The 133,616-nt window shown below is 41.5% G+C and overlaps 1 protein-coding gene across 1 annotated transcript; it reads right to left on the minus strand.

The window, feature by feature from the left end:
* Nucleotides 1–15,262: 15,262 nt before the first annotated feature.
* Nucleotides 15,263–112,335, minus strand: LOC132775789 (sodium- and chloride-dependent betaine transporter-like). The gene is made up of 15 exons (XM_060776748.2): nt 112,231–112,335; nt 93,699–93,931; nt 85,113–85,247; nt 77,976–78,116; nt 71,392–71,479; nt 69,514–69,646; nt 67,848–67,982; nt 57,705–57,808; nt 52,063–52,187; nt 50,450–50,562; nt 49,393–49,530; nt 48,713–48,815; nt 36,213–36,313; nt 32,792–32,962; nt 15,263–20,485 (listed from the first exon to the last, which is right to left on the minus strand). Exons 2-15 carry the CDS (start codon nt 93,925–93,927, stop codon nt 20,354–20,356), a joined length of 1,848 nt encoding a protein of 615 aa, XP_060632731.2. The 5' UTR covers nt 93,928–93,931; nt 112,231–112,335; the 3' UTR covers nt 15,263–20,353.
* Nucleotides 112,336–133,616: the final 21,281 nt, after the last annotated feature.

The following is a 133,616-nucleotide window of genomic DNA, read 5'->3' on the forward strand; positions in this document are numbered from 1 at the left end:
ATTATCTCCAGATACTGTGTCTATTGGCCACTCCGTGATAACGTACAAGCACCACATTGCTATAGTTTAAGAATAATAACACTGCTCAAGATATTGTATAGGCACCACAGCAAAGTGATATGTGTTCTCATAGTTACAATTCTAAGAGCCAAGTTTTTATATAAAGATACTGATTTGTGAGAAGAAAGAGAATAATGAACACACCGAGGAACATTTGAGGCACTAGTTTGAAGACCATCAACTTGTAAAGGTAAAGGCTTGACATTTCTGACAATATTGAGTGACAGAACTTAGTAAACTTAAACCAATTTGAATGGAACGGAGCAACATGTCCAATAATTCTTAGGGATGGTTGAACTGCCTTCAGTTCAGTTTGGAATCAGCTTGGTATTTACAGGATTTCACTTGAAACCCAGTAATGGCACATAATCTTTTTTTCAACAGCAGTCTCTCATTTCATAACATTGGTACATGCAAGCATGGACATCACAAGTGGGAATCATACAGCCCTCTGGACAACTTGTCCCAGCAGCCCATTGCCAGCATAGACAATGATAAGGAATGCTGGGAGTTGTAGTTCAAAAGCAATTGATGGGTGCTTGATTACCAAACTGATGCACATTATTATGGTTAAAATCACATTTCTAGTTCAAATTAAAATACACTCACTGAACGCATGTTGATGAAACATTCATTGATTGCTCTGAAACAACAAATGAATGACAAAGGCAAACACTTTGAAGCCAACACACAGAGAAGCCCTTTCACTTACTCCCAATAAAGCTCACATTGATTGTTCTCTGAATCATGAGTGGAGCACATGGCAAAGCAGCATTTGCTTTGGTCTCTGCTCTATTTGGGCCAATCAATTCTCTTTTTGATCTCTTCATGCAAAGGATTTATGATATAATTGATATACTTGTTGATCTCCGTCCAGGTCTAGATATGGGACTTGGTGGAGGGCAAGGTTTAAAAAATACCAAGGAGTAATACTGAAATCGCAAGAAGAAATGAAACTATTAGACCCGACAATCACTTGATTCCAATATTGGCAAATCAAAGAATGCTTCCAGGAAGATAAAAGGAAAGGCTTTGAATTAGAAGAGTCATTCTGGGATAAAATACTAAAGAATGACACAAAGTTAATAAAAAGGATATACCAACAGTTACTACTATGGGCAACAGAAGAGGAACAGGTAAAGGAGATGATGATACGAGGGTTGAATGAATAGTAATGCCTCCACCTTCATTACTTGGGTTTGGATGGGAATATTTTAATAAATCAAATGCAGAAATAATCCTTAGAATGTCCTCTTTAACTACCACTATTCACTTTTATACATAATCACCAGACAATAGGATACATTTCTGCCAACAATGAACAAGTTATTGTCGAAGGCTTTCATGGCCGGAATCACTGGGTTGTTGTAGGTTTTTGGGGGCTATATGGCCATGGTCTAGGGGCATTCTCTCCTGACGTTTTGCCTGCATCTATGGCAAGCATCCTCAGAGGTAGTGAGGAGAGAATGCCCTAGACCATGGCCATATAGCCTGAAAAAACCTACAACAACCCAATGAACAAGTTTTCTGAAGCCATCACGGAAGAAGTCGACATTCTGTTTCCGCAACCAGCATCTCACAGTTCTCTCAATGTCTTAATCAGTAGCATAATTATGTCCCTGCAGATCTTCTTTCATTATTGGGAACAGATGGAATTCAGATGGTGCTAAATCTGGACTGTATGGAGGATGTCGTACAGTGGTGAGATCCAGTCTCTGAAGTTTCAAGTCTGTGCGCTTTCATTTCAGGCATCAGCATCCTGGGTACCCACTGTGCACAGATCTTTCAATAGCCAAGCAAAGTAATAATGTGACCTACACGTTCTTGTGAAATGCCGACTATGCTTGAAATTTCAAGCATAGTCAATACAACAATCGTCTTGAATCAATATGTCAACCTTTTGCTTGTGAAACTTGGTGGTTACTGTCACAGGACGTCCAACTCTTTGTTTGTCACGCAAGTCAGATGTTCCCACCTCAACATCTTTAAACTTATTTGCCCAATGATGCACAGTACTCACATCAACACAATCACCATAAACAGCTTGTATTCTCTGATTAATCTCCTTTGGGGTGACACCTTCTGCTGTCAAGAATTCAATGACTGCATGTTGCTTAAGATGCATTGACCGACCATTTGTGCAGAGTTCCATTCTTCACATTTTAACAGCACAACCATTCAATGCTAAGGCTTCCTGCCAAAATGGAACTGTAGAGGAGAGTCTACTGAACAAGCTAGTACCTGCTGCATACCAGTACTGCCATGTTTTGAGGAGTTACGAAGGTGGAGACATTACTTTTCATTCAACCCTCATAAAATGGGTGAGAGAGAAAGGATACAAGACAAACATGACAAAATGGGAGGAAGTTTGGACAAAGAAATTAAAATATACATACTCGACAGAAATAAAAGAGAATTGGTATAAGATATTCTACATGTGGTACCTCACACCAGAGAAATTGGCGAACTATAACAAACGAGGAAATTCTGAGAAATGTTGGAAATGTGGAAACCCTAATGGTGATTTCATGCACATGTGGTGGAAATGTAAAAAAAATATTGGCACCACGTCTACAAAAAGATGGAAATAGTCTTTCAGTTGAAGTCTGAGTTTAAACCCCAATATTTCCTATTAGGAATTACTGACTTTGAAATGGACAAAAATACAAATAAGTTCTTTTTTTAAAATTTAATAACAGCAGCAAGGATAAGCTTGGCCCAACTATGGAAGTCACAAGAAATATCCACTCCTGAAAATGGATTTTAAAAATAATGATATTATGAACATGGATATATTAACACAAAAGCTAGCTCAGAATAATTTACAAATACAAAGAACAGACTGGGGTGAATTTAGGGATTTTTCTTAAAAAGTATATAGAAATTGGTGTAAAAATGACTCAAAAGAAACTCAAAAGACTAGAGTAATAAGAAACCAATGCTACAAGGACAAAACAGATCCAAATAAAAGAAGGATTCACAGCCCGGAGGGTCCTGGAAACCTTTTTTCCTTTTTCTTCTTTTTCCCCACTTCCCCTGAATTATATTGTTCTCTCACTTTTTATGTAAAGGAAAAACTATCCCTTTTTATTCTCAATACAAATTAAATTACAAAAAAAAAATACATGGGAAAGGAAATACAATCTTGAGTGAGCCTGTGGGACAGAATTAATAGGCATAAGCAGTTCCTTAAGGGATGTGAAAAACTTAAAATGTGGAACTTCTGTGGCTAAGGTATAGTGAGAAAAATGATGCACTCAATTCTTATTTCAGGCGGGATCAGAAATTTGAAGGACTTTTACAAAGGGGAAAATGGAAAACTTCATGCAGTAACATCTCTTTCTTAAATTAGATGGCATGGGGTGGACTGAACTGCCCTTGTGGCCTCTTCCAGCTCTATGATTCTGCAGATTTCCTTGGTTCTGGTCATGTTGGTCATTGGTACTACTGACTGCAGGACTCTGGGGATAGTCGTCCAAAAAAGTATCTGTCCAAAACTTTAAGATCCATATTTGGAAAGCGAGTTATTAATTAGTATAATAACCGCACGTCTATGAGGTCCTAAGGATTCTTAACCAGAGATTTTAGCTAGTGGGATGGTGGCTCCCTCTCCAAAATGTGGGATGGTGGTTTCCACTCAAGAATGTGGGATTGGTAAGTGTCACAACCTACTTGGCCTCCATTGAGGAGGAGAGAGCAGATGACATGGGAGTCTCTGGCCTGAACCACTGAGCCACATTGAATGTGATGGTTCTTCTGTAACATCATGGGTTTGGGTGCAGTAAGGGTTGAGCAGAGTAACCTGAGTGGCAGTATGGCCACTGCTCCTACAACACTTTTGAGTTGAGGCCTTGGTGCAGCCTAGTTGGTCTAATGTGAGAGATTTAATCCTGACAGCAGGATGGTATGTGGAAATATTAGGCTTTCTCCAGCCACACTTGCAAGTGAGGGTATCCCTTCAGGCACCACTACAGGACCACAGTCCTTTTAATTGACATGAACTTTAGGTGAAAGACCTGGGGAGGCCTTACCAACCCCCTGGAATTAGCTCTGGCACTTGCTGTGATGGCATTTGCAGCCTTTGTCTTGAGACATCTGTCATGGAGATGCCATGCATACCCGTCAACTGACCTGATTTTGCACAGGAAGCCCTAATTAATCTTCTGTTCTCCTGCTTTTTCAGAGGCTTTTATGTTTTGGTTTCTCTCTCTCTCTCATTCATTTTCTCCTTTTCTCCTACATTTACTCCAGAGTTTCTTAAATAGATAAAAAAGTGGTGCGTGTTTACTCAGCTATCTGTCTCTTATCCTTTTATTTCTGAATTATGAGGGAAACGGACTGAGGAATCTCAGTTCCCTCCCGTGTAATGGTAACATGTCACAAAATGTCCTGCTAGCCTTAGCTTCGCTGGAGGACAGGGACATCACTGCACCTAGATTTAATGAGATACAATCAGCTCTCTACATTTGCAGGTTAAAGTTTTGCAGATTTGATTAATTTGTTCTTTCTGGGAGGACATAGAGCAGGTATGTCCAAAAGTCCAGCCAGGGGGCCAATTACAGACCTTGTGCAAATTTCTACTGGCCCTCTCTCTCCAGGCCTCCTTCCTTCCCTCCATTTCTTGACTTCCTCCCTCCCTCTCTCCCTTCTTTCTTTCCTCCTTTCTTGGGATCAGGGTCCAGGAAAAGGCAGACTCCTTGGGAAGAGAGCTGGTGGCCTCTTGGGTCCCTTCACCCCAATTAAGCGTCACCTTCTCCTCTGGTGGCTCCAGCCTCTGGCATCCCATCCCAGTGGCCCCTTATCTCCCTTTCTCTTCTCCCACCACTTTTTATTTCTTTGCAAAATACCTCTCCCCAGTTGCTGCTGCATGGTCAGGAAGGGCAAGCCATGGAGGCCGAGTGCCTGGCTGACTTTCCTTGCTTCCTTCTCCACCTTACCTTCATCCTCCATCACCTCCCTGTGCTTTACAAAAAGGCTGCCCTTTGCTGCACACCTCACTTGGAAAGAAAAAGAGAGAGCCAGATGGCAACTATAACCCCCTCCACCCCCCACAATCAAAGCCCTCCCAATAGATGGCAATTCAGCCTCTGCTGAAAAACCACCAGAGAAGGAGACTTCACCAGACTCTAAGGCAGCATATGTAACTGTCTGAAGCAACTTGAAGGCACACAACAACAATAACAACAACAACAACAACAACAACAACAACCCTAATTAATTTGATTCTCTCATCAGCCAAAAGCAGGCCCACACTTCCCATTGAAAGGCTGATACATTTACATTGGTTATAATTGATCTTTGTTTTATATATTGTATGGTTATTTCATGGGGTTTTTTTGCACTACAAATAAGACATATCCAGTGTGCAAAGGAATGCAATTATTTTCCCCCAAACTGTAGCCTGGCCCACAACAGGTTTAAGGACTGTGAACTAGCCCTTGACTTAAAAAGTTTGGACGCTCCTGACCTAGAGCTTTCTAGGTCAGGAGGACTTAGAAATTCCTAGAGAGGTGTTCTTTGAAGTAATTTTTCATGTTTTCCACTTTGACACCTAACTATGCAAAAGTATCAGATGGGGCCTCTTTGGCTGTTCACCTATTGTATTTCAGTGAATGTGTCAGGTGGCTTCAACAGCCAAAGAGGCCCCATCTGATACTCTAAAGCTGCTGATTCCTGCTTGGCTCCTAAGTTTTACATACTTTTGAGATATCCCACTTTTCCTTGCCTCCAGATTCTCCCCCGACCTTCATTTCTGGACCTATGAGCATGCCATAGGAGTGAACATCCCACTGTGGTCCTTTGTGCCACAGCTGTCCTCTTTAGCCCAACCTCGTGTAGGTCACTCTCTTCCCTTGTCTCAGGACCAAAATGCAGAGTTAGCTTGACACATGGCAGGCTTGCAGCCCGGATGAAAAGGCTGGGCATCCCATATAGGCCAAGTTGCCGAGAAACATTGCCTGGCTTTCTCTCTGGGAATTCCTTTCCTTTCTACATGACTTTCCACACCAAAGCTTGACGAACTGGAAAAGACAGACAGCTCTAAAAATAAACTCCCTCCTGGGGTGGGAAAGGGTCACAAAAAGGGGAGGCAGAAAGCACAAACACCCCCTTCCATAAGCAAACAACAGAGTATACGGTGTGTGGAAGGAGGGATGTTGAGGTGCATTTTCTTGTTTCTTCTTAAAATATTTTTTAAAAGATTCAGTCGTGCTGCCCTCAGTTCCCAAGGGCAGGCTCCTGCTTCCTTGACAACTGCTGAAGTGGGTAATGAAGCATGAAACCTCAGCAGCATTCACTGCAGTAGGAAAAAAAGAGAAAAGGAAGAAGAAGGAGGCAGAGAGAAAGAGGAAAGACCTTTTCTGGTGCCCATAATGATACTGAGCAGGTTCTGCTGTGACAAGAGAAGAGCTCTCTACGGCTCTACCCGACCCACGCTACCAAGGCCACCTTAAGGTTCTTGAGGCCCTGCAGGAACATATTCTCCAACTGTCAAAATTTGGCAGTGACAGTCCTGATTAATCCTTTGACATCCCCCTTTCTGCTGCTTCTCCAGTGTCCCCCTCCCCCCATTTTCTTTCAATACTTCTGTTGGTGCAAACTGAGCTCCAAATGCAAAAATAGTTTGGAGACACTGCAGCAAGAGGCAGAGAGGGAAAAGGCAGAATCCTACCCTTCCCAGTAGACTTCAGCTAAAGCAAACTGCTGCAGCTTCTCTTAACTTATGTGCTCTTCTTCATTGATAACATCATCCAGTTTGACCACTCTGATATTACTTGGCCATACATGCAGGGGCGGTTCAACCCATTATGCAAAGTAAGCATTTGCAGTATATTTGATTTTGCCCAGGGGCGCTCTTGAGGCGCTCTTGGGGGAAAATAGACCTTGACTTATGCGAGTTGTATTTACTGGGATGTATAGTTCACCTACAATCAAAGAGCATTCTGAACTCCACCAATGATGGAATTGAACCAAATAAGGTACACAGAACTCCGACGACTAACAGAAAATATATATCAGTGATTGGTTGGGGGGGGGGGGGGGCACCAAAATACTGTTTGCTTACCGTTGAAAATTACCTAGGGCCGCCTCTGCATACATGCACTTGTAATACATTGGAGGATATGCAGTAGCTCCAAAAACAGGGTCTCCCATATGTACATGGCAGCTTTTGCCACATGACATTTGACAGCCTCTTAATGCTCATTCCCATCTAAATCTCCATCTACACTGCCATGTAATGTAGTTTAATGATCATATAATGACATATAATGATCAGTGTAGACTCATATAATGCAGTTTGAACTGTTATCTAAGTCTATACTGACTACATAATGCAGTTTAAATTGCATTATATGGCAGTGTAGATGGGGCCTCAAGAGATCATATGGCCTTCTAGATGTCATTGGATTGCAACTAACATGTTGAATCATGTTGGAGAGGCCCTTCTCTCAGTCCCACCTCCATTTCAAGCTTGATTAGTGTGAACAACAAAGTGGGCCTTTTTGGTGGCTGGTCCTTGACTCTGGAGCTCCCTGTCCAAGGAAGCCAGAATGGCCTCCTGCCTGTTGTCCTTCTGGTGATAGGCTAAAACCTTTTTCAGGAAAGGTTTTTAATGATGAAGGTGTTTGAGAACATCAAGGGCTGCTGTGCTTTTGTGATGTGATGTTATATGCTTTTATGGTTTTAACATGGATTGTTTTAATATTAATGTTGTTTGATACTGTTTTAATATTTGTATATTTTATGTTGTACTAAAATATTTTTAGTTGTGACTTGCTTTGAGTCTCCGTATGGAGAGAAAAAGTGGGATATAAATAATATAATCATCATCAGTGTTCATACTGGCTAATACTGATGGGAGTTGTCATTCAATTATGTGTGGAAGATCACAAATTCCCCACTCTGGGTCTATTGGCATTACAGTCATACCACCAAACTCCCATGAAATTAAATAATAATAATAATAATAAAGAAATTGTTATTGTTTTTTTCTGACAGAATGCTTTTCTAGAAATTTTGTGGTCTTCCAGCATGATTCTACGGTCAATTCTACTGGAAGCTGTCCATTTGATTGCACCGGAAGAGCTAGAAATTACTGAGAGATGTTCTCCCTAGAAATCTCTAGGCTCTCTAGCATGACCTGAGAAAGTTGACCACAGAGTAACACTGAAGGACCTAGGACTTCATTAGATGCATTTCTACACATTTTAAAGGTGGAGTCTCATGTAGCCCATTGTTTGATGGAAAACTACTTGTGCCATGTGTAGAAACTGAGGGTTTTGGAGGTGGGGAGCAATTGTCTTCAGAGCTCCTGATTTGTGCAGAAACAGAGAAAGGTACTTGTTTTAACATGGAATGGGAATTGTCAGATTCCCTCTTTTTAGATATTGTAGTATTCTTAAAGTAGGGGTTCTTGTGGGCGTTCTTGAAATGTGCCCCAATGCTCCTTTTCTCACCATTAACCCTCTTGCATGAAAGCTTTATGGTAATTTTTTTAAAAATATTTCTTTTTCAGGAATTGCACAATTACTAGTTTGTTGTAGCTAGTAGGTTTGGTTGATCCAAACAAAATCGTTCAAAACTCATTTTGAATGTAAGGGGCATTGGTGGTTCAATTCAGAATTGATTCCAATTTTTTTTAAAAAAAGGAATATGCGCAGAGAATACACTTGCCCATGTGGTAGCTCCAAAAGCAGAGGATTTATGTAGAAATGTGTGATGGCAGGAAATGAATTATCAATTTTTCTAAAAGGCACGGAACACTATGGTAAGAAGACGATCCCCCTGCTTTATTCTCCTAATGGTATGAGGCCCCTGGAGATTCTTAGAGAGAACATTTTTAATCAATTCAATGAACACTCAAATCTGCAAAAGTCAAAACAGCATATGTGGAGGGACGACTATATCACATACTTCCCCGTTGGCTGCTATTTGTTTCCCCTTCTATTTACACTCCCCCTCCGTACCTGCAGTCTGTTTTAAATGATAGGGTGCTTGAAATCAAGGACTTTTCTCTTTCCTTTCTCAACATACCAATGTCAACATAATATAAAGTGGTGGAGAAGAAGAGATACTTATCTAAATACATACTGAATAGTCTCTTTCACACAGTTGTAAACCATGCAACTGGAATGGGTAGACGATAAGTGGAAACATATTTGGCATGACCACTTAAGTATTGTCAAAGAGGACAATTTGCCTCACAGATTTGCATAAAATGTGAAAATGCTAACTCTGAGAGAGAGGGAGAGGATACTTTAGAAATAATTACCATAATTTAGATAACAGTACAATATATTTCAACATATTGATGACAGCTATTTTCAGGTGACTTGTGTGAGGATTTGAACATGGCCTCCATAATAATTACTGTCTCAGATTCCACACATTTCTGTACTTAGTACACACTGAGCATGTATATTTTCAAGCATTCGTTTATTGGTGACCCTTGCGAAAGCTGTATGTGTACATATGTAGGCTCTGTAAACTGGAGATTTTGCATATCTCATTTTTCAAAAAATACATTTTAATTAATTTTGGTGGGGATAAAGTTGAGTTTTCCCTAAACCATTGGAGAGTATAAGTACTGCTTCTCTCTTGGATATATCCAACAACCACCACTATGATTGAAAGCAACTATTGTCCCTATTCTAATTGTTTAATGTGATTTGAACATTAGTGGAGGAAAAACTATATTCTCAGTTAATACTATCAGATAGTGATTACCTTTTTTTAGTCTACCCACTTTAAATAATAATATAATCATATTTCTAATTTAGTCAACACTCTGCTAATTAATGAACCCCACAGTTGATAAATGCATCCATCGATGTTGTGAAAAGGTAATGAAAAAGGCCGAAACATTCTTAAAGTCAGTACCATCGTCAATTTCTTCATCTCAGCTAATTCACAGATCTTCATCAGCCATTTTTCTTGTGTGGAGATAACTGGTTCTTTCCATCTCTGAATATATAACATTCTTGTTACTGTTGTCATATATTTAAGCATTCTCCCAAATTTTCTTTCTAAATAGTCATCCAGTATTCCCAGCAAATAAAATTCTACTCTCATCTTAAGTTTAACCTTAACAATATAGTTTGATGTCAAAAGTACATGAGCCAAATATTACTGGGGCTTTCCATAAGACCACTATACATAACAAGCTTATTCCACTTTAATTTCCATGGCAACATCCCATGGTGTAGAACCTGTGGAATCTTGGAGTCTGTAGTTTAGGGAGTTACCTGACATATTCACAGCCAACACTAACCCACGATAGTGCAGCAGGTTAAACCGCTAGCTGCAGAAAATATGCTGACTGGAGGGTTAGCAGTTCAAAGCCGTGAGTCAGGGTGAGCTCCAGCTGTCAGCCCTAGCTTTTGCCTACCTAGCAGTTCAGAAGCATGTAATGTGAATAAGTCAACCAGTACCACCTCAGCGGGAAGGTAACAGGGCACCTCATGCAGACATGCAGATGTGCTGGCAATGATCAGAGAAGTCTATGGACAACAGGTTCCTTGGCATGGATAAATGGAACAAGAGCACCTTCCCATGGCTGGAGTTGAGCATTGCCTCCTGACACCAGAGATGGAAAGGGGAAAGCCTTTACCTCTGTCTGTGTATTGTATGTCATTTCATTGTGTTAAAAGGCATTAAATGTTTGCCTTATATAATAATAATTATAATTATTATAATAACTTTATTTTATACCCTATATCCATCTCCCCAAATGTAAAATTGTAATCCACTCTGAGTCCTTCCAGGATTTAAAGTTGAATAGAAATAAAGTGTATTATTATTATTATTATTATTATTATTATTATTATTATAGATTCCAGGATTCAATTGGATGTCACTAAGTTAACGGAAATCATTTTTTCATTGTTTCCAACATATAAAAGAGCAAAAAAGAGAAAAATCCACTAGTAAATAAATGTCACTGATCCCACTTGGAAACTGTTCTTCCCCCTTTGAAATGGTAGTGCAGATGAAGGATTACGCAAGAGGCTTACCACCAAAACAGACACTATCTTCTCAAACATTGTCTTATTCCCCAAAGTGCAATGTAATGCAAATGTTGAGTTGAGTTAGCAACACAATGCTATAATAGCTTTATTTTATGCATTGCATTATGTCTTCTTTCCATTTCTAATTGGGGAAAGGCAGGGTATCAAATGAATAAATGAAAGCTTGAACATTATGTGGCTATTGGAAGTCAGTATAAATAGCTTGCCAGGAAAAACAGGGCCCGGTTATCACACTGGTTTATGATAGCACTGAATACTCTGAGATGCTACTTCTGAATACTGACTTCTCTGTTGTACCTTGCATGATAGCTTGATGCATGCTGCCAGAAAAAAAATTAAGACATTGCCAGAAATTAGGCCAGTGAAAATTCCCTGGGTATGGAGATGAGCAACAGCAATGTTCATTGTGTCAACATTTCTGCATGTCGAGTTGTAGCTAAAATTACAGGAGCATACAAACATTGGGATAACAATGGGCCTCCAAAAACCAAAAAGAGTTCTTAATAATTCAGTAAGTGTGCTTTCAGTTATTTAACACTACGAGGGCATTTATACTGTAGAATTAATGCAGTTTGACCCTATTTTAACTGCTATGGCTCAGTGCACTCTGGCAGAGAAAGCTAAAGGCCTTTCAAAACTATAATTCCCAGGATTCTACAGCATTGAGCCATGTTAGGTTAAGGGGTGTCAAATTGCATTGATTCTACAGTGTAGATGCACCATGAGTCTAATAATAGACCTTTTAATTTTTTATTTTTTATTTGTTTGAATATTTATTTATTTATAATTCAAACTTATATGCCACCACTCCCCTGGGGAGTAACGGCATATTGTAAATAATATGTTTCTATTTTAATGCTGAATTTTTCTGTTTTTACTATATCATTATCATTTTAATTTGTAAGCAACTTTGAATCTCAATATTGGAGAAAGGTGAAGCATAAATAAAGATAGTAATACCAATGGTAGATAGGGAGTAATTACTCTTGTTTTTCTAAAATAAAATACTTAATGATAGAAATAGAACTAAAGAAAAAATAGGTTTTGCCCAAATTAGACATTTAGATGCTACATTGGGTCCTATCTTGAGAAGGAGGAAGGAGGTATATAAACCAACCAACCCATTATATACACAGTTACACACACACACACACACACACACACAGAAAGTCAATGGTGTCAATAAACTCAATCTGTTCATCAACGAATTTGCTTCTTTATCCATTCCTCACTATTGATTGTGGAATTTCAACCCATCTACTGTTTTGTGAGTATGGCTCTTGAAGGGTCCTACAAATCTCTTGGGAAGACAGGTGGAAAATGTCAGCATGCTGGAAGAAGGAAAGACCACTCACACTGAAGTGATGCTCTTACAACATCAACTCCGCTGGATTGGCCACATTGTCCAAATAGCTGATCACCGTCTCTCAAAACAGTTACTATACACCCACCTCAAGAATGGAAAATGTAATGTTGGTGGACACAAAAAGAGATTAAAACATGGGCTTAAAGCCAGCCTTAAAAACCGTGGCATAGACACCAAGAACTGGGAAGCCCTGGCCCTTGGAGGTAAGCTGTGACCAGCAGTGCTGCAGAATTTGACGAGGCATGGTTGGAGGGTGAAAGGGAGAAACATGCCAAGAGGAAGGCAAGTCAAGCCAACCTTGACCAGGACCATCTTCCACCTGGAAACCGATGTCCTCACTGTGGAAGAACATGCAGATCAAGAATAGGACTCTACTGCCACCTACGTATGCACCACCAAGACACCACACTTGGAAGGCCATCATACATGGACAACGAGGGATTGCCTTAGTAAGTAATGTCTTGAAGGGTGTGGACTTTTGGGTTTTCAAATAATAAAAGTGTCTTTACATGCTTGTCTTAAAATATTGTTAGCTCTTCAAAAACTCTGAACATTCCTAGTCTGTTGCCTCCTGGTGATGACTCCGGTCTCTCAAAGTCTCTGCCAACCAAGCTGCAAAGGTCTCCAGTATCATCTTGAAGGGAAACTGTATGTAGGCATTCCAAGAACAGTCTAAGTATTTAGAGGCTTGCCAGCACTGGATTGCCCTCTGGTTGACATATATGCCACAGCTGATATAAACACAGGGATGGGGTGAAATAACGACACCTTGCATTGGTGGAAGGCGTACTCACATCCACAAAATCAAAATTATCCAAAATTTTCACATCTATCCTGAGAAACTGTGTAATTAATGCATAACATATGAGTATCCAGTAACAGTTTTCCCCAATCTACAGTGAATCGATTCCAAGATCCAGTGTAGAGTTAAAGGAACTCTCCGAGGTGCTGGATTCTATCCAGAAACAGATTCAACACCTTGAATAGCTTCTATAGTTTAAACTAACTTTCATTAAGTTCCATCAGTGATTAACTGAGAGGATTCAACATTGTGTTAAGATGGAGGCCACCTGCCGCCAACTCAAGAACACCAAGGAACACCAAAGAATACTGCTTAGCCTTACTCTTGCATGAGACTTCTTGCTGATCTTCTGTTGGGAGTGAGCTTCCCTATGTGGTCAGTGGTTCCCTTGATGTATGGTAAGCATACTTTTCCTCTGGATGGATCTTTGTCTCTCATGGCTTATTCTTGTACTTGCAGCTCTTCTGATGTCTGTGGTGGAGTCTCCATTGGCCTGTAGAGCCCAGTTTAAGTGGTTCAGTCCCTAACATTATATCATTGCTTTATTTTAATATCCAAATGATCACTGTCAATATGGCTCAGTGGAATAAGTTTATCCACCTAGATTTTGTTCACAAAGCTTCTGTAAAAGGCATAAAAGGAAGTCCCAGATTATATTTTAAAGTGGTAATTGCTACTCATGCATCTTAGCTTCTTTCTCATCTGAGCCAGAGCTTGTTCTCTTCACAATATAGTACTGCATGAATGGGTAACCTAGCAGCTATGCTAAGGTTGAGAAGGAAATTATAGGTCTCCTCCAGCAATCATTTTAGCTGCTCTCAACAAACCAAGGCAAAGTGACTGATTCCAGTGAGGCAACAAATCAACTGTAGATTCCGCCTGCCATTCTGTAATGTTTTAGTCAAAGGTTTTCTCTAGCTATTAAGATGAAGTATAGACTGTGTCCAAGATCATGGCTCATTCCATTAAGTTCACTCAACTATTAATTGATCATGATGCTTAGGTGCTTTTTAAAACTTAGTCCAAGGTCACATGCTTATAATCCCCCCTTGTCCCTAAAGGCAGCTGCCTCCTTCTGCCCCCATAAATATACTTACTTAGGCAATCCTTCGTTGTCCAAGAATGATGGCCTTCCAAGTGTATCTTGGAAGATGCCTGTATGTGAGTTTTTTTAATGTGTGGAGGTCGGTGCACAGCCAATCAACACACCATCTTCACAGAGTGAGGGTCCCGACCAATGGCATGGTTTGTTACAGTAAGTCATAGCAAGATCAAGTGTGTGTTAAAGAAAAACCTTATGATGTTAATTATTATGTACAGCTGGTAATGTAGGTCAGCCAACATGTTTGGGCCACACCTGGTGGGGTATAACTGTATGGATTTTAGAATACAGTTTGGAGAAGCAATACGCTACCCTGAGGAAGAGAAGCAATATGCTGTAATGCTGCTATGCTCTAACAGCGATGCTCTTTGCTATGGTGGAATAGCTATTACTCAAGGTTTATGTTTTGCTCTCTCATTTGAATGAAGATTAAGATTTGTTACTTAGAAGGACTATGTAATTTTATTGCACTGTTTGATTTTGTATGCAACACTGCAAGTTTATGCCTCTGCTGACAAGAGTAAAGTTTTTTCTGTTCCTTTTTCCTCTTGTTTGTGTGTCTTTTACATGGGCTTTGGCTAAAACATGCTTTGTGCATCATGGTTAACACAAAAACAGTGGCTTCTGAATCTGTTGCAGCCTTCTTCTGCCTTCACAGTCATTGTAACATGTACCATGTTATTTTCTGCCTGATCCATCATTGAGGACTTCAGGTCTTCAGATTGTACTTGGTCTGGAACCTCCCCTGTGACTCTTCCTGGGAGTGCCTGACTCTGGTGGTTATGCCTGTAGGTTCACTGGAACATGCAAGCCCCCTCACCACAACAAGGTGACAACCCAACAATATCCCACCTCACAAAAAAACCTCAGCCTTTTCCTATTATTAAAGAAATGCATTTATTGAATCTTCTTTTAAGTACAAATTCTTAGAAACAGATAATCTATAACATATATGCTCATATATAGAGATATACACACTCTTTTATGAAAATAAAGTCAATATATTTTAGAGGCAGATGATAAAGACAATATATTTTAGAGGAGTAGTTTTAAAAACTACTCCTGTGCTACCCGGCATAGAGAAATTTAGCAAAATAAGCACATGAGTGGCTCTAGATCAGGCATGGGCAAACTTTGGCCCTCCAGGTGGTTTGGACTTCAATTTCCACCATTCCTAACAGCCTCAGGCCCCTTCCTTTTCCCCCTCAGCCGCTTAAGTTTGCCCATGTCTAATCTAGAGGCACTATTAAATGCTAAGAGGTATTTCTGTTGAAAGAGTCTGTATACAAACCACACAGCGGCTGTGAACATTGCTGCAGTAATCTTCCCAACTGTGGAGGATCAGAAAAGATTTCTTGTGAAAGGCACTCTGATCTAACTGTCTCCTTGGTTGCTTAGGTGCTTCTGCAGCATATTCCTCGGGGAGGCATTAACTTGCATGAATTTACCCAAATGGATGAGGAGAAAGTTTGCATGCATAATTTCTGCATGTTAGACTGTTGTGGGACAAAGCTAGGACAAAACTTGGAAGCTCTAGATCAGTAGTTCTCAACCTGGGGTCCCCAGATGTTTTTGGCCTACAACTCCCAGAAATCCCAGTCAATTTACCAGCTGTTAGGATTTCTGGGAGTTGAAGGCCAAAAATATCTGGGGACCCCAGGTTGAGAACCACTGCTCTAGATAGAACTTTGGTACCCAGAGTTAACCATTCCCTGGATAGGTGCTGTGGTTTCCTTGATATAGTAACTTTTCCCTTATTCTGTAAGCTGGACAGTTTGGGACACAGCAATGGACTGCAATTCCCAATACCTTTCAATGTCTGGTTGTACTAGCCTAGACTGGTGGGAATGTCAGTCTAAGAACATCCCAAAGGTCAGAAGTTGTCCAATCTTGTAATAAAATAACCTGGCAGCACAAGATTATGACAAATGTATTACCAAAGTTTTTGTCAGGTCAAAATGTGCAAGAGTTTTGCTATCCTTCCATGTCAAAGCAAAGATTATGCAGTGGAAAATTCTCATTTCCATATTGATACTTTTCTCATCCACGTATTTACTATGTGAAAGCTCTGACCCACCATTTTATAGTGCTCACAATGTCCCCATAACCAAAGAGTTATTCTGGGGCATTGTGGAAAATTTCAATGTATGCTAAGTTGGAACATCATGGAAAACGTAGACTAGAATAGATTGTAATACATAGGGAGGTTCCAAGTGTGTCTAATTGCCACTGTCCATGCTTCCTGACAGATTCTTGAATGTTTGATCCAAAAATCTAATTTTCCAAGCTAAGACTGAATGCTACTGTTAAGTGTGGTCTACATTTAACTTTTCTTGTAATTGCTGGTACAAGGTTGACTATTTCAGGCCTGGACCTTCAATCATCAGGAGAGAACATTTGGCCCAATACTTGCACATTAACATGTATGATTTTAAATGAATGTTTTAATAATTTAATGTTTTAATTACTGTTTTAATTGCAATTGTTATTTATGAATCTGTTTGATGACATCAAATGGTTGGCTGTTGTAAGCCGCCTTGAGTCTTCTCGGGGGTGAGAAGGACGGGATACAAATATGCATAATAATAATAATAATAATAATAATAATAATAATAATAATAATTTCAACATAGCAATGCAAGAATGATGACTATAAACCACCCAGATAAACCTGGCTACTTGCTCTTGCCTAAGAACAAGAAACCCTATTAAATTCATTAGATGGACATATGTCAACTGGCCACTTGAAGATGCATATACACACAGGGACACAGATCCCTGAAGCCTATACACATTGGGATCTATTTCAGATTTAGAACTGTTACATTTGAGAGTGGCTGCTCCTTTTCATTTTGCTTTATGCCACTGTATTGAGCTGTGCATTGGGGATTTTGGTATAACTGTATACTATATGCTCTTTGGATATTATACCTTCTTCTTACATGGATTGTTTTGTATGTGTTCAGATACCCAACAAGTATTCTGGGATACTGTATAGTTATACAAGGTCACCCAATGGATCAAACTCTGACCTCCAGAGTCATGGTTCCATACTCAAACAACTACACCACATTGGCTATTTTTACAGCTACCATGCTAGCTAGAAATGTTTCCAAACTCTGAAACTAATCTTAAGTAAGGAGCAGTTGTGAAAGAATGCAACAAAGAAAGGAAAAATTGTGCCCATTCGAACAGTATTCATTATTCCCACCCAGACATGTATTTTGTTTCCATTTCTTACTTTGGTGTCACACACCATATCCCATGTTTTTTTTTATATTGCAAATGCTAAGTTAGCATCTGGTGAGACTTTAGCTATGCCCTTTCCTTCATGGTCCTGACATACCCTAATGAAGTCTTGGCATTTCATTTTACGGCGGTCCTGTTCACTTCGCATTTCTTTAGTTTCCCAACAATTCAAGGATGTCACAAGGAACGGTATCAAATGAGGTATATTCAAGCTGAAACACTGTCAGCCTTTCTAGACGAGTCTCGTTTCAAAGGAAAAAAGATTTTAAGTGGTTTTGACATGTTCTTTTTCTGACAAACTCATCTTGCTTCCAATTTATCACCTCCTCCTCCTCCAGGCCATTGTGTAATGGGAGAGGCTGAGTGATCAGCACTGATTTTGAAGTCCAAACAGGAAAACTTAAAACTTTAAAAACAAAACAAAAGCCTTCATCTGTATCAGATCTATGCAAACTTTCTGCAAGTTTTAAAAAAAGTATCCCAATTGCCAAGGGAGTATGCATCCTTTGGTTAGATTATGCAAGTTTGACCGAGTTGGCTAATTCAGCACCATTTGTTCATCTAAAACCTATAAACCGAGATATTCAGGCTTTCAAAGAATTTATAATGTGTTGCCAAAAGCAGGAGGGGTAAATGGATGAAGATTTTAGGATGTAAAAGAGGTCCTGGGATGGCCACCTTTAACACAGCCTTTTACTAGCAAATTATACTATCAAAATGGCTCTAATATAGGAGAGTAAGTATATAGCTCAGACACAGAGCACTTGTATAACATGCAAAAGGTCACAGGTTTGATTCCTGGAAGCCTCTGAGCTGTGACTTTCACTGTACATTATTACAATCCCATAATGGCTGTTCTACTGCTGCCAAAACAATTAAAGCCAAGTAAAAAAATCCTCTTAAAGTGTTTCACCTTTCTTGTTGTCAGAGAAATTATTTTTGGGAGATGGAGGCAGGTACACTGATTTACCTGCTCACCTATACAATTTCTAGTAATTGACATCTCACCTGATCTTTTAGAAAGAAACCTCACCAGATGATCCTTACAAAGCTGGGGGACACAGGGGAAATCATGGGACAGCATCACACTCTGTTACGTAAATCATCAGGGGTCGTTGTATCTTCTCCCACGTTTCTCCACTGTTCCCCGCTTCCTCTTCACCTCTTCCAACTTTCTTATATGAGGAGTTGGGTATACACGACTCCTCTGGACTCCATTTCTCTGCGCTGCTGGCATGGAGCCCCACCAGAAGTAGACCTGCGTCATATGATGGGCTCTGGGGAACAGTGTGCCAGCAGCACAGAGAAGTGGGAAGAAAACACTTCTCTGGCTCAATGTGATAAGGTCCCAAGCTAATAAGTCATGCTGACTCAACATTAAAAAGAGAGTCTCGCTTATCCAACATAAAGAGGCCGGCAGAAGGTCGTATAAAGGAAAATGTTGGATAATATGGAGTCTCCTATAGCCCCCATCCCTCCCAGTTCCCTTGTCTTTGGTGCTACCTTTCAACTGTGTGGTGCTAGACACCAAGAGGCAGCTGGCCCTGGAAGAGGAGGACAGCAAGGCCTGGGTGTTATGTGAGGCCTCCAGAAAGGAGTCGGCCAGGTCCAGGTGCTTTGTGAGGCCTCTGTGAAGGGGTCAGCCAGCTTGAGTGCTTTGCGAGGCGTCTGGAAAGGGGGCAGCCAGCCTGGGTGCTTTGCGAAGCCTTTGGAAAGGAGGGAGCCAGGCCTCATGGAGCAACAGGCCCCGATGCTCAGGAAAAAGCCCCAGAGAGGAAAAAGGAAGAAACAGGCCCAGAAATGGGCCACAAGACCTGAGAAAAATGTAAGGCCCCGGAAAAGAGGTGCTGCAAGGCCCAGGCAAGGGGGAAGGTAGCAGCCCCAGCCAATACCGCCTGCTTTTCTCACCACCTGCTCTCCTCCTCGCTGCTCCTTGCTCACACCAGAAGGTATGCTCAGCGTGAAAATCACAGAGGGGAGGATGCTTCCGGTCTTGCATCTTCCCTCCTTTGGATAAGAGTGTTGGACGTCAAATAAGCTAAGGTCGGATAAGTGAGACTCTACTGTGCTTTGGATGGAAATAGCTCATAACAATACACTGTTGCTGGCGAAACCCATTTTCCCTCTTGATATTGTGAGGATTGCAACTAAACTTTGAAGGAACAGGACTGTCCAAGGAGGTTAGCACATGATACCAGAGTCACTTTTAAACAAAAAGTCCCATGGCTTTGTACTGTGAGCTCTGGATCCAATAGATTGATGGCAGTAAGAAGCACAGCTTACTTTTTTCATAGCTGCATTTCATTTGCTGCTACAAATGATAACAACAGCAGGAACTGTGTTGTCAGCCCAACTTTCATTTTGTATCCTCCATAATTTGGGATAAATTATGTGGAGGAGGGGGCTGAAAATGAATGGCAGCCCACAATAAACAGTAGTAAAATGGTGAAGACTATGTGAATAAAATTCTAAAAAGTGACTTTTTTTTTCCTGGGACTGAGAAAGGAAGTTTTCAGAAAAACTGGGAAAATCTCTCCAGAAACTGTCAACTGGCAACTTTCAGCTCTGAAAACCAAGTGCAGAACTTGTTCCAGCTGATCCAATCAGGTACTATGTTGAGTATGAAGAGAAGTGATCCAGCTTCAGGTAGGCAGAGAAGAGCTGAGGAAATCTGATCGTAGATGTAAACAGAAGCTGCTAGAAAAGAAGCACCTTTCTGGACACAAAACTGTAGTTCTCATTGATTTCTAGAAGTTGGTTTCTTTTTCTGTTGTGACCAGCACTTCCCTGGCTGAATGCGGGTGCGATGAAGAGAAGGCAATCTGGTGCTTCTTTGGTCGGGGCAAGTCTTCTGCTGGGGTCGTGAGTTGACGCAAACGCTGTGGAAAGACAGGCAGGAAAGCAGACATTGTCTTTGTTAATTAAACTGTTAGACAAAGCGGCACCCAATAGCAATCTGCATCCATTGCTGTGGGCAAAGGCATTCCAAGAGCTAATCCATGCCGTTCCTAATGAATGTTTATTGCAATGCCCGCCTAAAAGAGCAAAGGGGAAACAGCTTAACATTCTGATCTGTTTTGCCTTTAGGCTCTGTTTTTGTTGACATATTGTAATAAACACACAATAAATAGCCAGATATACTTACAGATGCACTAATAGAAGCTTTGATTGTTGAAATATAGGATTAGGAAGAACAAGAACAATCCTGTTGCATCTTTAAGACTCAACACATTTATTGAAAACAGCTGTCTCTCTTCATAAGAGTTTAATAAATTGCTCAGTGGAAGTTATTACATGGATTAAAAAGCCTGAGGTATCAGGATATCTACTCCCTGAGAATCCAAACTCCCATTTTGGTTGCTTGATAAAGGTTTCTAGGCCTCAAGTGTACAGAGAATATTTTTCTAAAATGATCTAGATCTCCAGTCATATGCAAACATACTTTCATGCAGCAGAAAGTAACCTGAACGCTAAAATTAAGCCTGCTGAGACACAGGGACTATGGGTGGTGGGTTACATGCCAATGGGAATGGTGAATCTACGCTATTAATTTGGTATGCTCCCAAGCTGCTGAACCAATTTTGTGGCCATTGTTGAGCATCTTGAACAGCGATTTTAGATCAGATGAAAATCTGGAGCAGATTGATTGTTTCATTGACATGGGCACCAACAGCATGACTGTGCCCCCTTCTTTCCAAAGCTCAGAAGGTCTCAAACTAGTCCACTTCTCTCTCCGCCACCATCCAACTCACTACACTGTAAGATCCACTCTATTACTGAATTAATGTTGTAGGTGACTTAGAGATGTTGAAGATGTATGCCTAAAGAGTAGATAGTTAGGACTCCTCAGGTTTCCAAACAGTTCTTTGTTTGTTCACACATTTTTGTGTCCTACTCTTAGAGTTGGCCATGTTCTTTCCTGTTTCTTCTCAGGTTTTACTTAGTTGTTCATTCGTTCAATCGCTTCCAACTCATTGTGACCTCATGGACCAGCCCACGCCAGAGCTCCCTATTAGGCATCACCACCCCCAGCTCCTTCAAGGTCAAACCAGTCACTTCAAGGGATCCCATCCATCCATCTTGCCCTTGGTCGGCCCCTCTTCCTTTTTCCTTTTTCCTTCCATTTTCCCCAGCATAATTGTCTCTTCTAAGCTTTCTCCAAGGTTTTACTAGATCCTCCAAAAAGAAAGGTTTCTTCCAAGCAGCCAAGGATATGCGTGAATCAATTTGATTAGTTAGTTCAGTGGTTCCCGATCTTTTTTTGACCAGGGACAACTTTGACCAGGAACCACTTGAACAGGGACTACTTTGACTAGGGACCATTTTCCAACATTAATACCAAAAGGGTTACAAATCAGTTTTTGGTCAACTTTAGATTCAGTTTGGTTATTTGGGGTGCTGATTCAGAAAATTGCATTGGATAGACCACATCAGCTCTAGTTTCTGCTACAGAACATATGCTATCCAGCAGTTATCATTTGCTTGCCCACAGAAAACCATATTTAATAATCTAGAGCTGATATGGCAGTAGTAATCTTTTGTGGGTAGTCAGCCTCTCCTCTCCTGACATCCCTGTTGCCTTGATACTATAAAAGGGTTTTGTGAGATGAGCTGCGGACTATATTTTTGTTTTTGTGGGCCACTGTTGGTCCATGGACTATAGGTTGGGAACTACTGAATTGGTTAGAATTGGATCTATGTTAACTTTCTATCTCAAAAGTATTTCTCTTTAATAAAGATTACTTCTTTACTTAGGAAAGCAGACTGAGGTCTTCCATCAGGTTTATACAGTATAAACCTACACTCATGTTTTCGTATACTGCTTGTCCTGTGTAACCCTTCTACTGAACACTGACATTGTGTAGCTAGTTCCATATCTGCTATAACTTATTGTGCAATGGGAAATGCAGTATCTCTTTCGGTAATTCCAGGAAATACATTGGTACATTGACAGCACTGACAAACAGATGCACACTGCATGTGAAATAATTATAGTTGTGGAATTATGTTTATACAATCATAAAATGAGCACTTCTGTTGACAAGAGGGAATAAAGCGCAACCACATGTGCAAAGACATTTGTACATATGTACGACTCCAAGAGGATTTCAATCATAGCTTGATTGCTTTCCAAGGAAAACACATAAGGCCTTGGGTTCCTGAAATTGTTACACTCTTCAACCACTCTGATATATAAAAGGGTTCAATCCCCACATACACAGACTGCGAATCAACATGCTGCTACCATGGAAGGCTCTGCCATAGCGTCGTCACTCAAAGAGAGTCATGCAACCTATTCATTTTTCTTGAGAAAGATGTGGTTATGAGCAGGATAATTAAATGATAGGAATGGGATTTTGGACTGGTAACTGCACCTGAACATTTCTTCTGTGAATAAAATGTATTTATTTATTTACAGTATTTGTATACCGCTTTTGTCACCTCGAAGGGGACTCAAATGAAGCAAGAGAGCCAGCATGGTGTGGTGCTTTGAGTGTTCGATTACAACTCTGAAAACCAGGGCTCCAGTTCCTGTTCAGTCATGGAAACCCATCGAGTGACCTTGAGCAGTTCACTCTCTCTCACCCCAGAGGAAGGAAAAGACAACCCTGCTATGAAGAAATCTTACCAAAACAATCCCGGTGATAGGATCACCGTAAGTTGGAAATGACTTGGAAGTACACAACAACAACCAAAAAAATGAAGCAAATAATTAATTTGGTTGGTGTGCAAAAACTAGATGAAGAATTTTGAGGTGATTTGATGTTTTGTGGTTGGTTTGTGGAATTTGTTTGCTGCACCTGTGTGCAGAATAAGAATGAGCAATGTTGGGCAATTCTTGAGAATCAGCTCCCACTTTTTGGTTTGCTTAACAAAGTCGGCAGCTTTTCTATCTCTCAAGATTGCAGCTAAGATAGCAAAAAAAATAATTAAAAAAATCCTCCCCTCCCCGTTTCTCATTATCAATGTTCCAGAGGCAAGTAAAAAAGATTTTTTATTTTACAGATTGTTTAATTAGTTACTGTGATATATATTTCTAAAAGTACCCTCTAAACCTAATAAATATAGAATTCTGAATTTAAGCAGACAGTCTCGAATTGGAATGAAACCCCCACAAGGAAGGAATTTTATAATTGCACTATTCTCAACTTCTCCAAAATGAGAAAAAAATTCATAGAAATTGTTATTTGCTGTAAGGTATACATTTTTTTAAGTAGTCTTCATTATCTTCTGTTATGATAGCTTCCTCCATATCCCTGCTTGAATATTAGTGTGAAAGTGACATTCAGAAATTCCAGTGTGGCATTTATTTTGTGAGGTACACACTGCAGTGTGGATTGTTTGTCACTGGCAAGGTCTGTTTTTTGATGGAGAATCTATTAGTTGGCTTTTTTCAGTGTTTCTCAAATTTTATGCCTTCTGATCACAGCTCCTCCTCCTCTATTCAGGATCACACAGAGGCCTGCTCACATGAGGTTTCCCTGTGAGCCCTGCCGTTGGGCCAACTGGAATAGAAGAATGCTGTGACATGTCTTACACAAGTTCTGTCTGCTTCTATACTCCTGTTGCTGTCTGCACACCCTCATCTTTCTCTGAAAACCCTATTTTAATTTGCCTTACCTTACTCACTTTTTGATTTTAAATGTGAATTATTACATTTGGCCCGGCCATAGGTTTTTAAATGCTGTATGCTGTGATATGTTATTGTTATTGGGTTGCTGTAGGTTTTTCCAGGCTATATGGCCATGTTCTGGAGGCAATTTTTCTCCTGACGTTTCACCTGCATCTATGGCAAGCATCCTCAGAGGTAGTGAGGTCTGTTGGAAGTAGGAAAAATGGGTTTATATATCTGTGGAATGACCAGGGTGAGACAAAGGACTTTTGTCTGCTGGGGCTAGGTGTGAATGTTTCCACTGACCACCTTGATTAGCATACAATGGCTTGGAAGTGCCGGGGGGAATCCCTTGTTGAGAGTGATTTTATGTGCCTGTTTGTTTCCCCTATGTTGTTTTGCTGTTGTTATTGTTATTGCTTATTGTGTATTTTCTGTTTTGAGTTTATTTTAACTGTTTTGTATTTATTATTGTTATTGCTTTTGTTTAATGTATGTGCTGTGGGCTTGGCCTCATGTAAGCCGCACCAAGTCCCTTGTGGAGATGGTAGTGGGGTACAAATAAAGTTATTATTATTATTATTATTATTATTATTATTATTACCCAGGCTTCCTCAAAGGGAAAAAGGAAAGGATCCCAGGAACGGAAAGGGGAGCCTCGTAAGTTCCCCATTGCCACCAATAGGCCAGATCTAGCTGCATTTTTCGGCTGCGGACCAAAAATGGCTATCCCGCTACCAGTACATTTTTGGGATGCACACGGAAACAGATGTGAGGGTCTACTGAAATCCGGCCAGCAGAAACAGATCTAGGTTCAGAAGAAATGCACGATCCTACTGGACACAGTAATGAGACCCTTAGATAATTGCTACCAGGGACAGGAGTAATTTCTCTTGAGGATATGGCTATTCTCCAAAAATCTGTTCTCTGGGAATATTTTGTTTAAAAAATGTTCTTGTGACAACTGGATTCCCCATTTGTTTGTGGGAACAATACGTTTTTAAAAATGAACAAAGAGTGGAATATAATATTAGCTTGGGGGATGTAAACAGCATCAATAGTGAAGTTTAGGTTGAAGATTACACATACACATTAAAGTTGTTGCTGACCTTACTTTCTTGGCCTCAACTAATTTAAAGGCTAGATTTTATGTTTGATAGAATTGAGAACTTATTCATAAACCAGGTCTTCTCGCCAAGCTGTTTTGCATCCACTTGTATCAATATTTGTCTTTTTCTAATTAAATAATGTTCAAGATTTGCTCGGGGCTGAATGGATTTTTAAAGTTTTAATTATTACTTTTATTTTTGTATATTTTAGTTTGGTGGTTGGGACATTGTGCTATTTGAATGTGTAATTGCTTTATTTTGGAATGTTTGTCTCATCTGTATTTGTTAACAATGTTCCATGTTGTTTGTTATGGCCTTTGGCTAAGACAAGATACTGAACTGAACAAGCTAAGCCAGTGTGTGAATGTTTTTATGTCTTCTCCTTATTAGCTCATTGTTGCTATCATTTATTTTTATGGTCTGAAGATGATTCCACACCGGGGTGCTTCCAGATGGACCACTCCTGGCACTACTAATCAAAAGATATTACAAAAATACTCCCCCTTTTCCCCCTTCCTGGGATGCAGCTTCACTGTAGAATTAATGCAACTTGACACAACTTTAACTCCCATGGCTCAGTGCTGTGGAATAGTGGGAACTGTAATTTTATAAAGTTTTTATTCTTCTCTTCCAAAGATTGTTGAGGCCTCAACAAACGACAGATTCCATGATACTGGAGAACTGGTTGAAATATACTAAAGGGAAGGCAATTTCCCTTTAGTGAAAGGGAGGTATAGAGTAGGGGGAAGGAATAAGGTAAAGGTAAAGCGAAGGAAGATAGATGCTTTTGAACTGTGGTGCTGGAGGAAAGTTCTGAGAATGCCTTGGACTGCGAGAAGATCTAACCAATCCATACTTCAGAAAATAAAGCCTGACTGCTCATTGGAGGGAAGGATAGTAGAGGCAAAAATGAAGTACTTTGGCCACATCACGAGAAGAAAGGAAAGCTTAGAGAAGACAATGATGCTGCGGAAAATGGAAGGAAAAGGGAAGAGGGGCCAGCCAAGGGCAAGATGGATGGATGGTATCCTTGAAGTGACTGGATTGACCTTGAAAGAGCTGGCATTGTCTGTAGACACCTCTCCAAGGTCATGTGGCCTGCAAGACTGCATGAAGTACCATTTCCTTCCTGCTGAAGCAGTACCTAATCTACTCACATTTGAATGTTTTCGAACTGCTAGGTTGGCAGAAGCACGGCCTAACAGCAGGAGCTTACTCAGCTCCTCTGATTCAAACCACCAACCTTTCGGTCAGCAAGTTCAGTAGCTCCGAGGTTTAACCCACTGTGCCACCAAAGGGGAAGTAGTATAACATAATATTAAAACTGATTTTTATTTTAGCATGAACATTCATGGATATGAGTCCACAAATTTATATGATGCAGGTTCGCAGCTTGGGTGTGATCCTGGACTCATCGCTGAGCCTGGAACCTCAGGTCTCGGTGGTGACCAGGGGAGCATTTGCACAGTTAAAACTTGTGCGGCAGCTGCGCCCATACCTTGGGAAGTCTGACTTGGCCACGGTAGTCCACGCTCTAGTTACATCCCATATAGACTACTGCAATGCTCTCTACATGGGGTTGCCTTTGAAGATGGCAACCCCATTGTTAACAGGAGCAGCGCTCAGGGAGCATACAACCCCCTTGTTGCACCAGCTCCACTGGCTGCCAGTTTGCTACCAGGCCCAATTCAAAGTACTGGCTTTGGCCTATAAAGCCCTAAACAGTTCTGGCCCAACGTACTTGTCCAAACGTATCTCTCCTTACGAACCACTGAGGACTTTAAGATCATCTGGGGAGGCCCTGCTCTTGGTCCCGCCTTCGTCACAAGCACATTTGGTGGGGACGAGAGACAGGGCCTTCTCAGTGGTGGCCCCTCGGCTATGGAATGCCCTCCCTAGGGAAATCAGATCTACTCCCTCCCTCTTGATGTTTTGAAGGCAAGTTAAAATGTGGCTATTCGAACAAGTGTTTACAAATACAGAGTAGCTAATATAGGAAATCGAATGACCTGACAATGTAATTGGACAATGCTTGAGAATAATGAGACGCTGATGCTGTTGCTTTTATCGTTTTTATGATGTTCTTATACTGTTTAATGTTTTTTATCTATTATGTTTTATGTATACTGATTTGTTGGAAACCGCTTTGAGTTGCCAATTGGCTGAGAAAGGCGGCATACAAATACAGTAAATAAATAATAATACAGTAAATAAATATGACAGGAGAAGGAGGAAACTTCAACTTCCCAACTAGTTCTTTGTAAACTTTGGAACCATTCTATCATCAACCCAATTCCATGAAGGAGACAATAAAAGTCTTCTTTGAATCTCCACTATGACTCTTTCCTGCCGCAGAAATATGGCAGTTTCACAAGCAACTGGCACTGGAATTAGAACGGTTGATCCACGTGTCCGTGGTAGACTCAATTTAGTGTTCTTTTCCCCATTAAAATCAGAAGTGCACATCTGTCCTGCAAAAATACACGTGAGATGGCTCTTGCAGAAAAGAAATGGGGCGTTAGCCTGCCAAGACTAATGTTATTTTTTAAATTAACTTGGAGAATAAATGTTTAATTCCACTTAAGAACACTAAAGTATATATTTAAAGTGTTCATACCTAAGATTGCTCAAACTAGTCTTACATATATTAGCATGCCCACTTAGAATAACATCAGAATGCAAAAACCAAAAACCAGGAGCAAATTTGTCTGAATTCACTGAAATGGGAAAGTGAATAAAGGTCAGCAGTTTCACTCTTAATTGTTTAATGCAGATTATTTTAAAATTTCCTTTCACTCTTGGGCTGCAAACAAAAGTGTGCCTCAGTAGTAGTAGTAGTAGTAGTGGTGGTAATCTATACCACACTTTGCTTACTGTTGTAATTATTTCCTTTTTGGTGTGGTTCTTAGTATCCTAGATGCCAAAACATCTCTAGTTATTCAACAGATAATGACTTTTTGATCCCCAAAAGGATGTATATGTTGTAATAATATTTATTTATTTGATATGAATTATTTTTAGGGCATAATCCACGGGGTCATGATAGCTCAGCGGGTTAAACCGCAAGCTGCAGAAAAACTTACTGACTGGAAGTTTGGCAGTTCAAAGCCACAGGTCGAGGTGAGCTCTTGCTATCAGCCTTAGCTTCTGCCCACCTGGCAGTTTGAAAACATGTAATGGGAGTAGATCAATAGGTACCACCTCAGCGGGAAGATAAAAAGTGTCCTGCAGCCATGCCGGCAAAACACAACCAGGAGAGTTTACGGACAAGAGACTCCTGAGCAGGGAAAATGGAACAAGAGCACCTCCCCATGGCCAGAGCTGAGAATCACTTCCAGAGGTGGAAAATGAAACCTTTGCCTTGCTTGTATATTGTATCTCATTGTTTACTGTATAAAAGGCATTGAATGTTTGCCTATATAGGTCTATACTGTAATCCGCTCTGAGTCCCCTCAGAGAGATAAAGAGTGGAATATAAATAAAGTGCCTTTATTTATATATCACCCTTGTGGCTTCCAGATATTGCGGCCTATAATACCCATCACACTTCATCAGCTATCTGGGTGGGATTGATGGGACCATATCTAACAACCTCTAGAGAGGGTTCCAGATTGAGGAAAGATGCTACACAGTTCCATTTAACTCATTTAGGTAGACATATATAGGATTTCATTACTGATTTACAAATAAATAATGATTTCCACTGATGAACGGAAATGAGATAATTGAGATATTTTAAGAATATTGACATTTCATTTTCATCTAAATCAAGGGTCCTCAAACTAAGGCCTGGGGGCTGGATATGGCCCTCCAAGGTCATTTACCCGGCTCTCACTCAAGGTCAATCAATGTCTGAAACGACTTGAAAACACAACAACAACAACAACCTTATCTCATCAGCCAAACGCAGGCCTACACTTCCCACTGAAATACTAATAAGTTTATATTTGTTAAAATTGTTCTTCATTTTAATTATTGTATTGTTTTTAAGTGTTTTTTGCACTACAAATAAGATATGTGCAGTGTGCATAGGAATTCATTCATTTTTTCCCCAAATATAATCCGGCCCTCCAACAGTTTGAGCGACTGTGACCTGGCCCTCTGTTTAAAAAGTCTGAGGACCCCTGATCTAAATACTCATAGTATGAAGTATTCTGTGTCACCACAATGGCTTATTTAGCTCAGTCAGCTGGAAACAGTTGAACAGTAGCTGAGAAAAGTGTTCAAGGCGTTCCCAAGGTAGAGCCCAATTGCCCCCCCCCCCCAAAACACCTTTTCCCTCCGCTCCACAGAAGCTGACTCCCTGTCACAAATTGCAAAAACAATTCACTCCCTGTCAAGTGAACCACATTCCCTCAGCCTCACACTCCGCTCACAGCTTTCCCTCAGGTAGGTGCCCTTCTCGTCACACAACAAGACAATGTGTCATTGCATGCTATGTAGCTGTGGATATACATTATACACCCAAGTGAAAACTGCCGACAACTATTATATAATGCGGCATTTTTCTTTCCCCTTCTCCGTTGTGCTTTTGTTTGTTTGTGCCCTTCACCTACCCTATGAGTTTTTAGTCTTTCTTCCTTTTTTCTTCACTTCTCTGGGGCTTTGCCTCACAACTTGTCCACCTGAGGTGGACATTTAAGTCAGTGCCAACATAAATCCTGTCATTTCTCATTATGTTACAATCCCTAGTCAGTAAACAGGGCCCTGCAGGCACAACATCACCTTCCCAGAGGATGGTGCGTTGGGAGGACACCCTCTGGAAAGTTCATTCCCTTCAGCATTTGTGTGAGACTCCTCAGCCTTTTATCACTGCAAATGGAAGGACTTTCATAAAATCCATGTTTATAACACTGTTCTAGTCAACTGAAAATATCTGTTATATTGTAAATTGTAGAGATCGCTCAACAACTATGATCACCTCAACAACTATAGTCAATTGTGCCTTGAGAGAGAATTCAGACAGTGCACAAAACAATGTCTCATATAAGTCATAGTTTCAAAACTGAAAGCAAGGGTCCAAATATAAAGACAAATCATGGTTAAAGTTGCTTGGTTGCATTCATCTAATTAGTACTTCGCCCTTTAGAAGTAAACCAACAGGTTCATAGATTTGGACACCACACCAAACCTCAGTTAACATTAAGTACAGTTTCCCAATCAACTTCAAACTATGGCTTCCTGTTCTAATTTGCCAACCAACTGGAAATCATGGTCTGTCAATTCAAAGATAAACTAAATCAGCGTTTCCCTGGGGAGGGGGGTCATGAGGGAGTTGTCAGAGGGGTCGCCAAAGATCATGAGAAAATACAGTATTTTGTGTTGGTCATAGGTGTTCTGTGTGGGAAGTTTGGCCCAATTCTATAATAGGTGGGGTTCAGAATGCTCTTTGATTGTAGGTGAACTATAAATCCCAGCAACTACAACTCCCAAATGTCAAGGTCTATTTTTCCCAAACTCCTCCAGTGTTCACATTTGGGCATATGGAGTATTCATATCAAGTTTGGTCCAGATCTATCACTGCTCCCTGGATGTAGATGAACTACAATTTCCAAACTCAAGATCAATACCCACCAAGCCCTTCCAGTATTTTTTGTTGGTCATGGGAGTTCTGTGTGCGAAGTTTGGTTCAATTCCATCATTGGTGGAGTTTAGAATGATTGTAGGTTAACTATAACTCCAAAATATCCAGGCCAATTCCCATCAAAGCCCACCAATATTCAAATTTGAGCATATCAAGTATGCATGCCAAGTTTGGTCAAGAACCATCATTGTTTGCGTTCACAGTGCATAACTACAACTCTCAAATGACAAAGTCCACTGAATGAAAATACATTCTGCATATCAGATATTTACATTATGAATCATAACAGTATCAAAACTACAGTTGTGAAGTAGTGACAAAAATAATTTTATGGTTGATGGTCACCACAGCATGACGAACTGTATTAAGGGGTCATAGCATTCGGAAGGTTGAGAAACACTGAACTAAATCATAGTTGAACTTTCACAATTTGATGTGATGACAGAACTGAATCAGTGTAGTTTAGTAATTATTTTCCTTTCTAAACATACTAATGCTCTCCACCTCTCTTTTTGAAATGCTATGCCAAACAAAATCCAAGGTGACTAAAATAGTTACAAATTTGTGGTGGATCGGAAACAGGTTGCATTCCAAAACAAGAATGCTTTTCAGTATTGGTAATAAAATGGCTAAAGAAGAAAGTCTGGAGCTTCTGCAATTAGACAGAAATCAAGAGAGCTTCTAGTGTTTGTTGAGAGCTTCTAGTGCAGCATTTCTCAACCTGGGGGTCGGGACCCCTGAGAGGGTCGTGAGGGGGTGTCAGAGGGGTTGCCAAAGACCATCAGGAAACACATTATTTTCTGTTGGTCATGGGGATTCTGTGTGGGAAGTTTGGCCCAATTCTGTTGTTGGTGGAGTTGAGATTGCTCTGTGATTGTAGGTGAATTATAAATCTCAGCAACTACAAATCCCAAATGTGAAGCTCTATTTCCCCCAAACTCCACCAGTGTTCACATTTCGGCATATTGAGTATTTGTGCCAAGTTTGGTCCAGATCCATCATTGTTTGAGTCCACAGTGCTCTCTGGATGTAGGTGAACTACAACTCCCAAACTCAAGGTCAATGCCCACCAAACCCGCCCAGTATTTTCTATCGGTCATGGGAGTTCTCTGTGCTGAGTTTGGTTAAATTCCATTGCTGGTGGAGTTCATAATGATCTTTGATTATAGGTGAACTATAAATCCCAGCAACTACAACTCCCAAATGACAAAATCAATCCCCCCAACCTCACCAGTATTCACAATTGGGCGTGTTGGGTATTTGTGCCAAATTTGGTCCGGTGAATGGAAATACATCCTGCATATTGGATATTTACATTACGATTTATCACAGTAGTAAAATGATAGTTATGAAGTAGCAACAAAAATAATGTTATGGTTCTGGGGTCACCACAACATGAGGGACCGTATTAAGGGGTCGTGGCATTAGGAAGGTTGAGAACCACTGTTCTAGTGTTTAATTTTGCATTCATCCCATGAGTGATCGACATATCAAAGAATGTGAGGGAGATTTATGTGTCTTTCTCCCATGGGGAAAATGGGAGAAACCGATATCATGGATGTGACATCATAAATTGTACATGCGGATACTTAGATGTTGTGCATGTGTGCCTTCAGATCACCAATCAGCTTATGAATTTCATGAGGCAAGGAATATTTAGGTGGTTTTGCAAGTTCTTTTCCCCAAACCAGGTCTTTGTTGGTGGTCACCCATCTGTCACAAAAATGAAATGACCTCAAGATACAGAAAACAAAAGCCTTCCTAAGTTTCTATATTATAAATCTGACTGAAACCACAAACATCAAAATTATCTCCTGGCAACTAGTGGACAAGCCTATTTTTAAAGCCATGGATTGTTCTCTTTCAGGCTTCCTTTTACCTGTTTGAATGTGCCTTTTGTTTTCAGGAGGATGAAGATGACGTAGGATGGGATGCAGATCATCGAGGAGAGTGCCATCAACCAGCCCACAGCGATTCCCCATGGTGGATATTCATATGCATTGTTATATTTGAGTGGTGTGTATCTAATGAGCGAAAACAGGAACGTTGCCTAAAGAAGACAAAAGCAAACAGAATGACAGCTGTGATAAGTGGTAAATTAGAAACATGTATATGGAGATAATTCATGAGAAGATCAGAGAGCTCTGTATTTAACTCAGCGCACAACAGTTTCACCTATGAGGAAAAGATAACCCCTGTTGCACTTCTGTCATGTCAGACCACAGTGAGATGCCTGTAAGGATCCACGAATGAACACAGCATTTAGCCTGGATATAACCTTGGGGTTTCTATTTTAAAGAATACTTTTTGAGTGTGTGAAATAGGAATGAGCAATTACAGCTCTTTTGACCAGGTCAAGAGGGAAAGCCAAGTTCTTTGCATGACACAGAATGCTCTGGTGCTGGTTCTTAAGGGTCTTGTCTTGCCCTATTTTGAAATATATGTGTCTACACAGAGAGAGAGAGACACACACACAAATACATATACCAGTATGTCTTCATTCAAAAATGAATGCATGTGATTTGGAACTTGGATATTTAGAAGACTACCTCCTCTAACAGCAGTCTACCCTGATTGCATCCCATCACCAACAACAGGGCAGCCAGCAACAACGTAAGAGAAGACCTTCTCTGCTGCTATGTCCAGATGATGGTTCCCATTCCCATCTACTTGCATCCTATAACAGAATTGTTTCAATTCCACTTCATCCCCTTTAATTGTATCCTTGAGCAGATTGCTGGGCCTTGTCCATCACCTAGGTGTGGTTTAGAGTCCTTGATAGCTTCTTGGCCAAAAGTGATGTGAAAGATTTAACACGTATTTGTAGCCTTGTTTGATGCTTGTTGCATTGGCCACGAATTTTGACCTTGAACAAAGATATGAAAGGGTGAGAATCAACTGAGAGAGTGAAATTTTCTCTCGTCAACCTGTTTGCACAATTCTCATAGCTATTGGAGGGAATGGGCCATACTTAATTGCTTTGATTTTTATTTGTTTGCTTCTGCACTGGCTTCACTTTGTGGAGTTCCATCCCAATCCAAGGATCTTCATTTATCCAGCAATGGGAAATCTGATTGTCAACCAAGGGATAGACTGGGTTGATTTTGTTTGTGGGTCCTTGGTTGTGAGTAAGCTGTGTGCCTGCAATGCTTCTCCGCTCCATTATTTCCCACCAACAAAGTTGATACTATTTCACTGGAATGACCCTTGGAGATTGACACCCAATTCTGGAACAAGATGGCTTGATTGATATTTTATCTTTCTTGTGGCTTTCTATACCCCTCCTTCTTTGTTTATTTCTTTCTTTTTTGTTTCATCTGCTATGCCATATGCTATTGTTACTTCCTCTTTCAAGTATTTTGCTGTAAGTCAGTCTGAACTGCTCGCATGTTGGAAAAGCGGGATAGAAATACAACAATTATATAATGCAGATGATGAAAAAGAGCAGATTAACTAACCACCTCATCACATTGAGAGGGGGAGAGCATGGGTGACTGTCCCATTGGAGAGAGAATTGCCCCTTTAAGGGAGAGCATCGGCTGTTTGGAGTTCTGCCTCCCCAACAGACTCACACATGGACACTAAAGAGCTGGCAATACATTGATCTTACATCCATCACAAGGTCAGTATTACTTTTTTTTAATCAGGAGAAACAACAGTATCCGACAACCAAGAGATCCCTTGCCCTGCCCAAAGCTCCTTACATTACAGGAGACTAACACCAGTTTAAAACCAGTTCTTTCCATGGGATCCTATGGTTCTGCATCAAATCTCATAGGATACAACAGACTGCAGACAACTGGAAAATGAAACAGGATGGGAAACTTTTGATGGTTCCCATCCCACCTGTTTTTCAGCTGATGTTGTAGTTATTTTTCATGTCAGGAATGACTTGAGAAATTTCAAATCACTTCTGGAGTGATTTGATGGGAGAATAGACCGTCAGCAAGGGCATTGTCACATGCAACTCCTGGAACGATTCCATCAGTGCTGCCTCCGGAAAATCCTGCAAATCACTTAGGAAGACAAGCAGACAGACGTCAGCGTGCTGGAAGAAGCAAAGACCACCAGCATTGAAGCAATGGCCCTCTACTACCAACTCCGCTGGACCGGCCACATTATCCGGATGCCCGACCACCGTCTCCCAAAGCAGTTGCTCTACTCTGAACTCAAGAATGGAAAACGGAATGTTGGTGGGCAGGAAAAGAGATTTAAAGATGGGCTCAAAGCCAACCTTAAAAACTCTGGTATAGACACTGAGAACTGGGAAGCCCTGGCCCTTGACCGCTCCAGCTGGAGGTCAGCTGTGACCAGCAGTGCTGCAGAATTTGAGGAGACACGAATGGAGGGCAAAAGAGAGAAACGTGCCAAGAGGAAGGCGCGTCAAGCCAACCCCGACCGAGACCGCCTTCCACCTGGAAACCAATGCCCTCACTGCGGAAGAAGATGCAGAGCAAGAATAGGGCTCCACAGCCACACACGGACCCACAAGAATATTGGAAGACAATCATCCTTGGAAAACGAGGGATCACCTAAGTAAGTAAATGTCCAAGGGATGTCCAAATGTTTTACCATCCTATGGGAGGCTTCTCTCATATTCCCGCATGAGAAGCTAAAGCTGACAGACAAGAGCTCATCCCTCTCCCTGGCACAGGAGTTGAACCCATTGTGCCACTAGGGGCTTCGTTTTCAGTTGTAAAGATGGGAGTAATGTGCAATAAGAGGTAGAAGCTCTGAATATGATTGCTGACCCGTGTTCAGACTTCCCTCCTTTCAGGACATTTCTGCCTCCTTTCAACTCTGGAACATGTAATGAGCTCAGTGCCTCTCCATGCCTGAAAAGAGGCTGAAGTGTTGTATGAGGGGGAAATTTCTCAATGTGATGAGCTCAGATTGCTGGAGTTCCCTCCTTTCAGGACACTTCTGCCTCTTTTCAACTAAGGAGGGCTATGCATGACAGCCAGAAGTATGTGATGAACTCAGTTCCTTTCCATGCTTGAAAAGAGGCTGAAGTGTCATACAACTGGGAAATGCCTCAACGTGATAAGGTGGTTGGTCTCAAATTAAAAAATAATAATTCAAAAGTGATTTAGTTTTTATATACAGTGGATTATGAGAGCAGTAGTTCAACAACATTTGCAAGATGCCAGCTATCCAATATTATCCATCCACTTCACTACATTAATTGTGATGGCACATGATGAAAGTTCTTCATGGGAATTATAACTGTAGATTGAATTTTTCATTGTGTGATGTCTCGATGAGTGAAGTCATTATATAGTATATATAATTGTACCTACCAGACAAACTGCAGGTGTCAAGAAAAGCCAGCAGAACTTAACCAGAGGCCATGGCCGATAGCCAATCATATCCTCAATGTTGTCATAAAAACGATCTGCTCCTTAACAACCACAAAGAAAAAGAAGAAATGAGAACAATCATGTGGGAATACAAATCCAAAATCTTTTGGTCCCCTGGAGCGGAAGCCACACACCTGAAAGAATATTTCAAAATAATATAGCCATAGTCTTGTAATGCCATCTTCTTACCTTCAGGAAGGGTCACCTAATAACCACCATGCAATTTCCATCATATACAACTGAATGGTTTTTGACATGCAGGAGATGATGGGAACTGCAGTACAACAACATTTGAAAGGTGCAAGCTTCCCTATGCTGGATCCAATATTATCCACCCATTTCACTACAGTAACTGTGATGATATATGATGAAAGTTTCTAACTGAGATTATATCATATATCCATTGAGAGGTTAAAAGGGAAAATAAAACTTCTTAGTGTTTATTTCAACACTTTCCAGACTTCATAGTTTGTGTGAATTTTGTTGTAACATTGCATGCGTGTTTGTATATAAACAAACATGAATATATATACCCATATTAAAATGTTAGGACAATTAGCACCACAATTCTAGGTATGGGTTGCTGTGAGTTTTCCGGCCTTTGTGGCCATGTTCCAGAAGCATTCTGTCCTGATGTTTCACCCATATCTAAGGTAGGCATCTTCAGTGGTTGTGAGTCTGCTAAAAACTAGACAAGTGGGGTTTATATATCTGTGGAATGTCCAGAGTGGGAGAAAGAGGCAAGTGTAAATGTTGCAACTGGCCAGCTTGATTAGTATTGAATAGCCTTGTAGTTTCAAAGACTGGCTGTTTCCTGCCTGGGGGAATTCTTTGTTGGGATGTGTAAACTAGCCCTGACTGTTTCTTGTCTGGAATCCCCCTGTCTTCTGAGTGTTGTTCTTTATTTACTGTCCTGATTTTAGAGTTTTTTAAAACTATCTACAAGCCCACTGAGAAAATCCAACAAATACTATGTCCAGCAAAGGACAAGAGGGATTTTCTCACCTCTGCAGGACTCTACCATATACCATGCAGCTGTGGACAAGTCTATATAGCGACCACCAAACACAGCATTGCCCAGACACGAATCAAGGAACAAGAAAGGCACTGCAGACTACTTCAACCAGAGAAGTCAGCCACAGCAGAGCACCTGATGAACCAACCTGGGCACAGCATATTATTTGCGAACACAGAAATGCTGGACCACTCTAACAACCACCATGTCAGACTACACAGAGAAGCCATTGAAATTGACAAGCATGTGGACAATTTCAACAGAAAGGAGGAAACCATGAAAATAAACAAAATCTGGCTAACGGTATTTTAAAAAATCTAAAATCAGGACAGTAAATAAAGAACTACACTCAGAAGACTGGGGAATTCCAGACAAGAAACAATCAGGGCCAGTTAACACCTCCCAACAAAGGATCCCCCCAGGCAGGAAAAGCCAGGCTTTTGGGACCTCAATGCTAATCAAGCTGGCCAGTTGCAACATTTACACTTGCCTCAAACAGACAAGAGTTCTTTCTCCCACCCTGGACATTATTTCACAGATATATAAAACGCACTTGCCTAGTTTCCAACACAATCTACAACCTCTGAGAATGCCTGCCATAAATGTGGGTGAACCGTCAGGAGAGAATGCTTCTGAAACTTGACCATACAGCCCAGAAAACTCACAGCAACTCAGTGATTCCGACCATGAAAGCCTTTGACAACACAATTCTAGGTATTCTTACTAAAAATATGTCTACGAGATTGAATGAAAATTTCTCCAAAAGAAAAGGGTATAACTCATATTCCAAACCATAATTGCCATCATTCTTCTCCATGGGCTACATTTGTGGAATTATGGGCTCCCCAGATGAAGAGAGCAGGACTGCAGTTTAAAACATATCAAACCAGCTCCAATTAAAAACAATGGAGGATTTCATTTTAAGAAAAAGCAGAACGTCACAAAAGGCAGTAACCCGTTTCTCTTATTGTAAAGGTGTTTTATAAGATTTTATATGGGCTGCTCTCATTTTCACTTCACACTTTCAGGCTGAAAATCCTTTATCATTCCTTTATTTCTGTACCAAGTTCTTTCATGCGCCGTTATGATCACTGTTGTTGTTCTCTTAGGAGTGGTTGGTCTATTTTTGTGGTATCTCATTAGTTTAGTTACAAAATTTATTTCAGATGTTTTCTTCCAGCTGTAGATCTTTATAGAATTGTATCATAGTGTGTTGTATTATATTTTTCAGCTAATTAGAGGTTCTAAGAGGCCATTGAATGCCTGCACCCATGCCTCCTGGGAAGAACATCACAACGAAAGCCATCCTGACCCAATTCACCAACAATAATAGAAGAAGTAGCAAGAAGGTGTTTTCTTCCCTCCTCTGCTCTTGCCTGAAAACACATTTGGAGTCCAATTGCTGGCCATCCTGGTATTGTGGGACTGAAAGGAAACAAAGTTTGCTGACTTATGCAATGACCAGAGGATCGAAGAACTTGGAAACACGTCTTCTTTGGACTACACCTCCTTGAATTTTTCAGCCAACATAGGCCCCATCTAAAGTAAAAATCAAGGTTTACCCTTGACATTAAGTCTAGCCGTATCCGACTCTGGGTGGTGCTGCTCATCTCCATTTCTCAGCCGAAGAGCCAGCATTGTCCATTGATATCTCCAAGGTCATGTGGCTGACATGACTGCATGGGCTGCCATTACTTTTCCGCTGGAGTGGTACCTATTGATCTACTCACATTTTAATGTTTTTGAACCGTTAGGTTGGCAGAAGCTGGGGCTAACAGCAGAAGCTCACTCTGCTTCCCAGATTCAAACTGCTAACCTTTTGGTCAGCAAGTTCAGCAACTCAGCGGTTTAATATGCTGTGCCACCAGACGTTCAGGTCCCCACCTGTCATACAATGCAGTTTCACAATGCAGTTTAACTGTACTGAACTGCATTATATGGCAGCGTAGATTCATGTAGGGCAGTTAAATGCAGTTAAACTACATTATGAAACTGCATTATATGGCAGGGTAGTCAGGGCCATAATTAGCAAACATGTTGGCTGGGGGAATTCTGGGAGTTGTGCTATAAAAAAATCCAAACGTTTCTATACTTTGATGAACTGCATGTCACTTGTATATGCATGTCTGTCTTGTTACACACAACCTGCTTCTTCTGAGTAATCAGACATTCTGGGGAGGTGCACTACTCATCCATAGCACTGATTTGGAGTACTAAATGGAAAGAATATTCCCTATTATTTGTTTCTAGGTCAAAAATGAGATTCCTGACAATTGAGAACCCCATCAGAAAGAATCATAAACTAGCTCTTAGAATCATAGAATCATAGTTGGAAGAGCCCTCAGGGGCCATCCAGTCCAACTCCTGCCAAGAAGCAGGAAAATTGCATTCAAAGCACCCTCAACAGATGGTCAACCAACCTCTGTTTAAAGAAGGAGCCTCCACCACACTCTGGACAGAGAGTTCCACTGCTGAACAGCTCTCACAGTTAGGAAATTCTTCCTCATGTTCAGGTGGAATCTCCTTTCCTGTAGTTTGAAGCCATTGCTCTGAGTCCTAGTCTCCAGGGAAGCAGAAAACAAGCTTGCTCCCTCCTCCCTATGACTTCCCCTCACATCTTGATTCATGGCCCTCATCATGTCTCTTCTCAACCTTCTCGTCTTCAGGCTAAACATAGCCAGCTCATTAAGCTGCTCCTCATAGGGCTTGTTCTCCAGACCCTTGATTATTTTGATCGCCCTCCTCTGAACACATTCCAGCTTGTCAACATCTCCCTTCAATTGTGGTGTCCAGAATTGGACACAGTATTCCAGGTGTGGTCTGACCAAGGCAGAACAGAGGGGTAGCATGAGTTCAGAACCCCATCAGGAAGAATCACAGGCCAGCAAGAATAACGCAAATACAGAAAACATGAATATTCATGTCCTTCAGGAGTGGAGAAAAAACGATCACAATTATCCCCCCCCCCCCCCACCCACCGCTACCATTTACACCATTAGCACTATGCACCTGAGTAGTGGATAGGCGATGCTATGTGTTATTCTGCCTCACGCAGGAATATATCTTAGTTCACCCCTGGAAGGATACCAGCAGCAGCATGTGGCATTTTGTAACCGTGTTTGTTTAGCATGTGCAGCTTGAGCACAGGCAAGTTTCAACAACCCAGAAGAAAATCCAACACCCATTGTTCCCCCATCAGTGCTTTAGGGAAATATATCCTGCCAATTCTGTCATTTTGCAGTGTTCAGATATCAGGTCTCTGGTTTAAAATTGCTGCCTATTCTTCTTTTCACATTCAAACTCCTTCAGCTAAAAACAGGATTAGGTCTGCCTTCTTCTCTGACAGCTGCATATCAAGAAGTAGTCAAGTAGCAATTTGATTCCATGGCAAGCACTTTGTCTCTATTTGCAAAGCAACCGTGCCTGCCCAGATATGTCCAATCCCACAAACTTGAAGACACATAACCGTGTTAGTCTGGAATATCAATATCTTATAGCTCCTTTGAGACCGAGGAGAATAAGTGATAAGCTTTTGCAGACTTAGCCCACTTCTTCAGATGCATGCAAGATCCCTTGGAACACTGTCTTTGTAATTGGCTGCAAGAGTTTTAACTGCGAACAAAACATTATAAGCCTGCAGTGAACTTTTGGGAAAATGAGGATTTTGATTAACTTGAAATAGATGGAGTCCCCAGTGGCACAGCTGCTGAAATTGCTGATTGAAATGTCAGTGGTTCAAATCCAGGGAGCGGGGTGAGCTCCCGCTGTTAGCCCCAACTTCTGCAAACCTAACAGTTTGAAAACATGCCAATGTGAGTAGGTCAGCGGGAAGGTAATGGTGCTCCATGCAGCCATGCTGGCCACATGACCTTGGAGGTGTCTATGGACAACACCGGCTCTTTGTCTTAGAAATGGAGATGAGCACCACCCCCCAAAGTCAGACATGACTAGACTTAATGTCAAGGGCAAATTTTTACCTTTAGCTTGGAATAGCTCTGAAACAGTTTTAATCACAGGGAAGAGTAAAAATAAAATAAAACAAGGAAAAAAGATGCATGCTATAATGCTACAAAACACACTCTCCTGCCATCTGCTTCATTGGTGCCTGTAGGCTCACAACAGAGCATGAGACACAGCATGAGTTGGAAATGCAACCATGTCATGCAATCCTCTTCCAACATTTACTGAGGATACACATCCCCAGTGTTCAAAAGGGGGTGTAACCTCAGTAAATGTTGGAAGAGGATTGCATGACATGATTGCATTTCCAACTCATGTTGTGTCTCATGAACTATTAGGGGTTCTCCTAGGAGAGTTACAATTAGTTATACCTTTGTTAGTTGGAAAAGGAAATTGCAAGTGGCCCATTATTTTAGCTTTTCTCAACCTGAGGTCAGGACCCTTGGGGGGGTCATGAGGGGGTGTCAGAGGGGTCACCAAATACCATCAGGAAACACAGTATTTTCTGTTGGTCATGGGGGTTCTGTGTGGGAAGTTTGACCCCATTCTATCGTTGGTGAAGTTCAGAATGCGCTTTGACTGTAGGTGAACTATAAATCCCAGCAACTACAACTCCCAAATGTCAATTTTCCCCAAACTCCCCCAGTGTTCATATTTGGGCATATTGAGTATTTGTGCCAAGTTTGGTCCAGATCGATCATTGTTTGAATCCACAGTGCTCTCTGGATGTAGGTAAACTACAACTCCAGAAACTCAAGGTCAATGCCCACCAAATCCTTCCAGAATTTTCTGTTGATTATGGAGTTCTGTATGCCAAGTTTGGTTCAATCTCATTGTTGGTGGAGTTCAGAATGCTCTTTGATGGTAGGTGAACTATAAATCCCAGCAACTACAACTCCCAAAAGACAAAATCAATCCCAGCCCAACCCTATCAATATTCAAATTAGGGCATATCGGGTATTTGTGCCAAATGAATGAAAATATATCCTGCATATCAGATATTTATATTACAATTGATAATAGTAGCAAAATGACAGTTATGAAGTAGCAATGAAAATAATTTTATGGTTGAGGGTCACCACAACATGAGGAACTGTATTAAGGGGTCACGGCAATAGGAAGGTTGTGAAACACTGAATTAGGGATTAGGAGAGTTACAATTAGTTATACCTTTATTAGCTGGAAAAGGAAACTGCAAGAGGCCCATTATTTTAGACCTTTATTTGTAGGCAGGTAATTCCTTCTCTGGCTACAGCCTGGCAGTACATTGGAGGAAGACAGAATCCACATGTTGCCTAGGAAATGACTAAGAAAAGAGTGGTCCTTGCTCAGTTGCTGAGGCAACACTGGATGCCTTCTCTTGTTTCCTGCACAATGCTACCAGTGGGAGTGAACATAGCCTGGTCACCCGATAATGAAGGGATTGCCTTCAAGTAATTTCCAACATACTGCAACCATGAAGCAAGATTTTCTTTTTTTCTTTGCAAGATTTGTTCTGAGAGGGTTTTCTGTTGAAGCTAGAAGGTTGTGACTTGGCTAAGGTCACCCAGTGGGTGTCATCACCAAGCCAGGATTCAAAGGTAGGTCTGTTGGGGTTTTAGTCACAATTCAAACCACTACTCCAACTGGCTCTTTAAAAAATCAACATAGCATCCTTGTTCTAAATGCTTTTCTGCAGTGTTGTTGCACTATGTTATATGTCAGTCAAATGTCATCCCACTTAAGGCAAAACAAATCATCATAATTAGGAGGCAGTCACATAAGAAACATTAAAAATAAATATATAGTACAAACCACATATATCCATGATTTCATTTATCCAAGTGCAACAGAATATGACCTCTCTAAGCATTGTCTAGGTCCTCCAGCATAACTCTGTAATATTCTTGGACCAGAGGTCCTTCATTTCAAGAGGGTTTGCTAGAACCTATATGGCTATTATTTAATTTTATTACAGAACCATAAATGAAGCACCAAGTTGCTGTGAGTTTTCCGGGCTGTAGGGCCATGTTCCAGAAACATTCTCTCCTAATGTTTCACCCACATCTATGGCAGGCATCATCGGAGGTTTGAAGTCTGTTGGAAACTAGGCAAGTGATATTTATACTATATCTGTGGAATGTCCAGGGTGGGAGAAAGAACTCTTGTCTGTTGGAGGCAAGTGTAGATGTTGCAATTGGCCACCTTATTTAGCATTGAATGGCCTTGCAGCTTCAAAGCCTGGCTGCTTCCTACTTGGGGAAATACTTTGTTGGGAGGAGCCTAGTAGGCATGGGCAATCCATGGTTCTAAATGGTTCTAAAGTACTTACAAAACTAGGGGGTGCTGGTCCTTTGCTTCTACAGTGTTGCTAAAGTTCTGGTGGTGAAAATTTCAGAACTCTAACAAAACTTTCAACATTTCATTATTATATCAGTATTGGCAAATTTTATGACATAACCAATTAGGAACTGCCATTTATAATGAAATTTTGAAATTTTTGTTAGAGTTCTGAAATTTTCACCACCAGAACTTTAGCAACACTAAAGAAGCAAAGCACCAGCGCTCCATAGTTCTGTAAGTACTTTAGAACCATTTCAAACCATGGATTACCCATGCCTAGTGCCAAGTTTCCAACTGACCTCACAACCTCTGAGGCTGCCTGTCATAGATATGGGTGAAACATTAGGAGATAACACTTCTGGAACATGGCCACACAGCATGGAAAACTCACAGCAACCCAGTGATTCCTGCGTGAGAGCCTTCAACAACACATCAAGCACCAAGTGTTAGCAATGTTTTCCTATCCAGGCTCTAAAACCACTCAACATATCTAAACCAATCACTCAAATGCCTACATTATTTGGAGAAAAAAATGAAATAGTTAAATGCATGACCTACAAAGCCAATCTGTTATGGACTACAAGCTCAATCATGGACAGCCAGGGATTGCTATCCATGCATCCGCACCTAATGTACTATCAGAAGTTAGCTGATGGATGCATGTAGTTCAAATAATCAAGGAAGAAAATGTATGCAAGAACAACAATACAACTATTTGAATAGCAGGTCCTTAGCTAATCAAATGCTCGGGAGACAATAGAAGGAGAAAGTAAGTGAAAGAAAATGACAAATCTAAGTAAGCTGGGTCATGTCTGTTCCCAATTAGCAGCGCTTTTAGTGCATCCTTTCTTTTCTAACCCATCTCCTGCAGAGATGTTACATTTCTAGGTTTCTGTTAAGCCCATCAAAGGCAAGGAGTGATGTAGCTGAAAATGATGGAACCTGACATGAATGGGTTTACTGAGTCCTTGAATGGGAGGTTGCCATGCTCCATATTTCCAAAGATGATGAAAAAATTAATCAGGCTTAAGGAGTCATCAGTTCAGTCAGTTAACATTGCTCTGCAGTGAAAGGGAGGCTCAAGGAAGGGTGTGCCAGCCTTCCAACCCTGTCATCTATTGGAAAAGATTATGTACATTGCTGAAAAGGTGTGTGTGTGTGTGGGGGGGGGGGGGGTTGAATAACCCCTCAGGGAAAAATTGTTTCAACACACTGAGGAGTTTGCTGATGTCTTGGCACACTAGACAAAACCAGGCACAATGATGCAGAACACCTGGGCTTGACAGTACATGAGTCGTACTGTTTTACACAAAGACAAATGCATTGTTCTTTGGTAGTCCTGTGGTTACAAAAATCATCATCAATTTGCCTTACAAACTGTACTCCATCTGTATACACACATGCCATCTCCCCATTTACCCATAATGATATAGTTGGACTTTTATCAAAGTGAACATGTGCACCGCTCCATAAAACCTCAGAATTGTTATGAATACTAGGGCTCTAAGATTGGATTGGGCAATTTTCCACTGGATAGGTGAAGAAGCTATCTGGAACCATCTCTACATACAACCAACTAGTGTGTGTTTGTTGTGGGTATGTGTAGTATCATCACTGGAGTTCAGTGGCCACCACAATCGGGGCATGGTAGCTCCCTGCTCCTGATGCTTCTGAACAAATTCAACAACTGGGTTGCTGTGAGTATTTCAGGCTGTATGGTCATGTTCAAGAAGCATTCTCTCCTGACATTTCCCCCACATCTATGGCAGGCATCCTCAGAGGTTATGGAGTCTATTGGAAAATAAGCAAGTGGGGTTTATATATCTGTGGAATGTCCAGGGTGAGAGAAAGAAATCTTGTCTGTTGGAGGCAAGTGTGAATGCTGCAGTTAATCATCTTGATTAATATTGAAAAGCTTTGCAGCTTTAAGGCCTGGCTTATTCCTGCCTGGGGGAATTGTTTGTTGGGAGGTGTTAGCTGGCCCTGATTGTTTCATGTCTGGAATTCCCCTATTTTCAAAGTGTTGTTCTTTATTTACTGACCTGATTTTAGAGTTTTTAAATACAGGTGGCCAGACTTTGTTCATTTTCATGGTTTCCTCCTTTCTGTTGTCCAGATGCTTGTGGATTTCAATGTCTTCTCTGTGTAGTCTGACATAGTGGTTGTTAGAGTGGTCCAACATTTTTGCGTTCTCACTCTAGCATCCACTAAGACAGACAAAACAGAGAAGCCATTGAAATCCATAAGCATGTGGACAATTTCTAAAGAAAGGAGGAAACCATGAAAATGAACAAAATCTGGCTACCAGTATTTAAAAAACTCTAAAATCAGGACAGTACATACAGAGGAACACTAAAAAAAAAAAACCCAGGGGAATTCCTGATATGAAACAATCAGGGTCAGCTAACACCTCCCAACAAAGGATTCCCCCAGACAGGAATCAGCCAGGCCATAAAGCTGCAAGGTGATTAATTGCAGCATTCACAGTTTGCCTCCAACAGACAATAGTTCTTTCTCCCACCCTGGACCTTCCACAGATATATAAACAAACATCCCTTGCTTAGTTTCCGATATATCTCATAACCTCTGAGGATGCCTGCCATAGATATGGGTGAAACATCAGGTGAGAATGCGTCTGGAACACAGCCATACAGTGATTCTGGCCATGAAAGCCTTCGACAACAAATTCAACAACAACTGTTATTTCTCTTTACCATACAAACAGCAAACTGGCAGGATGGAGTATTTCCTTCCCTTCAAAAACAGGATTCAACACAGAAACTGTTTGTGTATAGCCAAAGTTTCTAGACTGCTCACTTCTGTTTCAAGGCAAGTGAGAATTTCCCAGAACAACAGTTTCTCCCTTTTGGATAGAAGGGCCAAATATTCTTTCACCACTTCTAAGGTCTGCAGTCAATCTGAGTTATATTTCGCATAGCACAGAATTCTATTTTTTCCTGCAGGAGTAAGACATATGATGTTCCTTTTTCCTGACTAGAACTTTCTGGATGAGTTTTAAATTTACAAGGCCTACTTGGGATCTCTGGGTATATGGCAGGAAAGTGTTTATGGCTAGGAAATAATGTTACTGGAAACAGCCAAATTCATATTTCTCCACTATATATGACACTATATATCTCCTCATTTGTCTGCACAAGTGTGTTTGTGCAATAAAGATGCATTCATTTAAGCCTACAATAGACAGGTCATGGATTCCCTCCAAGGCCACCCACCACATTGCCTTGAGCACTCTTTCACCTGCTGCTAACCCCAGTTATCTAAGATTGTAATAGCTTTAACCCAATTTCTTTTCCAGCAGGCTGAGTATGCAAAGAGATTTCTTTTGGAACAACTAATCTTAGGGCTTAAAGGCAATGGTACGGGGTTATGCTATTGCAGCCTCTAGCTTCCAATCTGAAAACACACATATTTCTCACTTCCAGTCTGAAAGCAGGCACCCCCATATGCCAGATCTTCCCTTTCCTCTTTAGAGAGCTGGACTCCACCCCCATCCTCCCACTCCCATCCTCCCAGGCTCTTCCCTTTGGCAAACTGCTAGAGCAACAGCCGTGAGTCGCTTGGCAGCGACAAGATCCTTCCACAGAAATAAAGTCATTTGCAGGAAATCCTCAAATCTTTGTAGCAATGTCAGCTTGACATGCGAGGGGAAAGCTGCCAAGCTGTGGGTGGCATCATCATGCCTGGCAAAAGGCAAGCCTGGAACATGTGTTTTTATTCATGACATTTGTTACAATATCTTGCAGTAAAAGCAAAGAGGATCTGAGCTGCCAAACCACCATTCCCTGGCATGAATTGTCCATTTACTAAGTTAATACAGTTGGCCCTTCTTATCCACAGATTCTTCATCCAAAGATTCAACTATCTACAGCTTGGAAATGTTTTTTTTAAAGCAAACCTTGATTTTGCGTTGTTGTAGGTTTTTTCGGGCTATATGGCCATGTTCTAGAGGCATTCTCTCCTGACGTTTCGCCTGCATCTATGGCACACATCCTCAGATGTTGTGAGACCCAAGTTTGTCCATGCCTGAGTTAACCCATTCTGAAAATTTTCTTTGCTAACAAGAGTTCAGCACCACAATGGACCCTTTCTACCATTAAAAGTAACTGTCATTATCACAGACAGCCTTGGAAGATAACTCCTAGGTCATGAAATGAAACCACCATGTGTTTAGATGTACGTGTATGTTACAAGAACATCAATTTAGATAAACAAGAGGGCTGTGAGTCTCCACAAAGTGTTGTGCTGATTAATTTGTTGTTTCTAAAGGAGGATTTCACAGAGAAGCAGTCCACCTATGACTACTGACCAAGGCAATTCCATTATTGCTCTGAATTTGTTAATGTTGTGAGCCACTTTGGGTATCAATTGAGTTAAAATCAGGATATCATCATTATCATCATCATTTAATTGACAAGGCATTGACATCTCCGGCCCATCCTCTGTTCGGATATCAGCCAGCAAGCCAATGCCTTAAATCAAGAAATAGCTTCCTACAATCTAAAGAGACAATTGCAGGAACACCTCAGCAAACAAGAGTCTAAAAGTGGCAGGCTAAAACCCAGAACCTCAATCAGTGGCTGATACCAGATAAGAAACTCCCTCCTGGGCACACAGAAAATTGGGCAACCTGGGAGGCACTGAACAGACTGCACTCTGGCAACTGAGGATGCAGAGCCAACCTTAAGAAATGGGGCCACAACGTGGAGTCCACGACATGCGAGTGTGGAAAAGAGCAGACCACATACTACAATGCAACCTGAACGTTGCCACATGCACAATGGAGGACTTTCTCACAGTGACACCAATGGTACTCCAAGTGGCCAGCTTCTGGTCAAAGGACATTTAGAATAATGCCATATTTTTAACTTTCTCAATTGGCACGATACATCATCATCATCATCATCATTATTATTATTAAATTGTTTGGGATAACAGTGGGGCGGGGGGAGAGACCTATTATCTTTGTACTCCCAGTAGGTATATGATTGGCCACTGCAGGACAGGTCACACTGTGCCAGATGAACCTTTGGCATAATCTAATAAGGCTTCTCTCACATTCTAATGAACAGGTCATGAATCTTAAAATGAAATGTTTACATCAAGGGAATTTTGCATCACTTACCATAAACCCATCCAACACAGATTACTTCAAAGACAGCAAGAAAGAGTAGGCATGTTCCACTGGCTGCATAATAATCAAACAGCTGAAAGATATACATCCCACCCTGCAAAAAAGAACAATCAGGAACCATCAGACTGTGTGCAAAGATTCTTTTTTTAAAAAAATAATCTTTACTGAGTATTTATAAAGAGAGAGAAAAACAAAACAATATATATATATTAAAACCAAGAGAGAGGGGGGGAAAAGATAGAAAGGAAAGAAAAAAAGTGTAGTAAAAAGTGAAATATATGATTTTGAACACCGTGTGCAAAAGAAAGAAAGAAAGAAAGAAAGAAAAGAGAGAGAAAAGGGAGAGAGAAAGAAAAAATGTAAGAAAAAGAAGCGATATATAATAGACATACCCATCAATTGGAAACAACTTAAAGGCACACAACAATAATACATAATATATAGTTTTTACAGACTCAAAAGAAGGTATGTGTTGTTTGGTTTCCATAATTTTCACCATATTTACTACCCTCCTTGGAACACATTTCAATTTGTGATTATTTCTGAAATACAGCCAAATGAGCCAAAGCACCAGAAAACCATTCATAATAGCAGTATGTGAGAATGTGGTTGACAGAAATCCCAAATTATAAATTCCTCTTTTCTGCCTTCCACTGACCTCCACTTCTCACCTCAGTGACCAGAAACAAGCCAAGTAGGTAGCAGATCACTGCAATGGCCAGGATGAGCAGCTCCCGGCGCCCTTTCTTACGGAAGACTTCTGGGAACATATCCACGATGGCTGTGACCAAGCTCTCAACACAGACAAACTAGGGAAAGAAAGCATATCAAGAAACCCAGGTTTCAAGTTATAAGCCCTTTCTTACAAACTATGGTTGTTCAAACATCTATAGTCATGTCCCAAAGACTCTGGTTTGGACCTTTTCTGCAATGATGGAAATACTTTGACACTGGCACATGCTGAAATCATCATCATCATCACCACCACCATCATCAACAGCCACAAGAAAAGCCAATGGTGGCTTCCATATAAATGGATGATGAATCTGCTCCAGTGTATTGTCAAAGGCTTTCATGGCTGGAATCACTGGGTTATTGTAGGTTTTTCGGGCTACATGGCCATGTTCTAGAAGCATTCTCTCCTGATGTTTTGCCTGCACCTATGGCAAGCATCCTCAGAGGTTGTGTGGTCTGAGGATCTCACAACCTCTGAGGATGCTTGCCACAGATGCAGGTGAAACATCAGGAGAGAATGCTTCTAGAACATGGCCATGTAATCCGAAAAACCTACAACAACCCAATCTGCTCCAGGTTTTCTCCCAGACTTTTAAAGGAACTACTCATATTGGTGAACTTTATCTTCCAAACAGGTTCACCACCTTTGAGAGCTTAAAGAGAGCTCTATTAAAATTTAAACCATGAGTAGATTTACTGACAGGAGAGCCACCAGCTGACAGTGAGAAGAGTCTGTAACTCTAATGGTAAGCGAGCATATGTTTGTGCACTTCAAGATCTGTAAATAACGCTCTCTCAGAAACTCTGGAGAACACCTGTCAGCACTTTGTCCTATAGTCAATATGCAGTCTAATGGACATTGCAAATGCTCTCCCTCCTTCCTTTCCTCTTCTAGTTTATACATTCATTCATTCACTCATTCCAAGCTGGCAAACATGACTGTCCTTTTCTCCCTAGTTCAGGACCAAGTTACAGCTTTCTGCATTGACATACTTGACTGTCCAGCCCCAAGAAGATCAGCATAATGAAGAATAAGCAGGACCACAGCTGAGACACAGGCATCATGGTTACAGCTTTCGGGTAGGCGATGAATGCTAGGCCAGGACCTATCAATCAAACAAAAGTCAATAAACAGCTGTTTTACTGATCTAAGGATGGGGAACCTTCAGATGTGGTTGGACACAAATGGCCATCATGACCATTGTCCAGGCTGGATGAGCCTGATGGGATCTGGTGACCAATAGTATCTGGAGGACCACTCATTTCCACAGTCTGGTTTAATCCAACATGCCTTATATGCACTGGCAACAGGAGTACACCCATTCAATCAAGAATAATTTGGTAACTTCATTGGGTCAAAGGGCCTACTAGGATTCAGACCAATGTGGTTTGTCTTACATACAGTGTATATAAAAAGCACGATAGAAAGTATGTTTTATCCATATACTCATGTCTCCTCCTGCCCCCCCCCCCCTTTAAAGATTTTTCTAAACAATCCTTTTAGTGCTACCTCTATTTTCTATCCTGTCTCTAATGCAGGGATTACCAAACTGTAGTCTACATGCTCCTCTGGGTTTGTAGAACTGAGAATTTCTGAACTTAGCCTTGCACTTGATTTATTTAGATTCCCTGGTGATGGAGATTGAGGTCATTTTAATCAGAACTAGAATATCAAATAGCCTAACAAAGCTAAGGACTAGTGTTTGAAAAATGTGCAATACAATACATACACATTGAAAAATGTGTAATACAATTGATTACAAAAATGTGTAATCAATTAGTTTTCAATAAATAATGCAAGCAGGATTTGACACCTTTTTTTTAGATGTACTAATACATTTGTGTGTATGTGCATTCACGTTGTCTGTGGAGAGAAGGTAGCCTCGTGAATTTCATAGGTGGTGCAATAGGTTAAATCCTTGTGTTGCTGAACTGCTGACCTGAAGATTGGCAGTTCAGATTTGCAGGATGGGGTGAGCTCCCGCTGTTAGCCCTAGCTCCTGCCAACCTAGCAGTTCGAAAACATGTAAATGTGAGTAGATCAATGGGTACCACCTTAGCGGGAAAGGCAAAAAATGCTCCAAGGAGTCATGCCAGCCACACAATCAGGAAGTGTCTATGGACAATGCAGGCTCCTCAGCTTAGAAATGGAGATGACCACCTCCCCCAGAGATGGAGTTTAACACCACCTCCAGAAGCTGGAGATGAAAGGGGAAGCCTTTGCCTTTGTCTGTGTATTTGTGTTCATTGTATTTCACTGTAACGAGGCACTGAATGTTTGCCTGTGTTTGTTTATATGCTGTAATCCACTCTGAGTCCCCTTGAGGAGAAGGACAGAATATAAATAAAGTGTTATTATTATTGTTGTTGTTGTTGTTAGGCAAGGAATTATAGCTACTAATTCACAAATAAATAGTTAGTTCACCTCCCACAAATAACTAATAATGTCAGAAATGGTGGGTAATTTTTCTATGTATACTACTGACAACATTTACAGGGCTTCTTCAAAATACTGGGAAGAAAGGAGATGCCTACTCCTAAGATATCAATCTATGGCTTATATTTTCCCATTTTTCTTGCTTCTGTCACCAGAACCGACTGCTTACCTGATTCTGCAACGTCAGAGATGGGGACACCCTGTTCTTTTGCCATGAAGCCCAGTACAGAGAAAATAGCAAAGCCAGCCACAAAGCTGGTGGCACTATTCAAGAAGCACAGCATAAAGCAATCCCTGTTGGACAATTCCAGAAAAATCAAGTGAGATATAGAGAGCATTATTAGGCTAAAATATAACCATGTTGGGAATAGAGTATGTGGATTTATGTAATTGGATCCCTGTATTTTATCTCATCATTCAAGAAATGGGTTTATACACTCCAAAGGTTGGCATTACCCAATGGTACAGCAAACACTTTGCGTATGGAAGGTTTCAGGTTTAACCTTTGTATCTCCAAAAGGTTCTGGGAAAGTGCCTAACTGCTTCAAGGATATGATAACACTGCCCAATAACAACAACAACAATTATTATTGGTGTTTTAAGCCTCTTCCATGAGGTTATTTCATAGAATCATAGAATAGAATCATAGAATCAAAGAGTTGGAAGAGACCTCATGGGCCATCCAGTCCAACCCCCTGCCAAGAAGCAGGAATATTGCATTCAAATCACCCCTGACAGATGGCCATCCAGCCTCTGTTTAAAAGCTTCCAAAGAAGGAGCCTCCACCACACTCCGGGGCAGAGAGTTCCACTGCTGAACGGCTCTCACAGTCAGGAAGTTCTTCCTCATGTTCAGATGGAATCTCCTCTCTTGTAGTTTGAAGCCATTGTTCCGCGTCCTAGTCTCCAAGGAAGCAGAAAACAAGCTTGCTCCCTCCTCCCTGTGGCTTCCTCTCACATATTTATACATGGCTATCATATCTCCTCTCAGCCTTCTCTTCTTCAGGCTAAACATGCCCAGTTCCCTAAGCCGCTCCTCATAGGGCTTGTTCTCCAGACCCTTGATCATTTTAGTCGCCCTCCTCTGGACACATTCCAGCTTGTCAATATCTCTCTTGAATTGTGGCGCCCAGAATTGGACACAATATTCCAGGTGTGGTCTAACCAAAGCAGAATAGAGGGGTAGCATTACTTCCTTAGATCTAGACACTATGCTCCTCTTGATGCAGGCCAAAATCCCATTGGCTTTTTTTGCCGCCACGTCACATTGTTGGCTCATGTTTAACTTGTTGTCCACGAGGACTCCAAGATCTTTTTCACACGTACTGCTCTCGAGCCAGGCGTCCCCCATTCTGTATCTTTGCATTTCGTTTTTTCTGCCAAAGTGGAGTATCTTGCATTTGTCACTGTTGAACTTCATTTTGTTAGTTTTGGCCCATCTCTCTAATCTGTCAAGATCGTTTTGAATTCTGCTCCTGTCCTCTGGACTATTGGCTATCCCTCCCAATTTGGTGTCGTCTGCAAACTTGATGATCATGCCTTCTAGCCCTTCATCTAAGTCATTAATAAAGATGTTGAACAGGACCGGGCCCAGGACGGAGCCCTGCGGCACTCCGCTCGTCACTTCTTTCCAAGATGAAGAGGAAGCATTAGTGAGCACTCTCTGTGTTCGTCCACTTAACCAATTCCAGATCCACCTCACCGTAGTTTTGCCTAGCCCACATTGGACTAGTTTCCTTGCCAGAAGGTCATGGGGGACCTTGTCGAAGGCCTTACTGAAATCCAGGTACGCTACATCCACGGCATTCCCTGCATCTACCCAGCTTGTAGCTCTATCGAAGAAAGAGATCAGATTAGTCTGACATGACTTGTTTTTGATAAATCCATGTTGACTATTAGCGATGACTGCATTTGTTTCTAAGTGTTTGCAGACCACTTCCTTAACAATCTTTTCCAGAATCTTGCCCGGTATCGACGTGAGGCTGACCGGACGGTAGTTGTTTGGGTCATCCTTTTTTCCCTTCTTGAAGATTGGGACCACATTGGCCCTCCTCCAATCTGCTGGAACTTCTCCCGTTCTCCAAGAACTCTCAAAGATGGTTGCCAATGGTTCCGAAATGACTTCCGCTAGTTCCTTCAATACTCTGGGGTGTAGTTGATCTGGCCCTGGGGACTTGAACTCATTAAGAGCGGCCAGGTATTCCTGAACGACTTCTTTCCCAATTTGGGGTTGGATGTCCTCCAAACCCTCATCCACTCCATCTTGCTGAGGTTGAAGACTCTCTTTTTGTGAGAAGACCGAGGCAAAGAAGGCATTAAGTAGTTCTGCCTTTTCCCTATCCCCTGTCAGCATTGCCCCATCTTCTCCTCGAAGAGGTCCTATCGCCTCCTTGTTTTTCCTTTTTCTACTGACATAAGAATAGAAGCCCTTTTTATTGTTTTTAATGTCCCTGGCAAGTCTGAGCTCGTTTTTTGCTTTAGCCTTGCGGACCTTTTCCCTACAGGTGTTGGCTATTTGTTTGAATTCTTCTTTGGTGATTTCTCCCTTTTTCCACTTCTTGTGCATGTCTCTTTTGTGTCTTAGCACAGTTAGAAGTTCTTTGGACATCCATTCTGGCTTCTTTGCACTTGTCCTATTTTTTCTCTTTGTTGGCACAGTTTGCAATTGCGCCTTGAGTATTTCACTCTTGAGAAATTCCCATCCATCCGTAACTCCCTTGTCTTTTAGTATCTGTGTCCACGGAATGCTGCTCAGCGTTTCCTTCATTTTTTGGAAATCAGCTCTCCTAAAGTCCAAAATGCGGGTTTGACTTGTCTTAGTTTCGGCCTTCCTTTGTACCTCAAATTGCAGGAGCACATGGTCACTTGCCCCTAAGGATCCTACCACTTCGACCGCATCGATCAGGTCCTCCGCATTTGTTAAGATGAGATCAAGAGTAGTCAATCCCCTTGTTGCTTCTTCTACCTTCTGGACCATGAAATTGTCTGCAAGGCAAGCGAGGAATTTGTTGGACCTTGTACTCTTGGCCGAGTTTGTTTTCCAGCAAATATCGGGATAGTTGAAATCGCCCATGACTACTACATCTCTTCTCTGTGCCTGTTTGGTCAACTGTTGGCAGAAGACTTCATCAAGTTCTTCCTCCTGGCTTGGGGGTCTGTAGTAGACGCCTACAACGACATCTTTTTGAGTCCCAGTTCCCTTGATTCTTATCCAGATGATTTCAAGCTGGTTTCCCAGATTGCTGTCTTGAATCTCTTCTGTAGCATAAGAGTTTTTGACATATAAGGCTACTCCGCCTCCTCTCCCCTTTGTTCGGTTTCTGTGAAAGAGGTTATACCCCTCGATATCTACATTCCAGCGATAGGAGTCATCCCACCAGGTTTCAGTGATCCCTATGATATCATATTTGTGGTGTTGTGCTAAAAGTTGGAGTTCGTCTTGTTTATTTCCCATGCTCTGTGCATTAGTGTAAAGACATGTGAGCCCCTGAGATCTTCCCCTGAGCTGTTTAATTGGGATTATTGTGCTTTGGGTACTTGGTCCTTGTTGTGTTTGTGCAGCCCTCCGTTTAGCCTTCTGGCGATTCCCAGATATTGTGGGTAAAGTAGTGTTCGCAAGGCTGTTGTCCCCCTCCCCCGGTGGACCTAGTTTAAAGTGCGTCTAATGAGGTTTGCGAGTCTGTGAGCAAAAAGGTGTTTTCCTACTTGTGTGAGATGCACCCCATCCCTTGCCAGTAGGCCATCCTCCTGGAAAAGCAGGCCATGGTCGAGGAAGCCAAAGCGTTCCTCCTGACACCATTTTCTAAGCCAGTCATTGACTTGTACTATTTTTCTGGCTCTTGTGGGTCCGTGTCTTACAACAGGGAGGAGGGATGAAAAGACCACCTGTACATTACATTCTTTTAGCTTTGCTCCTAGAGCTCGAAAATCATTTGTGATCTTTTGAAACGTATGCCTTGCAGTATCATTGGTTCCTACATGAATCAACATGAGGGGAGGACGGTGATAGGGCTTGAGGAGCCTGGTGAGCCTCTGAGTGATATGGTGTATTTTTGCCCCCGGTAGGCAGCATATTTCTCGAGCCATCCCATCTGGTCTGGAAATGACAGCTTCCGTTCCTCTAAGGAGGGAGTCGCCTACTACCAAGACCTGTTTACTTTTGGGAATGACAGGGCCCCTTTTGTGCATTGTAGTGTGTAGGTCTCCAGAAAAGTGATCCTGTTGGTGTGAATTGTGTAGGTGAAAAGTGTTGTCCTCCTCCTCGACATCCCCGGTGCATTCGTCAAGGACAATCCATTGAGATTCGTCCAAGAGCCTATGGTTCTCCTGTATGTGTTCCTGTTGCACCTGGTCTACGGTTGGGGATGGTACACCTGCACGATTGCTCAAGTGTGAATGTTGTGAAGTGTTGGGGGCTGATTTGGGGGCTGATTCAGAAAATTGCATTGTTTAGATTGCATCAGCTGGAGTGTCTTAGCTATGGTTATCATAATTTTCTATGGATGAGCAGATGATGATTGGTAGATGCCATACAATCTGTATCTTAAAAACCAATAAAGAAAAAACAGTGCCATTTTTGGAATCAGCAGGTCAAATATACCCAGAAACAGGTCTAACATTCGAGGCACCAAAATGTGTGTTTGTCATGGATGAGCAGATGATGACTGGTAGATGCCATACAATCTGCACCTTAAAAACCAATAAAGAAAAAATAGTGCCATTTTTGGAATCAGCAGGTCAAATATACCCAGAAACAGGTCTAACATTCGAGGCACCAAAATGTGTGTTCGTCAGTGGAATTGTACAAGGATGAGCTAGAGTCAAAGATCCAACTCAGTACTGGAAGTATCCCTCAACATACTCGCATACAAAAAAAGAGAAAGAGATAGTGCAATTATACATACACATATTGATATAGTGGCCATCAGACCAGAACAAAGCCATGTGCAGCAAGCAAGCATCAAATCATATCTAGTTAGTAAATGGCTTTTCACAATTAATGAAGGTCATTGCTATATGACTCACAAGTCTCAGTGAACAATAAGCAAGTCCTTGGTTTTAACATGATGTCGATAAGGGACGAATGATCTCGAACAATTTGAAAAGAATAATAATGATAATGGGAAAACTAAGGCTCAAACCCTTGGTGGAACAGTCATGGACACAAATATTTATGAAGTTGTTGCGGAATGTAATTTTCTGCCATTTGAGCTTTGGAACTCATTGCCACAGAATGCCCATGCTATGTATTTGTTCTTTTACCAGTGATGAGAATGAACTCATCACTAAGTGGTTGGTGGTGTTGCTCATACCCATAAGAAGGGAATCAAAATAAGGAACCTTAAAGTTAGGCCCCAGGTGGCACAGCAGGTTAAACTGCTGAGCTGCTGAACTTGCTGATCAAAAGGTTGGTGGTTCAAATCCAGGGAGCGGGGTGAGTTCCCACTGTTAGACCGAGCTTCTGCCACCCTAGCAGTTTGAAAACATGCAAGTGTGAGTAGATCAATAAGTACTGCTTCTGCAGTAAGGTAAGGGCAGTCATGCTAGCCACATGACCTTAGAGCTGTCTATGGACAACAGCAGCTCTTTGGCTTAGAAATGGAGATGAGCACCACCCCCCAGAGTTGGACACAAGTAGACTTATCATCAAGGGAAACCTTTACCTTTACCTTCTAAAGTCCGGACTAAAACCCAGTTCTGATTCACCACCTCAGCAATGGCAGCCAGAAGACACTGCTAGATACACCAAAGCAATGAGTTTTAAAGGTTTCTTTTCCAAGTTTTGAGGGAGAAGCCATGCAGTGATCCTTACCGATAGCAATTGTTGTTGTACTTGTTGTAGCTGCCCAAGGCTGTCAGGCATCCTTGGCAAATGGCATAAGAAAAGAAAATCTGAGTTCCTGCATCCATCCATACCTGGAACAAGAAATGGAGTAATAATTTCCAGATTCAGGAAGCAAAACAGGTCTGGCCTGGTCTGAAAGTACATCATTTTGAGTTTTTAGTAACAAATCCTGCTTCCATGTAAGTTCCAAAAATAATGGCATTTTTACACCCATCCAGACATATTTACTTCAGCAAGAATTTTGAGGTAATGTAGCATCATAGCACAAGGTGGCCATGTGCTTTACTTTAAAGAAGGCAGTACTCTTCTCGAGGAATGATCCAGATCAAGTCCATTTTGGAGACCAAAAACCATAAGAAATAAAAACAAGGCATGGACAGCAGAAAAAGAAGGATGCCGTGTCCCTTATATAACACACAATTAAAGTGCTATGGTCACGGCAACATGCTACACAATACTGGGATCTTTAGTTCAGAAAGAGGTACTGAGAATTCTCAGCCAGAAAGCTCTAGTGCTTCACCAAACTGCAAATCCCAGAATTCATTACGATGTAGCCATGGCAACTGAATCGCCATCATGACTATATAATGTGAAAGGTCCTGCAATATTTAGATATATTCTATAAAATAAACTTAAATCTATGTTTTCTTCCCAGATAGTGTATTAATACAAGTGAAAATTTACTAGCATTCAGATGATCCAAAGGGTTGGTTAAATTGGGACTAACATTTTAAATTTGAATCTATATGTATAAATTGGCAAACATGATTTTAATGCCGGTTTTGCCCTCTTTCCCTTGTGTTTTAGTTGTACATTTATTCTTCAGAGAAGATGTGAAGACATTAATGTAGCAATGCAGAGAGTGGCAAGAAAAGAAAACATGTCTGTTTATGTAAACAGGTTTATTACAATAATATAGGTAAAGATGGGCCAAAAGTCGAAATGGTGATTCAATATTTAATAACTAACTCCTTTTTGTTCTTAATTTACAATACTGTAGCATCATATACAGTTTGCAAATCAAGTAAACTTGGGAAGGTGGAAAACAATCATAGCATCTCCCCTTCTGTTAATTTAGCTGTTTAACTTCTTAATCTTCCTAGCAAATGCAGGAGGAGATGTATAAGGAGAGCTACCCTGCCTGTTTAATTTGTAGATGTCAACTGGTTGCCTTGAAGCCAAGAAATCCATCATCCAAATGACATAAGAAAGTAGGAAATCCATCATCTAAAGCAGGTATGGGAAAAACCAGGCCTGGGGCCAGATGCAGTCCCTTGAGCTCTTTTTCAGCCCCCTCCCCCCACCATCCTTCCTTCCTTCTCTTCCCTTCCTCCTTCCCTTCCTTTCTTGCTGCCCTCTTTCTCCCTCCCTCCTTCCTTCCTTCCCTTCCACCCTTCCACCCTTCCTTCCTTCCATCCATCCATCCATCCATCTTTCCTCCCTCCTTCCCTCCTTCTCCTTCCTTCCATCTTTCTTTCCTTCCCTTTTGTCTTTTCTTCCTTCTCCCTTCCCTCCCCCCTCCCTCCATTCCCTTACACTATTCCTTCCTTCCTTCTCTTTTTCCTTCCTCCTTGGGGATGTTTAGCTGGGAGAAGAGAAGGTAGAGAGGGAATATGAGAACCATGTTTCAAGATTTAAAAGGGTGTCCCATTGAGGAGGATGAGGGGGGAAACTGATTTTCTGCTGCTGTAGAGACCAGGACGCAAGGGAGCAATGGTTCCAAATGGCAGGGAAAGAGATTTGACTGAAAAGATTAGGAAGAATTTCATGAGAGTAAGAGCTGTTGGAGAGTGGCATAGGCTGCCTCAGAGTGTGGTGGAGTCTCCTTCTCTGGAGGCTTTTCCACAGAGGCTGCCAATTGGGAGTGCTTTGATTGTGCCTTCTTGCATGGCAGGGGGTTGGACTGGATGCCCTTGGGGGTCTCTTCCAGCTCTAGGATTCTAGATCAGGAGTAGGCAATACGGTGTCTAATGGATACACCTTTTGTCTCCCATCCACCGTCTCATCCTGACCAAGGCCAATCCCTTTGGGATCCAAATGTTTCCTATCTTTCCTTCACTTTCTGCCTCCAAAAGAGAAGAGGGAGGGGAGGAAAGGGCAGGGAGGGGAATTGCAGAGAACCCCCTTCTTCCCAAAACACCCACTCTGCTCTGGCCCACCATGCAGCCCCCAAGTTTAAAAGTTTGCCTGATCTAAAGCATGCAAGAAAGTCAAATGATGCCCCCAGATGGCTTGAAACTTAAATATCTTCATGAGCAACACTTCAAGTAAGAATCTCCTTCTGCATTCATGCAATCATGTCCTGCTTTTCATAATCCTCTCCTCTGTCAGACGCAAACAAAGTGTGACCATGAAACTTAAATGTTTTGATCACTGTGTCTGAAAAGCCTATCCTTTGCTCCCCATCAGCGCCTTTTAAAAATCCAGGAGCAAAAAATTTGGATCCTTCAACAAGTTCCTATTCAAACTTAAAGCTGAATTTATTAAAAACATTTTTTGCTTGAATTGTTACATTTTGGCTCTTCTGTAATTAATGGTTTTAGCGGGTTTTTAAACTTACAGTTTGCATTGTTGCTGCATTGATACCTTGGGAATCTACGTGACCAGAAAACAGGGCAGACACATCCTCAAAAGTAGGGGATAGAAACATATTAATTTTCTCCCTGACCCCAACATCTTCCTTTCAAAATATTGCAAGGTGCACACATTTACAGCCAGGTGGGTATTTATCACTGCTAGCTTCATTGTTGTGGGACTACAAAAGATACACACACACACACTTCTGATATTTCAGATATTTCCCAACAATGCAATTTTTCATAGTGTTTCTTGTGCTGGAGCCTCTCCTCTCTTGGGAGAAAGACTGATGTTATCCATGAGAAACTCAAGCCGATCCCACTAAATTAAAAGAGACATTATCTTTCTCTTTCTTAATCATTTTCACTTAGGGCTTGGTGAAACCATCTGTCAGGTGCTGAATATTTCATAGAAGAGGCTGCATGTCCATATTTTTAAATGTTCTGCCAAAAGCAGTGCTCACGCTACCGTGAGATGCCTGCTGCCCTTTAAAAGGGGCGACTGGCTCCAAGGCAGAATGCAAGGGACCGCTTAACAAGAAACAGGCTTGCCCTCAGTGACCTGATTAGCCTTGTCCAGCATTCAAAAGCCTTTATCTGTCAGATGAATAATGGGAAGCATACAGTCAGCCCTCTGTATCCAGGGATTCTGCAGCCACAGATTCAACCAACCATGGCCTGATATATGAAATGAAATCCTTGGTTTTACAATCTATATAAATAAAAATGTAAATCTCCGTTCGTGAATGACCTCAAACCTCCCAAAATACTTCACCGATTGCTTCAGGATTTGGACACAACATAGCATTCAAACAGGTGAATGTTTTTATATATTCCCATACCTACTATTATATAGATGTCACACCTATGACAGGTAAAAACATGCATGGCATCAAAACAGCGCCATCTGCTGGATGCCCAAGCAACACATTGTGAAACAACCCCATCAGGGCCAGAGCCACCATTAGGGATCCACTGCCTGGGCACCCCCCACCAAACATGCCTGTCTACCTCCCTCCGGAGCAGAACCAGGAAGAAAAAGGGTGGCGGGCCAGGTAGGAAAATCCAGGCTGGGGAGACAGGTGGCGCACAGGCCGAAGGTGGGAGAGAAGCAGGTAGGCAAGGAGGTAGGCCCAGCTTCCATAGTCTCGCACTCTGCTCAGCCTTGCCCGGCACCACCTCATGCTCACGCCTCCAGGAAGACTGGAGGCTTAGAAGGAAGGAAGGATTGAATGGTAGGCTTGGCTTTACTTTAGGCCAACCATACTCAGTGCTTGGCACTCCTCCTCATGGCCTCCATCCCCGGTTCACTCTGCCCTGTCCCTGCCCCCAGGTCCAGCCAGAGCTGAAGGATTGAATGGTAGGAAGGGAGAGACAGATAGGAGGGAAGAAAAGGGTTTCTCCAAAACACACTGATCATTATTATATAGACCAGTATCATTGTTATTAGTATCATTATTATATACACCAGTATCATTATTATATAGATCAGGGGTACTCAAACGAAGGTCCAAGGGCTGCATACGGCCCTCCAAGGTCATTTACCTGGCCCTCGCTCAAGGTCAACCTAAGTCTGAAAGGACTTGAAAGCACACAACAACAACAAACAACAACAACAACAACAAGCCTACACTTCCCATTTAAATACTAATAAGCTTATATTTGTTAAAATTGTTCTTCATTTTAATTATTGGATTGTTTTTAAGTGTTTCTTGCACTACAAATAAAATATGTGCAGTGTGCATAGGAATTCATTCATGGTTTGTTTGTTTTTTTCAAATTATAATCCGGCCCTCCAGCAGTTTGAGGGACTGTGACTTGGCCCTCCATTTTAAAAGTTTGATGACCCCGATGTAGATTATATAGGCCAATATTGTTTTCGGGGATTCTGGATGCTGAAGTCCAAAAATGTAATATTTCCAGGTTTTGCATAAAATATCAGGAAATACCAGGTCAGAACTTCCCAGTCCTGTCCATCAGTTCTTTACTGCTCTCAGGTGGAAGTGTCCAAATGCCTTAGGGTGCTTCTGCACTGTATAATGCAGTTGGACAGCATCTTAACCAGCATGGCTTAACGCTATGGAATTGCAGTTCAGAGAGGCACCAGTGCTTTTGGTAGAGACACATGGCAGCAAAAGTGACATCAAACCGCATTAATTCTATAATATAGATCAGGCATGGGCAAACTTGGGCCCTCCGGGTGTTTTGACTTCAATTCCCACCATTCCTAACACTCTCAGGCCCCTTCCTTTTCCCCCTCAGCCACTTAAGTGGCTGAGGGGGAAAAGGAAGGGGCCTGAGAGTGTTAGGAATGGTGGGAGTTGAAGTCAAAACACCCGGAGGGCCCAAGTTTGCTCATGTCTGGTGTAGATGTACCCTGACTCTTTGTGACTTTATTTTGGATCATTAATCAAATGAGCCCAAAAGACAGAGTCATCTTAACAGCAGTGTTATGGCTTGAGAAGCACAGTGGGGAACTATAGCTCCCCAGATATTTTTGCTTTGGAATTCCCATCATCCCTTACACTTCACTCGAGATGATGGGAAATGCCAGTTTCCCAGTCCCAATCTAAAAAACCCCACCAGTGGAGATGTATCCAACTCCCTATTTACTACCTTTTAGACAAAAACAGAATATGCTTTTTTATTTTAGGTGAGATTTAATGTGTTGTTTTGCTGCCGTTTTAAACCAATATTTAGAATGACAGCTACTTCTATAAAGCCCAACTCACTGTGTGTCTGCCTGCCATTGTAATTTTCTTTAACTGTATTTGATTGTATTTCACTGGGATTTTTAAAAAACATAAACCACTCTGAGTGCTCTGAAAGCAGAAAATAGGTATCAAATAGCGACGACAACAACAATCACAAGAGCACTATTTTGAGTCTTATGCCTCACTTCCCTAGTTCCTCATTTACAGGTTTTCATTCCTATCCTAAAATTGTTTTTGAGATTGGGTACATAAAGGGCCATTCGTTATTGATATTGCATGTAATGAGATGACGTAGAATTCTTAAAGAATCCTCCATCGGTATGTTGGATTCATGTGTGGACCACGTCTTGCCACATCTTGCCACAGTAAATGCTGCATTTACTGATAATCTTGACTTCAGGCACTCCCATTACTAAAAAGGAGGTAGAAAGACAAATCAGCTAGATTCCTCCCTTTCCCAAGAAATGTGCTAGCTGAATCTGTAACGACTGAACAAAACGGAATTCAAGAGAAAAACACCTCAACATTTTTCATCTGTCTGCATTCATTGGTAAATTTTCTGGTGGTGCAGTGGGTTAAACTGCTGAGCTGCTGAACTTGCTGACCAAAAAGTTGATGGTTCAAATCCGGGGAGCGAGGTGAGCTCCTACTGTTAGCCCTGGCTTTTGCCAACCTAGCAGTTTAAAAACATGCAAATGTCAGTAGATTAGCAGGTACAGCTTTGGCAGGAAGGTAATGGCACTCCATGCAGTCATGCTGTCCACATGACCTTGGAGGTATCTACAGACAACACTGGCTCTTTGGCTTAGAAATGGAGATGAGCACCACCGTCCAGTCAGACACAACTAGACTTAATGTCAGGGGAAACCTTACCTTTATATTTACCTTACTATGGTTTTATTCCCCAGTGTTCTATGAATATATTATTTCTCTGGGCATGAAATACACATTAAGAATGTTGGGATGTTTCCCTTGGAAATTCAAGCAAAAGGAGTTCTACCAATGTTTTCAGTAAGGTCTGTTACTGAGGAACATCTTTGGCTTCTGGGGGCATGACTGGTCTTTTTTGACCAAAATAAAGGACTTCCAAGGTCTGGGGGGAGGTTTCATGTGCTACCTCCCTCCAAAATCTAGAATTCACCCACTCCTCTTTTAGAGGGAGTTAATGATGGAGTTTCTTAAAAGCAAAATACTTGAGTCCCCTTGGGCAGATAGGTGCAGAATATAAAGTTGTTATCTGAACACAACAAGATTAGTACACAGCAAACAAGATCACTATGCTGGTTGTTGTATTGGAGCCTTATTATTATTATTATTATTATTATTATTATTATTATTTACACAACAAGATTAGTACACAGCAAACAAGATCACTATGCTGGTTGTTGTATTGGAGCCTTATTATTATTATTATTATTATTATTATTTACACAACAAGATTAGTACACATCACACAAGATCACTATGCTGTCTTTTTTTATTGAATCACATGTCACTTACCAAGTGCCTAGGACTGTGTGATATATCAGTGAATAATGCATGCAGATCCGAGATTTTTTTAAGAGTGGGCCAAGGTCTTTAGGCACTGCACCCAGTGTGCTGATCACCACTGGGATCACCTTTACTGGCAGTTTGATCTTTAAATCCTTGTACCATGTCAGCTTTTCCAGTTGCTTCTCGTCAATTCTGCTGTCATCTGGGATTGCAACATTGACAAGCCATACTTTATTTTTCTCCACGATAGTGAAGTCAGGAGTATTGTGCTACAAAACACTTGTCAGTCTGAATTCAGAAGTCCCAGACTAGTTTGATGTGTTCATTTTCTGTAACTTTTTCAGGCTTGTGATCCCACCAGTTCTTTGTCGCAGAAGAATGGTATTTGTGCCACAAGTTCCAATGAATCATCTGAGCAATGGTGTTGTGCCTCTGCTTGTAGTTTGTCTGATTACACTGTTCTACAAATTTTCAGTTTTTCTCAGTTACGGAAACGAAATGTGCTGTTTCTTAATAAATTTAACATGCTGAATTCAAATATAATAATTAAGTGTGTTAATTGGCTCTGGTTTTTATGCAACAACTATTTCAAATTTCTCCACAATAGGTAATTCGTTAATATTATGATAATGCACTTAACCTTACTGCATGTATATAAACCGTGAATATTTACTAAATTTTAGTCAAATTATATTGCCAATAGTTTATACATGAGAATTTTTTTAATGAGTCTATTGTTTATGTTTGTGCAGCAAGAAACTATATTAGTAGGCCTAATGCAGTTGAAAAGTCTGAAAGTTTAAATGTCGCTTTAATCGTGACTTTAGTTTATATCCTGTTTGCTTCTCTTGACTTTTCTTTTGTATTCAAGGAAAGGATTGTCTCTTACAATGCTCCAGCAGTAGTCTGACAGCATTGACGGAGTCCATTTACCTTGATATCTTTTTTCCATAGTGCTTTATTTACACACGTGCGAGGCATAACTACAGTAAAAAGAACAATGTAAAACGATGTTTAACGATACTGTCTCAGTCTTCAACTGACTGACCCTCACCGTTTAAAAGTCTGGCCTTATATAGGGCTTTCTGGCTTTTGCACACGGCACTAATACTGCGTCATCAAACTTTCTAGAGTATTCTAGAATCTTCCATAGTGTAAGTCGCAACATGCATTTTTTCAACCATACGTGATCACGTGATTGCTTATATCATAAAAACTAGAGCCAATATACATTTTTAAATGTCATTTTCGTTTTCAGCACCCCAAAATCATAAAAGAACAGCTATTTTCAGGCCCGAAACTTTTTCTCCGTTGAACAGTGTTATTATTATACTAAAATTATTATTCTACATCATCATCATTATTATCATCATCATTATTCTAAAGGCACAAATTCAAACAGTGCCAGCAAAAAGAAAAAAAATAAGAGAAGTGTAAAGAAACCAGAATGAATGTCCAAAGAATTTTCAGCTGAGCTAAGATTTAAAAGGGATATGTACAGGAATTAGAAAGGGAAGGATAACCAAAGAGAAAATCAAACAAATAACCAACATTTGTAGGGAAAAGATTCAGAAAGCTAACATGGAAAATGAGCTCAGGTTTACCACAGAGATTAAAACAATAATGGTTATGTCAGTAGAAAAAGGAAGAAAAAGGAAACGGTAGGGCCTCTGCAAGGAAAAGGTGGTGAAATGCTAGCAGAGGATAGGGAAAAGGCAGAGCTGTTCAACATCTTCTTTGCCTCAATCTTCTCCCAAAAGGAGATCAGTGTTCAACCTGAGCAATATGACGTAGATGAGGTAATAGGAGAAATGCAACCCAAAATAGGTAAAGAAGTAGTCCAGGGATACCTGGCTACTCTAAACGATTTCATGTCTCCAGGGCCAGATGAACTACAACCAAGAGTATTGAAGGAACTAGCAAAAGTCATTTCAGAACCACTGGCAATTCTTTTTGTGAGTTCTTGAAGAACAGGAGCAGTCCCAAAAGACTGGAGGAGGGCAAACGTAGTCCCTATCTTCAAGAAGGGAAAAAAGAGGACCCACACCGTTACCATCCAATCAGCCTGACAGCAATAACAGGAAATATTCTGTTGCAGATCATTAAGGAAGCAGTCTGCAATCACTAGAAAAAATGCTGTTATCACTAAAAGCCAATATGGATTTCTCAATAACAAGTCAAGTCAGACTAATGTTATCTCTTTTTTCGACAGGGTTACAAGCTTGGTAGACGTTTCACTAGTCTTTTAAAAATCGGAATGTTGCAAGCCATTGGTCTGTGATACAAATCATATCCTCCACCTATCTACTCTGTTATTTCCTTAACACTTAGAAAAGAAATCAAGATAACAGCAAAAAGCTCAAGTGTGAGTCAGAACTTGAACCCTGTAACACTTCTTTTGGGTCATTTAGTAAGGCTGCACCTCTTTAAGTACAACATCACTTTTATTAATCTTGTGTCAAAAGCATTGCATACAGAAGTATAAAACTGATAAAAAATAGGAGCACAAAAAAATAATTTTTGACCAAAAATGGGCAACAGCGACCTCATTGTCTGTATCTTTAATCAATTCTTCCTCTGTGCATGAGGCAGGGCATTATGGACAAGCACTCAGATGCTGAGTTGTTTGTTCTACTCTACAGTCGCACAAGGTAGAGGATTCTTCTAGGGTTATTTTTCCATGTCAGGAGCAACTTGAGAAACTGCAAGTCGCTTCTGCTGTGAGAGAATTGGCCGTCTGCAAGGACGTTGCCCAGGGAATGCCAGGATGTTTTGGTGTTTTATCATCCTTGTGGGAGGCTTCTCTCATGTCCCTGAATGGGGAGCTGGAGCTGACAGAGGGAGCCCATCCATGCTCTCCCCAAATTCAAACCTCCGACCTGTCGGTCTTTAGAACTGCCGGCACAAGGGTTTAACCCAATGCACCACCAAGAGCTCATTTTCTTCTAGGTAGAATTACATTAGGAAAGGTGTGATGTTATCTCACTTGGGATACATTTACACTGCCAAATGAATGCGGTTTGACACCACTTTAAGTGCTATGACTCAATGTTATGGAATCATGGGTGTTATAATTTCACAAGAGCTTTAGCTTTCCCTGCCAAAGAATGATGGGGCCTCAACACGATTCTATAGCATTATGCCATGAAAGTTAATGTAGTGTCAAACTGCCTTCATTTGACAGTGTAGATGCACTTTAAGTTACAATAATGCAATAACTCAATTATGCCTTAGTTGTTGCAAAAAGCAATTAATCACATATAACCAGTTGTTGTGACTACTTAATTCCAAAACTCTGAGCAGGTCAAAGGGAATCATAAATTCACCTGGGGGTCTTTCAATCTAGAGAAGTCTGGATTCAAGTAGAAAATGATCCCTTCCTTGGCACCATCTAGAGTGACACCTCGAATCAACAGGACAAATAGCATCACATAGGGGAAGGTGGCAGTGAAGTAGACTACCTGCAAAAAAAAATGAGCAACATGAAAAAAAAAGTATGAGGGAAGGGGACCAGTAATCAGACCAAGCGAATGATAATGATATGTATTGCACTTGTCTTTCCTAACTTGGTAATCTCCAGTTGTGTTAGATTACAACTCTCAGCACTAGACTGTAACTCCCAGAAATTTGGAAATTATAGTCCAATGTCTTTGGAAGGAACCAACTTTAGACCTTTAGACAAAATACCTTTAAAGTCTAACTTGCTCAAACTAAAATTGTATTGAGTGGGGGGGCAGAAAAAAATCATAGTATGTTTTTCTCCTTGTGAAGATAGGACAAAATATAAATAAAGTTTTATTATTATTATTATTATTATTTTATTATTCACATTCTTCATATCTCCACTACTCATTGATTTTGCTTTATTGATATCCCATCTTTCCCTCACATTGGATCCCGAAGTGGTTTATGGTATAAGTTAAAACAAAATAGTTAAAGTGATCTGTGATACAAATATTTAAAATGCATTAAACAACCAATCCAATTAAAACATGAATTAAAAACCATTAAAAAGACATTAAATACAAATAAACATCATCTGCCCTATACAGCCTTCCACCTAGCCAGTTAAAAGCTAGAGACTTGTTTGAACAAGAAGTTCTTTGTCTGCTGGTGAAAAGAAAACAGAAAAAAGGCCATCTGAGCGTGCCTTAGAAGGGTGTTCAGTAGTTTGGAGCAGTCCCACAGAAGGCTCTTCAAATATGAGAGCAAGACCCTTTCTTGAACATCAGACTTGAATAGGTGAATATGAGTTTTCAAGTAACCTATACTTGCTAGAAATACAACTAGAGAGACCACCAGAGCAATCTAGGCTTGCCATGCAGAAAAAGCACAATCAAAGCACCCCTGACAGATGGCCATCCAAGCTTTCAAAAAAGGAGCCTTGAACACGATCCAAGGCAGTGAGTTCTATTGTTAACCAGCTCTTACAATCATGAAGTTCTTCCTAACGTCCAAATCTCCTTTCCTGTAAAGGTGGCCTCAGGTTCCTACCTAACTTCTTTCAATCACAAAGTTGTGAAAACCTCTTCTTCTGGACTACAGATTGCAGAATTGTTCAGAATTGCCCATGGTGGCTGGCTGAGGGATTCTGAGAACAGTTTTTCAAAAGAAGTAACTTTCTGAAGTCCTGCTTTCTCCCCTTCCCACTGCTCCCCATTTTCCTGTTTGTCCAAGTCAGGCTTCCTTGTCAGTGGAGCACAGAATCTGCTGGGGAATTTAATATAGATTTCAAAGGAGTTCTCCAAGGTGCTGAATACTATCTCCAAAACATCAATTACCTTGGACAGCTTTTAAACTTCAAAGCAGAAGTCACTGGTGAACTGGCATGGAAACCAGCAGCTCTTCATTATTTCCAAGGAGTACCTACTTATTCCAGTTGGACCCAGCACTTCCCCACCCTACTTCCGTCCTGCTCATTCTTGGATACAGAGAGGCTGACAGGATAGATCAATACATCTGAAGAATTAACAGGCACAAGATTGCTCTTACTTTGCCAGTGGACTTGACTCCTTTCCAGATGCAGAAGTAACAGATGATCCAGGCAAGTAAGAGGCAGAGTGCCAACTCCCACCGCACGGTGCCCAGATTATGTATGCCGTCCGTTATTTTCAAGGCTCGATTCCTGCCAGTGCAGATGGAAAACGGGAAGGTTGATGTCCCAGCATAGCTTTTCCCTGCCAGCCTACATCAGCCCTTGCCTAATTAATTTTCACCTACTCCCTATGGCATATTTGACTTAGATGCCATCATTTCTAACACACTGAGGGATCTGAGCAAGTTGACTGAGTCTAAAAAGCTTATGATACCAATTTCGTTCTCTCTGTTTTGTCTCTAAGGTGCCATCAGATCCCTTTGCATACTGATTTTCCAGACTAACATAGCTATGTCTTTGGATTCTACACAAGTACGCAGTTACTTCTATTCCATTTCTACTTTTATTCTCTATGCCTAGTTTTAATTTCTGATTATTCTGGGCAATCAATATTTCCATCTTAATCTGTAGAAAATAGCGACCTTCTCAAACCTCTACTAGTTGTTTTTTATGTATATAACTCAGATTTCTTACTGTATTGTATATGTATTGGTATGCAATTTTACTTTAACTCTCTGTTGTGGGAGGGGCTGCAGACTATATGATCAGAACTGGGCTTGTTCAGGACTCAGACTCCATTTTAGAACAGCAAAGTTTCAGACTTCAATGTAGGAACTGTATGCTTTTAAGAAGACAGTAGGAACTGTTTGTTTTGGACTTCAGTAGGAACAGTATGCTTAGAGTCTTCATTGGACTTTCAGACTATTCAGAGACTCTATTAGACTCTCAGAACAGAGAGATGCTTTGGACTACCGACTATTGATTCTAAGAATGATGTTCTGTGTTATCTACACAGAGAAACTACTTCAAATCTACTTGTAACTGGATTGATAAGCAAAGTACCTGTATACTGAATACACAAAGTTTGTGAGTATACCAACTATGTAACTTTTAAAGAAATATACTTATTTTTGTCCCTTGAGAGCATTATTTAAAGATAAAGATATTTTAAGTGAGAGTAGATGTTTCTGGGCAACTAAAAGGAACACTTCTGAAGCTCTGCTGAATATGTGTGTGTGTGTGTGTGTGTGTGTTTGTGCATTGGCATATTTTGTCCCTAACAGTTCAAAGACATGCTTAGGTACATCAGTTTAACAGCTGAGAAACCTAGATGCTTTGCATGAATGCTGGTGAATGCCATTTTCCCAAAAGTTTATGATTCTAACAAGTCATACTTTTTACCAAGAGGTTTTAGCATGATTTTTCAAAAGGTTGTGACTTTTAACAAAGTCATGCCTTTCCAAAGATCATAAAATTTCCAAAAAGTTCTGGAGATTTCCATTTTCCAAAATAATCTCCAAATCAGCCCTCTCCATCATATTGCATCCTTTGCTCTCTTTTGGAAAAGACCTCGTTCCTTTCATTTTGGGAAGGGGGGAACCCATTTATACCCTTTGAATGAGAAGAAACAGCAAACTGATTCCATATTTAGACTATAGATTTTCTTTTCTTTTAATGCAATATCAGTAAAGCTATTTCTAGCTGAGCTGTCTCAATAGTGACATGGTTTGTATTGAGAAATGACTTCCATGCGAGCAGGATGGTCCAGCACGCTGCTCCAATATCAGAGCACTGAATGGGTTACTAAATTCACACTGCTGCCCTTCTGTTTTTCCAGTGCATTTTCTTACTCTGAGACAACCTAGTGGAAAAGGTCATGTGGGCAGTCCTTTGAACACTCTTTTGTTTGAGCTATACAGAAGGCAGATTCAAAAGTTTCCTCCCTGCAAATTCTTTTGAAAGAAAAGAATCTGAACTATCAAAATGCAACATACTCCCAGAACTCGATGACTGGGGAGGTGGAGCCAGATGTCGCAGTCACATTTGGCAAATTGGAGCTGTTCGGCGAGGCCACACAGCGCTCTGCAAAAAGAAGAATCATACTGTTGGAAAGGAATTCTGGAATGATCTGGTCTAGCCCTCAGTACGGCTGAGGTCCTGCAATGCAATATAGCTGTGCTTTTCAGGCAATGTGATTTGGGGAAGGGCAGCAATTATGTTTTCCCCAATGGCCAGGGAATGGCAGTACATTCTGTACTTCTTGCATTCCCCTTTCTTTTCTGGAAACTTGTCAGGGTTCAGCAGCTACTGGTTCAGAGGCTGACACTATCCAGGGACCACTACTAGCACTGAACTACAGAACTCCAATATTCCAGAGACTGTGGGCTGTCCAACTTTGATTTCAGCACCTCCAGCATAGGAAAGTCCAGCACTTCTCAAGGCAGTTTTCCCCCCATTCCAAGAAAGCAAGCCTGTCCAAGCATGATCAAAAATTGGAAAAGTGTGAAATGGGGGTGGGGTGTGAATTGAACCTCAACTCTTGATTCCCCCATTCAAGAGCTTCAGTCCAAAAAAGCACTTTTTCCAAGTTCTGGTCTGACTGAGAGTACAAGTATACCGCCATAGTTCAAGGCTATGGAATCCTGGGAGTTGTAGTTCTACTAGAATCATAGAGTTGGAAGAGACCTCGTTGGCCATTCAGTCCAACTCCCTGCCAAGTAGCAGGAAAATCGCATTCAATGCACCCAGACAGATGACCATCCAGCCTCTGTTTAAAAGCCTCCAAAGAGGGAGCCTCCACCACCTTCCAGGGCAGAGAGTTCCATTGCTGAACAGTTCTCACAGTCAGGAAGTTCTTCCTAATTTTTTGGTGGAATGCCCTTTCCTGTAGTTTGAAGCCATTGTTCCACATCCTAGTCTCTAGGGCAGCAGAAAACAAGTCTGCTCCCTCCTCCCTATGACTCCCCCTCACACATACTAGGTCTTTAGCCTTTTCTGCCAAAGTGTGATGCTGCCTCACCAAGCTACAACTTCCAGGATTCCATAGCCTTGAGCCATAGCATTTAAAGTGGCAGCAAATTGCATTAATTCCACAATGTAGGTGTACCATGAGCTTCTTTTAAAACATTTCCCTCCTTTCACTGGATTCCTCCTGTCCAGAATTCCAGAAGGACAAAGCAACTTCTTCAACATGATGACAACAAGATGTTTGTGGCATGCAAATTAATGTTAAGTGAGGCAAATGCATTTAAAATGGTGATTCCCAAATTCTAGTCCTCCAAGGGTTTTGAATTTCACCTCCCGGAAACCTCAGCTGCCTTGGACATTGGTCAAAGATTCTGGGAGCTGAAGTCCAAAACACCTGAAGGATCAAGGTTTTGGAAACACCGATTTGAAAGAACAATCCCAGATTCACCTCCTTCTCCCTCTCCACATTCACCTTCTGGCATTGCTTTGCAGAGACCCAAACTCATTCTTATGTAAATATACTCCTGTAAGAGCATTTATCTTTACAGTCCCCAAAGATGGGATTATACTATAAAAGAATCAAGGACTTATGGTTGTTCTAGATGCTAATGAAGGGAACTTAGAGGCCAAATGATAAAGAAAAGAAAAGAAAAGTGACAGAAGAAAGCACAGAGTGTTAAGCATGAGGAAAAATAAACAACTTAGAGAGAAGATACTCATTGGAGTGATTTTCCAAACACATATGCGTATGGATACTAATAGAGATCCTTAATAACATACAGGACCAAGCTAAGTTGACCACTTGAGTATCTCCAGAAAAAGAAAGCACAGCCCCAGAAAGAAAAAGAAACGAGGACACATTTGCAGCCAATTTGCATGTAATAATGTAGGTGTATAGGTGCAAATTTGGAAAAGATTGCTTTTCTGTTTTAGCAGGCCTTCTGACTGCCCAAGGGAAAAAGTCTTGCATAATATGCTTTACTGTTTATTTCTTGTTCTCTTTATAATGGCTGTGGTCAGCATCCTGCATGGGACACACAGCTGCACTCCAAACCCTGAAAAGTGAAGGGATTCAGTGATGCTGGCAAACAGGGAACAAAGGTGGAGCAATGTGTCCAGTCCTTGGCCACCACTGAGTCAACAGACAGCAAGCAGAAGCAGGGACATCTAGGAAACTCCTCATCACACAATGGCAGGAGAAGGATAGATTAGACATGCCATCCTTCAACACCCCACTCACCAGCAGCACAGAACTTGGAACAGTGGCCTGTTTTTTAAGGTGAGTTTAACAGGCATTTGTGCTTTAGCAACTGTGCCCAAATCATAAATGCTCCTAAAACCCACCTTAGAAGCCAGGCTGCTATATCATCTGATTGAATATGAAAGAAGTGCAGGATGCCAGCCTATGCTGGCAACTGGTTTTAATTGTATTGTGAGTGTAACTTCATTTTTAACTTCTTAATGAGACAAATGTTGCCTATGTTTGTTTTAACTGTTGTAAGACAGTTTGGACATGAGTCCAATATAGGTGGGAATAGATATAAATTGTTGTCGCTGTTGTTGTTGTTCCTGTAGCAGAAAAGACTGTGATTATGTGATAATTTGAGGATGGATGTAGTTCTGCAGGAAGTCATTTCCTTTGTAGATATAAGATTCAAGGCTCAAGCCCTGGTGTCATCAGATAAGGGTCAAAAAAATCTTGCTTGAAATGTTAAAAACCTGCTCTCAGTCAACAATACTGGGCTGGGTAGTATTGTGATCTTGTTTGCTGTGTACTAGTCTTGTTGTGTTTCAAATAAGAAGAAGAGGAGGAGGAGGATGATTTAAAGATCTATATCACCTATATGTGATTATGAGATAATTTGAGGACGGATGTAGTTCTGGTGTAAGTCATTTCCTTTGTAGCTAGAAGAGGGCTCAAGCCCTGGGGTCGTCAGATAAGAGTCCAAAAAATCTTGCTTGAAATGTCAAAAACCTGCTCTCAATCAGCAATACTGGGCTGGGTGCTCCAATGGGCTGGGTAACCCAATAATAATAATAATAATAATAATAATAATAATAATAATAATAACAACAACAACAATAATGCCTAAAGACCTTGGCCTGAACACCTCAAACTACTCTGGGACTTCCGAATTCAGACTCACAGACTTTTGGAGCACAATACTCCTGACCACATGATTACAGGAGGAAAAAAACAAGTATGGATCGACGATGTTGCAATCCCAGGCAACTGCAGGCTTGAGGCAGGATACAACATCATTACTACAAGAAATAAAACAGTATTAAAAACATCCAACCAGATGTTGGATAAGTATAAGGCACTTCCTATGATATGAACTTATTATTATTAGTAGTAGTACTAATAGTAGTGGTAGTAGTACTAAAAGTAGTAGTACACAGCAAACAAGATCACTATGCTGATTTTTGTATTCAATCACATGTTAGACACTTCCCAAGTGTCTAGGACTGTGTGATGTATCGGTGAATAATGCATGCAGATCCGAGTAGGATGGCCTTTTGCAGCTGACAGATGGTAATTTTGTCAGCAATGATTGGTTTTAAGTGCAGGCCAAGGTCTTTAGGCCCTGCATCCAGTTTGCCGATCACCACTGGGATCTCCTTGACTGTCTTATGCCAGTCTTTGCAGTTCGATCTTTATATCCTCGTATCATGTCAGCTTTTCCAGTTGTTTCTCGTCAATTCTGCTTTCGCCTGGGATATCATCATCATCATCATCATCATCATCATCTATACTCCACCTTTCTCCCTGTGGGGACTCCAGGCAGCAAAGATTACACACCTAGCAAGTTTAAATGGTGCAATATAAAAGTTAAAAAGCAATTAAATTGTAACAGTAGGGTAGGTGCTTGCTCAATCTAATAATGGGAAACCTCAATCCACCTGCTCTCTTATCTTTATCACTTCTACAGAAAGGGAACTGTCCTCCAACAGCCCTCTCTAAATATATGCGAAGTCCTGATTGCAGAGACACCAGCGGAGAAGGATTTTATGGCAGAAATTCAGGAACCCCCTAAGCAGAACGAGCCAGAAGGTCTCCAAATACAGCCATGCTTTGAAGTAAGGCAGGCCAGGCACATTATCACTTGAAGGTGTGTACATCTGTAAAGTCATTTGATCCAGCCTGTAAAATTATCTAAATGCATCAGTGCTAACCTAATATGAGAAGGAGGGGAAAAACTAACTATAGAACTGGAACAAGAACCCAAGCCTTCAGATGTGTGAGACAAAAGCTGTACCGTATTGTACTGTACAGATTTAATATACAAAAATACTAGATGTATGATATAAGAACAAGACAAAAGAGAGTCCAACATACTCACTGTTAGAGGAAAAGAGTGAAGGTAAGTAGGCCGAACAGAGCAAGAGGCACACAAAGGTCAGTAGCATCTCTGAAGATCGGCAACCAAAGGCTGGCTAAACAAAGCTGCAGTTCATAGACTCACTTGAGGGGACTCTGGCCTTTTTAACTTTTTGAAAGTAAGAGGTAGACAAGAGGCCTGTGATGTATTTGATTGCTATGCAGGAAGGTCAGGGGTGCCTCTTTCTCCACCCATTCATAGGTTCAGGAGCTTATGATCAGCTCTCAGAAAGGTTGTTCATAGACCCACAAAGACTTCTAAGAATAAAAACGAGACACACAGGAAACAAGTCCACCAGACTAAGTGAGGAAGTGGATAGAAGGATATGTAATGTGCACAACATGTCCCTCATTCCTCCCACAAAATACTATAAGCAAGGTAAAGGTAAAGATAAACGTTTTCCGCTGACATTAAGTCCAGTTGTGCCCAACTCTGGGGGTTGGTGCTCATCTCCATTTCTGAGCCAAAGAGCCAGCGTTGTCCGTAGAGACATCCAAGGTCATGTGGCAAGCATGACTTCATGGAGCACTATTACCTTCCCACCTATTTATCTATTCACATTTGCATGTTTTCTAACTGCTAGGTTGGTAGAAGCTGGGGCTAACAGCGGGAGCTCATGCCACTCACGAGATTTGAACCTGCAACCTTTCGGTCAGCAAGTTCAGCAGCTCAGCAGTTTAACCCACTTTGCCACTGGGGGCTCCTTATAAGCAAACGATATTGCATTCATCTATCCCATGTACATGTAAGATGGGGTGGTAAGTACATTTTACCTAAGGAGGTCAGGAGAAGTGATATGGTACACATAAATTGGTCCTCAGTTAGAAATGAGTTATTTAGGGAGCTGAGACTCAGCAGAAATAGTTGAAAGGTTGCTGCTGCTGCCCCTTAGCAAGAGAGGGAGTTGCCTAATGGCAGGGCAGGGAGTTTCTTATCTGTGATTGAAATGACTACACAGTACCTCCTTTCAACAAGTTTTATTCGCAAGTGCAAGGCTGCAGATGCTGTACAGTTTTTAGAAAGCTTACAAACCTTGAAAGCACCAGATTCCACCTAATCTTGGAAGCCAAGCAGGGTTAGGCCTAGCTCATTCTTGGATGGAGGACCACCAAGGAATACCAGGTCCTTCAGAGGAAGGCAATGGCAAACCATCTCTTAGTATTGCTCACCTAAGAAAGCCCTATGAAATTGGTAAAGGTGTCATAAGTGGGTTGTTGTAGGTTTTTTTCGGGCAATATGGCCATGTTCTAGAGGCATTTTCTCCTGACGTTTCGCCTGCATCTATGGCAAGCATCCTCAGAGGTAGTGAGGTCTCATAAGTGTTTAAGCCTTCAAGGTAACTTGAAAATCCATGTACACATAGGTAAAGGTTTCCCCTAACATTAAGTCTAGTCATATCCGACTGGGGGGTGATGCTCATCTCCATTTCTAAGCCAAAGAGCCAGTGTTGTCCCTATACACCTTCAAGGTCATGTGGTCAGCATGACTGCATGGAGTGCCATTACCTTCCCACAGAAGCGGTACCTATTGATCTACTCACATTTGCATGTTTTCAAACTGCTGGGTTGGCAGAAGCTGGGCCTAACAGCAGGAATTCACCCTGCTCCACAGATTCGAACTGCCAACCTTTCGGTCAGCAAGTTCAGCAGCTCAGTGGTTTAACCTGCTGCACCACCAAGGGTACACATATACAAAATGCATTATCTGAAGTAAGAGAATGAGAGCTGGCAGAGCCAATCTCCCAAAAGGCACAGATGTATGTTTCACAAATGCCAGTCATACAATGGCCCAAGTCGAAAGATTAGGCAGAGTGAAGCAGAAACCTGATCAGTCTCAGAGAATCAATGAATTCCCTGGACTAGAAATGGGATCAGATAGAAACTGGAATCCTGTTGGTGACTACCAGTTACATTAGGGCCTTGGTTGGGCATTTTGTCCAATGGAGAATGTTTGCATTCAGTTTAATGCATGCCCACACAAATGCAAATGCATATTTGAGAGTACATTCAGTTGCATAGCTTTCCCATACAACATAAGGATTGTGCAGCAAATACAATACTTACACTATATATAGAAATTCATGACACACTGCTCCAGTGATTTCAGCTTTGTCTTTTCCAGCTTGAGAAACAAAAGTATTTGGAGCTCTGACCCATAAAAGACAATAAAAACAACCACGGCTCCATGTTTTTCCACAAAGACATCAAATATAGATAAAGTTTCCATACCTGTATTCCAGGTATTATTGCAGCTGGCCCAAGGGAGAACAGCAGCGAAGGAGTTAAATAGGTAAAACAGGGCCCAAGCCAAAATGACAATATAGTAGATATTCAGGTAGGATTCGATGACTTGTGAGGCATATCCAATTCCTAAGTGGGAGACAGACAGACAGACAGACAGAGATGAGGATGTCCAAACAGAAATTGACGTTAAAAACCGGCACAAAAGTGGTCCATTTGATCTAAAGCAGGTATGAACAAACTTCAGCCCTCCAGGTGTTTTGGACTCCAACTCCCACAATTCCTAACAGCCTACCGGCTGTTAGGAATTGTGGGAGTTGGAGTCCAAAACACCTGGAGGGCTGAAGTTTGCCCATGCCTGATCTAGAGGCAGCTATTGGATTCTATGTCAATTGGACAGTGAGTTTCTCTTAAGCTTTACTACTGCTTTTTAATCCTATGAGCACTTAGATGCCTCCATAGACTTTTGGACACTTTCTCAATTGACATTCACTGTTTTCTCTCATGATTTCTAGAGTCTTTCCCCCCTGCCAAGCTGGTCAACATCTCTAGGCCGCATCGGATGCATTATGCATGAGAAAGCAGCGATTCACAAGCATTTCTAGAGTGCCTTTCCACATCGTCAATCTCAAAACACTTCAAATGGGACTAAATTGATATAATTCAATGATGCCATTTAAAGTGACTGGTTATTATAGTTCTTCTGATGGGGAAAAATTGGTGTACATACATATTATTTACATGCCTCCATACTTCACTGTACTTGGAATATTTCAACTTTTTTTGGATCAGGATGTTTCTTTAGGTAAAGAAGTCTATTTTGCAAAAAACATCATGTCATGTTCAGGCCCATCATTACATGTCCATGCTGCAAGGCGCTTTTGGTCACTTCTGGTGTGAGAGAATCCGCCGACTACAAATATGTTACCCAAGGGATGCCCGGATGTATTGCAATTCTGTGGGGAGGCTTCTCTCATGTTACCTGGGAAGAAATCCCACTGGAGCAGTGCAGCACACCCTTATATGCAAAGACATATATAGACCTGAAGGCTAATGCCGCTTGCCAAACCCAATGATAATAAACCCACTGAATCAATGGAATCTAAAATGCAGACGTATGCTTTTCACCTTAAGAACAGACAAGCATCTCGAGCTCTGGGGATTACCTGGGAAGGAATCCCAGTTGAGCATTGCAACACACCCAAATACCTGGGAGTGATATCATAGGAAAGCTGACTGGCACAATCTGGGGATCACAACCAGACACAGTGAAGATATCTGCCCTTGTGCTTTGCTACTCTCCTGCTCAATACACATGCCCATTATGGAACATTTCTCACCATGCTAAAACAGTGGATGTGAATCTTAATGAGACATGCCGCATTATCACAGGATGTCTGCGGCCTACACCACTGGAGAAATTACACTGTTTAGTCGGTATTGCACCCCCTGACATTTGCTGGGAAGTAGCAGCCAATAATGAAAGGATCAAGGCAATTACATCTTTGGCCCATCCCCTGTTCAGATATCAGCTAGCATGCCAATGCCTTAAATCAAGAAATAGTTTTCTAAGATCTACAGAGATAATTGCAGGAACACCTCAGCAAACAAGAGTCCCAAAGTGGCAGGCTCAAACTTGGAACCTCAATCAATGGCTGATACCAAATGAGAGACTCCCTCCTGGGCACACAGAAGACTGGGTGACTTGGAAGGTGCTGAACAGACTGCACTCTGGCACCATGAGATGCAGAACTAACCTTAAGAAATGGGGCCACAAAGTGGAGTCCACGGCATGCAAGTGTGGAGAAGAGCAACCCACAGACCACGGACTGCAATGCAACCTGAGCCCTGCCACATGCACAATGGAAAATCTTCTTACACCAGAGGTACTCCAAATGGCCTGATACTGGTCAGAGGACATTTAATAAAATGCCAAGTTTTTAAACTTTGTGGGGTTTTTTTAAAAAAATACATGACAACTGTTTGCTCCTGGTATGATATATAAATAAATTACATTTCCAGAGAAAATAAACAGCCATTGGGATCTAACCAAGAATGTGTACCCAATCTAGTCTGCATGCTTATAACTGTTTTTAGCTGAAAATGTTGACCACTTTGACTGCTTCATCCCCCAAGGAGCTGTCACCCTGCAAAGCAGCCAGGAAAGAATTATTTTCAGCAGAAAAATATTCCAAGCCCACTTTAGACCATCTACTTTTCCTGCAAAATAAAACCAGAGATGTTCTTGCCTGGTCCAATTTCACTTCTTAAGAAGCAAATGGAGCATTTCACACCACAAATTATTTATTATTATGTTTATTTATATCCTGCTTTTTTTCTCCACAGGAAGACTCAAAGTGGCTAAGTCAAGATGTAAAATGTCAAGATGAAAAAAAGTCAAGATGCAAAAAATATTCAAATCATATTGAGACATGAAGTGAAAGAAAAACTTCACAAATACCTTTTCCCATTCCTACCTGTAAAGCAGTGCAATCATAGCCATAAGCATACATACATACATATCGACCTCACTGGGTCGAATGATGGGGTTGGCCTTGCGCAATGGCCAAGTCATAACATTATTCAGCTTTCCCTCTCCTATTTTTTTTTATTATGTCAGAAGCGACTTGAGAAACTGCAAGTCACTTCTGGTATGAGGGAATTAGCCAGCTGCAGAGACATTACCCAAGGGATGCCCAGATGTGTTACCATCCTGTGAGAGGCTACTCTCATGTTCCCACATGAGAAGCTGGAGTTGACAGATGGGAGCTCACCCCGTCTTACAGATTTGAACTGCTGGCACAAGGAATTAACCCATTGCACCACCGTGGCTCCTTCCCTACTGATTTTCCTAGATGCTAAAAGGATCCAGAAAAAAATGGAGAAATACAGAAGAGAGCTAAAAAATGAAGATACTGCTACAGTTTGCTTAACATCTGAAAACCACATTTCCTTTATGAATCAATTGTTGCCAACTGCATCTCTGATCTTGAACGAAAGCACTGTGTGCCAAAAAACTTTCTTTCTTCCTCTTTTCTGACATGACTCATCTAACAGATAGATTCTGCTTTATTTTGGGACCCATAAAGGTCAGAAATTCCTGGAAGGGATTTGTACTGTGCTGAAAAAGTGGTGGAAGTATCATGTGAAAGACGTTTAAAAAACAGAGAGGAATGTGCATATTGTGCATTTAAAAGCATTCCAAGATTTTTCATATTTCATTTTGGGACTGCACATTATATATTAACCATTCACTTATTTAGCATGCTGCTATGCTTAGCTAACCTTGCCCTCAGACCTGCCTCATTCTGAATGAAATAGATGTTGGCACGTGTTTGCAAAGGCATATATGGACCTGAAGGCTAATGTTGTTTGCCAATCCCAATTATAATAAACCAACTGAATCAATGGAATCTAAAATGCAAATGTGTGCTTTTCACCTTAAGAACAGACAAGCATCTCGAGCACTGAGGATTACCTGGAAAGGAATCCCACTGGCGCATTGCAGCACACCCAGATACCTGGGAGTTACCCTGGACCGTGCTCTGACTTACAAGAAGCACTGCTTGACTATCAAGCAAAAAGTGGGTGCGAGAAATAATATCATACTGGTAAAACTTGAGGATCATAACCAGACACAGTGAAGGCATCTGTCCTTGCACTTTGCCACTCTGCTACTGAATACGCATGTCCAGTGTGGAATACATCTCACAAGTGTGGAACAGTGAGTGTGGTTCTTAATGGGACATGGCACATTATCACAAGATGTCTACAAGAGAAATTATACTGTTTAGCTGGTATTGCACCACTTGACATCCACTGTGAAGTAGCAACCAGAAATGAAAGGACCAAGGCAGTGACATCTCCAGCCCATCTTCTGTTCGGATATCAGCCAGCATGCCAATGCCTTAAATCAAGAAATAGCTTTCTAAGATCTGCAGAGATACTCACAGGAACTCCTTGGCAAGTAAATGTTATATCCCAGAGCAGGAATGCCTCTGTCCTTAAACACCACACCAGTACAGCAAAATCAGCAAGCAGTTTATTGAAGGATATATGTAAGCCAAGCAATAAAAATGATACCATTATTCCGAAACAGTGTTTTCCAAAGGTAACAAATAGTCCATGAACTTTAAGATACAAAGGTAAATATGCAAGATCCAAGGATGCAAAATCAAAAAGAATTTGATAGCATGGAAATCCAATACCCAGAACAGTAACCTGGCAAAAACTTGAAACATGAAACTAGAAATCTACTTAGAAACAAAGACTATCATGAAAATTCAACGTTGACGAGTCTGAACTAAAATCCTTTCCCTGCCTCATATAAAGCTTTTCCTGTTCTATGAAATGAAAGGAAAGCATTCCATTTGCCTTTATATCCACATGCATAATGGAGGATCTTCTTACAGCAACACCACAGGCACTCCAAGTGGCCAACTTCAGGTCAAAGGACATTTAGTATAATAACAAGTTTTTAAACTTTGTGTTCAACATGATAACAGTACTTTCAATTCGCTTCTGACACAATATATATATATATATATATATATATATATATATATATATATATCATGGAATTTACACAAGGGTTGAGCTACTATTAGTACTGGGTTGAGTGGATGTACTACTCTAATTGGAATGACCAGTTGGGTTCAGACCACAGCACTCTGAAAGTTTACAAATGGGAGGTTTGTGTATGTGTGTCAGGAGCGACTTGAGAAATTGCAACTCACTTCTGGCTTGAGAGAACTGCCGTCTGCAAGGGCGTTGCCCAGGGGACACCTGGATGTTTGATGTTTTACCATCCTTGTGGAAGTCTTCTCTCATGTCCCTGAATGGGGAGCTGGAGCTGACAGAGGGAGCTCAACCTGCTCTCCCAAAAGGTCAAACTGCTGACCTTTTGGTCATCGGTCCTGCCTGCACAAGGGTTTAACCCACAGCGCCACCGGGGGCTCCAAAGAATGGGTTGAAAATTGATGACAACACAAGGCCACACATACCTTCTAACCTATTTTTTGTATGGATAAAAGGTTATTTCTTGCACACAGTGACATCATATAACATAACATAACAACAACAACAGCAGCAGCAATGAGTTTTGAGCACTCTTCCCAAAGGAGTTTGAATTATTCATTCTTGCTGGCAAAAGGGAATAGTTACAAAGATTTACATCATTGCTAACCACTCCTTTGCTGGCATGAATCACAAAAGAGCTTTTCCAGAGCATCGCCTTTATTATGCACCTAGGCCACTCACTTCAAGAATGACAAGTTTACACACGCAGCAGAAATTAGGTGATAATGAAATGGAAGAATCCTCAAAGGCTATAATATAGTGTTATTCCATATTGCATATGGGGGAATCATAAGTTTGAATATTCAAATACACAAAAAAACACTGCTGTAAAGAAACAAATGGAGGTAATAAATAAATTGTGATAGAACATTCGTCCTTTATAGTTTGTATTGGTTTATTAAAGCAATACAAAATAATCTCTTTCTGTGCATATATGTGTGAATTGATTCAACCAGAGGTATGCATTTTTATTGTTATTTGCTATCAACATGGCTTCATTCTAGTTATCAGTATTTACAACTCCCCCCCCCTTTTTTTAAAAAAAGTCTTTAATTCTTCTCCAGCATGTTAATTTGTTCCAAAAAGGTCCTACTCAAATACACCCAAACCCGTAAAAGACATTAGGGATTTCCAGAAATATACAGTAATTTCTGCAGTTATGTGCCAGCAGCTAGCTTCAAATCTTCCTCTAAAATTATGTGCTTTTAAGCACCCAAGAAGCACAACATTAGGAATTGGTGGGGATATGATTTCCAGTAAATATTCTAATTGCTTCCCATCTTGCTTGCCAAAATGGTTATATATTAGGGCAAGCTAAAAATTCCTTAATGCTTCCCCTGAGTATTGAACCAGGGGTGAACTATTTCCAAGGACCAAGGGATAATGCTATGCCCCTAAACACTGGACATGATCACCATTTTATGAACCAGTCAACTGTGTGTTCAACGATTTTCAATGGTTTCTGGTGGTACAAGGCCATGGAGATTAATTTCTTAGTCTATTTGGCATGTTTTGGGCCCACAGACCTTTTAAAAATCCAGTTTCTCCTCCAATAGGACCAAAGAGACAAAAATTATCCTGAAATTCCCAGTCTTAGAGGCTTCTGGGACTGTAAAGGTAAAGATTTTTCTTGGCATTAAGTCTAGTTGTGTCTGACTCTGGGGGGTGGTGCTCATCTCCATTTCAAAGCCAAAGAGCTGGCGTTGTCCATAGACATCTCCAAGGTCATGTGGCCAGCCATTATTTTTTTTTGTCGTGTCAGGAGTGACTTGAGAAACTGCAAGTCGCTTCTGTTGTGAGAGAATTGGCTGTCTGCAAGGACGTTGCCCAGGGAATGCCCGGATGATTTTGATGTTTTTATTATCCTTGCGGGAGGCTTCTCTCATGTCCCCGCATGAGGAGCTGGAGCTGATAGAGGGAGCTCATCCGCCTCTCCCCGGATTCGAACCTGCGACCTTCAGTCCTGGTGGCACAGGGGTTTAACCCACTGCGCCACTGGGGGCTCCTATGGCACGCCATGACTTTCCCACAAAAGCGGTATCTATTGATCTACTCCCATTTGCATGTTTTTGAACTACTAGGTTGGCGGAAGCTGAGGATAACAGTGGAAGATCACTCCACTCCCCAGATTCAAACCACCAATCTTTCAGTCAGCAAGTTCAGTAGCTCAGTGGTTTAACCTGCTGGAACTGTAGCTAGCTAATTTTCAGCCAAAAGCTAAAAAGATGGAGGCATGTAAAAACACTCCCAAGGTAACCCTAAAGTTTGGAAAAGTAACTTTTTAATGTTAAGACATCCAGAATCACCTGGCCAGCTTGACAACCAGGAAGGGTGTGCTTCTCTGACTTTGGTTCCATCTTTTGGCTTGTCACTTTTGGGAAGACTTGTACTTTAGACTCAAAACTGTATTTTTGGAACAGGTACATTTCTGGCAGGTAGCTCAGAGCCATGCCCTGTAGTGGAAGTGCTCAGAGGGAATCCTATCAGAGAGTTCATCTAGTGCTTGATGGGAAATTGCCAGAAGTGTTCTAGGCACTACCAACCTACCTTCAAAGATAGGACAGATCTTTCTCCAGGCGGTGATCCCACCCTGACTTGTGTATTGCCCAAGGGCTGTCTCTAAGAGGAAGACGGGAATCCCACAGGCGAAGAGGAAGATGAGGTAAGGGATGAAAAAAGCACCTGTAAAAAAGAGAAAGAGAGGAGTGAGTGCAGAGCTACTAAAATGTCATGTTATTAAAATCTTCCATTTAAAAAGCAGGGGAAAAATAACCATGTTGGATTAGATCAGGCATGGGCAAACTTTAGCCATCCAGGTGTTTTGGATTTCAACTCCCTCAATTCCTAACAGCAGGTAGGCTGTTAGGAATTGAGGGAGTTGAAGTCCAAAACACCTGGAGGACCAAAATTTGCCCATACCTGGGCTAGATTAATAATCATGCTTAATCTTAACTGGACATCTCATACAAATGCATATCAATGGTAAAACTGGCTCATTTGCAACTTTGCTCCTCAGGCAGCAAATGCTGAGAAGCAGCAACTAAGTGTTAGAAGAGAGATCTGTGTGTCGCATAGCCTTCTTGGGCACTCTAAACTAATGTTTCTATGCCAGTGGGGCCGTGAAGACTTCCTGACTTCTATACTAAAACTGAAAGGCACTATTCAAATATGTGAACCTATTTTTAGATGCCTGTATAACTTCTTTAAAGTTCAGACTAACATCCAGAGCGGATTCACCATACTCATTCCCCAAGACACAAAAGTCACCACTGTTCTTAGGCTGGCCAGCTGCAAAGCAAGACTGTTATGAATAACTTTTCCATAAGTTTAAAGTATAGGTTCAAACAGACATACAGATTCTATATAGAATCATAGAATCATAGAATCAAAGAGTTGGAAGAGACCTCATGGGCCATCCGGTCCAACCCCCTGCCAAGAAGCAGGAATATTGCATTCAAAGCACCCCCGACAGATGGCCATCCAGCCTCTGTTTAAAAGCTTTTAAAGAAGGAGCCTCCACCACACTCCGGGGCAGTGAGTTCCACTGCTGAATGGCTCTTACAGTCAGGAAGTTCTTCCTCGTGTTCAGATGGAATCTCCTCTCTTGTAGTTTGAAGCCATTGTTCCGCGTCCTAGTCTCCAAGGAAGGAGAAAACAAGCTTGCTCCCTCCTCCCTGTGGCTTCCTCTCACATATTTATACATGGCTATCATATCTCCTCTCAGCCTTCTCTTCTTCAGGCTAAACATGCCCAACTCCTTAAGCCACTCCTCATAGGGCTTGTTCTCCAGACCCTTGATCATTTTAATCGCCCTCCTCTGGACACATTCCAGCTTGTCAATATCTCTCTTCAGTTGTGGTGCCCTGAATTGGACACAATATTCCAGTGGTCTAACCAAAGCGGAATAGAGGGGTAGCATTACTTCCCTAGATCTAGGGGGGAGTATTACAGTTATATTGGCTAACAAACAAACAAAGGCGGGTTACATTTGCACTCAGCATTCACATTACCCATACACATTAATTCATCTTCATGCATACATCATCATTTCTCCCCCTGTCTTTTGGAGAAGAACATATCTTAGGCCAGACTGCATCCTTGCAAACCTACTACTTTTCCAATACTTCCAAAACTTCTAAAACTTCCAAAATGCATCCTCTTTCCCTAAGAACAATGCCAAGGATTAGAAACTGACTCCCTGCAACGTATCATGACAATACTTCCAAAATCGCACTCCTTTCTCTTCCCTTCAGAAAAGGAGCAAATGACCAGACTGTGTTTCATTGCAGATCTGCCACTCTCAAAGTATATAGTATCTCTGCCCTTCCCAAGGAGCAGCGCATGGCAGGTGAACAGCACAGCTGTCTGTCGTACTTTTTGGATGGTAATAAGGTCTCTTATATAGCAATTTCTTGTTGATGGTGTTCCAAAGTTGAAAAGTTGTAGATTTTTTTTATCCTTAAACGTCCTAGCTTCATCTCTTCCTCAACAGAAGTTGACTTTACATAATTGGTGTTGGTAAACATAAACCTTGTGTTGAGTTCCTTCTAAACACAAAAAAAACCTTGTAAACATTTCCTTAACTTAGAGCCGTTGTCTCTGATTAATGTAAACAAATTGTTTTTCCACAAAAGTTCAACAGTTAATCATTGTCACAATTTTTATCAATGTCAGCAGTTCAGCAACTTTGAATTACAGTTCCTGTGTGTAGTTGTTTTCCAGGCCTCAATATTTTAGAATGGCGTCTCCAAAATTATTAGCTCTCATTCATTCATTCCTTTCATTCAGTTTATTCACATCCACACATATATTTTTATGCATCACACACGAAGCCCCATCACCATGATGGTGTAGAAAAGATTCAGCTGCCAGTCAAATGAGATATTTTACATGAATAATAGATATTTTGTTATTTATATCTGACTGCCAAATTGAGTTGGTCCTCCTTTTAGACATTTGGGGTGAGAGTAATTGAGAACAGTGAGAAGGCAAACTCCTTGCACTACCTGCTTCTGATCTGACTCAAAGTGCTCCCCACTCCCCTTCTTTCCAGCGGCTAAATAGCTGCTCTTACAGGCATGCATTTAGAAATTCAGGTGCAAAAAACCACAAGAGGGGCAAATCAGAAGCTCTCCCATCCCCAAACCTTCCTTGCTTAGTATTCCATTTGATAAAAAGCAGGATTGGGATTTTAATGCTTACAGTTAAGTGAAGAGTGTAAATATCCTACAGCACACTTGCTAGTTCAAGGCCCTTGTTTCAATCTGGAGAACACCAATGCCATGTATTATTTGTAAGGCTGCCATTGGAGACCACTCAGAAGTTCACATTAATGCAGAATATGGCAATTTAACTTCAAAAATCAATTCGAGGTCTTAACATCAGAGTGGAAATGATGCAGCCCTATGTTGCCAGAGTTCAACTCAAAATCATTTCCAGTCAACACGGCCAATGGTAAGAAATGCTGAGGGTTGCAGACCACAATTATTGTGCTAATACGTATTTTTAACATCATAAACTGCTCAAGACCCTGGAGCAGTATCTATTTTTGTACAAAACACATCATGCATTAAAGCAGGTACGGATAAACCCAGGCCCAGGGGCCAGATGTGGCTCCTTTTCTCCGGCCCACCTCTCTCACACCATCCTATCCTTCCATCTCTCTTTCCTTTCTCCTTCCCTTCCTTATCTCCCTCTTTCTCCCTCCTTCCCCCTTCCCTTCCACCCTTTCACCCTTCCTTCCCTCTTGCCTCCCTCCTTCCCCCTCTCTTTCTCCTTCCTTCCCTCCCTCCCTCCCTTTTGCCTTTCCTTCCTTCTCTCTTTCCTTCCTTCCTCCCCCCTCCCTTTCCTTCCACCCTTCCTTCCATTCTTCTCTTCTTCCCTCTCTCCCTTCCTTCCTTCTCTTTTTCCTTCCTCCTTTCCTCCTGGGAGATGTTTAGCTGGGAGAAGAGACAATAGACAGGGAACATGAGAACCATATTTCAAGATTTGAAAGGATTTTCCCATATGAAGAGGAGGGAGGGGGAAAACTGACTCTGCTGCTCTAGAGACCAGGGCACAAGAGAGCAATGTTTTCAAATGGGAGGGAAAGAGATTCCACTGAAAAGATTAGGAATAACTTCCTGGAGAGTGGCATAGGCTGCCTGGGAGTGTAGCGGAGTCTCCTTCTCTGGAGGCTTTTCCGCAGAGGCTGTCTGTTGGGGGTTCTTTGATTGTGCCTTCTTGCATGGCAGGAGGTTGGACTGGATGGCCCTTGGGGGTCTCTTCCAGTTCTAAGATTCTAGGATTCTAGATCAGGAGTAGGCAATATGGGGTCTAATGGATACACTTTTTCTCTCCCATCCACCATTTCATCCTGACCATGGCGAACCCCTTTTGGGATCCAAATGTTTCCTGTCTTTCCTTCACTTTCTGCCTCCAAAAGAGAAGAGGAATGGGAGGAAAGGTCAGGGAGGGGAATTGGGGAGAACCCCCTCCCTCTTGGTTTGCCCACCCTTCTCCGGCCCAACAAGAGGAGCAAGCTTGTTTTCTGCTTCCCTGGAGACTAGGACGCGGAACAATGGCTTCAAACTACAAGAGAGGAGATTCCATCTGAACATAAGGAAGAAGTTCCTGACTGTGAGAGCCGTTCAGCAGTGGAACTCTCTGCCCCGGAGTGTGGTGGAGGCTCCTTCTTTGGAAGCTTTTAAGCAGAGGCTGGATGGCCATCTGTCAGGGGTGATTTGAATGCAATATTCCTTCTTCTTGGCAGGGGGTTGGACTGGATGGCCCATGAGGTCTCTTCCAACTCTTTGATTCTATGATTCTATGATTCTATGCAGCCCCCAAGGTAGAAAGTTTGCCCATGCCTGCATTAAAGGCTTCTTTAGCGACCTTCTGATGATGTTAATGATGACTCTTACCATCCGAGATTGCTTATGGCAGTACAAAAGAGTAGACTTTTTTTGGTTGCTGTGCCTGTAAACAAGTTCTAAATTACCTTGTTTACATCACCAGGTAAAAGCATTCCAATTTTGCCAGGCATTTACATCTGCATTTGATTTTAATTTCACTTATTAGTCTGCATGTTTAATTGCTCATTATTGCTTTATTCTAAAATAAGTTTTAATGGCAGACTGCTCTGAAACTCAGCCAGGCGGAAGGAGGATATATCAATGATTTAATAAATAAATGTAGAAAACGTGTCTTCTTCTTCCTGCTTATAATTTCCATATTTATTTTGTCTTCCAAATAAAAAAGTATCTTTAAATAGATGACCCATGAAGACAGGGCTAGGAAAGTGTATTAGCATATAAATGTGTCCGTAGCCCAATAAGCCAAGATTGTGTCACTCAATTAAGTAAAATGAGTCATTAGAAATCCAGTAAAATGTAATTTAAAATATCTGAAGACTTTCAGAGGAATTTCTGAAACTTGAAGTGTTTGAGAGCAACAAAAAAATTCCATGGGACGTAGAGCTTGAAAAAGTTTGAATACTGATGTGGTTGGGGGAAGGCTGATTTTGTCATTTGGGAGTTGTAGTTGCTGGGATTTGTAGTTCACCTACAATCAAAGAGCACTCTCCACCAATGATGGAATTGAACAAAATTTGGCACACAGAATTCCCATGAACAACAGAAAATACTGGAAGGATTTGGTGGGCATTGACCTTGAGTTTTGGAGTTGTAATTCACCTACATCCAGAGAGCACTGTAGACTCAAGCAATGATAGATCTGGACCAAACTTGGGATGAATACTCAATATGCCCAAATCAAAGAGCATTCTGAACTCCACCAATGATGGAATTGAACCAAACTTGGCACACAGAACTCCCATGACCAACACAAATATTGGAAGGGTTTGGTGGGCATTGACCTTGAGTTTTGGAGTTGTAGTTCACCTACATCCAGAGAGCATCATGGACTCGAACAATGATGGCTCTGGACCAAACTTGGCATGTATACTTAATATGCCCAAATGTGAACACTGGATGAGTTTGGGGAAAATAGACTTTGACATTTGAGAGTTGTAGTTGAATTCTGAATCCCACCAATGATAGAATTGGGTCAAACTTCCCACACAGAACCCCCAGAAAATGCTGTGTTTTCTAATGGTCTTTGGTGACTCCTCTGACACCTCCTCATGACCCCCCCCCCACCCCAGGAGTCCCGACCCCCAGGTTGAGAAACACTGAGCTAGTCCAAAGACTTATGAAATCCTAAATAAATGTTTTCTCCTTCTCACTCACCCAAGGCTTTCTAGAGATATTTACATCTGTTTTCAACAGTTGCATTCCATTTCCTAGGAGGTCCTACATTTGCCCTCCAGGGCAGCCGCTTCAGCGCCAGCAACAATAATTCTGACTGAAGCTTGCTTCTATGACAGATAATTAAGAATAATGCCCCAAGAAGGAGCCTTTTCCCCCTTGGTGGAGTGCCAGTCATGTTAAAGAAGTAAGAGTCAGATCGCAACTATTTTCTCAGCACAAATTTAATTACAGTTGATGGGAACTTGAAGCCAAAATAATGTATCCTCTCTCATAGCCAACCCAACAATGCGGGTAGCGGAATAATATATTGCCCGCACATAGCAAGCATAATAATTTGTCACTACACGAGCCCTTCCAAAGCATTAGTTTAGATGGGAGTGAGCAACCTCTTCAGGTCTGGTGATTATATTTTCATTGGGAACCAACCAAGGGTTTTCTATAAATGTCAAAATCTTCCAAAGTTCTACTGAACTCATATCATATTTCTTATATTAATCCAAATAACAAACCACATACAACAAACAAAACTTCTCTAAAAGTTTCATAGTGTATACGTTGCTCACCCACAATTTAGACTGTAACAAATGTATAGCTGCGAGTCATTTGGTGACTTGAGAAACTGCCAGTTGTTTCTGGTGTACGAGAATTGGCTGTCTGCAAGGACATTGTCCAGGGGACACCCAGATGTTTTTGATGTTTTACCATCCTTGTGGGAGGCTTCTCTCATGTCCCCACATAGGAAGCTGGAGCTAACAGAGGGAACTCATCCACACTCTCCCCGGTTTCAAACCTCCAACCTGCTGGTCTTCAGTCCTGCTGGCACAAGAGTTTAACCCATTGTGCCACTGAGGGCTCCATTTGTGAATTGCTTAGCTGAAAGAATATCATTTTTTCGCAAACATATACAGGCAGTCCCCAAGTTACAAACAAGATAGGTTCTTTAGGTTTGTTCTTAAGTTGAATCTGTATGTAAGTGAGAACAGGAACATTTTTTAAATGTAACTCCAGCACGCGCACACACACACAGGGTAGCCTAGAGAAGGGTTAACACCCTTGTGTTTTGCTGTAGAAAGTGTTTCACCTCACTTTCTGTTCCTGTGATAATTGAATTTTTTTTAAAAAATGGCTTGCTGTGGAAACAAGGATTGGTGATAAAGTTTGTCTTCCCCAATTACTCTAGTATTTGATAGCTTTAACATACTCATGAATTAAAGTTTTGTCTCTTTTGTAGTAAGTCTATACTTTTGTGTGCATTCCCTTATTTCAATTTGAGTTGAGACACCTTTTCCCTATAATAACTCTTTCAGGAGTGAATTTCCCTTCTGAGGGGTACATTTCTCTCACTTCCTGTTGTCTCACCCCCTTTCTTAACTATAAGTCATTTGTAGGTTGGGTGTTTGTAACTCGGGGACTGCCTAAGTACAGTTACTGTGAAAATACATTTTCCTTTAATCAGCCAGTCAGTGCCTATCTGCTACAGCAGTGGTTCCCAACCTGTGGTTAATGGACCATCAGTGGCCCACAAGAACTAAAATATGGTCCATGGCCTATACTGCTGCAATGAGTATGACTTTCCTCGCAAAATCCTCTTATAGTACTGAAACTTATTAAATATGGTATTCTATGGGTGAGAAGATGGCAACTTCTGGATGGCATATGTTCTGTATCAGAAATTAGAGCTGATGTGGTCTAGCCAATGCAATTTTCTGAATCAGCACCCCCAAATAATCAAATTGAATCTAAAATTGATTCATAACCCTTTTGGTACTAATGTTGGAGAGTGGTCCCTGGTCAAAATAGTCCCTGGTCAAGTGGTCCCCGGTTTAAAAAATGTTGGGAACCACTGTGCTACAGGAATGTGAATGCACAAATGTTGTGATTAGGACTTATTGTGATGTCACCACTGATATTTTCTCCCTTCCTTCTCACAAACAGATACATACACAGAGTGTAGTGATTTTAGTATAGGTATAATATGCTAATTCCCAGATCTTCCCGTGACCAATCTGGCTGCCATGTTTTGAACTAACGAGTTTCCAAACTTGATGCAGAGGTAGCCCAATGTACAGCACATTGCAAAAGTCCTGCCTTGGTTACATAGACAGGTGTCAAGGCATATTTTCCATTTATGCAGTGAATTGAGAATTGGAAGATCTACCAAACATTTTCATTATCTCCTGGATTTTTGAGTATCAGTTTCCCAAATGTGAAGTGCTTGAAGATCACTGCTGGGCTTTTTTTCCCCCAACCATTTGTGGACTGATCCAAACATCTGAAATGTCTGTTATTAATTTATTAATTTTACATAGTACGTGTTGGGTTAAAAGAGTTGCAGAGTCCACAAGTTCAAAACATTGCATTTCTTGGGTCTCCCTGAAACTAATTTTAACAAAACAAAGCAAACGTGCAGCATGCATTTCATAGCTTAAAATTACTAATTATATTTAAAGATACATTAAAATAGATACTTGCAGATCATATCTACACAAATGTTTCAAGAACCTCCGTTCACCATCTTGAGGGAAGAAGGAGAAAGGAAGAGGGGAAAGAGTGATGTGCTTGAAAACATCTCTGAAAGGTCATCAGGTCATATGATGCGGTTCTTTAAATGCATTCCCACGGTAGGGAACGGAGAACATTGAGAAAATTCTAGATAGCATGTATAGACCATAAGCATGCAGAAAACCCTTAGGAAATGGGTGAAGAGGTTAAAGAGAAAGGTTGGTTGGGAAGCATTTTCTGACAGTTTGTATTATAATCAGTTTTATGTTTTAATGAGAATATTGCAGGATTCAGCATACTGCCATCATTCATGCAATTGAATTAAGACCAATGGCTACAAGGAAGTAAATGCCATGGAAAAATATTAAAAGAGCTTACTTACCACCACCATTCTTGTAGCAAAGATAAGGGAACCTCCAAACATTTCCCAGACCAATGATCTCCCCAGCAACAGACAATACAAACTCTACTTTATTGGCCCATTGGCCCCTGTCCTGTAGCTCTTCTCCTTCTTCTCTTTCTTCTTCTTCTTCTTCAATTTCTTCTTTTACTGCCTCTGGTACAATCATGATCCCATTGGGTTCTGCACCCCACGTTTCTGTGCTTTCCATGGTTCTATGAGTTTCAGTAAAACACAGTTTAAGAATTTACATAAATCTTAAATTTTACCCTGCATTAAAAAAACTCAAATTATTTCCATCCTAAATATGAAAAAGTGGTGATACAGTGTTCCCTCGCTACTTCGTGGTTCACTTTTCACAGACTCGCTGTTTTGCGGTTTTCCGGGACCTGGCCCAGTAAGTGAGCAAGCGAGGTAGGGCAGGTGAGTGAGCGAGAGAGCATGGCAAGGGCAGCAACAATGGCAGAAGCAGGAGTCTGGCCACCTCTTCCAGGCTGCTGCTTCTGCCACTGCTTCCACCTTTGTGGCCCTCCCTCCATCACTCACTCACCCACCTGTCCTCCCTCACTCGCTCACTATTCACTAGGCCAGGTCCCGGTGGCAGAACCAGGACTCAGCCCAGTGAGTTGTGAGAGAGTGATGGAGGACAGGTGGGTGAGCGAGGGCTGCAAAGGCGGAAGCAGCTCTACTGTATATAGTGTCCCTACTTCATGGATTTTCACTTATGGTGGGTTGTCCTGGAACATAACACCCGCGATAAGTGAGAGAACACTGTATTGGTATATTCTTGAAAAAAATCAAATTAAATTAACCAATATGCACACTTGACAGATTCAATGGGTACACCTGATCCCAGCATAATATGGTCATTTTGTACTTGACTGGTATCCTACTATTAAAATTGATGGACTTCTTACAAAGAACAGGCAGGGATCTTAAGGTAGCAATTCAGGAATTCAAACAGAAGCATCTAACTCTTGTGGAGCAAGTTTGTTTTCTGCTGCCCTGAAGACTAAGAACCTTGTCACATTTATGACACTCTCCTGATCGATTCATTAGCCTCTGTGGTGAATCGAGGGGCAGTGGGGTAATCCCAGAGCCCCACATCCTGCCCTGTCCTGCTTCCCCATCACACATGGGGAGTTTAAGAGTTCACATAAATCTTAAACTTTATTCTGTATTTATTGCATCACATGTGGAGATGCTTCACCACACACCTTTCCCCACCACAATAGCCCCACTGTTTCTAATGAAACACAGGGAGGCTCCCATGTTGACGGCACAGCATCATAGGGCACTGCTGCCCCAATTGAGCCACGGAGCCCCACTGGAAGTAAGGCTACATCATTTGAAGGCCAGCGTGGGGCTCTGTGGCTCAACTGGGGCAGAAGTGCACTAGGATGCTGAAATTTACTTGTGTGATGATGGATTCAAATTACAGGAAAGGATATCCCAACTGAACATTAGGAAGAACTTCCTGGCTGTAAGAGCTGTTCAACAGTGGAACTCTCTGCCTCAGAGTGTGGTGGAACCTCCTTCCTTGGAAGCTTTTGTTTATTTATGTCATTTTTACCCTGCCTTTCTCTAGCCCAGAGGTGACTCAAGGTGGCACTGAGGCTGGCACTTCTAAACTGAGGCTGGATGGTCATCTGTCAGGGGTGCTTTGATTCTGCTTTTTCTGCATGGCAGGGGGTTAGATTAGATGGTCTATGCAGTCTCTCCCTACTCTATGATTCAATTATTCTAAATCCTAGGCCAGGATGGACAAATTGTTCCATTTTGCTTCTGCCCATAATCACTTTTTTAAATTTTAAATTATTTCCATCCTCAGTATGAAAATAAAATTATACACATTTTTTGTAATTTCATGCCAAATCTTAACTGATATGAACTTCTCACCCTTTCCTAATTCATATTCAACTACTCAATCCAATCATTTGAATTATGTATGTCAAAGTACCAGAGATATCAGAGTAATCCTCAAACATAAAATTGAGTGCAGTTAGACAAATTTTAAAGTCTTTAAAGAAGTATTTTCCCCTCCTCAAATCACACATGACTGATCCAAAACACACTGCGGTGACACCTTCAACTTGGCAGGTATCCTAAGAGAATGTACTTTTATTTTATTTATTCTTTAAAATGGATTAATGAATTTTAATTTTTTGAAAGCTAGTGGTAGTCCACAGAAGCATCTTCACTCACTAGATGGCAGACATTTCTAACCATCGAAGAAAAGGCTGCAGTTTGTCCTGACATATTTATTTCTTCATCACACTAGAGTTGCGTTTCTTCAACCTGGGGGAGTCACAAAGGGATGTCAGAGGGGTCACCAAAGACCATCAGAAAACACAGTATTTTCTGTTGGTCATGGGGGTTCTGTGTGGGAAGTTTAGCCCAATTCTATCATTTGTGGGGTTCAGAATGCTCTTTGAGTGTAAGTTAACTAAAAATCCCAGCAACAACAACTCCCAAATGTCAAGGTCTATTTTCCTCAAATGACACCAGTGTTCACATTTTGGCATTTTTAGTATTTGTGCCAAGTGTGGTTCAGATTCATCATTGTTTGAGTCCATGGTGCTCTCTGGATGTAGATGAACTACAGCTCCAAAACCCAAGGTCAATATCCACCAAACCCTTCCAGTATTTTCTGTTGGTTATGGGAGTTCTATGTGCCAAGATTAGTTCAATTCCATCCTTGGTGGAATTCAGAATGCTTGTTAGTGGTAGGTGAACTATAAATCCCAGCAACTACAACTCCCAAATGCTAAAACCTGGCTTATACTTGAGTATATACAGTACTTTCATTCATAGTTTTCCACCTGCTATTTAGTGTCAATTCTAGCCCCTGCCCCACCCTTTCCACTACTCTGAGACAGATCTGATAATGGGAGAAGATTCTCTTTGCTATCTGAAAGAGAGCCTTCTTCTGTTATGAGATCTGTTGTAAATATACCATATGGCTAATCTGCTGAGCAAAGAACTTGCTCAGCACAGATGCTCAGCCCAGATTCCTTGTCCATGGTATCAGCATCTATGTTCCATGGGTTGTCAAGTGAATTGAAAGCCAGTGTGTTGTAATGGGACCTGTCTTAAGCTGTCACAGACTTCACTGCTTACCAATTTGCTCCTGCCAAATGCAAATCATCAAGTATAACAGAGCTTATTAGCAATCTCATTATAGGCCCAGAGCTCAAGATCTAGCTTCAATTTATTTTTGATTAGGGATAACAACAAAGCAAATCTACATAGCCAAGTGTTTTTATTACTGTTTAGTTAACACAATGGTAATGCAGTGCTCCTAGTTACAAGCACCAAAACAGTAATAGGTAATTACAGTGGGTTACGTAGCAGTTTTCTGCTCCCTTACAGTCATCAAGGGCTCGTAATAATGTTCCGAAATGGTCCCAAATTCAACTTTCCTTTCAGCATATTGGCAAGTTGGACAGATGTAAAAAATAAGGTCTAGGGGATATAGATGATGAGGAGGAGGATGTCATGAAGCAGCAAAAAACAGAAATTAGAAGTTGCTAGTTATAAATAACTAATTTATTTTCCTGGTAACTTAAGTTATAACTAAAATTGTAATTTCACAAGGAATGTCTTCGGCCATTTTGCAGTATAAAGAATAGCTTTGTATTTTTGCAGTTTAAGTATTTTTATATTTATGGGAATATGGGTTTACTAAAAGCTGGTGGAGGAAAACCACATATGATGTATTGGTTGGGGTTGTGCATCATAGCCAGAGCTGTCAACCCTGTTATGCGTGTATTTGAAGCCACTAGAAGGTGGATGCAAAAGTGTGTGTTTCATACAACAATCCATAAGTTCATCACATTCAGATACATTTTAAATAAGCCCAAAAGTATTTTAGTTACTTTTCAGAATCTTTGTTACTACTTTATTATGTTGGCAAGTACAGTATGATCCCTGGATCTGCAGAGGATATGCTTCTGGGCTTCACGTGAATAAGTGAGACTACAAATAAAAGCAAACTCTATTGAAAGGAAGGACTTCTCATTAAGAATATAATCCATATTACACACATGCATACACATACATACATATACACGTGCACACATATTGGGGGGCCCAGAAAATGTAATGAGAGGGAATATCTTTTCAGATGTGTATAAATTAAACTGCAGGTATCAATCCCACAAATATAGTATAGTAACTTCTTTGGGGACACTGGTACTAAAAAGCAATTAAATATTTTTAAAATATCTCCCCACAGGAGAAGATTATAACTTGGAGAAATGCCAGTCAGAGTAGACAACATTTTTTTTAATCATGTCAGAAGCAAATTGAAAATACATTGCAAATCACTTCTGGTGTGAGAGAATTGGCCATCTACAGAGATGTTGTCCAGGGGACATCCGGATGTATTAGCATCCTATGAGAGGCTTCTATCATGTCCCCACATGGAAAGCTGGGGCTGACACACAGAAGCTCAGCCAGTCTCGCGGATTCAAACTGCCAACCTTCAGGTCAGCAGTTCAACTGGCACAAGGGTTTAACTCATTCTGCCATGGCATGGTAGACAACTGAAGGCATTTGTATAAAGAATGAATTAACATCTTACAACTTGTAGAAGCTAGGCAATGGAGAAAAGGAATTAAATTGATTTATTTATCAAAATCAGTGCCCCGACAACTGTGGAAATATTAGAAGTATGTTTTTCAGCACTGTAAATAAGGTCAGGATTCTCTCCACAATCTATACGCCAGAGTTATTACACACCAAGAGATGTGTGCCCTCAAGTTTTTTGAGGATCATGGAGACCTCAAGGCGAAAAAATCATGGGGTTTTCTCAACATGATTTTGTCAGGAGGTGCATGCTTTTGCATTCCTCTGAGGTTGAGAGAATGTGACTTTGCCAAGGTCACCCAAAGGATTTCCTTGGCTGAACAGGGATTTGAACCCTGGTCTCCAAAGTCCAATGTTCAAACCACTATATTATGTTGGCTCTCTTTTAAAAAGTATTTCCATTAAACTCTTGCCTTAAACAGCTATCCTTCAATGGTTGGATCTATATGGCTCTGAACATGTATCCACAATCTTATGGACATGACCTCTTTGGAAGGGAGTAGATGACCTCTTTAGGAGGGGGTGGTCCATAGAAATCCACACATTCATGGAGAACTTGGTGCTGGTTAGTCCTTAAGGTTAGTCCTCAAGGTGCAACAAGACTATCTCTTTTTATGGAGTTAAATTGTTTCATAGATTACTTTATTCCAGGCCATTTGTTCATGAGCTCATGTCCTTAGATATATTTGAAAAGCCAATGATTTAAACTAGCTCTTAGAATCATAGAATCATAGAGTTGGAAGAGACCTCATGGGCCATCCAGTCCAACTCTCCTGCCAAGAAACAGGAAAATCACATTCAAAGCACCCCCGACAGATGGCTATCTAGCCTCTGTTTAAAAGCCTCCAAAGAAGGAGCCTCCACCACCTCTCTTATTAAAAGAAAGAGAGAAAGAAAACCAGTTGAAATATCAAGTCTCTAATGCCTTGTTCCATTTGTGTTAAAAGGAAAGGGGAGTCAAGGTTTTGTATATATCTATGATATGTAGTGACTGACCTCCCTTTTTTTATAACCAGAAATGTTCCAGCCATAAGCCTATGGGCACATCACAGGTTGGAAGAATCAATGCAGAACAGCCCCAATCAAATCAGAATCATAAACAAAACATGGATAGACTAATACAATCACAGTCAATTGACTGCATTAAATATTAACAAGAGATGAATGGCTTGTACTGAGATCAAACACAAATCTAGTGCTTATCAGTTTACTTTTGCAGCATTGGACAGCACTCTAGGAAGCATGAGTAAGCAGATGTCTTATTGGGCAATTGACGAGAATAATGATTGTGTGCATTTGTTTCTATCTTCATAGCTAACAGCTGAAAGAAATCCTGGCCTAGATTTATTTCCAACTACAATAAACTCATTGCTTCAACAGGACAATTGATTCAACAGGCCTATTCTATCTGGCACCCGTTTGCATGGCCACATTCATTAAAAAATCAATCTTTCCATTAAAGATCTTGATATATCTTTGAATGCTGTTGTGGGATTTTCTACCTTGATATAAGGCTGTGTGAAAGAGCCCCATGTTAATTTTGTTGTACAACTCCCATCAACCTAATCAATATAATCAATGACTGAGTTGCAGGATAATAGCAAAAGACTGAGGCCCCTTCCACACAGCTGAATAAAATCCCTCATGTTCTGTTTTGAACTGGAATATATGGCAGTGTGGACTCAGATAACCCAGTTCAAAACAGATATTGTGGGATTATCTGCCTTGATATTCTGGGTTATATGACTGTGTGGAAGTGCACTTCCTTTGCTTCCTAAGCACCAGAACTGTTGCACAGCTGGCTGGGAGTCAGCTGCATTAAGATCACTACTGACCGAAAGGTCATGAGTTTGAAGCCAGCCCGGGTCGGAGTGAGCTTCCAACCAATTTGTGTAGCTTGCTGTTGGCCTTTGCAGCCCCAAAGACAGTTGCATCTGTCAAGTAGGAAATTTAGGTGCCACTTATGCGGGGAGGCTAATTTAACTAATTTACGAGGCCATAAAAATCTCCAGCAAGCATGCAATGAATGAGGAAGTACTTCATCAGTGTCACAAATGGACAGTGGAGTGACAGCTCCTCTGATGGCTCATGAAAAGCTGGAATGTTAAATAGCCTCTGAGTGTCTGCCTATATATGTTGTGTGTCTATAGCGTTGAATGTTTACCATGTATATGTACATCGTAATCTGCCCTGAGTCCGTCCCCTGCAGGGTGAGAAGGGCGGAATATAAATACTGCAAATAAATAAATAAATAAATTGCTTTCATTGCTAGAATCTAAAGCATAGCCTGTAGAGGAGATGGCAAGACTTACAACCATGCTAGGCCCCTTCCGCACAACCCTAGAACCCAGAATATCAAGGCAGGAAATCCCACATTATCTGAGTGTGGACTCAGATAACCCAATTCAAAGCAGATATTGTGGGATTTTCTGCCTTGATATTCCAGGATATAGGGCTGTGTGGAAGGGCCCTAGAGAATTTATCTTGGGAAGATTAATTAAAACAGCAACCCTAACACACTTACTGAGTTCAGTTCAATTCATTTATTGTACGCTCATTGATATGCTCAAATATTGAAAAGTAAGTCCCAATTTATTTATTTATTCATTTACTGTATTTGTATACTGCCTTTCTCAGCCAATTGGTGACTCAAGGTGGTTTCCAACAAATCAGCATACATAAAACATAATAGATGAAAAACATTAAACAGTATAAGACATCACAAAAGCAATAAAAGCAACATCATCAGCGTCTCATTATTCTCAAACATTGTCCAATTCCATTGTCAGGTCATTCAATTTCCTATATTAGCTACTCTGTATTTGTAAACGCTTGCTCAAATAGCCACATTTTAACTTGCCTCCAAAACATCAAGAGGGAGGGCGTTCCATAGCTGAGGGGCCACCTCTGAGAAGGCCCTCTCTCGTCCCCGCCAAACGTGCTTGTGACGAAGGCGGGACCGAGAGCAGGGCCTCCCCAGATGATCTTAAAGTCCTCAGTGGTTCATAAGGAGAGATATGTTCGGACAGATTAGTTGGGCCGGAACCGTTTAGGGCTTTATAGGCCAAAGCCAGCACTTTGAATTGGGCCCGGTAGCAAACTGGCAGCCAGTGGAGCTGGCGCAACAAAGGGGTTGTATGCTCCCTGAGCACCGCTCCTGTTAACAACCTGGCTGCCGTTCGTTGAACTAGTTGAAGCTTCCGGACCATCTTCAAAGGCAACCTCACGTAGAGAGCGTTGCAGTAGTCTATACGGGATGTAACTTGAGCGTGGACTACTGTGGCCAATCAACTCAGGACCCTTCTACAAGGCTATATAACCCAGAATATCAAGGCAGAATAACCCACAATATCTGCTTTGAACTGGATTATCTGAGTCCACGCTGCCATATAATCCAGTTCTTCATTGTGGGTTTTATACAGCTGTGTGGAAGGGGCCCCAGTTCAAAGCAGATATTGTGGGATTTTCTGCCTGGATATTCTGGGTTATATGGCTGTATGGAAGGGTCCTCAGTCCACACTGCCATATATCCCAGTTCAAAGCAGATGAAGTGGGGTTTTATTCAGCTGTGTGGAAGAGGCCTCAGTGGGATTCAGCTCTGAGTAAACATTGCATGTAAATTACTAATACATTATGTAACTGCTTAAACAGGTCTCTACAGTCAAAATAATCCACAATTACATCCCATAAAAAAGCTAATGGCTGCAAGAGGTTTTGTCTTGACTTGTTAAAATCCCAGAGCAAATAAAAGCATTTTAGGGCGCAGCCTCCTTGCTGCATACTAGAAAGTAAAGCTGGCCAAACTCCATGGGATGTAGCTCTCAGTAGAAATGTGAGATTGTGGTATTTGGTTACTGTTGCTCTCTATCTACTCATCTGGAGTAGATATGATGGGGTTATTTCCAAGAAGACACGTATGAGATTCCCTTGTGATTTCACTATCAGTTAGCATTGATGTGATTGCTTAATTTGTTATATGTTCATCCACTGAGTTCAAGACCTAGCTGTCCACCCCATTCCATGCTTTCAAAAACCTTAGAAGGTCAATGAGGCTGAGAGGTCCAGTAAAGACTAGAAGCCAAATGTTTTGCTTGGGAAAAAAATGTATTTCCTGAGGATGATGCTGATCAGGTCATTCTGGACAATAAAACTGGCACAGATTTTAATGTTTGTTTGCCTTCAAGTAGAGAGGAAAGCTAGCACTGATGTTACACCTGTTTGCCTTCAAATCAGTTCCAACTTATGGAGACCAATTGTGAACCTATCAAGGTCAACCTATCAGGTTAGGTAAAGGTTTTCCCCTGACATTAAGTCCAGTCGTGTCCGACTCTGGGGGTTGGTGCTCATCTCCATTTTGAAGCCAAAAAGCTGGCTTTGTATATAGACACCTCCAAGATCATGTGGCTGGCATGACTGCATGGAGTGCCGTTACCTTCCTGCTGGAGCGGTACCTATTGATCTACTCACATTTGCATGTTTTTGAACTGCTAGGTTGGCAGAAGCTGCGGCTAGCAGCGGGAGCTCATGCCACTCCCCGGATTTGAACCTGGGACCTTTTGGTCAGCAAGTTCAGCAGCTCAGCGGTTTAACCCACTGTGCCATCAGGGCCTCCAAATCTATCAAGTCATTTCCAATCTATAGAGTTCTATGCTAAAGCTATCATTGAGTTCTATTGGCAAGATTTGCTCACAGGGGTGTTGTTATTGCAGTCTTTTGCAAGAATATGCTAGGCAAAGAGTTACCCAGTGGGTTTCCATTCGAAACAATTGCCAAGTTGGACCAATTTGTTAAACACGCAACACATTGACAACTTAACCCAGCTGACCTCTCTTGGAAGCAATGCTTTTAGCCAGCTTTCTGAATGGGGCTGTGAAGCCTGGCAGTGGTACAACTCCAACGGCAAAGTCCAAGGTTTAGTACCTTGCATCAGAACACGTCCTTTGAAAGATTAAAGCAACTGTGCTTAGAACAGCATCATTCCACTGGGCAGATAAGAAATTTCTTTTATGAACTGCTTTGAATTATCTGCCACATTCTTTCTTACAGACACATCTGCATTTTGCACTGGCATGCAAGCATATGGACATAGAGATTATGGAAGCAAGCATTTCCTGGAGTAAGAGCCATATTTAAGGCTGAACTTAATCTTATGTATGATTTCCCCCGCAGGCTCATTGAGCTCAGTTATACTTGCTTCAAAACATATAGTACAGAACTGCACGATCAAAATCTCTTGAGTTGCAACTCATAGGCTGAGAAAACAAGCCCTATGAAGAGCGGCTTAAGGAGCTGGGCATGTTTAGCCTAAAGAAGAGAAGGCTGAGAGGGGATATGATAGCCATGTATAAATATGTGAGAGGAAGCCACAGGGGGGAGGGAGCAAGCTTGTTTTCTGCTTCCCTGGAGACTAGGACGCGGAACAATGGCTTCAAACTACAAGAGAGGAGATTCCATCTGAACATAAGGAAGAACTTCCTGACTGTGAGAGCCGTTCAGCAGTGGAACTCTCTGCCCTGGAGTGTGGTGGAGGCTCCTTCTTTGGAAGCTTTTAAACAGAGGCTGGATGGCCATCTGTCAGGAGTGATTTGAATGCAATATTCCTGCTTCTTGGCAGGGGGTTGGACTGGATGGCCCATGAGGTCTCTTCCAACTCTTTGATTCTATGATTCTATGATTCTATGAAAACCTCTGGCTCTCCTAAAATATGTTGAACCATGACATTTGAAAAAATCTAGTTTGTGCTTAAGACAAAAGGAGTACTGTTCTTTTGCACTGGTAAATGGGGCTTATTCATTGATATATAGCTTTTGAAGTTTCAGATAGTTATTTGAGGAGTGCCAATGCTATCCCTCCTCATGTTGTCATGCTACAACTTCCAGCTGTCGATAAGTTTCCAGTCTTAATTAAAAGTGCGGGTTATCACCTATAAAGCCCTACACGTTTTGGGTCCAGCCTATCTTCATGACCCTATGAACCGGTGAAGGCTCTAAGATCTGTCAGAGAGGACCTCCTCTTGGTGTCCCCCCCCCTATCTCTAGAATGGTTGGTGGGGACAAGGGAGAGGGCCTTCTTGGTGGTGCCCCCCTGGCTCTAGAACACTCGCCCCAGGGAACTTAGACAGGCCCCTACACTACAGCACTTTAAGAAACAGTTAAAAACTTGGTTTTGGCAGCTGACATTTGATAATGTTTAGACAGTAATCAGAACTGGGTTGCTGTGAGTTTTCTGAGCGATATGGCCATGTTCCAGAAGCATTCTCAAGCTCTGAGAATGCCTGCCATAGATATGAGTGAAATGTTAGGAGAGAATGCTTCTGGAACATGGCCATACAGCCCAGAAAACTCACAGCAACCAGCGATTCTTGCCATGAAAGCCTTCGACAACAGCAACCAGAACTGATTGCTAGTTACCATATTTTCCAGCATATAAGATGACTGGATGTATAAGATGACCCCCAACTTTTCCAGTTAAAATACAAAGAATATACTTGCTGTATAAGACTACAGTGTATAAGACTACAGTGTATAAGACTGTTCCAACGCACACCAAATAATTTTTTTAAAAAAAATCAGATTTGATTTTGATATGGTAATTTTCCTATTACCGTACCTCCTTCTCTGCCTTTCAGATCTTGCACATGTGCACCTGCGCCACTTCACTGCAGTCTTCAGGAGCGAGATCTGAGGTATGGTAATAGGATACAAGGGCAGGCCAGACGGGTGAAAAAGACGTGTTTTTCTGGGGACAGCACTGCTCTATCTCTTTTTTTCATACCCCAGGCACAGGGACATCTCAACCCATTGCGCTCTTGGGGAAAAATAGACCTTGACATATGCAAGTTGTAGTTACTGGGATGTATAGTTCACCTAAAATCAAAGAGCATTCTGAACTCCACCAATGATGGAACTGAACCAAATATGGCAAACAGAACTCCCACAACGAACAGAATATATATATCAGTGATTGGTTGGGGGGGGGGGGGGCAAAATACTGTTTGCTTACCATTGAAAATTACCTAGGGCCACCTCTGCCCAAGCTTCACGGACACCTACAGCTTGCTCCGCCCTTCACTTACACCTTCCCGGAGAGGTGCCATCTCACTTTGTCATTGGGACCATATGAAGTCACTTCTTTCTACGAATCCTGGTGAGTGGATTTTCCTCTACCGTGTTTGTACAGCGCCTCCCTTGCTGCTTTCATATGGTTGCTGCATATGGCGGGGATGTGGCCGTGGCTGTTTTTGAGTTCCACCCACCACATGTGGCAACCGCAGATTTTCCAGTCCGGCTTGGAAATTTCAGCACCCATCTTGTAAGACGACACCCAGCGTACAAGACAACCCCTGACTTTTGAGAAGATTTTCCTGTGTTAAAATGTAGTCTTATACACCAGAAAATACTTACACTGAACTCAGCAGGACTGCTATATTGATTACATGGATATTTTAACTGATTCTATTTTATTAGAGGTTGCTTTATCCAATGTATATACCTGGTTTATGTAATGTTATTATTGTTTTCATGTTGTTGTATTTTATTTAATGTATTTTAATTGGAGCCCCTGTTGGCACAGCGGATTAAACTGCTGAGTTGCTGAACTTGCTGACCGAAAGGGCAGTGGTTTGAATCTGGGGAGTGAGGTGAGCTCCCACCGCTAGCCCCAGCTTCTACCAACCCAGCAGTTCAAAAACATGCAAATGTGGGTAGATAAATAGGTACTGCTTTGGTGGGCAGGTAACGGTGCTCCATGCAGTCATGCTGGCCACATGACCTTGGAGGCGTCTATAGACTCTTTGGATTAAAAATTGTCCAAGTTGGATATGACTAGACTTAATGTCAGGGGAAAACCTTTACCTTTTATTATATGTTTTATGTATGGCATCTTTGTGTGCTATTTTGTAAGCCATCACTAGTCCCTATGGGAGATGGTGGTGGGGGATATATACATATATATATATATATATATATATATATATATATGATTGTTGTTGTTGTTGTTGTTGTTGTTGTTCTTATTTAGTTATTTTGGCCAGAACTGCTGGGGATATGCAGACAAACAATATATGGAAAGCAACTTGATTTCCAGACCTAACTTATTGGAACCATAATGTGATTCGGGAAGCTTACAGCTGGAAAAGGGTAGTTTTGAAAGTTTGGAAAAAGTACTTTTGAATGAGATATTTCAGAGCTGTCGTCCAAAATAACTTTCCCAAGTCTGAGCAAGGGTCACCACAAAGACTAAAACTATCCTATCATCCTATTCCACTAATATTAGGCATTTACACTGCCTCATTAAAATCTATTAAGTGAGTCAGCTATTGGGGGTTTTATGTAAAGGGATATAAAGGGACTAAATGTAATTAAGTTTTAGGTTTAATTAAATTTAATAAATTAAATTCCCCATGTGGTTCTCTATCCAAAGGCAAACTCCGTGGTAATTTGGAAAAAACTATTTCTCCCCCCTTGCCCCCAGGTCCCTTGTGATGGGGGGAGTACCTTAGGTCACAGAAGCCAAAGCCCTATTTTAGTTAATTACTAATTCCAAGATTTAGAACCAACAAGTAATAAGAGCAGCTTGGACGAGCGGGAATATATTCTTCTTATCCAGATAATCCTCCTGGATACTACACCAGATGCATATTTTCCAATACAACACACATCTAGAAATAATCTGCATCTGACAAAACCTTTTCAGAAAATTATTTATTATTTATTTATTTGCCATACTTGTACCCCATCCTTCTCTACCTCGACAGGGGGACTCAAGGCGGCTTACAATGGCACAACACCGTGCCTCAACACAATCACCTAAACATTTCAAAAATTGCAACATATTAAAAAGAGATAAAACAGGTTTTAAAAGTTAAAAACTTAGAAAACACACCGTTCAAGTTCATGGTCTGAGTCCGTTCCAAGGTCAATTGCACAAGGTTTTGATTCAAAAATACTGTATTGCCTTAGTTTCCAAAGCCCTGCTTAGGGAGCCAGGCTTTGACTCTTTTCCTAAAGGCTAATAGGGAGGGGGCTGCTCTGATGTTGCTAGGGAGGGAAGTCCACAACTGAGGGGCCACCACTGAGAAGGCCCTGTGTTATTTATTAAGTAAATATGTTTTTAACGATACATATTATTTAGAAATATCCATAAAAGATATTTTTAAATAAAAAAATTGCTGAAGAAATGGGATAGAATGCAGTTTTCAATAAATACACGCAAAGATCTATTTAAAAAAAAACAGACTAATCTGTATATCCATTAAAGGTATAGCTCTTTTGTAGATTTTGATGTATTGTACTGTATATCCACACTTTCTTTGCTGGCTCCTACCCAACAACAACAACAACAACAACAACAACAACAACAACAACAAAACTTTATTTATATACTGCTCTATCTCCCCAAGGGGACTCGAAGTGGTTTCCAAGTAACATCATCAATACATACAGAGTAAAGAACAGAAACATAAACCTTTTTCCTAGTTCCAACAGACCTCACTATCTCTGAGGATGCTTGCCATAGATGCAGGCGAAACGTCAGGAGAGAATGCCTCTAGACCATGGCCATATAGCCCGAAAAAACCTACAACAACTCAGTCATTCCGGCCATGAAAGCCTTCGACAATACAAGAAACATAAAATTTACAAAGCAATATAAGCATTAAAAATCACAATAGCACGTATATATTTAAAAAGCACTCTAGGTCTTGTATTGAAAGGTAGAAAGACGTTCAAGAGGGAAATGCCCCATTGCTGCCCCTCCATGCAAGGAAGAGCCAGCTGGTTAGAGTAGCAGAGGACTCTATAGACCAGGCATGGGCAAAATTCAGCTCTTCAGGTGTTTTGGACTTCAACTCTCATAATTCCTAACAGCCTCAGGCTCAAGCATCTGAGCGGGGAAAAGAAGGAGCCTGAGGCTGTTAGGAATTTTGGGAGTTGAAGTCCAAAACACCTGGAAGGCCCATGTTTGCTCATGCCTGGTCTAGACTGGATGAGTGATTACATGCAGCTCCCATCAGCAGTAGTCTGTACAATGGAGACTATGCAGGGAACAGGTCATCCGCATCTGCTGGGCTAAACATTCCCCATCCTTGCCCTGGACCTTGTGACTTTTCTCCCCTGCAGTTCAGCTCAGGCCAAGATCTATGTCAGTTCCTCGAAATCACATTCTTCAGAAAACTGATTCATATCACATGCACACAGGCTCGAGCCTGCTCCTGCATGGAGGCATCTCTGGACACTGGGGGGATGCATCTACGCTGTAGAATTAATGCAGTTTAGCACCATTGTAACTGCTATGAAATTCTGGGAGTTGTAGTTTGATGAGGCACCAACACTTTTGGGAGAGAGAAGGCTCCCAAAAAGAACTACAACTTCCATGATACTAAAGCATTGAGCCATAATAGCAGCCAAAGTGGTGTCAAGATGCATTAATTCTTCAATGTAGATCAGGCATGAGCAAACTTGGGCCCTCCAAGTGTTTTGGACTTCAACTCCCACCATTCCTAACCGCCTCAGGGCCCTTCCTTAAGCTTAAGCAGCTGAGGGGGGAAAGGAAGGGGCCTGAGGCTGTTAGGAATGGAGGGAGTTGAAGTCCAAAACACTTGGAGGGCCCAAGTTGCCCCATGCCTGGTGTAGATGCACCCTGGAAAAGACTTGCATCCTAATCTTCTTTGGAGTCTAGATCAACTCTACCATTTTTAGACACTGAAAATAGCCTGCAAAAAAATATCTTGCATTCCATATGTTCTTTGTATTCTTTGGAGGCTGATATAATATGTCAGGATGAAAAAAATCCAATTTCTCAACCATGGCTTAGTGTAAACAGATTCCTGGAGCCAAGCCTCCCTTTCCAACTTTCTGTCCTAGGTTTTGCCATCCTTTGCTGCACAGAGCTTGACTCTATCACAGCCTGTCATTGCATGCAGATACATGTTTGCACTCTCTTTCTGCTCCATCTCTATTGCAGGGGCCATGACCTCTGTCCCTTTCATGACACGTGCCAAAAGTTCCTTGTTGCCCACAAGGATGAAGTTGGTTCCTCATTCTCAGTTCTTTATTTTCACCAAACTTCGAAACCCAACCAAATCACCTGGATGATAGGAACATGTGGTTTAATACCCCTGTGCTCCAAAACTTTTTAAAACCCACATGTTGCATCCAGTCATTGTTTGAAAGCACGCCCTTTGAGGATTATAGGAGAAATTCTCTCCACTCAATCAAGCCATGTTTGGAAATTATACACAAAAGGCTGTCAAGAGATGATGATCATGAGAAAGAAATTGCATAAACAGTGGATCACCACAGATTATGTAAACTAAATCTAGGAGAGTGTCATAGAATCATATATTTGGAAGAGACCACATGAGCCATCTACTCTAACCTGCTATGCAGGAAAAGCACAAAGTACCCCTGACAGATGGCCATCCAGCCTTTGATTAAAACAGTGTTTGTCAGCCTGGGGAGGTTGCAAGGGGGGTTTCAGAGGGGTCACCAAAGATCATCAGAAAACACATATTTCTGATCAGCTTAGAAACCCCTTCGGCAGAGAAGACTGAAGATCTCTGCCTGTCCTTCCCTTCCTGTTTGGAAACAGATGGTGAATCCTCCCACCAAAAGCCCTTCTCCTGCTCTCTGGATGTAGGTAAACTACAACTCCAAAACTCAAGGCCAATGCCCACCAAACCCTTCCAGTATTTTCTGTTGGTCAGAATGCTATTTGATTGTAGGTGAACTATAAATCCCACCAACTACAACTCCCAAATGTCAAGGTCTATTTTCCCCAAACTACACCAGTGTTCATATTTGGGCATACTGAATATTTGTGCCAAGTTTGGTCCAGTTCCATCATTGTTTGAGACCACAGTGCTCTCTGGATGTAGATGAACTACAACCCCCAAACTCAAGGTCAGTGCCCAACAAACCCTTCCAGTATTTTCTGTTGGTCAGAATGCTCTTTGATTGTAGGTGAACTATAAATCCCAGCAACGACAACTCCCAAATGTCAAGGTCTCTTTTCCCCAAACTACACCAGTGTTCACATTTGGACATATTGAGTATCCGTGCCAAGTTTGGTCCAGATCCATCATTATTTGAGTCCACAGTGTTCTCTGGATGTAGGTCAATGTCCACCAAACACTTTCCAGTATTTTTTGTTGGTCCTGAGAGTGCTGTGTGCCAAGTTTGGTTCAATTCCATCACTGGTGGAGTTCAGAATGCTCTTTGATTGTAGGTGAACTATAAATCCTAGCAACTACAACTCCCAAATGACAAAATCAATCCCCCCTCAACCACATCAGTATTCAAATGTCGGCATTTTGGGTATTTGTGGCAAACTTGGTCCAGTGAATGAAAATACATCCTGCATATCAGATATTTACATTATGATTCATAACAATAGCAAAACTACAGTTATGAAATAGCAATTAAAATAATGTTATGGTTGGAGGTTACCACAACATGAGGAACTGTATTAAAGGGTTGGATCATTAGGAAAACCACTGGTTTAAAAACTTCCAAGGAAGTGGCTTCCACCGCACACTGAGGCTGAGAGTCCTTTGTGAGATGCCACTCACTTTGGTTTAATCCACTTTGTTCAGAGTATATTGAAACATATCATCCAATGCATTTCATTTCCAAATGGAGATTTGAATCTGGGTCTCCATATTTTAAAATAAGCAGCATCTCCAAGCTAGCCTCTCAAGTCCGGAGGAGGGCCCTGTGTGAGCAGGTGGCCCCTTCTGCTCTGTGTTGTTGAAGGCTTTTTGGCCATGCCCCAGAAGCATTCTCTCCTGATGTTTCAGCCACATCTATGGCAGGCATGCTCAGAGGTTGAGGATGCTTCAACTTCTGAGGATGCCTGCCATAGATATGAGTGAAACGTGAGAAGAGAATGCTTCTGGAACATAGCCATACAGCCTCGAAAACTCACAGCAACCCACTTTTACTTTGTTGGCCACCCACCTCGTCATCTCACTGGTGGGAAAGAATAGCAGGTGACCTCAAGGCAAGGCTCCGTCTCCTGTCCCCACGCCAATGGCTCCTTAACCGGTAATGAGATCATGACATACTGTGAAGACTCAATAAGAGTGTGCTGAAGAAATGATGTCATCTGACAACACTTGAGCTGCCACGACTCAAGGCTAAAAACCTAGTGAAACTACAATTCCCATGATTCGATAGCACTGAGCCATGACAGTTCAAGTGATGTCAAACTGCATGGATTGGATTCTACAGTGTAGATACACCCTCACTGGGAGAACCAAGTTGGCAGCATAAGCTTTGTTAGATTATGCATGCATCTAAAGGCATGGACCAACTTGGGCCCTCTAGATGTTTTGGACTTCAATTCCCTCCATTCCTAACAGCCTCAGACTTAAGTGGCTGAGGGGGGAAAGGAAAGGGCTTGAGGCTGTTAGGAATGGTGGGACTGGACTGCGGGGACTGATGTTTTGGACTGCGGGGGAAAGGGAAAAGGGTTAGGAATGGTGGGGATTGAAGTCCAAAACATCTGTTGATGTTCTGGACTGAGGAGGAAAAAGAAAGGGCCTGAGGATGTTAGGAATGGTGGGAATTGAAGTCCAAAACATCTGGAGGGACCAAGTTGGTCCATGTCTAATCTACTCTGTAGAATTCATAAAGTCTGACCCAGCTGGACTGCCACAACTGGGTGCAATAGATGCCTGTAGTTAGTAGTTTTGGGTGAGCACCAGCACTCTTGGGGAGAAAAAGCTCAAGGCATTGTAAAACGACGCATCCCAGGGTCCCAGAGCACTGAGTCAGGGCAGTTCAAGTGAATTCTCTCAGAAGCACCAGCAGTTCACTTCCAGCGAAGAGTGGGTCTATTCTATACTGTCAAACTCATGAAGTTGGACACTCCTAAACACTCGTTGGGTTGGAGGCCAACGTGGGGGGAGAAAAGGGACACCCACCTCCGTCTCCACCAGCCGCTCGGTCTCGTCCCGCAATAAAAAGCCCGCTAGACTGCCGGAGAGTTCCTCAAAGGCGACATTGGCAGGAGGCGAGGAGAGGGAGGGAGGGAGGCAGCGATTGGGGCGAGGCGAAGAAAAGTGTCCTCCTCCTCCTCCTCCTCCCTGCTTGGGCTGCTCTCTTCCTCCTCCTCCTCCGCCTCCACTTTCGAGCAAAGTTTCGCTAAAGTTCTCTCGGGAAGAAAGCAAGGAAACTGGTGGGGCGGTGTTTCTAGGGCAAGGAGGGAGGAAGGGGAACCCCTTGGAACAGTCCTTGCTCTAAAGCCATTTGGGGGGAGGGGGGTTGCCATGCCAGTCAAACCAGGAGTGAGGTCCCAAGTTGTTTCCCAACACTTTTTCTGAACTTGTGCTTTTGAGCCGGACTCTTACCTGGAAGCTAACGCTGGATGCTTCTCTATCCTGTGTAGAATTAACGCAGTTTGGCATCACTCTCACTGCCATGGCTGAACAGTTTGGAATACTTGGGAGTTGTAGTTTCACAAGGTCTTTTTAGTCCTCTCCACCAAATATTGCTGGAGCCTCACCAAACTACAGCTCTTAGGATTCCATTGCACAGCTCATTCTCCAGTGTAGATCAAGCTTGGGCAAACTTCGGCCCGCCAGGAGTTTTGGACTTCAACTCCCACCATTCCTAACAGCCTAACTGTGGGAGTTGAAGTCCAAAACACCTGGAGCACTGAAGTCTGCCCATGCCTGGTGTAGATGCATTTGTGGATGACCCCAGCCCTGAGTTTGTAAGATCTCACAGCACTGTGTTTTGGAAGCCTCTCATTCATAACATTGCCAAGGATGCCCCAGTATCTTCAAAGAAAGGCAGACTGGGGAATAGTGATGGCAGATGACACCAAATTGGAAGGGATAGCCTTCCAATTGAGTTACAAGCTGGGTAGATGCAGATAATGTCATAGATGTAGCACATCTGGATTTCGGTAAAGCCTTCAAAAAGGTTCCCCATGACCAGGCCCATAGCCAGGATTTCGTTTCAGGGGGGACTGAATTTTTTTTCAGGGGGGGGGTTGGGGGGGGGGCTGAGTCTGAGTGAAAGAGGGGCTAGCCTAGCAAACCTTTTGTATCGTTACCCCAATACCCCCATGCATATGGGATATATTGAGTATGGTGCTCAGATCATGATATGAATAAACATAACAGTTTAAATAATGCACCAGCAAGGCCTTTTCGCGAACCACCATGAGAATTTCGGGGGGGGGGGGCTGAAGCCCCTCAAGCCCCCCCCCCCCCCCCCCCGGCTACATGCCTGCCCATGACCTTCTAGCAAACAAACTAGTCAAATGTGTGCTAGGCAAAACTACGGGTTAGGTGCAGGCCCGTAGCCAGGATTTTGATTTGGGGGGGGGGGGCTGAGTCTGAGTGAAAGAGGGTTTACCCTAGCAAACCTTTTGTATCGTTACCCCATACCCCCATGCATATGGGATATATTGAGTATGGTGATCAGATCATGATATGAATAAACATAACAGTTTAAATAATGCACCAGTAAGGCCTTTTCGCGAACCACCATGAGACTTTGGGGGGGGGGGGGCTGAAGCCCCTCAAGCCCCCCCCCCCCCCCGCCCGCCCGCTACATGCCTGGTTAGGTGGATCTGTAATTGGTTAAGCGAATGAACCCAGAGGGTGCTCAGCAATGCTTCCTCTTCATTCTGGAAAGAAGTGACGAGCGGAGTGCCAGAAGCAGGGTTCCATCCTGGGCCTGGGCCTGTTCAACATCCTTTATCGATGACTTAGATGAAGGGTTAGAAGGCATGATCATCAAGTTTGCAGATAACACTAAATTGGGAGGGAGAGGCAATACTCCAGAGGACAGGAGCAGGATTCAAAATGATCTTAACAGATTAGAGAGATGAGCCAAAACTAATAAAATGAAGCTCGACAGGGATAAATGCAAGATACTCCACTTATGCAGAAAAAATGAAATGCAAAGATACAGAATGGGGGACGATGCCTGGCTTGACAGCAGTACGTGTGAAAAAGATCTTGGAGTCTTTGTGGACAAGTTAAACATGAGCCAACAATGTGATGTGGCGGGCTTAAAAAGCCAATGGGATTTTGGCCTTCATAAATAGTAGTATAGTGTCTAGATCCAGGGAAGTCATGTTCCCCCTCTATTCTGCCTTGGTCAGACTACATCTGGAATACAGTGTCCAATTCTGGGCACCTCAATTGAAGGGAGAGGTTGACAAGCTGGAATGTGTCCAGAGGAGAGCAACTAAAAGGATCAAGGGTCTGGAGAACAAGCCCTATGAGGAGCGGCTTAAAGAGCCTGAAGAAGAGAAGGCTGAGAGGAGACATGATGACAGCCCTGTATAAAGATGTGAGGGAAAGTCATAGGGAGGAGGGAGCAGAGTTGTTTTTTGCTACCCTGGAGACTAGAACGCAGTACAATGGCTTCAAACTACATGGAAGGAGATTCCACCCGAATATGACAAAGAACTTCCTGACTGTGTGAGCTGTCCAGCAGTGGAACTCTCTGCCCCAGAGTGTGGTGGATTGTGCATTGGTATAAATATTTGTTCCTAACAATTCAAAGACACAATGAGGTATATCAGTCTAACAACTGAGAAACCTAATTTGTCTTGCATGAATACTAGTGGATATATACCACTAAAGAGAAGATTAATTCAAATGAGGTTTTAGCTCTTCTCAGTAGATGATACTTCACAAAAAGGTTATGATTATTCCAAATGGTGTGACTGCCAATTAATCCCCAAAAGGTCATGCTTCCAAAAGGTTATGTGTCCAACAGGCTATGGAGAGTTAGGTCTTCCAAAATGTTATAACCTCAAAGGTCATCCTTTTCCCAAAAGTATTTATTTATTTATTTATTTATTTATTGTGTCAGTAGCAACCAGACAATTGTATTACATTTTTAACAATTTTTTAACAAACAAACAAAACAGAGTTTGCAGGCTTGGTAGTTGATTAAATGTTCTTTGACCAGTATCTGGCCACTTGGAGTGCCTCTGGTGTTGCCGCAAGAAGGTCCTCCATTGTGCATGTAGCAAGGCTCAGGTTGCATTGCAGCAGGTGGTCTGTGGTTTGCTCTTTTCCACACTCGCATGTTGTGGATTCCACTTTGTAGCCCCATTTCTAGAGGTTGGCTCTGCATCTCGTGGTGCCAGAGCGCAGTCTGTTCAGTGCCTTCCAAGTCGCCCAGTCTTCTGTGTGCCCAGGGGGGAGTCTCTCATTTGGTATCAGCCATTGATTGAGGTTCTGGGTTTGAGCCTGCCACTTTTGGACTCTCACTTGCTGAGGTGTTCCAGCGAGTGTCTCTGTAGATCTTAGAAAACTATTTCCTGATTTCCCAAAAGTTATCACAATAAATAGGGTTTACAGGTACTAACATTTCGTTGGACTGTATCCTAGATGTGTGTGCCATGTTTCCTCCAGTAAAACAAGGACATTGTGCATGGGTTTATCAGTTCTGTGAAACTGCCTAAACTGATTGTAGCCGCTTGCTCTTAGTGGCTACCTAGAGGACTCTGTGGCTGGACCGAAAACTGAATTTTAGTGTTCCCAGTCCAAAGCTAATAGTCCAATGCACCACACCCACATTGAGGCTGGGTTATCTCAAGGGCTTCAAAGTTGCCAGCACAATAATTTTGCCAATAGGCAGCATTCCAGAATGGCACAGAGGTGTAATTAAACAAAAACGTTGCTCTTTGAATGGTGGGAGCGGGGGTCTGTCAATAAAGGCACTCCTAGCCCTTTTTGATCTGGTCCATGCATTGTACAATATTCTCATTATTTCCACTACGCCCAGAGGAGTTATTCAGCAATTACTCTTATTTGATTCTCTTGCCTACCAACATTATATAGAGCACCTTTACTACATCACTCCCTTTATACTTCCTTTATTGTTTTTTGTTTAAGTGTGGAGACCAGATTAGTTCACATGCATTGAAAGAAAAGAACACAAAACAAAACAGAACAGAAACGGCAGCTGTGTCGTAGATAAAATCCTTTACTCTCAATAGCCAAGACAGTATCTAAAGAACCACTGACAAACCTATGACAAAAACCACTTTTCAAAAAGGCTTTTGTAAAAAATGCAACTAGAAATCTATTGGAAAGGTCGCTTTTTTACTACAGGCCCCAGGATCCTTTAGTCTACATGGCTAATAGACATGTCAGTGTTGGGATTTTGGGAGTTGTAGCTCACCAAAAATAACATTTCCATGTTCTCCCAGCAACATAGGAAGCTGCTTTATATCAGGATGGTTCAAGGACTGTTTATTCATCTGGACTACTGTACTATAAGTCCCGTGCTCTCCACCTATGCTAGCTAGAGTTCATAGGAATTGCAGCCCAACAACATCTGGAGGACCACAAATTGCCCAACGTGGTTTAATCCAGTCTTGTCATCTCTGACTAAGAGCAGCTCTTCAGGGATATTGACAAGCGGGAATGTAAGAGAGATATTGACAAGCTGGAAAGTGTCCAGAGGAGGGCGACTAAAAGCATCAAGGGTCTGGAGAACAAGCCCTATGAGGAGCGACTTAAAGAGCTGGGCATGTTTAGCCTGCAAAAGAGAAGGCTGAGAGGAGACATGATAGCCATGGATAAATATGTGAGGGGAAGTCACAGGGAGGAGGGAGCAAGCTAGTTTTCTGCTGCCCTGGAGACTAGGATGCAGAACAAGGCCTTCAAACTTCAAAGAAGGACTTCCTGACTGTGAGAGCTGTTCAGCAGTGGAACTCTCTGCCCCAGAGTGTGGTGCTCTTTCTTTGGAGGCTTTTAAACAGAGGCTGGATGGCCATCTGTTGGGGATGCTTTGAATGCAATTTTCCTGCTTCTTGGCAGGGGTTTGGACTGGATGGCCCATGAGGTCTCTTCCAACTCTAAGATTCTATGATTCTAGGGAGTTCAGCATTATCACATCCTCTTTGAGTCCTTGAAAATGGAAAGGCCAAAAAGGGATCTCTTGCACATACCATCAGACTCTGTGCTGTACCACTGAGGTGTGATCATTTTCTTCAATACACTGAAAAACTTCATGTACTCTGTAGAATTAATTCAGTTTGACACCACTTTCACTTCCATAGCATATACTATGGATTTCTGGGAGTTGTAGTTTGGTGAGCCAACAGACCAGGCTGTGGTGCAGCTAGTTAGTAGCCAGCTGCATTAAATCACTACTGACTGAGAGGTCATGAGTTCGAAGCCAGCCTGAGTCAGAGTAAGCTCCCAGCCATTGATAGTCTAGCCTGCTGTTAACCTATGCAGCCAGAATGACAGATGCATCTGTCAAGTAGGAAATTTAGGTATTGCTTTATCCGGGGAGGCTAATTTAACTAATTTACAAAGCCATGAAACCTTCCAGCAGTGTGCAGAAGAATGAGGAAGCACTCCATCAAAGGACCCGGCATCACAAGTTGAGGGTGAAGCAGGAGCTCTCCCTGTGGCCGGAATTGAGCATACCCTCATGAAGCCAGAAAAAGCTGGAATGCTAAATGGCCTCTTTGTCTTTCTATATATGTTGTATGTCTAAATGTCATTGAATATTTGCAATGTATATGTGAATTGTAATCCGCCCTGAGTCCCCTGCGGGGTGAGAAGGGTGGAATATAAATACTATGAATGTATGAATGAATGAATGAATGAACAGCACTCTTTGGCAGAAGGGACTAAACACCTTGTCAAACTGCAATACCCATGATTCAATAGCATTGATACAGTGTAGATGCACCCTGAGAGTAACTATTTCTTTTTAAAAATACTGCTCATCATATTTTGATATCTAGGTCAGTCTTAGCATTAGAAAAAGTGAAGCGGTGGCTTCAAGCAGCAGATGCTGGGAGCATCAGCAAAGTGTTAGAGAAGAGTGCTGTGTGTCACCGAAGGCAGTTCTGCATCCTCAAATCTATTCTGCTGCCTTTGGGTATAATACACAATGGTAAAAATGGTGAAAAAAAGTCCATCAGTAAAAATAGCCTATTGGGTCCTGACCTATTATTCCAAAATGTTGTCTAATGTTCCTCACCAGCAATAGACAGATGAACACTTCTGGCATCTCTCCAACTTTAAATGGCAGAGAGGCCAAGTCCTCATATCAAGTAAGTGATCTGATCAGGATCACATAGAAAGGGTCGTTTTGGGACTCTATTTTATAACTAGTATTATATCAATAATTGGGATTGCATATAACTTTTTTCCTCTAATTTTTAACTACTCTGCTCAAACTAACAACAAAACACACGATGTTCCCATTCTGACGCAATGAGGCTGCGTATGCAAGATAAGGTACCAGTGATCCGGACGATGCCTTCACCCAGCTGCAAGGCCCTTTATCCCAAGAGTGTGTCAGGCTTAGCTCAAGTAATGCACATCTGTTTCAGACAGATAAGTCCTGTACAACTATTTGATACAGCTGATTAACTAACTTAATCTTTGACTTATATGTATCTATAGCACACAGGGTTTCATAAATTTATATTGCAATAAATACATTTTTTCCCAAAATGATCAGCATTCAGAGAGAGAAAAATCCATGCACCAGTCAGCTTAAATTCCCTCTTGCTTCTATAGGAGTTCACTGTACGTAAAGCCAAAAAGTGCATAAAACTGTAGTTGCCATGAAGGAACCATGGCAATATAGGTGGGTGAGAGACAACTGTCCAACAACTCTTTTACACATTCCTTACTAAAGATCCCACAGATGAATATCTGGAGGAACTACACAAATTACTCCACCAACATAAGGAACAAAATTCAAATGGACACAACCTAGGAGCTCAAACCAGGCATCTCCTACTGTACTATCTAAAATATACAATCCAGGAAGACCCATTGCTTCAATTCGAATCCTCACTTTTGGAGAACATGGATATATGGACTAAGTTCTCAGACCATCAACACTTCATGTTATGCGAAGGATACAACTACTTTTCTGAGAAAAATGCAATTTATTCATAGCATTCCAAAGAGTACCATCTCAACCATTACAAATGTGGAATCCAAATATACCAACATCCACAACATGATGGACTACAAATCATCAAGAGTACCATCTTAAATGAGGGTAACTTCTTAAATAAGTGTCTAGGACTGTGTAATGTTTTGGCGAATAATGCATGCAGTTCCCAGTAAGGTGGCCTTCTGAAGCTGGCAGATGGTAATTTTGTCAGCGCCAGTTGTGTTTAAGTGCAGGCCAAGGTCTTTAGGCACTGCACCCAGTGTTCCAATCATCCTGGGACCACCTTGACTGGCTTGTGCTAGAGTAATTATTCTTATTAGTAGTAGTAGTAGTAGTACCATCTCAACCACTATAGATGTGGAATCCAAATATACCAACATCCACAACAGGATGGACTACAAATCATCAAGAGTACCTTCTTAAATGAGAGTACGGTATACCTAGCTATCAAACTTAGCCACGTTATTATTATTATTATTATTATTATTATTATTATTATTATTATGAAGTGGCTAAGTTTGGTAGCTAGGTATACCTTAGCCTCATTCAAGAAGGTACTCTTGATGATTTGTAGTCCATCCTGTTGTGGATGTTGGTATATTTGGATTCCACATTTATAGTGGTTGAGATGGTACTACTACTACTACTACTACTACTAATAATAATAATAATAATAATGACTCTGGCACAAGCCAGTCAAGGTGGTTCCAGTGATGATTGGGACACTGGGTGCAGTGCCTAAAGACCTTGGCCTGCACTTAAACACAATTGGTGCTGACAAAATTACCATCTAACAGCTGCAGAAGGCCACCTTAGTGGGAACTGCATGCATTATTTGCCAAAACATTACACAGCCCTAGACACTTGGGAAGTGTCCAATGCAACAGCCAGCAGAGTGATCTTGTCTGCTGTGGACTCATCTTGTTGTGTTTCAAATAATAATAATATGATGATGATTATGGGAAGAAGAAGAAGAAGAAGAAGAAGAAGAAGAAGAAGAAGAAGAAGAAGAAGAAGAAGAAGAAGAATTTTATTTTTGTATCCCGCCTCCATCTCCCCGAAGGGACTTGGAGCAGCTTACATGGGGACAAGCCCAATCAGCATAGTTAAAATATCAACATAGTTAAGATAAACAACATCATAAAACAATATTAAACAAACAACAACATAATACAGTATAAAAACAACAATCAAGCAAACAACTACTAGACTTGAGCACATATTTGTTTGGAGCTGTTTCCTTCGGCTCCTTCGGCTGTTTTGGGGCCCGCAATGGCAAGGGCCCTCCCGGTACAAAAAGACACCTGCAACTAAAACAAGCAGGAACTGATCTCGGCTCCTTCTCCAGTTTTTGGGAGCACGCGGTGCTCCTCACGCAGCTCATGGAGGACTGTTGCGTGCCCTTTGCATGAGGTTCCTCTGGGAGCTCTGCCTGTTCCACCAATTGGAGGAGAAGAACGCCATGACATTCTTCTCCTCCAATTGGCTGAGTCTATTTAATGGGATGACTTCCTCCATTTGCTCAGTTGCATTGCCCTTCAATCCGATTGTCTGCCTGCCTCGCCTTCTCTGATAATGACTACCTCTACCTACCTACCTAGTACCTACTACTTCACTTTTGAGAATAACATTTCAAACTATCACCACAGACTACAGAGGGTCTCATAGAAGATGCACTCTTTCTTTTATCTTTATTTTTTATTTCATGTTATTTGTGTGTTGATCATTTATGTGTTAAGTACATAAATTCTGTAGATATTCAACATTGACTATTTGCAGCATGTATGTACTTAACACAAGCAATCCAACAAATGAAAGAGGATTTACTCACTAGAGACAAACAATCTATTTTTTCAAAAATCAAACACATGTTGAAGAATAAAACTACTTTTCAGTTTTGTGAAAATCACCTTAACCTGTTCAGGACCATATATAGCTGCAATAGAAACTGTAAATTATAGTCTTGCAAACTGAAGGTACAATTTTCCATGTGTAACATATAGGTAATTAAACCCTGACCATGAATTACAGAAACTGATGCTTAATTCAGAAGCTTTTTCAAGTTACCTTCCATGTGGTGGCTACATATTTAAAGAGAGGAGGTGTTTGAGCTTGAAGGAGCCTTTTCTTGGATGGCAGCTTCAAGAATTCTGCAACCAATGTGGTCAAACAAGCAAAATTTTCAAATCTGTGTGGTCTAAACAGAGCATGAAAGGAGGAATAGTGGTGCCCCATGTGGCCAGCTGGGGCTCCATTGATACTGATTATTTGATGCAGTTCGAACTGCAGTGGCCAGACAAAGTCCCACAAAAGTGCTTGAAAGAAAGCCCTTAATGCACATCAGTGATCTGTGATTTGTGTAATCACCATCTGAACCTCAAAGTGGTTTGAGGATTTCCTATGTAATCATCTGCACAGTGAGACTGCATTCTTCAATACTGGTTTGAAAATGCATTAAGTTTTGTTTTTGTTGTTTTGGTCGTGTCAGGAGCGACTTGAGAAACTGCAAGTCGCTTCTGGTGTGAAAGAATTGGCCGTCTGCAAGGACATTGCCCAGGGGACGCCTGGATGATTTGATGTTTTATCATCCTTGTAGGAGGCCTCTCTCATGTCCCCACATGAGGAGCTGGAGCTGGTAGAGGGAGCTCATCTGCCTTTCCCCAGATTCGAACCTGCGACCTGTCGGTCTTCAGTCCTGCCGGCGCAGGGGTTTAACCCACTGCGTCACCAGGGGCTCCATGTTAATGCATTAAGTGGTCAGTGTAGATGGACCCTGAGTTACTCTGTGTAGACCAGTGGTTCTCAACCTGTGGGTCCCCAGATGTTTTGGCCTTCAACTCCCAGAAATCCTAACAGCTGGTAAACTGGCTGGGATTTCTGGGAGTTGTAGGCCAAAACACCTGGGGACCCCAAGTTGAGAACCACTGGTGTAGACTATCCAGATCAGGGGTCCCCAAACTAAGGCCTGTGGGCCGGATGCAACCCTCTAAAGTCATTTACCTGGCCCCGCCGTCAACTTTACACTTAGGGTTGCACTAAGTCTGAAATGACTGTAAGGCACACAACAACAATCATAATTAACTTGACTATCTCATCAGCCAAAAGTAGGCCCAAACTTCCCATTGAAATACTGGTAAGTTTATGATAATTCAAATTGTTCTTCATTTAAATATTGTATATTTCTTTCATGTGTGCAGTGTGCATAGGAATTCATGTTTTTTTCAAACTATAGTCCAACCCCCCAACAGTCAGAAGGACCATGAATCAGCCATTGCCTTTGGAAAGTGACCATTCAATCCATTTGTTTGTTTCCATCTACAGTTGTCCTCGTGATGCACTTTCCCCTCTCCTTAATAAAGGTCAAACCCCACTGCTCCTCCTTCTTGGGCTTCTCCCTCACAAATACACTTTTTCTATTCCTATCTCACCCAGGGTTTTAACATTGTACCTTGTGCATTTGGCCTGCCCTTTGTGTTTGATTTTTATTATGTTACTAGCCATCCCCTGCCACGTGTTGCTGTGGTCCAATCTGTGTATGTATGTGTGTGTGTATTGTGTGTGTATATATTTGTATATATGTGTGTTTGCATATTTGTGTTTTGCGCATGCGTTGTAATGTAATTTTGGGGGTTTTTGGCTTTTTAAGTCCCTTTTGCTGTGTTTTTCAGTGTTTTTATGAGTAATGGTAACTTGTTGGCCTGATAGGTGTATTGTGTCCAAATTTGGTGTCAATTCACCCAGTGGTTTTTGAGTTATGCTAATCCCACAAATGGACATTACATTTTTATTTATATAGATTAGCTGTCCCCTGCCACGTGTTGCTATGGCCCAGTCTGTATGTGTTTATATATTTGTGTATTACATTACATTTTTATTTATATAGATTTTACACTGTTTATTTCATTTTGTTATTTTATGTATTTTGTCGTGATGTAATTTTTCTATTGTTTTGTGTCTAATTATGCTGTATTACTTTTGGGTTCAGCCTCATGTTAGCTGCCCCAAGCCTCCTTCGGAGAGATGGTGGCAGGTTATAAATAAAGATGATGATGATGATGATGAGTATTATTATTATGAAGTTTATGGAAGCTGCAGTCCTACAATGTTTTCTTTCATTTTTGTTTCTTTCTCTCCACAACTTATACTTATTTCTTCAGTGGACTGAGAACAATACAAGAGAGAAATAAGGAAGGGAAGAGAAGGGAAAGGCACTCTAGAGATGTGATCTTGAGCGGAGGAAAAGAGTACGCTGGTCTGCTTTTCATTAGCTTCAAAGAACTTTGTGTTTCCAGAACAGCTGTAATGGAACTAGCATCTTTTTCTAATTTATATTACAATGCTCTGAAAGCAACATGTTTATGATACAATGAGGAAACCAATGTTGAAACATGTCCAAAACTATTATTGCACAACAGAAAGAATTCTTGGTGGGGCAGGATGCAAATGGTTTTGATTGGTCCACAAAAACTCATACAGCTCCATAGATTATCATTTAAAAGATCCCTCATGTTGCTGAGTAACCGCACCCTATCTAGATATTACTACTGGTATGAGAGATAAGAAGTTCTGTAAAAACAAATTATTTCCAAAGGGGCTTAAGAAAAAGAAGGCCAGGTGGAGGAAAACTGCATTTGCTGCCTGCATGTATATGACTGGCTTTCAGAATAAGAGCTACACATTAGAAAACAGGAATGAGGAGGAAATCAACAATCCAGCTCAGCATAAGACACCATCCAATATTCTAAATGCAATTGTTATTCCCAATTGTGCATTGAATTGATAGAGTTTCAGCACATCAACACTTATATATGTCCCCTTAGTACTCACTCACAAGTAGCAAAATGTCTTGGTTCAGACTTTCTTCGGGGTTTGTTTGTTTTGTTTTAGTGTGCAGTTGGGCACAAAGTATGCAGCTGGAAAAAATGTGCAGTTGGAAAACCAAATAACGTAGAGTTTCAAAGAAGGGAAGGAAAGTAGACACAAAATGTGTTTATAAGGTAATATTGGTAAAGCAGGAGATACTCAGTTCTGGAGGGGTGTCGATTTTGAAGGTAGGGATTCAGTGAGACACAAGGAATGGGTTTTATGGTGGTGAGCCATTGAGTTGGGATTGACATCAGCATATGAACCTTTAGACCAGTGGTTCTCAACCTGTGGGTCCCAAGGTGTTATGGCCTACATCTCCCAGAAATCGCAGCCAGTTTACCAGCTGTTAGGATTTCTGGGAGTTGAAGGCCAAAACATCTGAGGACTCACAGGTTGAGAACCACTGCTTTAGACCAATCTGTTAGTTAATGAATGAAATCAGGTTAATAAATGGTCTTTTTTATGCAGGAGACAAGAGCTCTTGCTTCATGTGTAGATACTGACACAATGTGTAAGCAAGGGGAAAAAAACACGGTTCTTGCTATTTTCACTTTTTAATGAAATATGGGGAAATTGTGAAATTGGAGTACTGGCTTTCCTGCCATTTTAAATCCTGTGCTGGAAGAAAAAGCATGCAAGTCCACAGAGAGAGAAGCTCACATCCCAGCTGTGGTACTTTTGTATTTGACAGATTATCTTTTCCACCTCCTGGCTTTTTTGGCTTAGGTTTGACATTGTCAGCCATTTTGAAATTGTCAAGAATGTTGTCAAGTAGTTCATGGGTTTTGGAACAATTGCAAAGGAAAGACTCAACTCCCCACTAGACACAGTCTTTGGATTCTCATTAGTTCACTTTCCGCTTGATTAGTTTCTGGAGCACTGTCCTCTAAATAAGACACATGTCATTTAGATTTGATAGACTGTCTTGGTTGCCAAGTGACTAAGATTTGAAAGGCTTTGAAATGCAATTCGCTCTGTGACACAAATGACTAAACAGGAAAATGCTATAATTGGTGTCTTGAGAATAAATAATATCTAAATGAAAGAATATTTTTCATAAATGTTATGGCACTTGCTGTGTACTTCTGGAATGCTTTGCCTGCGACAATATTATCCCAAACCTGCTGCAATTTTTCAAACAATTTACTGAACTGAATTCATGGCTGGGAAAGCCTACAATAATTTTTCCCAGGCGTCCTAAGTCCCTTTTGGGAGATGGTGGTGGGATATAAATAAAGTTATTATTATTATTATTATTATTATTATTATTATTATTATTACTACTACTACTACTATTTAGAGTATGGTAGTCATGTTGACTTGGGGAAGGGTTTAAAAGGTAACTTTATCCACTTTGCAACTTGCATCTATCGCAATCTTCCTATTTCTTATTTTCATAAGTGCTAGGCTGGATCAAGCCAAATGTCGATCTAGTTTTCTAGAGTCCAGTTAGATTGAAAACAACTGAGAATTCATAAGTACGGCATTAACTCAATAATGTCCTATCCTCTCTTCCTGGAGATTGCAGCTTGCAGAATCAGTTGTCACATGGGCTGGGGAAGTTGGGGAATTTTAGCCAACCCACCCAACTTTCCGAACTATATGTATCAACCAAAGGAGTGAAACATATGAGAAATAGATTGGCCAAATTTTAGTTATCATTTTCCCCCTCAGATTTCTGTTATTATTGATAATTAAGCAATTAAACCATGACAGAGAGAATCAGTCTATCTCTTTGTTAGTCCTGAACTAGAGGACTTTTCCCCATGATGATCAAATGCTATTTATGGAAATAAACACAAACAGAGCAATTGCCATCTTCCTCCAAAGTTACTATGTCCTGAGATTTGGGATTTTATTTTACAATATGAAGAATTACACTTCATTCACCAAGGATAATGTACCATCAGGGAGGAACAACCAAAGATGATTCTCCAATAAGCCCAGCCATTAACAGAGAAAATACATGATTCCCAGCCCTGATCTAAAATGTAAGACAGATCAGGTTTGTTAAGCACACATCTCAAAACAATTCTTGAAAATTGCAGTCCTGTCTACTGCAGATGTTCTGCAAGCAATGCACACTTGGTACAGTTCTAGCTAAATGGAAGAAAAGGGTAAGCTGAAGCAGTATTTATGTCTGAATTCATTGTTAAGTAGGGAGAAGTGTTTTTCTAATCCATGGCCTAGACTTCCACAGATTTTCAGTATTAAATTGGTTTCATAAGCAGTTATGACAGAAGGAAGCATCTTCCTGAAAAGGAAACATTCCCTTTCCAAGCTTGGTTTCAGAAAATGGTTCTGAGAGACTTCTGATATGATCTCTCTCAAAGCTTTCCATCTAACCGCATCTCGGCCTATGAGTCCACGAGGACTTTGAGATCGTCCGGGGAGGCCCTGCTCTCGATCCCGCCTGTCTCACAGGCACGCCTGGCGGGGATGAGAGACAGGGCCTTCTTGGTGGTGGCGCCTCGGCTGTGGAATACCCTTCCCGTGGACATCAGACTGGCTCCTTCCCTGATGATATTCCGCAGGAAATTAAAGACGTGGCTGTTCAAGAAGGCGTTCGAACAAGAAGTGCAATAATTGGTAATGACGACAGGAATGGAACAACGGAAATGATACTGGTTTGTGGTTTAACGATGAGACGATGCGAATGGCTTTTTGTATTATTGATATTGATATTGTTGATGTTGTTGATGATGATGCTTTTGTTATTGCTAGATTGATTTTAGATTGTGTCTTGTAATTTGTACCCTGTCCTCTCTATGTCGCCCCCGGGCTGAGAACAGTGGTATATAAGCACAGTAAATAATAATAATAATAATAATAATAATAATAATAATAATAATAATAATAATATCCCTATTCTGTTTAACATTTGTACGGAACTTTACAATGGAATAATTCATAGATTGAGAGTTCGGTTTGATTTCTCTTTTTCATTGATGAGGCAGTAGAAATGCTTAATTTGTGCCCGGACATACTGTTAGACTGGAGAAATAAACAAACAGATAAGATGAAAATACGCCTCCGTAGCTGACTTTATGGAAGCAGAGACCTTTTTATGGCTTCGGGCCTTTTAACTTGCTGTAAATTTTTACTGCTTAATGTTGTTCTTCCATTTAGCTGTATAGTACTTTTCAGGTTGCTTTTTAAATATATAGCCTTCTTTATAAAAATGGTTAAGTCATGATATTTGACCCTTGACTGTGTTTAACTGTTCTTGATTTTATTCTATTTTACTTTATTATTACATTGCCCTGAGAGATTTAGTGATAGAACAATGTGAAAGTTGAATTAATGGACAATTTATGACAGAGAAGTTACACTTCTGGCTGGCTTAGAATCCCTTCTGGTAATTAAAGTTTTACCATTAGAATTTGAGGGGAAACGAATGGTTTTTTGGTCTACAGTTGTGTACTTGGGTCATCCAGAATGCCCACTGACCATGCAAACGGAACAAGATTGGGACTTATACTCCAAAAAAAGGTAACTCTCCTCAGTGCTAAATAGAAGGGGGAGGGAGTGAACAGTGAAAACATACCATCCTTATAGATACATTATTTATTTAAAGACTTTTGAATTGATTTACTGCCAAGGAAGGACATAAAGGACTGGATGACTCATGTGGTCTCTTCCAACTTTGTGACTCTATGAATTGTGTCTTCAGATGCTACAATGTTGCTGAGAAGGTATAAGAGAAGTCTATTCCCAACACAGGTGAGATGAGGTAAAAGAGGACCTTGTGCTGATGTTGCTCCTCCTCTTCTGACCCCAGGATGATGTGATTCAGAGAACCAAAACTTTGGCAATATCTGCTGGAAAATCTCTGCAGTACCACTCACCACTCCCTGTAATTAGTGTCAGCTGGATTGTAGCCAAAGTAGTGCCTCAGGAAAACAAGTGGGAGGAGGAACTCCAAGATTTGCAGAAGCACAGTGAATACCTTTTTCCACATTCTAAGATGCGATAAAAGAGAGACTGGTGAGGACTGAGCATTGCTTGGCAAGGTGGATCTTCAGATTCCTGGAGAAGAACATGACAGTTGGTCCGGAATCTGGAACAGAAGATCCCCAGAAGATGTGGATATACTGCAACACTTTGGCAAAATCCTGTTAGAGACTCTTGATGGATTTCCTCTCCAGGCTGGTCTGGTGGTTTGCAACCCTTGGGCTTCTGTTGAGTACTTGGTACTCAAACTCAAACTGATGTCTATATGGGCTAGTTGATATATTGTCCTTTAGGTTCAAGTGTGCTGACAGCTGACAACTTAACAGGAACATGCTTAGTTTTGTAACCTTCCACTTCATAGAATAAAGAGACCCCAAGGACCATCTAGTCTAGCCCCATTCTGCCATGCAGGAGCACAAAATCAGAGCACTCCTGGCAGATGGCCATTCAGCCTTTGTTTAAAAACCTCTAGAGAAAGAGGTTTTGCCACTCTCCAAACATACCCAGCTCCCTCAGCCGTTCCTCATAGGGCTTATCTTCCAGACCTTTGATCATATTGCCCATCCTTCTCTGGACACATTTCAACTTGCCCTCCATAGACCTCCCTTTGTATATTTCTCAAACAGATGATGCCTGGACACGCACTGACCCCATGGACTGTTGCCCAGATGCTACACAGCTGGGAAGAAGACCTCCCCAGTAGTCAATCATTGCCAAGTGTGATGGCACAGCATCATACGTCAGCAGCCCAGCAGGACCTTGGCCTTAATCCCAGGGTTTGACATGCTTATCAAACTTGTAAGCATGTCAGAAGCAGATTCCAAAATGACCTTAACAGAATAGAGAGCTGGGCCAAAACTAACCAAATAAATGTCAACAAGGACAATTTTATGGTACTACATTTTGGCAATAAAAATGAAATGCACAGCTATAGGATAAGTAACACCTGGCTAGAAAACAATACATGTAAAAGGGATTTAGGAGTCTTAGTAGACCACAAGCTGAACATGCCTCTATGGAATGACAGAGCAGCAAAAAAAAGCCAGTGTAATTTTGGCTACATCAATAGAAGACAGACAGAAGAAATGGTGCCTCTTTTTTCTGCTTTGGTTAGACTTCACTTGGAATACTGTGTCCATTTCTGAGCACCACAATTCAAGAAGGATATTGATAAGCTGGAAGCTGTCTAGAGAACGGTAACCAAAGTGGTCAAAGGTTTGGACGCCAATCCCTATGAGAAGCAGCTTAGGAAGCTGAGTGTGATTAGCTTGGAGAAAAGGACATGATTGCTATGCTTAAATATTGGAAAGGATGTCACATTGAGGAGGGGGTAACCCTGTTTTCTGCTGCCCTGGACACCAAGACATGGAGCACTGGATTCAAATTGCAGAACAAGAGATTCCATCTAAACATTGGGAAGAACTTCCTGATAGTAAGAGGTGTTTGGCAGTGCAATAGGCTACCACGGAGTCTTGTGCAGTCTCCTTTCCTGGAGGTTTTTAAGTAGAGGCTGGATGGCCATCTGTCGGGGTGCTTTTATTGTGTTTTCCTGCATGGCAGGGGGTTGGACTGAATGGCCTTCATGGTCCCTTCCAACTCTATGATTCAACTATGACATGTATAGGCAAAGTTTTAGAAAAGCCAGTGACTGTCTTGCACAGTAGAACAGAACCCACAAATGTATACTGAAGAAGGCAACCAACTTGACAGATTTAAGTTTTGTAACCTTGTAAGATGACTTTGGAAAACAATGCATCTTTTCATATTAGAAATGTTTTAAATCGGTTCATTCTGTTTCTATATGTGCCAAACCCTGAAATTCTTGCTCAAGGAGGATGAAGCTTTATAGTGATGGTCACAAGAATAAGAGTAGTACTTCTTTGGAGGACATCTGGGACTTTGTGACGTGAATTCTGCTTCTGCCACAGACTATTATCATTGAATTCATCTCTCTCCCTCAGCTCAAAAGGCTCACCTAAATTCCCTTTTCCTGTTCCAGGAGCTGTGGTGCAGCCGCATCACCAGAGCTAAAGTGCTGAGGACACCTTGTGGCTGCTAGAATTAAGGCTTTTAAATGAACGCCAAAACTGGTGCTTTTAGCTGGTACTGTATACTCTAAGGATGGATGGATGAATCTGTCAGTTTCAGGTAGAGCTTGGAACGACATTTTTTTTTCAACTACAGTTTCTAAAATTTCTCAACTATCAGAAAAAAAGAAGCAGCAACCCTAATTCAGCCCCACAAATATGTTTGACTAGACAGGAATGCAAAATCAGGGGTTTTGGAAGCTAAGTACTCAAAGCCCTTTTCTTTTTTGTTACATTTTGTGACATTTGTGAACTTTGGAAAGAGATGGACCATTCAAGCAATCCTTCTATCTCCATCGACAGCCAGGCCCTTCCCCTTGGGTATTGTGGGAGTTATAGTACAGGGATGAGGATGTTTTTGGATTACTGCCTCTTTCTATGTCATGTAGAACCTAGCAAAATAGCCCCTTAAACCAGAGTTTCTCAACCTGTGCTCCTCCAGATGTTTTGGACTCCAGCTCCCACCATGCCCAACAGCTGGTAAGATGGCTGGGTAGAGCAGAGTTTGAGAAATACTGCCTTAAACTATCTGCAGGTTACATTCACTGAAGCATTTGCAAGGGATGAAGAAGCTCCCGTTGATTTAGGATGGACTGCAGGGAATTTGGTTCAGAGGGAATTTGACTCTGCATGTGTGTGGTAGCTTCTTTTCATCCTTTTAATCAAGCCTATTTCCACTACAAGAAGCAAGAGACCTCAAATCAATTTGACCTTTAGCAAAAAAAAAAAAAAAAAAAAAAAAAGCAGGTATAGGCTTGGCTTCCAGTAGACTCATGCTCCAGACAATATGGAAATACTAAATTAAGTATCTCAAGAACTACAGAACGAATAACCAGCAAAAAGAAAGCTTGTTCTTCCATATCTTTTTGTAACTTGTGCAGTAGACCCTCAGTATCCTTACTTACTTAGGCAATCCCTCGTAGCCCGAGGATGATGGTCCTCCAAGTCTGGTGTCTTGGTGGTGGGTCCATAGGTGACTGTGGAGCCCTATTCTTGATCCACTTGTTCTCCCGCAGTGAGGGCATCAGTTTCCAGATAGAAGGTGGTCCTGGTCAGGGTTGGCTTGATGTGCCTTCCTCTTGGCACGTTTCTCCCTTTCGTCCTCTATTCATGCTTCTATGAAAACTGCAGCACTGCTGGTCACAGCAAACCTCCAGTTAGAGTGCTCAAGGGCTTCCCAGTTCTTGGTGTCTATGCCACAGTTTTTGAGATTGGCTTTGGGCCCATCTTTAAATCTCTTTTCCTGTCCATCAATGTTCTGTTTTCCGTTCTTGAGTTCGGAGTACAGTAACTGCTTTGGGAGACGGTGATCGGGCATTCAGACAATATGTCCAGTCCAGTGGAGTTGATGGCGGAGGAGCATCACTTCAATGCTGGTGGTCTTTGATTCTTCCAGCACGTTGATGTTTGTCCGCCTGTCTTCCCATGAGATTTGCAGGATTTTTTGGAGGCAGCGCTGATGGAATTGTTCCAGGACTTGCGTATGACATCTGTAGATAGTCCACGTTTTGCAGGCGTATAGCAGGGTTGGGAGGACAATGGCTTTATAAACAAGCACCTTGGTCTCCCTACAGATGTCCCAGCTCTCAAACACTCTCTGCTTCATTCAGAGGAATGCTGCACTCGCAGAGCTCAGGCGGTGTTGTATTTCAGTATCAATGTTGACTTTTGTGGAGAGGTGGCTGCCAAGGTAGCAGAAATGGTCAACATTTTCTAATGTTACACCATTAAGCTGTGTATCTAGCATTGGAGAGGGATTGGCTGGTGACTGCTGGCCTCAGTATCCATTGGGCTTAGGTTCTAGGACCCCTCTGTATGTTCAAACTCCATTATATACAGTGGCATAGTAAAATGATGCCCCTTATATAAAATAGTAAAATCTAGGTTTCATTTTGGGATTTCAGCTGCTTTTAAAATGCTCTAGTCTTTGTGGCTTCCTCCCACTTTCTCCCTTTGTCCTCGGCTTACTTGAGTTGCTCCACACTGAGTTCACTCAATCAATTCATCAGGAGCAGAGGAGCAGTTGGCTAGGACAAAAGCCAGTGTCTGCAACTTCACCTAAATCGTTTCTCCCCATTCATAGTTTTGGCTATTATACAAACCCTGATATTACTATATCACATGTGACTTAGTTTTCATCTATGAAATGTTGGAGGTTCTAAAGATTCCTACCTTTATCCACACCTTTGGCCTGGTCCTGGGAAGAGAAAGTGTGCAGACATGGGTCAGGAGACAGGAGTGTCCAAAAGACTCTCTACTTGGCTTGTGCACCCACCATGGGAAAGTGGGATGGGATTCCTTTGCTGTATATTTCCATGAGATACCAATGAATCTTTTCCTACAGCAATGGCTTTGTCTGCTCTTGACCTTCTGAGTTATGTGGAGAAGGGAAACAATTATATTGAGGACAGGCATTTATCAAGTAAATGCCTAGAAATAATAGCACAAATGTTATAGTGAGAAAAAGACAAATAATACAAGATTCTAACAATGGCAGGCAAAAAGAACCCTTAAAGAAACAACTAGGGGCAATGGCCCATGGTATTAGATGTCTCTACACTAATGCATGGAGCATGGGAAGTAAATAAGATGAACTTGAACTCTTAACTCAAGCAAAGGAAGTATGATATAATGGAAATCATTGAGACCTGGTGGGATTTTTTATTTGTGTCAGGAATGACTTGAGAAACTGCAAGTCGTTTCTGATGTGAGAGAATTGGCCGTCTGCAAGGACATTGCCCAGGGGATACCCAGATATTTGATGTTTTACTATCCTTCTCTGATGTTTTAGCAGGCTTCTCTCTTGTCTACACATGGGGAGCTGGATCTGACAGAGGAGCTCAACTCGCTCTCCCCAGATTCGAACCAATTTAATAGAAATAGACCAAACTGGAAAGAAGGGGAAGCACATTATATATCAAGGATGTTTAGATATTTCAAGTTTACATAGTCCTCAGGAGCACCTATATAAAGCTAGCAGTTCTAAATGCTCAGAACAAAATCAAATTTACAGAAAAAGAATGGATGACACTGGTACATGTGGAAAGGATCTAAAAGTCTTAGCTGACCACAAACAGTGTGATGCAGCAGCTAAAAAAGCCAATGCGATTATAGGCTGAATCAACAGAAATATTATGTCTAAATCAAGGGAAATAATAGTACCACTCCGTTTCACCCTGGTCAAATCTCACCTGCAATGCCGTGTCTAACCACAACTCAAGAAGTATATTGACAAGCTAGAATGTGTCCAGAGGATGATGAGTGGTCTGGAAACTATAACCTATATGAAGAAAGAACTGGATCTGTGTAACTTAGGGAATTGGGTATGTTTAACTTGAAGAAAATTAATAAAAAATGAGATCTACCTTTATGTTGACTCACCATTCAACATCTGAGTAAATAGCCGCCCTGAGTCCCCCTCTGGGGTGAGAAGGGCGGGGTAGAAGTAACCGAAATAAATAAATAAGTTTGCTGAACTTGGGATTAACCAG

The sequence above is a fragment of the Anolis sagrei genome, chromosome 5 (assembly GCF_037176765.1).
Source record: "Anolis sagrei isolate rAnoSag1 chromosome 5, rAnoSag1.mat, whole genome shotgun sequence".
Lineage (NCBI taxonomy): Eukaryota > Metazoa > Chordata > Lepidosauria > Squamata > Dactyloidae > Anolis > Anolis sagrei.

Bases quoted from the DNA above. Each gene is read 5' to 3' on its own strand.
- LOC132775789 (XM_060776748.2), bottom strand. From the start codon at position 93,927: ATGGAAAGCACAGAAACGTGGGGTGCAGAACCCAATGGGATCATGATT. The intron at 85,248-93,698 runs GTAAGTAAGCTC...TCTTTTTTACAG, and splicing joins TTGCTACAAGAATGGTGGTG to GTGCTTTTTTCATCCCTTAC. The intron at 32,963-36,212 runs GTAGGTACAATT...TGTCTTCTTTAG, and splicing joins TGACACCTGCAGTTTGTCTG to GCAACGTTCCTGTTTTCGCT.